This window comes from Tachypleus tridentatus, chromosome 13, assembly GCF_004210375.1.
Source record: "Tachypleus tridentatus isolate NWPU-2018 chromosome 13, ASM421037v1, whole genome shotgun sequence".
In the NCBI taxonomy this organism is placed as follows: Eukaryota; Metazoa; Arthropoda; class Merostomata; order Xiphosura; family Limulidae; genus Tachypleus; species Tachypleus tridentatus.
The window spans coordinates 47,493,416-47,637,594 of record NC_134837.1 but is presented as its reverse complement, the minus strand read 5'-3'; the positions used below and the strand labels follow the sequence as shown (position 1 = coordinate 47,637,594).

Below are 144,179 nucleotides of genomic sequence, written 5' to 3'. Positions count from 1 at the left end.
AACTACATTCTCGTTATTTTAAAGTTACCCTGTTCATGATGTAAAAATATTTTTGTGTGTTCCATACAATATCTTTATTATTACGTGTATTACTGAGCTTGTTGTAGTGGATTTAGTGTTTTAATAAAAAAACAAGTTGACTGGACTGAATATTTCTTTTCATATGCAAGTATTTTTAATATTTGTATAACGGAAAAGGAATTTCTATATGACTTCAAATCATAATTTTGCCTAAAATGTGATTTTTTAAAATTATGTGCATGATAAGGTGTTGATGTTTAGCTGAATTGCCTGATGGTATTATTAAACACGCATAAGCGTTAATTGTTTTGCTTTCTTTCGTTAGGTAAAACACATTTAAGTAAAAAAAGATCATGAAAATCGAATGGTGAATAGAACTAGTTACCATCGATAATATTTCGAGAAAGCGAATATGGGATCAATTTCTTGTAGTTTAAAAACAGACTGAAAAATAAAAGTTAAAACCTTTAATTTTATTAAAGTATACCACCCGTCTTCCTTAGAAACAAATTGTAGCTTTGGAGGTTAAAATGCCATACTTTCTTACACAAGTCATGTCATCGGCTATGATATCGTATCACACAAACAAAATGAAAAATTAATTTTCCTTCGTGTTTCTAAGTAATTTATTTTACTTTTCGATGAAAAATATACTTAATCGGCGTTAGTGAACGTGTTAAAAGGAAGTATTCATTTTTAAATCCAGGCAGTTCACTTCATTAGCTGAGGTGTTAGGTGATGTTCTACTTGTAAACGTCAGGTTCGATTTTTATTGTAACAATATATTAAAACGAATTGGAAATAAGTACTTCAACTTGATTACGCCTTAACTGTTCGTATGTAAAGTACCTGTGTCAAGTACGCACTTATTATTCATTCTAATAACGACCTGTAAGGTTTCTCGCTGGAACAGCGGTAAGTCTATGGATTTACAACGCTAAAAATTGCTCGGCGTGGCCAGGTGGGTTAAGGCGTTCGACTCGTAATCTGAGGGTCCCAGTTTCGAATCTCCGTCGCACCAAACATGCTCGCTCTTTCAGCAGTGGGGGCGTTATAATGTGACAGTCAATCCTACTCTTCGTTGGTAAAAGATTGGCTCAAGAGTTGGCAGTGGGTGGTGATGACTAGTTGCCTTACCTCTCGTCTTACACTGCTAAATTAGGGATGGCTAGTAAAGATAGCCCTTGTGTAGCTTTGCACAAAATTCAAAAACAAGCAAACAAACAAAACAGCGCTAAAATTGGGGATTCGGTGAAAACACAGAGCACAATGTGTCTTTGCTGTAAGAAAAACCATATAGAAACATATGTTCTATACATATTAAATGCACAATAACATTTATAAGATATGCACAAAGTTTCATTAAACAAAGATAATTTATCACTATGATTTATTATCATTATGCTTCATATAAATTTGATTTGTATTGAATTTCGTTCAATGTTACAAGAGGGCTCTCTATGCTAACCGTCCTTCTAATTTAGCACTACTAGACGACAGACAATGTGCGCTATCCGTTCCTACTTCAACAGTGATAAACTAGATGGAGGACAGCTAGTCAACATCACTCACCGCCAACTATAGGGCTAATTCTTTTTTCCAACGAATAGCGGGATTGACTAGTACATCAAAACTCCCACATGGCTGAAAGGGCAACCACGTTCAGCGACGCCCGACAATACTATCTGTTATATTTTGCCATTGTTGGAGCTGTATGAAATAAATTTTGTACTTCATCTAATTGTTAATATCTACTTGTTACAGCGTTTCGTATAGACACTTAGGTCTCGATCCATTTTGATGGCATTTCGTTTTTTATTTTATAGATTAATTTATGTTTCATAACATGGAATGTTTCTCTATTTTAGCAAGTTGAAGAAGAAATTTCATTGAAGTAATGTTAACAGGTGAATTTTGCTCCTAACAAAATTGGACATGGACTAAACATATATGAAAATTCAACTTAGAATCTAAAACAATATTTCTCATTTGGGTGAATGGCTCACCAAGGAGGTTTGTTTACCTAATGTTGTATTCAGTCTAGTTGTAGTTTGAAGTACCTTTAAGTTACAATAAATAATTTTACCTTTTAATTTAGTACCTTTTATCTTTCTTTGAACTGGGGTGAGCGAACTGTTGCGAAAAACTTATAGGAGTGAATAGAGTTGGAAGAGGTTGAGAAGTACTTACTTAAAGATAGAAGTATTTTAAATAAACTCACCTTCAGAATCGAATCAATATATATGTAGATCGTCTGGAGTTGTTGAATTTCTAATGACAGTGTAAATCATTTAGTGATATTTTACATCTGACTACTAGAAATTATGGAAATATTTAGCTTTGAGAGTCTTCGTCTCTATTTGTCCTTTCTCTGATTCAGTTTAGTTCTCAACCCTATTTTTCTAGTATTAGGAGCTGTTTTGTTAAATCACTTTTAAATAGCGCGTATTTTCAAAGACATAATAAGTGTCACCAGAACAATATCGAGAAAGTTTGTTTAATGTTCTGGAGAAAATTTTATTTTTTGTCGCTTATTAACCAAACTTCACACATCTTTGCAATGTAAATTTTCATTAAGTCGATTTGGTCTTCATTTGTGAGATTATAGTTGCTACTGACGTGCCAACTAGATCTTCACCCTATTATAGTATCCATTTTTTATCTGATTTCAATCGTAGTAAACATAATAATAATATTAACGGTGTTTAGGAATCGAGTGATTCCGCTTCACTAAATTATAGCATTTATAGTTAAAGTATGTTTGTAAAATATTAGATGTGGAAATGTGAAATGTTTTGATTAAACATCGATTCTGGACAATGATAGATTGATTCATACTATTGTATAACCCCTACAGAAACAGCCGGGTTGAAGAAAATGAAAGTCTCTGCTTTTTTTTTTTTTTTTATAAATAATTTCTATGGTAAATATAATTATTCTAACCGTGATTACTTAAACAGGATGAATAAAATAATTTTTTATGCTTGATACAATTTATCTTTGATCGACTGAAATGCTAAGAGCGGAACGTGCGATCACGAAATACCTGTATTCTTGTTTATATATATATATTGCTTTTTTTTATTCAAGCACTGTATTAAAGATGTATTTCTTCCAGTTTTCTTATTAAATTAATTATAGTGTCTGCGTATTCCTTTCTTTTCTCAGCAAACAACAAATGAAGGTATAATTAATTATCTTTGAAATAGTTTAATATGTTAGCTTCAGAACTTCATGCAAAGCTATGTAAAGTATTATATGCATATAATCGATCCGAAACTTCAACAAAGAAAATCGTCAATTCTTGCATTGCTTTTGTTTGATCGAATAGTAGGATTTTATCTTAATTTCCTACAAAGTAGTTTTGATTATGTTTTTATAAGCTCAAAATCTGTACAAGTTGTCACTTCATAAAAAGGGTTTGTTAATTTTAAGAAAGCTACACAGTAAGCTAGCTATGCTCTACTCACCACGAATACCGAAAACTGAGTATTAGTGTTATAATACCTAGAGATTCTCAAAACTACTGGGATGTTCTCTTTAAAGTAAACAAAAATTTTAACTCTAAAAACTAAACATAAATCAGTGGGTTTTTAAGCTTACTGAAATTCGATCATTCGACAACTAACTAAATGTCACAGTTCAGTGTCGTCTTATTCTACTTGAAATATTTATCAGATTATCTTAATGAAAATTAAGTAAACATAAGAAATTGACCTTCTAAAGTGATGGAATAAATCTGAATAAAAATTATTATTAAAATAACATTATCAATTTTGTCAATTACTTTTGAATAGAAGACTTCGTTTTAAAATGAATGACTTGTACAGCGTTAAAACATGTGGCCCTTCAGGCTTTACAAACCCTCTCTTTTTTAATCTGAAGATGACATGCGAAGATCGAAACGTTGTTCTCTGCTTTATTGGTATGTGTTAATTCCCGCACCAGCCGTCCTGTGTTACATTTACACCTCAAGCGGGTTTCTCGTCATCACAAATCCCTTCAGAATTTGTATCTCTAGACCGCTGGTATGGGTATTAAAACTTTTATTAAAATAAAGTAGAGAACAACGTTTGTTGCCTTCCTTGGCTCAAATATCTTTGAAAAGAGATACTAAAAATGAACAACAAAAAAACATCAACAAATAAAACATGGATTAATTGGAAAAAAATCTAATATAAATTACTCTATTATTTGAGGAAGTAAACATTCTTCAAGTGTGCGGAAAGACACTTGCATGTAAATTATCGCTCCGTCATTTCTGTGAAATTAAAAACCCTACCTAATACACAAGAGAATGGATTTGGCCTAGTTTTATAAGTAAACCTCATTATAAAAGAGGATTTGAAGTTAATACACGAGTTTTGTATAATAATAATTTATTTAAGTGAAAAATACTTTGGATGGCTTTCTGTGTAATATTTCTTCACTTAGTCAAAACTTTAGATTACAAGTTGATGTTAAAAACACCTTGAATAATTAACTTTAATCTAGCAAGTAAATATTTACGTGTAAGATTGAACGGATAATTCTAAACAACAAAATTGGTGTTGTCATGATTCCTCAAAGGTAATTAATTTTTAATTTGAATTTTTTTTGTTCGTTTAATTATTTAAGATATATAATTGTGTTTGTATTGTCACGGTGGCTTTAATGATTTAGTATCCCTTGGACCCTTAATTTCAACTGAGCATTGTCTAAATTAAGATAATTTAGGCTTTGTCATTTTTAAAATCCAGTCTGAACATAATTAACTTCAAACAAATAAAACTTACATTTCGCTAAATTCTATTTAGAAGTAAAAATTAGAAGATAAATTATTATGAATATATATTTGCTGGTACAGCGGTAAGTCTACGGATTTACAACACTAAAATGAGGGGTTCACTTCAACTCGGTAGACTCAGCAGATAGTCCGATGTGGTTTTTGCTATAAGAAAACATACACATATATTTACGACTATAAGCTATACTCTCTTTTTTTGCCTTTGTAGATAGTTATGAAATACTATATTTTCAACTCAAATGTTTTACTTGTAGGCATTTACGTTGCAACTGGTTTTACATTATAAGCATTTTAAATTGAAACTGGACGTATTATCCTACAATTTAATTTCTCATATTCCGTTAAGTGTTGTTTAAGATTAAAATTCAAAAGTAAAATGACATTAAGTGTATATTTTCGAAATATAAGTACTAAAGAAAAGAAATTTATTAAAAAAGTAGGATATTACAATACAAAAACATTTTATGTAATTGTCTATTAATTTTACAATTACAAAATCCTAGAGTGAGTAATTTACAACAAAACGTAAATTTTTATTTAATTTACATATCGTTAAAATCTGTAGTAGGTAATCCACGATATTTCTTAACAAGATTAATTCGAATTTCATACTTACGGGTTTAAGGGCTTATTGTTTCTACAAAAACAGTTAGCCTCAAAATTGCAGTATTAAGACTAGCAGTGTGGACACATACTTTCACATTTTAGTACTTTTAGTTTCTTGATCAGTGATTACTTTAGCAAATATACTTTTTGAAAAATATTAATAATTAAATACTTAATATATAGCATATAACGTCTAATATTTTATATCTTATTTAATTTATAACAGCGTTTGCCGTAGAAAAGGCAGAAACTATGATTCACAAATTTTCATACTAATCATAAAGTGGAAATGACATATGATGTTTGAATCAGACTGAACTTGGACATTATTACTTGAATAACCTTTAGAAGGGTATTGAAAGGGTCCTTCGCTGGTACAACGGTAAGTCTACGGACTTACAACGCTAAAATCAGGGGTTCGAACTCCCTCGGTGGACTCAGCAGATAGCCCAATGTAGCTTTGTTATTAAAAAAAAACACACGCGCTATTAAAAGGATAGGGGCGATGTGATAATTTCGTCAAGCTATAACAGTAGTACTAGTAATATTATGAAAAATAATATTGGGTACTTTATCTTAAAAAGAGAAGAGAAATACATAATTTATATTATTGTTGTAAAGAAAATAACTGGTTGCTGCTGGTCAGTTACATCCACATGGTTGAAAGATTTTGAACTGTGCATGGCACCACTCTACTTGGTTCACTGACAAACGTATGTGAGAGGAACTGATAGTTAGAGAGAAGGGAGGAACGACTTTGTTTTAGCTCGGTAAGACTCATCTTGCTTCCACATTAAATACAATAAATACTTAGTTTCTTTCAATTAACTAAATATCTTTCGATTTGAGTGTTTTAAATAGTAGTTGAACCAAAACTCAATAGGTTAGATAGAATATTTTCAGTTAATATTGTAGTGTAGTAATTTCTTACCTTTGTCTGCCTTCGTTTATTTTGGAAATAAATGTGTACGTGTCCCAGAGTTAGAAGGGCAAGAAAAATTCGTCTATGATTTGTTTTTGAATTTGCATATTATTCTGTAGACGAGAAAACACATGGCGAAATAAGCTATAAAATAAATGAAACAATACTTGGGAAGAGTTGAAAATTTGACTATAGACAATTTTCTAGAAAAATAAATGATTTATTTGTAACGTTAATGGCATTAGTATAACTTAAAAGACACACCAGTTTCCTTTGAAATAAGGAACTTTAAAATAAATGTTTAAAAGTTATCTGAAAATTTGAAAAAATGTTGTTGTTATTTCAGTAACTGTAAAGTAGGTGAAATTATATAAAGTATCAAAAACTTAGTTTTTGTTTTTAGGGAGTTAAGTAGATTAGCCATTCCCAAATAATAAAATAATAGAGTATTTTACAGGGTATTGTGAAATTACACTTATGTGATAATTCTTATAGTTTAACAAATAATCACAATTTTCTTTTTACATTTCTACAAGCTTTCTAACCAATTGTATGAAACAATTATACACAATAGAATACACACGAGAAAATATTTTATTCGAAATTAACAATCCACGTGTAATGAAATTAAATATGATAGAGTCTATTGGTAACTGTTTACACTAAATGCTTTTTGAAGTTTGGAAGCAGCGAATGCAAAACAAAAAGAAAAAGGTTATAGATAAATTAAACATTCATTCAGTGAACATGAACACATTTCATTTTTATCGCATTTGCCAATTCTGGAGCATAGTTGACCAGGATGTTTGTTTTATAGTCAGCTTTTCTGCTGTGAGGCTAGACTGAGATAAAAATACAAATTTTAGTGAAACTAAGCTAAGAGACAAAAAAGTGTTTGAAAATAAATACATAGCTACTTCCCATAAATAGCTTAAAGAAGTTAAGGCATAGGAATATGAATTTAAAAGGTTAAAGGAGCTAAGCCGCATAAATATCAATTAAAGAAGGTTAAGTGAACTAAACCATATGAATATGATTTAAAGAGGTTAAATGAGCTGTTGTTGTTGTTTTGAATTAAGCACAAAGCTACACAATGGGCTATCTGTGCTCTGCCCACCACGGGTATCGAAAAACGAATTTTAGCGTTGTAAGTACGCAGACATACCGCTGAGCCACTGGAGGGCGTTAAAGGAGCTTAGCCGTATCATTAAAAAATAAAGAAGGTTATTGGAACTAAACAAAATGAATTTGAACAATTATTTGAACTACGCCAAATTAAAAACAACCCCCAATGAGAGATAAAAGATAACAAAGCTAAGCGCAAAAAATGAGATGGAGTTACATGATGAATGCATTGAGTCTACAGAAGATTAAACTGAAAATACATAATTTCATAATAATAATGTAGTTATTGACACTAAGTTTATTGTGGTAGATGCAGACTAAGTTGGTGAACAAGGTATGGGTACCAATAGAAGCATACCAAAAATAGCATAGAAAAGGTGAGGAATACAAAGACCTACAAGCTATGCCAGTGATAGAAGTAAGAATAGAGTATGTGTTTTCTTATAGTAAAGTCACATCGAGCTATCTGCTATCTCCACCGATGGGAATCGACCTCCTGCTTTTATCGTTATAAGTTCATAGACTTACCGCTGTAGCAGCGGCCGACAAGAGTAGAGTTACTCATTTAACGCTAACTGTTGAAACTCATAATTATAGCTTAAGTATTGTTTGTATTGTATTTCGCGCAAAGCTACACGAGGGCTATCTGCGCTAGAACTGAAGTAAAAAGAGACATTTTTAATATCTGTAAAACTAAAGTAATTGAATACCAAAATCTATAATCAGTTTTTATGTTCACTATTTTCATTTTTTATATCTAGAAAAAATCAACACTTACTAAGTTTTAAAAATATTCACGATCAAATGGCAAGTATAAGAGTTTCAAGGTAAGTTTTTCTGTCATATAAAAGAATGCGAGCTTTCTAAAGATCAAAATTGTATAAATTTAGGGTTATACGGTCTTTACCAAAATGTTTGCATATTTTGTGACAAATAACACTACTATTATTGAGATGGAATACAAATACACTTAATGCTGTCAAACTAAAAAATGAATGTTATATTAAACATCTACATATACTCTTCAAAACAAGAAACGCAAAAGGCATATTTTTGTTATTTTAAAGAGAAATATATGTAATAACGTTACAAGCTCAGAGTATGTGATGTTACACGTGTTAAGGCACTGATTGTCAGACCAAAATGACGATAAAAGTTGTGCACTTTGAAAACGAAGGAAAACATCGGATTTTTCGCCCAAACGCATGCGTGTCCAATAAATTTGTTTGAGAGATCTGCATGTTCTGCAAGTGCAACATGTGCAAAATCCCCTATAAAAGTAACGGGTTCTCGGTTTCCATAGCTCAGTGTTAAGCCACCGACACGCAATACAGTTACGCCAAGACTGACTGAAGCACAACGCAACAATGCCATTGGTCGCTTGGAAGCAGGCGAATCTCGATCAGATGTTGTGAATGTCCACCAAAGCACCATTACAAGTCTATGTAATCGTCACCAACAACATGGATCAACTTGTGACCGTCTACGATCTGGCAGACCTCGTGTGACCACGCCCGCACAAGATCGCAACATCCGGTTACGTCACCTTCGAGATAGGACCACCAGTGCGACGTCTACTGCCTCAAACATACCAGGGCTGCGTAGGATTTCCGATCAGACCGTACGCAACCGTCTACGAGACTCTTAGGCCCCATGTGCAACCCATCATGGTGAACGTCAACGACGTTTATCAACATGACAACGCCCGTCCTCACACAGCCCGACTCACCACTGTCTTCTTGAGACACCACAACATCAACGTTCTTCCCTGGCTTTCCAGATCACCAGATTCAAACCCCATCGAACATCTTTGGGACGAGTTGTACCGACGTTTGCGACAACCTCAACCGCAGACTCTACCTCAGCTTGCAGCAGCTTTGCAGGCTGAGTGGACAGCCATTCCACAGGATGTGATTCGTCATCTAATCGCTTCCCTGGGCAGGAGATGCCAAGCAGTTATTGATGATCACGGGGAGCATACTGGTAATTGACGTTGAGTGACGTTAAACTTCACCTAGTGAGCGTGGACTTCGCCTTTGCAGACTTTGGATGCTCAGCAGTGAATGTGCAAAGTTTTACACATGTCATACAGAACTACCCGGAATAAACTTGTTAACAATTTTTCTCATATTTTGCCTTTTGCGTTTCTTTTTTTGAAGAGTATATATAATTTGTGTTATGAGACAGGTTCTATAGATATCATGAACGATTTATTACAACAGTAAAACGTATTATCAGATACCTGAGAAAAGAAGTGTGCTTCAGTATTTCACCTTTCGCAACAAAATCTTACCAAAACATATATAGTGACAAAATATAACATCACTTTCTTTTATAAATACCGTCTGTAACCTTATATGAGTTCATATTAAACATTCAGTACAAGGTTGGTTTTTCTCGTACTTTAATAACCTCCGCAAGGCGATATGGCATGCAGTTTTATGAGGTTATTTAAATACATCACCGTGAATCCATGCCATTTTGTCATCAGAAGGCGCTGCAACTCAGCTACAGTGGCTGGCTTAAGGTCGTGGTTAGCAATTTTCCTGCTTAGTTATGCACATAAGTTCTCAATGGGATCGTAATCTAGAGATTTTGTTTGTCATGACAATCTTGTAACGTCCTCGTGATTGAGAAAGTTTTGTACCATACGTGCACTATTGGAAGTGGAATTGTCATTTTGAGCTTTGCCTTAGCGTATAGAAAAAATATTGTGTCCATGTGATACCTGTGGGAGGCGCCATTAAAGTTTCCCTAAAAGATATAAAGAGCATTTTTATACCATGAAAAATAGCTGCTCAAAAATGCACTGCACTGCATCCTGTGTGCTTCCCGTGGGAAATGCCATCTTCTCTCATTTGTTTTTCAGGGAAAGGATGAACAAGAATACTACCCTCAACTCAACCTTGAAACAGGACTCATCTGAAAATATGACAAATGGCCAGTGTCCTAATTGTAAGTTGACGTGTTGCCCAAGTAACACGGTGACAGAAATAAATTAACATTGGCTTGCGGATAGCCCTTTATCCAGAATATCCAATAACCTTGTTGATTAGTCTTATATTCACTGTCTTTCTAGACATCCTAGGATGAACGTGTTTATGTTATTTCAGTCGCAACAATTCCTTTAACTTTGATGTGTTACCATGATCAAAATGCGGTCTTTTCGGAGTCTTACCGGTAGATTCTCCTCAAACAACGTTTCGTGAAATCCGATGACGTTTCAGGATTCTGGGTACAGTACACTGGGTTTAGTCTACTATTCTGGTATGTGCGTTTGCTTCATATCATTTCTGAACAGTCGAACAACTTAATGACCTATAACTTCTGGTGTGTGACAAGACATGCCTCTACATGAAGCACAGAGAAAATGAATAAAACGTTGATCTGTTTTGAAAAAGATTATAATGAAAGAACACCATTTCAATGCAACACAAGTGCTCGAAACAACTTATAAGATCAGAATAACAACTGATACATGACTGTTTTATAATACACTACCTTCTTTATTACTGCTCGGGCATTTACTTAATAATTACTTCACTGTAGCACAATCAAGTCCTTAACTTCAAGAGAAAGAATGTATGAAATTAATTAATGCTGTAATCATACGAAGTAGTCAACATCAAGAAATAATGAATTAAGTCGGACCTGCCATTCTATGAATTATTTAACTCCAAATAACAATTACTTAGATTGTTTATTTGTTTGAACACAAAGTATGACGGGATATCTACACCCTGTTACCGTAGAAAATAGAATTGATATCACACCAAGGGACCACAGTATTAATTTTGAAAAGTACACAATTTCGAGACATTCTACGGTCAATATATCAATATCATAGTACTATGAATTTTTGTTTGTTGAATTTGTGCAGTGTTCCACGAAATTTAGCTGTGCATCTTGTCCCTAACTTAGAAGTGATAGAATAAATGGAAGATAGTTACTTAACACTACCCAGCGACAACTCTTATTAAACCGAGTCTTACTAGTTGACCATAACTCTTATAGTACATCCACGGCTCCAAAGTGAGGAGCATGATATTTTTCTTGGTTATACTGAGATGTGAGTCACAGAACGTCATATCCACAATTTGACAAGCTAACTGTTGGGCTATGCTATGGCCCAGCTTGAATTCAGTGGACTGGGTCCACAATAATATTAAGTAGTTAAAAAAATAATGATTTTTAAAAGTTTATAGTTTCAGTATTGCAAAATGTACAACTTATTACAAGTTCAACTTGTTACGATTGCAGTAAAGAAGGGTATTGATTTTAAGGTATAATAATAAGGAGTCGATTTTTCTTTTCCACCTTTTCCCTTGACCCTACTCTATAATTATAATGAAAATATTCTAGAAGAATCTACTCTTATGCCTGAGTGTAATATCAGAGTAAAATACATAGTAGTTTAACGCTGTTTCTACTTTAAAATGTCAAATGTCACTAGTTCCTTTATTTCTTTATAATATTTATAAAGGTTCTTCATGGTTATTTCTTTTGAATCTATGACATCATTTGTCACTGATTTTCATTGCAAGTCATATTTACTAGCCATAGTAATTTTTTACACCAGTTATCAACAGTATAGTGATAACACGAGACATAGATCAAACAGTTATCAGCTGTTCATTATGTGAACTTTCTTTATAGCATGTAATATATCATTATAAAATTCTCGGCTTTTAGAAATATGAGCTTATACTGTGAAGTAAGGTATACTGTGGTAGCGTGGAAAAATATATTTTGGAAATATAGCTTGAATCTACAATTCTTTAAATTTCAGTTACATTAGAAAAAATAATTTCAAACAGGAAACCAAAATGCTTATTAGGTTATTTTTCTATTAAGCAGTTTGCTTGTATATTAATCATTAAATCTCGTGTTTTCCATAATTCTGGAAAATAGAAGAATAAAGCTCTATCTTCCGAAGCCTGTTATTATATTAAGCTAAAAAATATCTGTGAAGAGGTTATTAAATAATATTAAAAATGAAAAGTATAATGTATTAAAAACATATTGCTCGTAATCTTCTGATTTAAAATTCTTCAATCATATTTGTTAATTAAAAGAGCTTCAAAAATAAGAAATTTACATAATTATAGAACATATGCACACACCTCGCTCTCTTGAGCTCATTATGCTATCATGTTTTGACAGCCGTGGTGGATACAGCACAGATAGCCCATTGAGCTTTAATGGAATATGTATATATATATATATTAGTTTGTTATAACTTTAAAAACAACAAGAAGACAAAACAAAAATAATGCAATAATCGAAAAAGAACCCAGGTTATAAGCTATAATGTGGGATTATAAAATTACTCTAGGTTTTGGAAGTGACTGCGGAAGTAGGACCCACACTGCTGTGGGGATACACCGTCTATCAGTATTAATCTCCGTTCGCCAGTCTCACATAAGAAATAAAAGAGTAGCAATAGATATAGGAATAGAAATTAGGAGAACGAGTATATAAATATATATATTCAAATTTTCAGAAAGCTAGCCTATTAACCCATGGGGATGTGATCAGTTGAATAATAGTGGCTAGTTATGATGGATCTTGTTATTAAACGACACCGCTATGAAAGAGGCTCATGCGCTTCTTGATAGATGTAACGAAGTAAAATGTGTAGAACCATTATCAAGAAGTTGTGACACAATGGATTTCTTTGTTTGTTCACAGCTGGGATAGAACCCCAAATTTTACGTTATCATTACCGAAACTTACCGCCGAGCTACCATGATTATTATGGTAAGAACATTGAACTGCTCCGTTGGTGTAGGGGAATTTTGAGAAACCAGTACACTCTGTTTTTTTTTTGCGATTTCTTGTTAATGTACAGAGAATATTTCGCTCATGAGTTACATGTCTCATCATAAAGACTGCTCGAACTACTTGCATTGGTTCTGCAATATTCCCTAAACCTAAATAATTATTATTCAGCTGAGAAAAAAAAACAAAGAACATTATGTGAGAAAAAAACAATACATTTTATTGTTTTATCAGAAAAAAAGAATATATGAGGATAAAGAATGAACGTTTTTGTAGTAGTATCGTGAAAAATGGTTATTATTCTTTTGGGATTTTCATACGTGACAAGGTCAGTTAGTTTTTGAAAACACAATAAATGGCCGGTATGTGTTACACAGCAGGGTAGTGTTTCCATTTTAACATTGTAATTTGATTGAATCACGAACGTTTTTCTTCTTAATAATATGATTAAAAAAAGAGAAAGCTAGATATATCAAAATTATGTTTGTTTGCTTTAAACTGTAGATATTATATCTACTAGTTACATTTTTATTTCAAAAAATAAATTGTCTAAGATTAAAATTGAATCAAACATGTAGGTAGAGATATTTGTTGATTTTAAACTCGACAGTGTATAAAGAAGTAAAATTAAGTATTTTTGTTACGTAAGACTAAATATAAGTGAAGAGTTGAATAGCATACTATTGACGTTTAAGAAAATTACATAATGACAATAATCATAAAGTATAACTTAATGATTTAAGATAGTTTAATATAAGATACAATTTTTGAACTGTTTAATATAAAATATAATTTTGAGTTTAATTAGTTCACATATCAAGTAAGATTTAAATTGCAATTAATCTAAACATCAAGTATAATTTTAAGATTAAAATAGGTTGATGTGAATAAGATTTTTCAGTGATTTATAGTTTACGTATAAAATATGATCTAACGGTTTAACTATTTTTTTAAAACATGACGTGATGTAAGGTTTTATATGGTTAAATATATGGGTGTTTTCAATATATTTACGAGTGCATAAAACATTTCAAAAAGAATGCAACAAAATAATGTTGATGATATTTGTATCACCCCTACAGGCGCACAGTGGTTTAGAATATGTAAATAGACAAAAATAGGATAAATTAAACTCTTTTGTCATTGAATAGTTGTAGATATTGCTATATGTCAAGTCTTGCCCGTGCCATTCCGTTGAGATGATGCAAGTGCCATCCCTACTCTCTTTTTGCATCATTTTTGAAAAATTCATATTAGTTATCCATTCATTTACTTCTTTTTCTGTTGAAAATAATTTTTTATTTATTTCCTTGTTTTTAAAGCAGTGTTTCAACAGACACAGAAAAGTTGTATTTAAAACCAAGTTCTTAATACAAATGAGGTTCCAATTGTAATATTTATTGTTTATCTATTATTGGATGGTAATTCCTCTTTCACCCCGCACCTAAGCTTTTTAAAAGAGCATCAAAGTTATGTAAAAATCTAACTTCATATGGTAATGATAACATTGTTCACACTAGAATTATGCTTTGTAAGTTACTGCTAGTTATTTAAAGCACTTTTGAAACCGGAAATTTCATTTAAAACTATTTCATTCCAGCAAATTGGTTGACACTACTGTTTTAGTTTTTGAATTATTATGTAATGAAAATGAAGCAGAAAAAAGACGAACAAAAATTGACATTTTTGCTATGATATTTAGAGACATTTCTAGAAATTATAACTTAGTCATTATGAAGATATTATTATAAAGCACAACACTATATAGTTTTATTGAGATCTTAAAGTATCATTTCTATGAATAATCTGAGCCATCCTCACCTAAGTAGTGCTACCGCCTGCCTGGTATGAATATTTTTATTAAAATAATCCTTTGTAAACCTACGATCTACTTCAGGAAATAACACAGCAAGTATTAAGAAATGTTTCACATGAGCTGTCACGACAGTACAAAATTATCAGCGGAAACTACTACTTATATTTCTTCACACTTTGGATATGAAAATACTACCAATCAATTAAAGTAACAGAACTGGAACTGCTTTCGCAGATAGCACGATGACAAAGCGAGCGTTGTTTACTATCTTGTTTATCACGTTTCAACACAAAGTAACAGCTGTTTTATACAAAATTTCTAATTGATACCTTCTATCAAATCGACAAAATTAGAATCTTGTAAATTTCCTTACCCTCAAATCATGATGCTAACAATGACGTAAAGAATTGTATATTTCTATTTAAATGATATTTCTGGTATATATCATTTATAACTGTAAAAAAATATAATATCATTCTCTAAGCCCTCTGATTTATTATGGTTGCAAACTTTATCACCTACATAAAATACAGTTGAAATCTAATAAAGTATAATACCAATATATATTTATGTTGGTACATCCTACAAAATACATGCATTCTGGGATTTCAAGATTTTTATATCGGTATATCGTACAAGAATACACGTATTCCAAGCTTTCAAAATCTTTATGTCGGTATCTCTTACAAGAATATATGTATTCCAAGCTTTCAAGATCTTTATGTCGGTATCTGATAGGAGAATATAAATATTACAAGCTTTGAAGTTCGAGTGGTCTATTTTGTCTTAATTTTATTAAGCTCTGTTTTAGTGGTTTAACAGAGTAAATAGCGAGAATTTGCGACATTTGCCTGTTCAGAAGAGACAGAGGTTTGATCCTCCCTGATATCAGCTTCACTTACTCTGAAATTTAGGTAAGGTATAAACTATTTATATTCTTTATATCAAACTTTTAATATATTATTCTAATAGCATTGTTGATTACTTTCATTACTATGATCTAGTTTGTACATATAGATATCCTGTGGTGATTTAATTAGCAAAGTTCGTGTATTGTAACACATGTTAGGCTGTTATTTTAATTAAGCTAAAGGTAAACAGTACCAGATCTCATTATCGTGTTGTTTGTTAAAAATACTCTGATATGTAAATACTAAAACTAATTTCTTGATTTTCACTGAAATGATAGAAATAAAACAGAAACAACAATACATGGAATTAATTCTGGTATTTCACCAACTGCCCCCTGCTAGTCCAGCGGTAAGTCTACGGATTTACAACGCTAAAATCAGGGGTTCGATTCCCCTCGGTGGGCTCAGCAGATAGGCCGATGTGGCTTTGTTATAAGAAAGATACACGCACATTTCAATAACTACGAAACCCAGGCGTGGTAAAAGCTGCTACAACTTAGAATGATATATTGTATTCTAAATAGGAACATCGGAAAGTTAAGTGTGGTGAGGTATATATTTCATTATGCGCTTGCACATTTTAATCGAGAATCTTGGAAATCGATATTGTACCATTGGTGTAAAACTTGGGTGTTTTGTAATAGTCAGAGAAATTCTTTTCTCGAAGAATCAATGAAGAACGATTAGGTTGAACACATGAGCACCTTTAATCTTCATACTTGATTGTGAAATAATTAAAATATTTGTTGTTTTGGTTACCATAGCTCGCCAGCTTAAAATCATTTTCAGTCTGAAATGAAAATAGTTTTGTCATAAATCAGTACATGAATCTACATGGAATATAATACAGTAACATCCTCATATCTGCAAATATACAAGATACTTCAAAGTCATAAATCTTCTTGGCGTTGTCTTTCGATTATCAGCCGCTGCTTCACTGGTATGAAAACTGACAAAACAAGCAAAATGTCCAGTTTGAGCACTATTTTTCTTTGCGGAACGTTATCATCATATATTATGTTTCTCGGAGGTTGAGAAATATATGTGGTAATATCTTATTTGCGATTTACAATACGTTAACATATAATTTTCCTCTATTTTATTTTTCCCTCTCCTGGTAAATCAGTTGCAAGTTTCCTGATTTATGACCCTAAAACTCGCAGTTCGATTCCCATACATGGACAGAGTGCAAGTATACAATTGTGTAGCTATTCGTTTACAACAAACATTTCTTCGAAAGGCAGTGTTATTGTTTTTACTTTTGGTTGTTGTAGAAATGAATATTTATATAAATATACATAATATATTTTATTTATTCTTGGTTAAATCTGTAGCACTTTTCATTTGAAGTTAAACAGTTTTCAACCTAATTAGTAACTGAATTTAAAATCATTACGTGCTACTGAAATTGATTTATTGATGTTAGACTGTTGTGAGTAGCAGTTGAATGTTAAAAGGTATCGAAGTATAAATACTTGATTCATATATTTTATTAGATATTCATGTTTCTTGGATGAGCACCAGTAATACAGGTTATTAGTATCCACGGTGGGCAGTGTACAAGTAGTCCATTATACAGCTTTGCTCTAAAACATAACAAACAGACACGTACTGAGATATTCATATATTTCTTTTACTTTTTTCTGGAGTGAATTTGTTTGTTTGTTTTTTGAATTTCGCGCAAAGCTACACGAGGGCTATCTCCGCTAGCCGTCCTTAATTTAGCAGTGTAAAACTAGAGGGAAGGCAGCTAGTCATCACCACTCACCGCCAACTCTTGGGCTACTCTTCTACCAACGAATAATGGAATTATCCGTCACATTATACCGACCTCACTGCTGAAAGGACGATCATGTTTGGTGCGATAGGGATTCGAACACGCCATCCTCAGATTACGTGTCGAACGCCTTAACCCACCTGGCCATGCCGGGCCGCAATTCTAGGGTGGAAATGCTTTAAGATTTTTTTCATTGCAGCTCTAACACTTTCACTATCAAACTTATATACACTACTGGCCAAAATCTTAAGGCCAATGAACATAAAAAAAAAATATGTATTTTGCGTTGTTAGACTCAACTACTTATTTGAGTGGAGCTTAGAAATATTAAAATAAGAAAAGGGGAAATAAAAATAAAAACCTTTTTAGAATTTAATAGGGAAAATGTGAACACTATGAAATTAGCCTAAATACTAGCTGGTCAAAAGTTTAAGAGCATACAAAAAAGAAGTCCTAAACAGGGTAGGAAATGCCCAACAAGAGGTCTCACTAGTGAGTTGCACGGCCGTCATTGCGAATTGCATCAAACATTCGCTTTGGCATGGTCGATATAAGCGTTTTCAGAAGGCTGGCTGGAATGTTATTCCAAGTGATGAAGATGGCTTCACAAAGATCATGCACTGTATGGAATTGACCTTCATTTCTACAGATTTCCCTTGTCATATACCCCCAAACATTTTCAATGGGGTTCAGTTCGAGCAAACACGCTGGATGGTTCAAGGGAATCACGTTATTCGCTATGAAAAGTTCCTTTGTACTGCGGGCATTGTGGATTGCAGCGTTGTCCTGCTGAAAGATCTAGTCATTTCCATACAAGAAAGTGTCTTCAGTCAATAAGGATGCTCGCTCCAACATGCCAATGTAGCCAGTTGCTGTTTGACGATCCTGTATAATCTGAAGCTACATTGTTCCATGGAAAGAGAAAGCACCCCAGATCATGATAGAACCTCATTCACTGTGTCGTGTAGAAAATGTCTCCTGTGGGATATCCTTATCGTGCCAGTAACGTTGTAAGCCATCTGACTATCCAGGTTAAATTTTTTCTCATCAGAGAACAAAACCTTCTTCCACTTTTCTACGTCCCATGTTTAGTGCTTTTCAGCAAAGTTTAACCGAGCTGTTTCTTGGTGTGGAAGGAGGCGTGGCCTTTGAAGACGTTTACGGTTTTTAAAGCCTTTCTCTCGTAGAGGCCGTCTTATTGTTCTTGAGCTGCATTCTGCGTCTATAAGGGGCTCATTCTTGTTCAACGATCGGCTGGTATCTTGTCGGACAACCCGTCGAATCCTCCTGCTCAACGCCGGCGAAAGTTTCTTGAGCCGACTACTTGAAATTCTCGTTTCGTACCCCTCAGGGTCTTCTCAGAAATTTGCAACAGCAATTTTACTACGCCCAATCTCACCAGCGATGGCACGTTGAGAAAGACCTTGCTTTTGCAGCTCGACAATTATGCCACGTTCAAACTCTGTCAACTTTTTAGTCTTTGCCATGTGTTTACTCAATGTAACACATGATATGTCAATGGGAGATGTGGACAACGCTAATGCTTGAACACCAATGACTAAATTTCGGTACATGTTTACCAATTAACGCCTCGTTTCAGTATGGTTTTAAACTTTTGACCAGTTAGCATTTAGGTTAATTTCATAGTGTTCACATTTTCCCTATTAAGTGCTAAAAGGTTTTTATTTTTATTTTCCCTTTTCTTATTTTCATCTTTCGAAGCTCTGCTCAAATAAGTGGTTGAGTCTAACAACGCAAAATGCATATTTTTACTTTATGTTCATTGGTCTTAAGATTTTGGCCAGCAGTGTATATGTGTGTGTTTCTTATAGCAAAGTCACATCGGTCTATCTGCTTCGTCCACCTAGTGGAATCAAACCCCTGATTTTAGCGATGGAAATCCGAAGATTTACCGCTGTCCCAGCGAGGGACTTATGTTAAGAAACTATGAAGTTTGTACGAGTATAAAACGTATTTTCCTCTCTCTCTTTTTGGCCTCGAGATACCTTGACAAGGATCATATACAAAACACAAAACAAAAACATTTTTTTTTCTACATTGATTCCATTGGCTTGAGGTATGCCAAAGAATGTGATTTGTGAATATTCTACAAACTCAAAGAAGTTATTGTCTTCTCTATTGATATATACGATCATATTAGAATTCTCTCTGAATAGGACGTGGGCGATAGGTTCAACTTGTGTTGAATAGTGCTACGTTATATTGCTACTGTTCTGATATCTTACGCATGGACTTCGTAAGCAGATGAATCATGCTCAATAAATGTAAGGACTTTCACGATATTCGTACTTGCGCAAATATTTATTTTTGTTTCATTTTAGTCTATTTCCTTTGTATTTTGCTATTATGATGCAGGAAGCGACTGTTTAAGGTTGTCAGAAAATGGACTTCACCTGTCAATCTCGTCTATAATTCAATCAGCTGCCAGCGTCAAGCTACTTCAAATACTTTGACGTTCATCTAGAACATTACAAAAAGACCAATATCACCAATTTTTATTCTTGTTGCCTTTCGAAACTGATAATTGAGATTGGAAACACCGGGTTCACCATCTTTTACCCTTTAGTTTATACATTCGCAGATGCTTACACTTATAGAGAAACATTATGTTCTTATCTTAGAATAAAATGTGTATTACGTAAACCTGCAAGTTTGTTTTTCAGTTTATTACACACGTATAAGTTATTTGCCAAATCAAAGTTTTTCTTCACATTCTACTTTCGTAACTAAATAAATTAAATTAAATTATGAAGAGAAGGGATATTATTGTTCATAACCTATAATTCAATTTCTATTTCGATGTATTTTCTATTCTTGAGTAACATTCACGAGGATACTACTGCCTATTTGTGTTTTTTGTTTGTTTGTTTAGTGTTAAGAACAAAGCTATACAATGGACTATGTGTGGTCTGTAGTATCGAAACTTGTTATTTTTTACATTATAAGCACTCATATTTAACACTGAGCTATCGGTAGACCTGCGTGTTCGTATTTACAAAAAAAAGTAAAAACCCAAAAGTGATTATTTTTTTCAAACACCTTAAGCGGCATGAAAATGTTGTTACTTTTAAGATGTAAAAAGAAATTAATATATATTTGAGTTTTATGAAACTTATGCGTTTTAAACGTTTAACTGTTTAATATTCGCTCATTGTTTATTATCAAAAATTACCGTTGTGATGCTTACATTTTATAGCGTATTTTAATAATATATCAGGAAGATCTGATATTTCTTTCTTTCAGGTCTAAATCGACGTTTTAATAGATGAATAAACTCTCTTTATTTTAAAGTTTCTACCCATCAGAAATATTATTCTATGAATATCAGACATAGCACTCGTGATCTTATTAATTTTGACTGATATAAACTGAAACTACTAATTTCGTATCAGTTAAGAAAATCAAATGACCAATTGAGAACTGAAATCTGGACCTATTGCAGTTAAGGTAATGTGTATTTAAGTAATCCAAAGCTGCTGGACTCAGCTGGTCACCGAACGGTTTTGATACATTATAAAGAACATGTTTCAAGATATTGGTTTTCTAACTGGTTCCAGGAAAGAGACAGGTGTGTTTGTTGGTTTAACAGTGCATTTATATTCTCAGTTAAGAGTTTCATACATTTAAGTTAACTACTTAAGCACTAGTGAAAGTTGACATTCCTGATAATCAAAGCTGTGCTACCTAAACGGCTTACCGGGAAGTCTATAAGATGTCTATGGAGGAATAAGATATGAAGTTATATTTGCATAAGCCAAATAAAAGTTCGTCTAACAGAGTTTTAAATCTTAAGGTTTATGAAAGAGCAATTCAAACTTTCAATTAAAAGTAAATGAGACCGTTTCAATGTTATACATATAACTTAAAGTGTAATTAATATACGTAATGCCTTTATAATTGGATAAATCACACGTATATATAACAATCGTAGTAAAATTTTGATAAGATCCAATTGATACTTTTATAAACCTTAAATTAATTAGTTGCCACTTTACGTGTAGTCGAAAGATATGTTGGGTAAGACTGCATTTCCTTTTGCACTTTTATGTATATTTTACCCATTCATATGCTTATTTTCACCAAAAAATTCGATTGGTAGTCGTGATAATTTACCTGAAAAAAAAAACACTAAAGTAGAAAACAGATTCTTCAAACTAATATGGAAAACCTACGTTTATATAACACACAACACCCTTTCTTACTGTAATAGACAAGATTATAAATTTTAATACAGTAAAATCTCCGTTTATAAAACAGATTTTTATGAAGAAGCAAATTAATTTTGTTGCTTTTTTGAGTAAACATTTTTAAAAACAAATAGAAACAGCTAGAGAATGTTATAGAAATAAATAAAACTTTGGATACAGTTAAAATTTTATCAATTTCGTCAGTCGTGTAGCTTACGAACATAGTTAAAATTATTAGTGAGCAACTTAGAACACTTACGATAAAACTATAATAACAGAAATGTAAAGATTATTAAATCATTGTAGTTGCTTGCATTTTGTTGCAATATATGTTATACTCTAAGTACGATGTTTAATGAACATTAAGTCAGAAAATCAATACGCATAAATAGGAAATGTTTATGTATAACACATATATGTGTATATATGATTTATAATGAATGTATACTTAAGATATGAAATCTATTACGCGATGATTCTTTGGGAGTTTTTTCTTATTTGCAACTGTTGAAATACAATATTACTCTAGGAACATAACAAATACAGTATTCTATTGTTAATCGCCACAAACTGTATAATATTCTATATGTGAGGGTACTGAAAAACGTGGAAAACATTAAAGAGAAAAAGAAACCAAACAGTATCAATTCTTCAAATTTCATTGTTCCGGTGTAATTTTAAGTCAGTATGGTCGTGATGCATGCGACATTCCTTGCAGCAAGAAAATTGTCATGGCAACCGTATCGAGCAGCATTCTCGCATCTTTCTTTTAGCTGAAACGACGTAAGAGTATTGAGGATTTTGTAAGCTTACTAAGTTTGAGACTTTCTGTACACATGTAATGTACGAATTAAATATTATTTAATTTTATTACGTTTGATCAATTTTATTATGAGTACCGCGTTTTAGACGGAGGCTAAATATTACTTTGTTTTAATTTCTCAATTCCTCATTTCTGCATAAATAATATTATGGTGAAACCATATTACAAAGTAACTTAACAAGGAATATTCCTAAAGTTCAACTAATGTACTTTACGGACAAATTTGTCTGGGACAAATTATTAAGATTCATACTACAGTTCGTGGATCATCTCCTGCATTAATCGGTTTATTTTTATCTTTTTTCACATTATCAAATCCAGATCATTGGTTTAAGTTTAAGCTTTTGCTTAATAAGTATTTTGAATCCTTTGCAATTTAAAATTTTAATGAAGACATTTAGTGAAGGTATGTAATTGTTTTCAAAATCACTTTCTGTTGATCATACTTATTTATGAAACGTAAATATTTTGTGAATAGCTTCTCTTTCATTGTTTAATTATTAACATGTAGTTGTTACCATGGTTCCTCACTGTAACAGAAGAGGTGAAGAAAGAAGGTATACAAAACTGAGCCCAGGTTTTTACCCATTGTTATAAGCTTCATTTTATGAAATAATAAAAAAGAATCACCCTATAGTCTGAAAGAGATTACTTAGAGACTTAAATACATCAGGTTTTTTTTAAACATCTGGTTGTAAATTATACATATAGCCTCAAATACAACCGATAGTCTAAAGAAATGGTACAAATTCTTAACTTGGGATATGAATGACTCTTAGGTAAGGCTTTAGAATTTAATAATAAGAGTGTTGGGAAGCTAAATTTAAATATACAGGTTTTTAAATTAGTTAGTGACAACTTAATGTTAGCCTCATATATAACCGGCATGATCTGATAAAATAAAAAAAATCATAACTGAAGTCCGAACAGGATGATCTCAAGACCTAAAATACGACGTTTGAAACTGACATTTGTAACATATCAATCAACTTAACAAGGAAGAGAGTAATTTGATTCAGAAAAAATAAAAAAGTCTGCTGTTAACGTGAACTAAAGCAAAATTTCAAGAAATTAACTTATGCTTAGAGGCGTTTATTAGAAATGTGGCGCGAGCCTTCGTTTACTTCAAAGAATTCAAGCGTTTATCCTGAGCTTCACATAAAAAATGGAGGAAATATACGGGCGTTACTGTTCTTATAGTGCTGGCCCAGCATGGCCAAGCGTGCTAAGGCGTGTGACTCGTAATCTGAGGGTCGCGGTTCGCATCCCCGTCGCGCTAAACATGCTCGCCCTTTCAGCCGTAATGGCGTTATAATGTGACGGTCAATCCCACTATTCGTTGGTAAAAGAGTAGCGCAACAATTGGCGGTGGGTAGTAATGACTAGCTGCCTTCCCTCTTGTCTTACACTGCTAAATTAGGGACGGCTGGCCCTCAAGTAGCTTTGCGCGAAATTCAAAACAAACGAAACTAATTCAAAACGTCTAAACTAAATATATCTTACATTTCATACCTTAAATACTAAAGCAAAAGGACTTTGGTAATTCAAGATGTAAAAAATACTATTTAATTTATTTAGGTACCGAAATCATATTAGCATTAAAATTATTGGTTAAAATAAAACCAATGTAATTTAACAAACAGGATTTTTTCCAGTTTCTCGTAAAATAGTTTAATTATTCTGCATGCTGAGGTACATAAGTTTTTAAATTATTTTAAAATGATCGATGTATTGTTTAGATATGTATTATTAAGATCCGTACGATGATGGTCGTTATTGTGGTCACTCCATTCTAACCTAATTATAATTGGACAGATACGTAATAGATTCAAATAAGTTTCTATTGAAAATAACACTTGTTTGAAGAATATTAGTAGCTATTGGCTATTCTATTTCATACAAAGGTAGTAATCATCAATATGAGAATCTATGCACGTAGTTACATAATACCAAATATCAATACGTTTTATAACAGTATAGAAAATATACACTGAAAAAATTAAAATGGAGTGAAGTCTTAAACACCATTACGTTTACAACATGAATCTGTTTAGGAAAAACATCAGCATTTTATGAAATGTAAGAAAAATTTGCGATTATCAAAAGAACACAAAATTATATGAATATGTTTTCTTTAGTATAGGAAAAAAACGAGATGAAAAAATTAAACCATTCTTAATCAAAAGAAAGTGGGGGTATTTCAGACAGGACACTAGACTTGTATGAAGTAAAATATTTAATTAAGCATTTAACATAACTTAATCTGACACTCATCTACTAATAGTCTTTGAACCCAGAGTTCTTATGACTGTGATGAACAACAGAAATTCTATTTATCTATTGGCTAGCGTATCAAAGTGTCTAACGTTTGAAGTACAATAAATAGGTTTAAAGCAACTCACAATTTCGTATACTGCACTTTACTTATCAGAATACAGCAAATAAGCACTAATTATGCAGAATCTGCATTGTAAATAATGATCGAAAGAACATTTCTTAACCCTGTTTTTTGAGGTGAATTATTTTAATGTACATATTGTTTTAAATTGTGAAACAAGATATATATAATACTAATATATATACATATTAGTATTGTTTATATTTAAGTTTGTTTGTATTTGAGAAAAGATCTACACAATAAGTTATATGTTCTGCGCCCATCATTGTTATCGAAACCCGGTTTTTAGCGTTATATGTTCACAGACTTACTCTATGTCATTGGGGGAGCATTTAAATGGGTAGGTAGTGACTTAAATTATGTTCAGTTTTATTATAATTATCGACTTGTACCAAAATCCTGGTTGAGTGACGTAAAAGCTATTTTGAAGCTTTACTATTCTTGATATATTGTATGTAAATGAAGTGTGAGTAATGTCAATGTAGAATAATGAACACCAAGAGGTGTAGCACAGATATTCTCAGCACAAGAATGAAGGCTTATGGTAACATCATAAAGCTTCAAGATTCAGTGACAGAGAATTTAGATATAAGTAGCAGAGAGTACAGTTATACAGAGTTGAGCTAAGTGGTTTGAGATAAGAGATTAAATGGATGACATTACTCCAAAAAATATTAAGTTATTTATACTATCCTGCTTAATTGATCAATAAACAAATGTTATTTTGTCAGTTTGTTGTTGTTGTACATACAGTTATAATTACTTATGTTATCTTTTTAGTTTGTACAATAATAATTATTTTGTAAGTTTAATACCACTGTGCACATAGTTATAGTTAATCGAAATATCTGTTTTCATCATATGGAAAGGATTAGCTTAAATGAAGGAAAAAATACTTTCGTAAGTTACTGTAATTTTCTGAATTGTGTCTTTGGCTTTTGCTATCCCAACGGAATTTTTACAATAACACTAAAAGCTGAACTGAAGAAAAAATAATCATTCATTGCCATACAGTAAAAATAAGAAGGCTAAGTAGTTTTATTTATAGTCTAGGCTTTTAAATGACAATTTTGAATATTACACTAGTGAATATAAACACCATATCAGGAAAATATATACACTGACAATTAGATGACATTCTTGCTAATAAAACATTGTCTTGAATAAACTTATCTCCTAAAAAGGAAACTCTTCCTGTCGTTGAAACTGTTAAACAAGTTCTAGGATTATATTGAAATATTAGAATTAAAATAAGTTTTCAGTAAAGTATGACAAATGTAGTAAGCGAACATAGAAGTTTTTATTTTTTATTTAAGTACTTAGGATTAACTCTTATTTATTGAAAGTACATTAATGTAGTAAATATGATACATCTTTGTAACTACTGAATTTTTTGAGCTTAGTAACTAACTCCCTTGTGACGTTCCAGCCAGTAATGCACTTTCTTCTACCTTTTAGCTACTTTTATCTAGGATTGTTGAGACCTTAAGACGGTTCTTCAGTTCAGTTAAGCCACAGAAGAGATAGATAAACTAAAATACCTTCTATGAACTACTGTAGCATGAGAGTAAAACGTGTGACAAGTTCGAGACGTCCTTACGAACTGCAAAAATGAACAAGTAGTTTCACTTATACGCGTTCGTGTAATATATGATTCGTAGAAGTATCTTATTATAAACTTGTGCTTGAAAACCTTTAATTTATCAATTATAGAGTATATTGGAAACGTCCTTATTGTTTTTTATAAGTTTCTTTTGAAATCTTGCACATAAATAACTAACAATATCCAAGCTGAAACTCATTTGTATAAAATTATGTCAAAGATTGAATCGGGTTTTATAAATAAATAGCTTAGATGCATTTAACTGCTATGAATAGATTTGCATACGTATTTTTGATAAAGTTAAACTTGGTCCATCCAGCATATTTAGCAAATGGCTTTAAATACATAGTTACTGTAGATATGTAATATTAGATGTTATTTAATGACCATGAAAACTTATAACTTGTACATTGGGTCTGAGATTACTCATAAACCAATAAATATTCTAGGCTGTAAATCAAATAAATTGTTCAAATTCAAGAAAAAAAGTAGGTTAATTAATTATCCTTTTTTCAGATACATGTACCTGAATTTTCCTCAGGGTGCCAAAAAAACCTAAGTTTACAGAGAGCAACTCTCAAACATTTACTTCTGTAAATTTTGGATGTTCTTTAAGAATACACTGATAAAAGAATGAAGTTTGTAAGTTATTAATGTGACATTATATGTGCATAATAATGTTACTGTTGTAGAGTATAACTAAACCTAAAGTTCTTGTAAATAAAACTTGTGTCATGTACATATATATATATGTGTGTGTGTGTGTGTGTGTGTGAGTTAGTATATTTATTCAATAAGAATATTTATTATTAGCTGAAGTACCTGTCCCCTGAACGGAAGTTATGTAATTTCATTATTAATGACAGATTATCTTAGGACACAAAAAGCTGCTTCTTTTATATGTAATTATAAAAACCGCAAAATGAAAAAGTGAAAATCAGTTTGTATTTTCCCAGGCACTCAATGAACTTCAACATCAAATTTCGTCAAGATCCATCTAAAGGTACAAAATGTAAAATCACCCATTAAAACCGTAAAATGCAAAATACAATACTGAAAAAAATGGGTGTACCTTCAAGTGGCTTTAATGAACTTCCACATTAACTTCGGTGAAGCTCCATCCACACCCTGTGAAGTACATGGACATATAGTAGACAACAGACACTACTATTATACTTATATAAATTTGTTTTGTTAAACTGCAAAAGATGACTTTGCCACGGAAGTCTTTAATTGTCAGTAATTTACTTAATTTTAGATAAAGGGTTTTTATTTTTCAAAGATAGTTCAAATAAATATTTATTGATTTCAGTACAGTTTAGTGATAACTCAGATAAGTTTTAAAAAGATTCAATCTCAATGCAAACTGTTGAGTTTGTAATAAGGAATGCGTTATTAAAACTGAGTTTCTCCTATGTGTTAATGTTATAATGTCAATGATTTACATTAATAATAACACGTCTCTTGCAAACTGAAACAAACACGAGACGTAAAGGTTAATGTTGTTGTTGTTTTTATTTTTTTCACTGAACAAGATATAGGGTAAAATAATGACTTTGGAAAGAAAACTACAGAGTTTTTTTCTGAGGTATTTAGAATAAATGTAGAAAATTAATAGAAAGAAGTTAGTTTGTGTTATGTTACTCGAAGAAGACGAATGTACGTATAAAGCTGAAATACAGTTTCTTAAAGATCAAAAGGTTTTTAAACAACAAGAAAAATAACATTTTTTTAATAATCTGTAATGGGATTCTTGAAGACATGAAATACAATTTTCTTTTACAATGAACCGTATCTCTACTTTTAGGATGGATACACTTTTGAAAAAACCTTTTTAACTTTTTGTTGACTTTAAAATCGTGTTTCAAAGCCAGATATAGTGAAATAACGTACTTTATTATAGCTAAAGCTACAACAAACCTTTTTTAATGGAGAAAGTTCAGGGTTATAACACTGTTCTCTGAATGGAGAAGTACCGATTTTATGTCAAACATTTGTAGACTGTAAAAATGGAAACAAACCGTGTCACTGCAAGAGGAAAATGGGTATTGCTGCTTATCTTTTTCAGAGGACTTATTATGGATAAATAACAATCTGAATGTTTCATAGGCTGCATAAATTCTATGAGTTGATACAGAACAACTATCATAAAGCCATCGAAGTAGTGTACATAAATGTTTAATGGTACTAATGAGTTGTGAAAAAGATAATGAGAGAAAAAACCAATAGCAACTGTAATCTACTTTCATAATTGATATTTCTAAATGAAAGTATTTCTTAACTGTGAAATTTGAAGTATTGGCTTATACTTATAAGCCTAAAGGTTTATAGGTGGTACAAATGATATTCAACATTTTAATGAAATATAAATGAACAGTATTTTCGATGGATAATGATAGGCTGTTTTACCTGCCATACTCCGGTGGAATAGCGTTATGTTTATGGACTTACAATCCTATAAACCAAGTTTCGACACACATGTTGGGCAGAACACCGATAGCCCATTCTGCGGTTGTGTAGTTAACATGCCATGCTGTTTTGATTAACTCTTAATATTAAATTGTTATGTTTTATCATATGAAGAAAATTATTTTATTTACTGTGTTATACTGTAAATAATGAAACGACAGAATCTGGTGACTCGATTTATGTATTGTTTTTCCACAAGTTTATAAAACAACAAAATAAGGACTCAGTATTGCCTATAATCTTTAATTGCGTTTTTTGTTTGTGTTAAAATAAAAATGCAGATAGTATTGCATAATATTAGAGACAAAGAGAGATGTTTGAATCTAAAATATTGAAATTGGATTTTTTAAAAGCTAATGGAAGCATGAATAATGCAAAAAAAACACACATTTTATTTTACATATAATTTTTATTGTTTGATATTTTGTAAGGTAATGCCTGATACTTTTATACACAACATTTTACACTAGAATCCAAGAAACTACACGTACAACAAGTATAGAGCTTTTTAGTATTTCTTCCAGATTTTTTTTTACAACTCTAATAAGCCTTCCCTTGAAATGTTTGAGAACTATCTGGTTATACCTTTATTGTCATAATATAGTCGACGTTTCCCGTAGCAAGAAAGAAGGAACTAGTTGTAAATAAATTAGGTACAGAATATACATACAGAGATAAATATATATCTGTTTGGATTTCTTTCACTGCTGGCAAGTGCATGGGCATTATGTTGCAAGAACTATCTTTGTGTTCCATTTCATACGACATGAACTCCTAGCTTACCGACGACATATTTTTGGGGTTTAGACGATGTGTGGACGACAAGATCACGAGCTTTAACGTTAGTTTCGTTATCAGGAAGTATGATCTGCACGTGCTTGACTTTGGATGTCTTTGTTGAGGCAGGATATGGCACGTTAGATATACCCACTGCTTGGGTTGGGGACTCTTTTCTCTGGGAACGTCCACCGTTCATAAATAGTTTGTTATATTCCTATAGACAACAATGTATCTTAAAATACATTGAGACCACATTATAGTTGAGAAACAAATGTTCAATGGTGAATTATTCTATATAATTATTTGTATTTGATACTTTTGTTTTTATAAATTCAACAGTGCTTGATTATCAGGCTTTTATTACCTTAAATTGATGGTAATTTATAACAATTTTTGATTGAAAAACTCCATTATTAAAAATCATCAGCGTTAACAAATCTGCTTCTTCATAATAAATCAGATTTTGTGTTTACTTAGTCACAATACTGTTAATGAAAGGGTAGATTAATTTTTTGTTTATAACTTTTAAAACACTCACAATTATTTAATAGACATGTATTTATTAATTACTGAATCTTCTATTTGCCAAATACACATTTCAAAATACTATATAGTGAGTAAAAATGAAGAAGCTGTTACCAAGGTAGAACAAGAATATTGTGTTTTATGCAAATCTTATCATTTGTATTGTATTCTGTTCATATAAAAATACTGTTATTATAAAAATATTTTCCATACTAGTCTAAACAAAGTTAGAAGGAGGGTTGAGTAAGTATATTGAAATATCAACTTCTCTATTCCAACAAATGTATTACTGCTCTCGATTTTGATAATTCGATAAAGAAAAAGAGAGAAAGGTTAAAGTTATTAATTTTTTTTATTATCTGTGTAGTAAGTGATGATGAAGCATTATAGGAATATCCCTTTGCATGTTATAGATCATGTGATATAAGAAACACGACTTTACTACGATATATTGTGTAAGAAATACAACTGAGTTTTGATGTAAGTAATATCATATGAAGACATAAGCTTTATTGAAGTGAAAACATTCGTCACAAGTGTGACAAAACCTAATGATACAGAAAAATAATATGTGAGAATTGAAGACCGAAATAAAATGACAGTGAATATCCTTTATTAAATGTGAATCCTTATTTTTTATGAAAAAAATCTGTAATTATTCTTAAACACCCATTGCTCTAAATAATATGCATGTTTCAAACATAACTCTTGAGAACATCATGAATGGCATTATGGCAGGGTTTGGATCAGGATAAATATCATACATATATGTTATGTTTTTACGTCAGCTGTGTTTGCAATATTATTTTAAATGAACTGAAAAGTACTAAGTTACAGGTGAGCGATAAAACAGCCACAGATAATCAGCGTTTTTGCAGACATTTTAATATATGTTTCTTTAAACAGTTGAGGGATAGCTAAAGTATTATTGTTATGATGAGGCAGATAATATTGTTAGAAAATATATCAATCATTACCCTTCTTAGATTATTGTTATCAAAAGTAGACACTGATTATCAATCACATAACCTGAAATTCATATTATTGGCCACTCCAATATTTCATATATTGTTCTTATACAGTCGTAACTAAAACACGATATATTTAAACTACTACTGGATGTTTATAAATCATAGACAGACCTCAGAAATGATACTTTAATGTTTCTTCATGAGGGAATCCACTGGGGAAATCAAAACCAACCAACCAGAGCAATGTTTTACAAATTGGATCTAAGAGTGTCTAAAATAATACAACTGAATATAGAACAGGTTTAAAAGAAAACTAATATTAAGGTTGTTGAGATATTTAAACAAGGTAGGATATCATTTTCGACGCAAACAGAAAACCACTGCATGTCGATTTTTGGCTCACTGCAAAATGGAGCTCAGACTCTTAGAATTAATCATATGTTCTCAGCCACAACTAGAATAAGACGTCGTTTTCATTTATACATGGCTATAAAACAGTCATAAAGTCAGCTTGTATACCAGTGATATTCATTCCGTTCAAACAAAGACATAGAATAAATATATCTTTACTGCAATGGTGCTATTTCCTCAAAGTCTCACTTGGCAGGAACGACATCCTAGAATACTTTTATCATATGATAGGCCAACTAAACATTTGAACGTAACAGATGATAATACCCTCTTTTACTATGCAAAATAATCTACAGATTCTTTAAAGCAAACAATCGAGTTAATTTTACAGCCATCGGATTTCAGCTCCATTAAACATAAAGAGTATGCTTTTGTGAGGTCACACGCTAAACATACTCCAAAACAGCTATTTTAAAATAGTTATCAGAGGTTACTCAACATCTTAGCAAACAATGACACTAAACATGAAATATGGATTCCAAGCTTTCGTTGTTTCTCGTAGCTATAAAAATCCATAATAAAGTGAAATACTATTAACGTGAAACTACATCTACCAAACTTTCATATAAAAAATTAGGCGGAACGATCACTTATTTGGATATCAAACCAAACGACTAATTGCCATTTGCATAAAAAATTAGCTGGTTGATATTATTATATAACTCTGTACAACCATAACACTACAAATTTCTACTACCCGTTAATTGTTTTGGACAGCGTACATTTGACAGGTAAGATAAAGCGAACCAAAAAGTAAGGTGTGATTAAATAATCTCACCTCATGTTTCATCTCATAATTTTTTCTGCATAAATTACAAATCCTTTGATTTATGTTTAATAACTATCTGTGTCACTAAATAGAAAGGAATTACACTGTATGTCCAGGAAATGTATTGTGCAAGGTATATAAACCTGTTCATTATGATATTAACGTATTGAACATGTGAAGTGAATTGTATTAAGCAGATAACAAAATTATGGTGAATATGTTTTACTGACTAATTAATAAAAGTAGATTATACCTTTACTAAGCCTATAGAGCTCTGTATCCAATACACTAACCGTTGTTTTAACAATAAAGTCAAAGGTCTGAAGTAATAAAGTGTAAATATGGATGTCGATCATGCAAAAGGTTATTACATTACAGCTTTTGAAATAATACGATTATATGTTTACAGAATATTAAATGAAATTATTTTATTCCTATATAAATATAATTATTACTGACAATATTCTAACATTTCATTTTAAATACAAAACAATGAAACCTCAAGCTATTGTATATTTAAATTTTTTTTCGTATTTACCTCTAAATAACAGAGAGAAATATTGGAAAAATCACTTCTAGTGACATAAATTTTATGCCAGTTTGTAACTTGAATTTCAAGTTTTCTTACTCTAGTTATTCATTGAGAATATATTGAATACAAAGGTACTGCTACTCTAGGTGTTATAAAGTTTAGTCGTAAGTTAGAATCGGTTAAGGAGAATGTGAGAAAGCAGCTGTTCATTGGTTGGTCGTTTTTTTAAGTTGAGCTGGTAAGCTGACTACAAGACCCCCTAAGATTATGAAAAATTATAATTCGATGTAAGGAAAACAAGTGAAAGGTTATAAAGAAAGGGATCGGAATTAGCGTGGGTTTGAGAAAATAATATAAACGACAGGAGTTCAACGAAAGAAATAAAGAGAAAAGAAAACAGAAGGTGTGAGAGAGAACGAATAGTTGGAGAGAGGCAAAAAAAGAAGGTTATATGCTGCCAGTAAGAAACGTAATTATTTCTAAATCTACGTTCAATGATTATCTGTAATAAACAGCAGTTTGTTATTTTTACATTGGTGTAAGTCAGCTTCTAATAGGAATAAGTACAACCTAATGAACGTTGATAGACATGGGAAGGGAAAACAAAGTGCGAATATGGCACGATCGTAATATTAGATTATTAAAAATATCAAGTTTAATATTCTTCATACATTTGACTTTCCCTGATACGGACTGAGTGTGTTATAATGAAATGATTTTGGAGTTTCAACACCTAATTATAACTTAAGTCTTTATGTCCAGTTATATTCTATATGGCCACCATACATCTTGAGATTAACCCTGTAAAAAGTTTCCATTACATAACGCTTTTCTTTTAGGCTGTTATTTTAAGAGCATTGTGAGTGTGTAAACACGGTGGTTCCGGGCATCTGTTTTAACAGTCCGATTGCACAGAAATATACAGGCACTACATCTGATGACTTGACTGGTATGTCTTCATTTGGAATAGTGTGAGTACCAGTTTCGTTCTGAAGCTGTATAAGGTATGCAATGTTTAAACAGAAATGTAGAGGAAGCAACTCGCGTTCCCGTTACTAGTATTGGTTTTCTAGACCGGGATTCTTTTTGGTTATATTGCGTACTGTTACCTAGAACACGTAAGCGAGTTTTGCCTGCTCTTTTCTCCGTTTATATTTGTCGATTTCCTTCTGTTACATGATATCACACTTTGCTGACGTATGACTTGATGCACAATTTTTTTTAAGGTTCTGTTACTCGAAGTTGATCCACATACTTTTGTTTTCTAATGTTTAAAGATAAGGGATATCTCCCATTTTATAAATTCCTAAAACTTGTTAAAAAGTGCTATTACACACCATTTCATATTTAACTTTCAAATGACATAATTTCAAAGTATAGTTTTGATATATACATTTCTATTGTGATTCCAAGTCGTCTGTGGTTTTAACGCGAATTGCTAGTTTGCATACTAGATATCGTTTTAGTATAATGTACTAACGCTGTGTACCCTATGAAATATATGAAAAATTGCACATGGTCGAGAGGAAATATTAGCTCGCAGGTTTCGTTTATCTTTCAGTATTACGCATTATAAGGTATAGGTAAATAACAAAAAAATTATCCCCAGCAAAGCAGTGTTTAAGGCTAACGACGTTTTGATGGAGCTTCTCCGTAATGAGAAACAGTGACGTTTAACGAATATGACTCAACTGATTAGTAAAAGTTATAGTTTAATTTTATTGGATGACAACATCAAATGTACCGATATGTATTATTTTCAATAGCTGGGAAGATATAGTAAATTTTGTTTTATATGAAGAATTTCATTTGATTAAGTCTCTCAGTTGTGTTGCAGCCCAACGGTTTCATTTTTCTTTTCTAGCAAGGTTGGCTGAACGTGCAGTTTCTTTCAATTAATTTTCTAGGTGAAATAAATTGGAAACTGTTGAAAAATCATATTTTAATAGTATATGAAGGACGACGAAATAGTCGTCTTATAGAATAGAAGAAAATGAAACTGCATAATTTTGTTCTGGATTTTAAGACTGGTCGTGAAATATAAAATGCCTCTTATATAATGATACGCAACATTACTCTGTAATATTATATATATATATACCCTCTCAAGTGCTGCACACATACAAAAATCGAGATTTTACCCCTGGTTGTCTTATGCAACAATACAATAACCGTACTCATTACTGTCTTTAAAGCGCTTTTATATTTCACAAAAAATTATAAAAATGAAAAATCTACGCTACACTTAGAATAATTTCAAACCTTTTTCTAATAATTTACTTACTCGTTTCATTACTTCACGGTTTTCAATATTTGATATTTCAGGTTTCTTTAAAATGTCCGGGCAATCTTTGTCAGTTTCACTGCACGTCCTAATATCTTGATTTTGTTCTACATAGGTTAAATAACATAAACTCTGTTCAATGTATATAGGAATGACATATTAAATATCAATAACAGGTAGAAATGATTTAATATTCTTTATTGTAAATTGCCCATAGTGTAATTAATATTTACAAAATATGTGACACTGCAGATTTTCACGATCGTTTGTAGTTCTTGATTTCGTGTTTTCGAATGCGATTTTTTAACTTTGTGATCAATTAGCAAGTAATAGTAAACCTACAAAGGCATATTAAAACTAATAAATACAACATGAATCTGAAAGGAAATTTCCTGATATTCTTTTGCAAAGGCAATATCTGTATAAAATAAATAATTTCTTTTTGGGTTTTAACTCTGTTTTTGTCAACATGAAAACATTTAGATAAGTAAGTAGATGCATAATAAAGAATAATATGTATTGCGTATGGTTAGAAAACATTTCTATTAAAATACTCTAAACTTACTATACGTGGATTTAAGAACCTCACTGGTTCATAATTATAAGTAAAGATCAGGAATTGTATGCTGTGTAATTAGAATAGTGATATTACATGTGAAATGGAAGAACAGAATCTGAAGACCGAGTATCATTATGTCTCATTGGAAAGTTTGATGTATTTATGGAACCACGTATATTCCATAAATAACCAGTTATCTGTATATTCCTAAGATATACAGCAACATATTTATTCATGGAACCACATATATTTCTTAGATACACAGCAGTCTGGTTACTTATCAAGCGGAATATACAGATTGTTTCAAATTATCCGACGAAAATAAACCAAAGTTGATGAATGAACCGAATGTAGGAAGAGCCTTTAACTGCATCGTTTGCATTATAGATGAAAAGTCTTTACTAAATCGCCCATATTATCAGAACGATTAAAACTTAAAAGTTACAACAACATTTAAGGTAAGAATCTAAAACATAAAATGTTTTCACCATCCTCTGAAAATTATCATTAAACACTAGTCCTACGTAGAATAGTTGTATTTTGTCAATAATGTGTAATTCTATTCAATAGATTTTAATGACAATAAGTAATGAGAAATTGTCAAACAAAGTAAACCTAGTTTATGTATACATTAAGAAACGGTAACATTAGTAATTATAATTGCAAATAAACAACTATTTTGTGAAACTTAATAAAATTAACAACAAAGTCATTATTTAGATGTCTTATTAAAATAGTTTTGTATTCTGAATACCTGAGAATACAAGTGGATGTTAAGTAATTGTGTGAATCTCACTCAATATATTTCCAAATTCGTTCAGTTTTACAAAGTTCTTACCTTCTTCATTCTTGTCTTCGGAGAATTTATTATACTTTGTGGATTTGCTTTGTTCACTTTCAACTTCCACGTTCTATAGAGACACAAATAATTTAATATTCACACATCTAATTGTGATATTATAAGTACTGTAGAAAAATATGATAGTTAATTTAATACTGACGTTTTCTCATTTTGTGCAATCTGATTTTGCTTTCTCAGAGTATACCCAAAATAGTCTTATCACTTTCAATCATAAACATATAATAATTCTATTACCCTATTTTTACTCAAACATCATAGACATATAAGTATTCTATTACCGTATTTTTACTCAAACATCATAGACATATAAGTATTCTATTACCGTATTTTTACTCAAACATTAGATGCGCCCAAAGTATTATGAGTTATAGCTTATATAACAATCATGTGATTCTTTGACAGCAGGGAGGGTTATAGGCGGTATACATCCATCACCGTATCTAATTTCTAACTACCAACCAAAGGGATGGCAACCGGCCAGAAACAACTTTGAAATCTCTTGGGCTACTCATTTACCAATGAACGATGGGATTGATCATCACTTTATAATACAGCTAGACTAAAATGGCGAACATGCTTGACTCCGGGATTCGACCTGCAACTTATAAATTGCAAGTCGAGCACCCAAACAACCAGGCCCAAAACTTTACCATGGACTAGGACTACCTAAGCTTAGCTCATCCATGGATCAAACCCTCTTAGAACCTTTTAGGCCTATCATTGATTCCCCATTTACTAACATTTAGAAGATTATAATCGTTCATAACGATCCCTATTTTAACATTTTTTAAAAATAAATTTGGATAAAGATCATAGGGTAAATTATTTAATGAAGTGTTCTTAAGTGTTTTAAATGAGTGAAGTATTGTTATAGACAAATAGAGCATTTTGTAAATAACTGCACAATCATTATTTCTTTAAAGTTAGCTTTACTAATGTTGCTTTTAATAATGTATAAAATCGCTATCGGTTTATTTATCTTAAACACTTATTATGAATATTTTGCAATGGTTTCATATTGTACAGACTTAGGATTAGCGATTAACCTAAATCTTCTAACCTGACGAACCTAATCCGATATTACTGGAATTACAACAACAAATGTAATTAACAGAGAAAGTATTAACATATTGGTTTAATGGATTACAATCTCTACAGGTTTTAATTTTCTTTTATGCTATTTCATGAACTTACATATTTTTTTCAATAAGAAATAGAATAAATTAACTTCATTAACATGTAAGTCAGTTACTTTTAGTTTCTTCTATATAGATAACGTACCTTAGATCAAACGTTATGAATTATTTTTTAGGTTTAATATCAAGTAAAATACGAAGTATTGGAAATAATGATAAAGATTAGGGATGATAAATATGGATTCACAGCTTTATGCATACCTGTTTTAACTTCAGATTACGGTTGTATTTTCATATTACGTACTTTGATAATCCATTTATAAATTGGTAGTAATGTGTACTACATACCGATTTGAAAATTTACAGTAGTTTTATCTATAAAATTACATTTTCTAAGGTATTACTATTATTTGTCTGTATATAATAATATATTTTACTGAAGTTTACACAGTACCTTTCTTTAAATAGATATTTCTATTCTGTGATATAATATATATATATTTGAATTAATAAGCAGAGAAAGGAATCAGTCAGCAGTACACCAACCTCCATTATCAACGATAAGGGTTTGATTGCCAGATTAAAGTGCTAGGAGTATATGATAGTATCGTACAGATTCGAACCCATCTTGCCAACTTTGAAACATACAGAGATAGCCGTCGTCTCTCGAAAAGAAGTTACAGCTGATTGACCAAACATATTCACTTTTTTAGCCGTGGAGATGTTATAATTCCACTGTCAATCCCACTATTGGTTGGTAAAAGAGTAGCTCAAGAGTTGGCAGTGGGTGGTGATGACTAGCTGCCTTTCCCCTAGTTTTACACTGCTAAATTAGGGACGGTTAGCACAGATAGCCCTCGTGTAGTTTTGCGCGAAATTCAAAACAAACAAATAAACAATAGCTGATTCTGATAAACATATCGTTAAGAAATGTGGTTTCAGATCGCGTAATGGACTTTCAAGAAAAAAAAAAACATACGTGTACGAACAACCATAAACTAAATAATCAAGTTAAAAATACATTACCGTATAAGACTGCATAAACTTGTATTTCATAGCAGATATTCATCTACGGAATATTTGTTTTATTTGATAATCTCCTTGTGAAATTAATATCTTTGTTCATAAAAAATACAAATTGAAGCATAGTTAATTTACATATGTATATATGTATTAATACCCTCTAACTTTAAACAGTTATTCAAACTCAAGCTGTTTAATTTTTTATTGTATTAGAAAAGGCAAATGGAAAGAAGTAGCTCGTTGAAAACATTTTTAGATATTGAAATTCACTAATAAACATTGAGTCAAAATCTATTGTTTAATAAAAATACGCATACAACTTCGCTACGATTTTTGAATACAGTGGGTCATGCACTCTAACAGCGTTAACCGTAGGATTAATGAAGTCTGTTATATAACAATATCTAGCTTTGTATTTAATATGAAGCTATAAATACAATACTTAAAAAAATTCTACTCTAGATTTTTGTAGGTTGAAATTTCATTTGCAGTTAAATATATTTGTATTTTTTTATTGTTAATATCGCCCGTAAATTTTTGAAACTATTATTTTATTGGATTACGTGATTTAATATACTTTGAATATAATTTTTGATATAAAATTTATAAATTACGCTAATATTAATTAATTACCCATCAATCAGACGAAACAAATACATTTGCTGCAACGCTTTCTTTTTGTCTAAATTAAATAAATTGCATTCAGTGAATGAAAATTCATTAATTGTTTGTTGTTAAGCACAAAGCTACACAACGCGTATCAGTGCTTTGCTAAAGTGGTTATTGAAACCCGTTTTTAGCTTTACAAATCCGTAGACTTGTCGCTGAGCCACAAGGGTGGATGGGATTTTATTCAGTTGTTAGAAAAGCTAGACTTCTAGTTAAACTTTGGGAATTTACATCATTCAATATGGCTGTCTAACGGAAGATTAGCAACTAAATATAGCATTAAATAGCATTCCCCACTGGTTGAACTATAGGTCAGAGGGTTCTAACACTATAGTCAGAAATTCGACATCATGTGTGGGCACGCTTCGGGAAGCCAGTTGTACACTTTTACGTCTATGAACAAACCAACATCTCTATACAAAAAAAAAAGAGGTACTTTTTTGCCTTATTCACAGTTATAACCTATTTTAAGAGTCAAGTCTAAGAATTTTACTGGGTTGGTACAAGGGAAAACAATCCAAACAATCATTATGTGAATTAGTGATTGTACACTAAATGCAAGTTGTACAATAAACAAATAGTACGCTTGAAATAAAGAACTTCAAAGGATTACAAATTACAGAGCACATAAACTTTTACTCCATTTGTTACGTTAATATGATTGTTATCAATTAGTCCACACACTATTATCAAAGCCTCAGTATCATGCTGATAAAATGTGATTAAAACGCTCGAATTGAATTGAAATTCACGTGTTTTAGAAGTAGCGTTTGCAAATCCACGCCGTTTCATATGAACCTTACCTTTCTATTGTTGGGCACTTCTTTTAACATTATATCATGACTAGTTTTGTCGCTTTCATTCTGAACAGGGTATAATGCTTCTCCATTAATTTTCTCTTGATATTTACTAGGCGTATACATCTGAGAATTAGACATTTCGGATGGCTTTCTTTCAGAAGTTACATCTTCTTGATATGGGTAAAAATCATATCAGTTATCAGAACAAAAATACAAAAACTTCATTACATTGTTATCTGTGAGTTTTATTACTATTTAAAAGTCACTTTTTATGATAAGTAACTTTTTCATGCAAACAAAATAGTTATATTAGTTCTGTTTATTATATGTTACAACCGAAACTAAAACTAATTTGCAAAATAAGTTTGTCTAAAATTTTAAGAGAGAAATAAATTCAGTTTTATTACACGGTTCATAAAGAATTGATAGAGATTAAAAGCTGAAACTATAAATAATTTGTCGTAACCAATATAACATTTAGATATATTCTTGAGATGAAACATAACAAACAAACCTTGGTTTTGTTGGTTACGTTTCCTTTTCCTCATAAAATAAATGACTACAACGATACTAAAAAAAACGAGACAGGCGCCTCCAATAACACCAACAATGATGAAAAGACCAGAAACTCCTTTGTTGTCTTCCTCAGTGGAGTTGACCATAGTTTTTGATATGTCCACTAAAGAGTTATCTGTTAAAATTTAAAACATAATTCTAGAAAAGTTTAAATAAATATTGACGTTTCGTTGAAATCTTAACTAATTGAGATGCATCAACATTATTTGCCTATAAATCTAAATATACAGGGAATAAACCACAACGAATTCTCCAGTAATGGAAAACTAAACTACAGGTAACCCAACAAAGCTGTTTATTATGGTTCATCGTTTATATGTGCATGTTATTGAATCAATATAACAACACAAATATTCAATGCTTCACAAGTGTTTTTAACAAATGACTAAAAGTCCTTATAAAAGTAATATAAAACGCAGCAGTTGGTCTTTTTAGTGTTTTGACTAGAAAGTCTTTTAAAACTACCTGTATTTGTGAATGTACACAAAATATACAAAAATTAAGCTTCAATATTTAATTAGGAAGTCTCTAACATTGAATGTATAAATTATAATCATCACTCTATTACCTTTTTTTTCTATCTCGCTACTTGCTATTTTTTAATATTTTATACTGTTAGACTATGGATAACCAGTAAAATAATTGTGTGTAAAACCAATATGCTCTATAAAGAATAATAACAATAAAAACTTTAAACCATCATACAAAACTAATCATATTAATGTCAGAGTTGAATATTTTTATTCCATCTTAACATAGCAGAAAAATTTAACAGTACGCAAATAATAATAGCATTATTAATCTTTAATAGTGTTAATGTCAAGTTTATTCTTTTTGTAATAAATTTAAACTAAGAAACTGGTAGAATTTAAATATATGAAGTACAAGCATATTTTCAACTGACTCAATGGCTAATTGTTTATTACTGATGAGGGCTGGTGTGAGTGAATGTAAATATATACACATTTATGTATATATATGGTAAAAATATCACATTGAAGAGGATACCTGTGTTTTTGTGTTGGTTTTGAAAATGAAATAGGAGACGCTCACTGATTATATACGGTTTAAAATTAATATGAATTAACTATTACAATATTAGACCATCGATTTTTGGGAGTTAAGAGTTGTGTATGCGCGTTTAAGTTTCTTTCCTTATAAATTTAAGACTCGCACTTCAAGATTTTTATACAAAATTCTCAACGACATACACTCTTGACTAAACTGTTTGCATATCTTGTAAGAAATAACATTATTATTATTAAGATGAAATACAAATACAAACTTATTGCTGTAAAACTAAGAAGTGAATGTTATAATAAACATCTATACATATGGTTTTGGTTATGATACTGAAAAACAAAAAAAAATTGCTACTGGAAAAAACTGTAGTAAGTCAAAATAATTTGATGTTGCTATTTCAAAATTCTAGTCAGAATTTGTCGCCCTTCAGTGGCACAACAGTATGTTTGCAGACTTACAACGCTAGAATTCGAGTTTCGATATTCGTGGTGAGCAGAACATAGATAACCCCTTTTGTCCTGGCATAGCACTCGAGTGGCAATCCGAGGGTCGCGGGTTCGAATTCCCGTCATACCAAACATATTCGCCCTTTTAGCCGTAGAGGCCTTACAGTTTGATGATCAATATCACTATTCATTGGTAAAAGAGTAGCCCAAGAGTTGGCGGTGGGTAGTGATGATTAGCTGCCTTCCCTCTTGTCTTACATTGCTAAAGTAGTGACAGATACAGCAGATAGCTCTCGTGTAGTTTTGCACGAAATTAAAAAACAAACAAGAAACAAACAACAAACTGAACTTGTCCATCGACTCTAGACTCAATATTTTATTAGCACTATGTGAAATACAATCTATTAAAATGACTACAATATTCTTATGCTGCGAAATTAAGTTTACTTGGCATTTAGTAGGCAAAAGATGTACATTTTTATAACTTCAAACATTTATTTTATTACAATAGTGTAAAATTCGAAATATATTGTTTATATTTTCTATTTGTTCTTAATGTAATTGTAGCGAATTGCATCGTTTTTGCCTCATTCTCACGTTCATCTCCTCCCACTGAGAATCAGAAAACCTTTACGTGTTCAGTTTGTTAGAACATTCGAGATGTTCCTCCACTGAGCATAAAAGGGGTCGAATCAGACGCCTCCTTCTCTGTTACTTCTCACACACTCAGTTGATTACTTCGTCGTCTCGCTCTACACACAGTCTAAACAATGTCTGATCTTCTTCCTCGCATCATATCCGCGATATAATCAAATTCTACAAATCCTAGTTACATAAAGATAAATTCTTTTACACGATTTTCTTTACATTACTTCGGCCTGGTATGGCCAGTTGGTTAAGACACTCGACTCGTAATCCGAGGGTTGTGGGTTCGAACTCGTCACAACAAACATGTTCACCCTTTCAGCCATGGAAACGTTATAATATGACGGTCAATATCACTATTCGTTGGTTTGTTTGTTTTGGAATTTCGCGCAAAGTTACTCGAGGGCTACCTGCACTAGACATTTCAAATTTAGCAGTGTAAAACTAGAAGTTAGGTAGCTAGTCATCACCACCTACCGCCAACTCTTGGACTACTCTTTTACCAACTTGGTAGGACCTGTTCTTCTGGATACTCTGGAATTATTGTGTTCATGTCATTCCTGTTGTAAGGTATTGCAAGATTTGGCTTGTTGTCTTTCTCAATTAACCCAGTAACATTGTTGAATTCTGCTTAATATCGGTTTGTAAAAAGTCTTCATTGGAAAATAATCATTTTTGATCAGTCTCCTATTCACTGTTCTTCTGGATACCCAGGAATGAATGTGTTCATCCCATTCCTGTTGTAAGGTTTTGCAAGACTTTTCTCAACCCTGTGGTGTTCACCTGATCAAAATACGGTCATCTCGAGCATAAGTTTTTCGGCGCAAATCAGTACACTTTTGTGAATCAACGTATTCTTTAGTCTGTTGACATTTCAGGATTCTGGATACTGTATACTGGGATATCCTACTGTTCTGGTAATGTCCTTTTGCTTCATATCCCTTCTGGACAATTTGACGCTCTATAACTTTCAGCATTCTCTAGAAATAATCGCTAAACCAATCTTATTAGTAAAGCTTCTTTTATAATACATATTGTATTTGCATTCGAATGAATTGTTGTGTGTATAAAGTTTAAAATGTCTGCGCATTTTTACCTTATGTAATTCAAATTTTATCGAATTAAACATGAAAATATATTTTTATTTATTGCATGGAAAAAATTAAAATTTGGTTATAAATAAAAATGAAGAATTGTCCTTAACGAAATTCAAGTTACAAAATAAGAACATAATTTGTGATTAAGACATCCAGACCTTCACTTCAAGATAACTGTGTTATCGAAACTGTATCTGTATTGTTTATTTATATTGTGAAAAGACTTCTTCCAAATCATACCTAATATTTTAGTCGTTGCAAGTACATTAATGTTTCGACTTTCTCCGTATTTATTTTGAGCCATGATTTGAAAAATGTATTCCGACTGTGGTTTTAAGCCTCTTACAACTGCAAGAACAGAACTTCCTGGGATGAATTTGGTAAAGCTGTATGTTTTAGACCTAGACTCGCGATAGCGGATTTGAAACTCCTGTGCTGCTCCGCCGTTGAAGCCAGGAATCCATCCTAAAGATACTGAGTCGTATGTAACGTTGAGAACATGGAAGTTCTCAGGGGGATCCGGTTTACCTAAAGGAAATGGAAGTCCAATACTACACAAGATAGATAAAAAATTCTATATAAAGTTCAATTGATTTATATACACAGACATATATATATGTACACACACACACAAACATATATATATGTATACACATACACACACACACATATATATATATATACATGCACAAATTTGGATTAACTTCGAAAAGAAGGAAAGATATCTAGACGAATAAGAGTATGAGTTAGTTAGGCTTAATCAAATCATACGTATGTGAGTATTGTTTCAACACGTGTGTTTAGTATTCTGATTGTATAAGAATATACATCTACATTACATCGTTTTTAACTTTGCATAATTTTACACACAAATAAACATGGTAGCGCAGAATTAAGATGTTTGAAATTTAAATTTGGTAGTGTAATACTGATCCACAAAACTAAACATTTTTAAAATCCTGTATTTTAAACTTCTAAACGGTTTTTAACGTTCTATACTGACTGTACGCATTGCATGTTCTTCATAAGGACAACCTATGTTCTCTCATTTAAAATACCTATGACGTTTTAAAGCACAATGTAACAGAAGTGAGCAGAATGTTCTGCACTTGAAGAACATTTCTTGCGCCATTCTTTGTACTAACGTTTATACATTAAAAATTCGAAAAAAACATTGTTACATTGTATACATCATCTATCAGTAGACGAAAGATGAAATGGGAAAAATAAAAGCGTATTCACTTTGTTCAAGTCTTACCTTGTGACGTATGGCTATGACAAAAGTTTTAAAGAATGTAGGCACAAATGAATTAAACAAGCAACGAACTCGTCGATAAGTTAAAAGACTCAGGGCTAAAGTATCAATGTAAATTTTACTTGAGAAATTGTCCTGATGTGCTAATATTCTCTACTGGATAGTTTATTATGCTATTATTCCCATTACCAAGGAGATTCAGTTTTATCTTATACAGAAGTATTAATAAGATACGTATCGTATCTATTCTTGGTGTTTATTAAGTGAACTCGGGACAGACATCTGTGGCATTGTAATCATACATTATGACGTATTAATACAATCAAACATGAAGCCGGATGATATGTATGTATAATTAGTATTCTACATTATGTTCTAGATGTGTTTTTAATTAAGTGATATTAAAGAACTTACATATATACGTATTTTTTAGTAAAAATGCTTTATATATATTAAGCTATTTAGTACAATACCTGGAAGATCTGTTCGAAGGCAAAAATCATAATGTATCTATAGAGGGCTGCAATAGTTCAGACCAAATTTATTTCAAAATCATTTTTAAACTTTTATTTATTTATTTTTATACCAACTTCAAAAAAGTTTTGGTATAGTCTGCCTTAGACTTAATTTATATATTTTTTCCTTTAGAGTCGTGACACACACCTAAACAAACTGGATAGAAGTATGTTCACTTAGTAGTCACTACAGCTCAACTATAGCCAAAATTACGGACTATAATTGTTATATTTCCGTAATTATAGGCCTAGCAGGGACTGTTAGTTATGGAACTTGACTCGTAATTTGCGAACCTTAAGAATCGCGTCATCAAACATCCTAAATCTTTGATATTTGAGACATTATAATATGACGATTAATCACCACTTTTCTTTGGAAAAAAGACTAACCCAACAGTTGACGGTGTGTGATGATGACTGTCAGCCGTCCTTATAGCCTGTTATTGCTAAATTAGTGACGAATGGTGAAGATAGTTCTTTGCGCGAAATTAAAACCAAATTCACTTTTTAAAGTGCTATATTCATGTGCATGATCTTTTATTTGTGTCGAATTTTAAAATCACTCCAGTGTAACACTTCTAAATTGTGGACGACTAGCTATGTGAGATACTTCAAAAACAAAAAGACAAATCATAATTACAATTATAGTATTGATTAGCACCAGTGGTTTAGCGGTTAGTCTTAAGGCTTATAACGCTACAATCTGGGATTCGATACCATTGATATGTATAGCATAATTAACCCATTGTGTAGTTTTACGCTTAGCAACAAACAACAACTGTCGATCCTACTATTATTTGGTAGAAGAGTATCTTAAAAGTTAGCGGTAGGTGGTGATGACTAGCTGCCTTCCCTCTAGCGTTAATTGCTAAATTAGGGATAGCTAGCGCAGATGGTCCTAATGTAATTTTGTGCGAAATTCATAAAAAACTAAAACAAAAATTTTTCCACAGAACTGAGTTTTTATTGTTGCGCTAAAAACAATGTTTTAATTTAAGAACATGTATCCAGAGATATATCACGTTCATATGAAAAACGATAAACGTAAAATTCTGTGTGACGAAAATAAATATAAAATAAATACCTTTCCTTCTGAGTGTAATAACAATATCATCAGCTCCTAGTTCGTTCTTTACAATGCACATATACTTTCCATAGTCAGTATCTGTCACATTCTTAATAAACAAAACACTTTCCCACATAGTCTCGTCTAATTGGGCTTTTTGGATGGTGTACTTAGAGATGCCTAGATAGCTTCCTATCACCACACCACTGTCTAAGGACCAGGTAAAATTGACGCTTGGAGCAGCTTCCACAACACAGACAAGTCGGGCAGTATTTCCTTGGTCAACGGCTACGTTTAGCAATTGCCTCGTCAAATGAATAATTGGTTTAACTGCACAAAATAAGTAAGGTTATCAAAAGATATAAACATTAACCACAGCCATGACGTAAAAATATAAGTATTGCATCTTTAAGCTTTTGAAAATTAAAACAATAATAATCTGAACATGAAACATAAGAATACGATACTTCGTATCGTATGTTTGATATGTTTGTTAAGAGCAAAAAAGTAATCACACAAATCTTGTTTATAAGCTTCATAAAACATTACTCCCCCTCAATAATACAGTAGTATGTCTGCAGACTTACAAGGCTAGAAACAGGGTTTCGATGCTCGTAGGGTGTACACAACAGATAGCCCATTGTGTAGTTTTTTGATTAACTTCAAAACATACAAAGAAACTCTTCCTCTTCTCCTAAGAAATGTGAAATGCTAGTGGACTGATTAGAGATAAGTATTTATAAGATAAAATGTTCACAGTTAATTACAAATATCAATATTTTAACAACAATAAAGTTTTAGATTAAGAAAAAAAACTAAAACCTCATTGTTCTACTAAAAACATAAGTATTAGTTTTCTTACTTATATACGACACATTTCAAATGAACAAAATGGCTTATTTTCTGTAGATTCACTCACGACTCACACTTGACAACGAGCTGAATGCTTGCTTCAGTTTCGTCTCCAATTCCATTGTAAGCTATACAGTGGAACTCCCCAGCGTCCTTCCTTGACACATTGAAAACGTTTAGTAAGGAATGTCCTCTGGTAGAAACCATCTGTGTTCTGAGCTTATCAAAACCAGATCTGGCCCATCGTATGGTGCCATCAGTGAGTGGGTTACCATTTACTACGCATTCAAATTGGGCGTCGTCCCCAGGGTTTGCCAGAACAGTATGGCTAAATTTTGTTATAGTGGCCTGATCTAGAAAAATAAAAATAGGACTCAAATGTAGAAACCTTTGAAATAATATAATTTAGCCATACAAGACATTTCTATTTATCTGTCTGTCTTAATTAGGTAAGTGTATTTCACCATTCCCTTATCAAAGTATGGAGGAAGACCAAGTTGTTTGACTACACAATAAATATATCTTGTTCCAAAAAATATTGATCATGCTTCTTCTTAAAACAGACAAATTTAACTTTTAAATAAACATTATTTAGTACTATTACGTCGCCCCTGCTAGTACAGCAGTATGTTTACGAATTTACAACGCTAAAATCAGGGATTCGCTTCCCCTTGGTGAGTTCAGCAGATAGCCCGATGGAGCTTTGCTATAAGAAAAACACACATATTATTATGTCATATTTTCTAATAGAAATTTGATGCGATGATTTCGTATTGATTTTGCTGCTGCACTTTAGTAGATAGTATACTGTGTGTGTTCTCTACTTAATATGTATAATTATATGTTGAATAACCTTGAATTTTCAACTCAAATCACTGTTACTAAAATGTTTCTTTTTTTGGTTAATTTTCTGCAATGTGTGTTTTATTACATAATTTAGCTAGTTTTATAAAAAGATAGTTTAGGAGCTATATGCAATATTTATCATAAAAAAATTTGTTTGCGTTAAGAGATAGATTAAATATCAGCAAGTGTTATGACCCAATTTGAATGATTATTCTCAACAAACACAGAGTAATATGTTTCATAAATAAATTTTTTTGCTTTGATAATAACGTCAACAGAAATACCAAAATTGCCTCCTCACGTCGCTCAGCCGCAAGTCTGAAGGTATTTAACGTTTAAAATTGGATTCTTTTTCCAGGGTGAACAAAATACAAATGGTCTATTGTGTAGTGTTGCGCTTAACAACAAAAAAAAGCGATCAAAGATTAAGAATATCTCATAAAATTCCCTAGAATCCTTCTTTAAAATCACAAGCATAGAGATACCATAGTAACTTGGAAAAGGTGAATTTGTTACTTGAAACAAGTCAACGTTTACATCTGACTAAGAAGCTAATAATAGTTGTACAGAAAAGTAATAAAACCTTAAAATGTATGTTTTCTGAAATAACAGTCAACGTTTCACTTCTAAGCTCTCGGTGCACGGTAAAGTTATTATACAAGAGGATTGGGTTTGGTTTGTTTTGAATTTCGCGCAAAGCTACTCCAGGGCAATCTGCGCTAGCTGTCCCTAATTTAGTAGTGTAAGATTAGTCATCACCACCCACCGCCAACTCTGGCGCTACTTTTTTACTAACGAATAGTGGGATTGACCGTAACATTATAATGCCTTTACGGCTGAAAGGGCGAGCATGTTTGGTGTGACAGGGATTCAAACCCGCGATCCTCAGATTACGAGTCAAGTGCTTTGATCACCTGTCCATGCCGCGCCCTAAACAAGAGGAACCAGACTGATAAAGTCTGTTATTAATACGTAAATAAAACATACAAAAATGTTTTTACAATGTCTGTGTGCTACAAAACAAAATAATTGTTGTTCTATATATTATTTACATTTTATATTCTTATACTTGAACTTTTCTATTGTACATTTCATACTTTTATTGAAAAAAAGAAAGCAATAGATTTAACAGGAAAATTAAGTTCTTAGTAATAATTACACACCTTTGAACCTGATTTGATGGCTCAGGTAAATTTCATTAGTTTTACTAAATTAAACAGCAGACTGATTTTACTTAGTTCATAAGTTTGATTGTTAGTAAAAACAAAGCTAAATAACTTGTTTTACCTCATATCGGTATCAAAATTCGATTTTTTAGGGTTAAGAGGTCTCAAACTTATCGCTGATTCTTTGTGTTATAAGTTGAATTTTTACTTAATCTAGTTACTCTCTTGTCACGTTAAAGTTACTGTTATTGTTTTGATATGATCAAATAAATCTGTTTATACATTTTCTGATGTACTTATATAAACATTGTATATAATCTCTTGATATTCCTCATAATAAAAATATACAATTTTAATGAAATACATATATTTTACGCCTGAATATATGACTAAATATTTTTGTATAGCACATGCGATACATAGTTATTGAGTTTCAACTGTCAATACACAATAGTGTTCAATAAAAACAGGGATGATCGATTTTTTTTATCTTAGACAAATTTATTTTTATAGATCAACTCTGAACGACTTTTTTATTTTTGTCACAAGTAGAGTTTAATAGAAACGTTATGTAACGGAATTTTCTCTTCAACTTTGGAACCGTAAACGCCATGGACAGTATGTGGATCGTACTTTTCCTTTATAAAGTGGCCATTTATCTTTCATTTGACAAACACAATAACGCAATAGAAGACCTTTTACGAAAAATATTAAATATTATTTCTTATTTTAGCTTTTCTTTCAAGCGACATTTTCTTCTAAAGAAACAAAAATGACAGAGTATCTGTACTTCAGAATAGTTTACAAAATTCTGTATGTTATTTTAACCTGTGGTATTATTCGACTAATTTCCTAACTAATCAATTATATTTCGTTAAAATTTCAAGCATATAATTTTAATTATTAAAAGGAATAGTTTGTAACACATTTAATGGTCTAAAGTTTCATATAAAATACGAATTTTAACATAATAGTGGATACTGTACTGATTGATGAAGACATATTCATTTTCGAATTATATTTCTTTTTCTAAAAAAAAACGTTTTATGTGTATTTAAAATATACTCTACGTTTTTGGTATTATACCATCTCATAAACTGTATACTTTTCGGAAGAAAAATCTCACGTTCGAAGTAAAAATATGTGTGTGATTCATTTATAAAGAGTTATATTTTGAGTTGAGTCAATGCTTATGATTTCATAGAGGATATATCAGAGATTCTAGCATCGTTTATCCAAGGACTGGTTTACGAAATGTAACTTAACTTGTTTAATTGATTTTTAACTCAGAAAATTTCCTAGTGTTTGAATTTGGCTGATAGTCTATTGAAATAAATACTTTTTAGTCATTATACAATGTCCCTCGCTAGTACAGCGGTATGTCTTCGGATTTACAACGCAAAATCAGCGGTACGGTTCCCCTCGGTGGGCTCAGCAGATAGCCCCACGTAACTTTGCTATAAGAAAACACAAACACACACATTATTTAATAAAATGGAGGCACTTTTTTCAATTATATATAGGCACAAATAATTATAAAGTTTGATGTGAAATTAAAATAAGCACTTATTTGGAAAAATTTGTATTTAATGGTTTTAGTGTAAAATTTGTAATACAATGAAAATAAGATTCACAGAAACAGATATATAACTTGTTAATCCGTCAGTACAAAATTTGCGTTTTCAAAAAGCCAGCATAAATTCATGTAAGCAATTTCGAAATGTCTCTTTTTCATAATGATGTTTTCAAGAGTTATAAACAATATTCAGCGTAATGTAGTGTATATATATATATAATTATACTTCCTTGTTTATTAATGTTTCAAAGTAAACGTGATAGCGTAAAGATGTTTTACAAGGATGCACAATGTCGCTTTTCATAAGTCGCAATTTTTAATGTGATGCCATCCCAAGTTAAGACCAATACTTGAGATAAAATTCTAAGAGCATACAAGTATTCTTACATTTAAAGTTTTTAATTACTTTCGTAATCCTAAGTTTCATGCCTAGAAATTTTGTCATTATATATGATTACCAAGAGACTGGATTAGAACATTTGAAACAATAATACACAACAACGTTGGTGATAGGCATATGACAAGGAAAACAAAGTCGACCTATAAATAAAAGAGAGTTGTAGGGATAAAAAATAATTTATTTACGTTGAGTCGAACGGTTTGGAAGACATTTATTTCATTATAAACTGAGTCACATAATAGTCGAACTAACTGATTAATTTATGAGTATAAATTCAGTATAATCATAATGATATTTGAAAACATAGGTTTAGGATCCTTTGAGAAGGAATGAGAGACAGAGGAAATATATATAAATCATATAATAAATATATTTCGAAAAGTTCAACTTATGAAAATAAAAAGTATTCATTCTCACAAATGTATTACAGAGTGAGTGTTTTCTTATAGAAAAGCCACATCGAGCTATCTCCTGAGCCCACCGATGGGACTCGAACCCCCTGATTTTAGCATTGTAAATCCACAGACTTACCGCTGTTCTAGCGAGGAGCGCATTACAGAGCTTCAAAAGCTATATTTTGTACAAACTGACTGAATCAATTATAATATCTTTAATATGATAATGAACTGCATAGCCAAACAGTGAGAAACTTGAATAATAAAAATAGGAAAGCTTTGTCTAAAATTAAAATAATGTATAATAATTTTACAAGTGCGCCAAATATATTTAATACACAGTCAACTGCATCAATTTTATCTAAAATATGCTCGATACGATCAAATATGTTTAACTCAACTACAGTTAATCTATTTGATCCGTGACTTGATGTATTGGTTGAGGATCAAACAGAGTCATTCAGTGATATAAGAATAACATTTGTGTATAAGAAAAACTGTTTTACTGACAAAGAAAATATTATGACGATTCATTGTAACGAATAATCTTCAAGTTACTGTCTCAAGCAAAACAAAACGTGTTATAGAGATACACTAACTTACACACACATACATACGTACTCATAATTTTATTGTAAGATATATTTTTGATTGTGTAAAACGTTCACGTGCTAGCTCTATTTTGTTTAATTACATAATAAAATGTATTTATAAATTTAATTCGTTACCTACTCATCAAAAATGCTATAACTGAGCAAACCTGAAATATTTTTATATTTGTATCTTCTTCATTTCTAAATTTGAATAAGGTTCAATGAGTGGTTGATATGTTGTTCTACTAATCCTCTGGAGATAACTAATTTTAGCAGAAAATATTTTTAGTTTGTTGACTGATATATTGTTCGTTTATTTGTTTTCAATTTCGCGAAATGTTACACGAAGGCTATCCGCGTTAGTCGTCTCTAAATTTAGCAGTGAAAGATTAGAAGTAAGATAGCTAGTAATTAGTACCTACCATCAACTCTTGGACTACTTTTTTACTTACGAATAATGGGATTAACCGTAACTATATAACACCTTCACTGTTGAAATGCGAGAATGTTTGGTGGCACGGGGATTTGAGCCAGCGACTCTCAGACTGCGAGTCGAGTGTTTATTTGTTTTTTTGAATTTCGCACAAAGCTATTCGAGGGCTATCTGTGCTAGCCGTCCCTAATTTTGCAGTGTAAGACTAGAGGGAAGGCAGCTAGTCATCACCACCCACCGCCAACTCTTGGGCTACTCTTTTACCAACGAATAGTGAAATTGACCGTAACATTATAACGCCCCCACGGCTGAAAGGGCGAGCATGTTTGGCGCAATGGGGATGTGAACCCGCGACCCTCAGATTACGAGTCGCACGCCTTAACTCACCTGGCCATACCGGGCTGACATTTGACATACCAGAGCTCTTTTATTGCTATTACGTTAAGTATTATAATTTATTTCAGACGAGTCTCCAATCTATTACATTACGTACATTACGTATTACTATTTCAAATAATATTACTGTTCAAATTTGAAGCCATGCCGGGCCGTTCGAGTCGAGTGACCTAACAACCTGGCTGATATATAATCAATTTAGATATAAAAGTGTAAGATTATTAAAACGTTTAGTGTACACTTCAACATGCTAATAATATTAGATTAGTTTAGCTAATTCATTAACAGTTAAAACCATTTTATCTAATATTTTATTTATGAGCATATTTAAATTTATTACAACAGAAAACTATCATTTTCCAACAGTAACAACAAGTCATAAGAGCTTTGGCTTAAAATATTGATTGTATGGAATTAAGTATAAAGCTGCATAATGGACTATTTGTGTTCCACCCACCACGTGTTTAAAATAATCAAATATATTACTATAGTAGACAACACACATACTCAGGAGAATGTTATTTTTCCGATATTTGTCTATATTCTAAAGCAAAAGTTTAAAATATTGAAACAGCATTAGATGAATTTATATTGTTGCGTCTTAATGACCAGAAGTCACTTAATTTAATGTCCTTTGAAAAGAGAACAACAAGTAATTCAGTCATAAATTCTTGGCCAGAGTGTATGCATATTTTATAACAAATAAATCATTATTATTAACATGGAATACAAATACACTTACCACTGTCGTACTGGGAAATGCATATTATATGAATCATTGTAATCTTGTAATCTGTATAATAAAATAGGTTTTTCTTTGATAGATTGTTTAGGAAGAGTATTTATCAAAATAGGTTTATATGAACATCTTGAACGATTTAATAGAACAGCAAACAATTTTATCAGATACCTCGACAAAGATGTGTGATTCAGCATTTCACCTATTACAACATCTTATCAAATGTATCCATTAAGAAGATATTTTATCAAATTATTATAAACAGCGTCCATAACCTTATATCAGTTCGTATTGAACATTCAGTACTTGGTTAGTCCTTCTCGTACTCTGATAACCTGTCGTGCTAGCGATGAAGTTAGTGTCACTAGAGGGCGCTGCAACACAGCTGCAACAGCTGGTTAGAGTCGTGTCCAGCAATTTTATCGACTCAATTCTGCCCAACATTTTTCAATGGAGACTTTTCTGACCATATCAATCTAGTAATATCTTCTTGGTCGAAATAATTCTGCATAAAATGTGTCATTGTCATATTGGAGCAAATAGTTATTGCCAAACTTTGCCCGAGAATATGACAAAATTATAGTCTCCGTACGATGTTTGTAGGAAGCACTATTGACGTTTCCTTGGAGAACATGAATGGCAGTTTTTTTTCCACAGTGAAAATAACTGCGTAAATATGTTCTGCGTCACTTATTGTGTGTGTGTTTTTTTTTGTTGGAAAGACAATCTTCACTCATCTGTTCTTTTATCATTAGCTTTAACAAACCAGAGAATCTTCTCGGGAAGTAGTTTTTTTTTCCTGAAATGGTACTGGGTTACTTCACTCTTTTGACAATGTATTTGCTTCTTGAAGCTAGCCAACCGTCCATACATTGCCAGTATGATATTCCATTGCTCAAATGCAGTTAAAAGCGCAAGACAAAACTGTAACTTATATTTATTAGGCTATAGGAATAAAATACAAGCCAATAAACTATACAAATCAGTTTTACGTAACACATCTTAAAGCAATAAAATTACTAACGTAATTTACAAGTTATTGTTATATATATATATATATATATATATATGTATGTATGTATTTGACGTTAATTCCTTAATATGAATGTCAGTGGTTACTTTTATGAAACGAACCAATTATTTAGCTTGTTTGATAAACAAAGAGGAACGAAAATGAAAGAATGTTACAAATCCAAAATAATTTCATGAAATGGGGCAAAAATCACAGAAAGTAATAAAAAGCATAACTTTGTAGATTTTAAGTGCACAATAATGTTTATTATAGAGAAAGTTGTAACTTTACGTTTAGAAAGATAATTGATTAATAAAGATATATACATATATTATTGTTACGCCATAACGTTGAATTTGCATTATTATATAAACGTTTTCAGAAAATAGTAACGTTAAATAATCATATTGAGGAATTGTTATATCGTAAGGGGGTACTATTTCTGACAGTTGTGAAGTTATATGTATGTAAATGACTTGAATACTTTCAGAAAAAGGCTTGCATTGGTTCTGACTTACAGATCCGGATTTCGGAGATGACGATCCAGATTCAACTGCCTGCGATAAGATAAAATATTCTCCGCACCTTAAATTGTGAATACGTTATGGGACAATGATTCTCTTATCGTAGATGACAGCTGACAAAATTCTATTGATAAAATTAGAGACGGCAGCACAAGGCTTTTGGAGCTTGGTCCAAAATAAAAGATTTTCGCAAAGTCTTTGAAAAATAATAATAATTGTTTGAAAGACTTGCACTTTAGTAAACTTCACCTAACCCTAAATTAAACAGACGTAGCTGTGTTAATCGGTGCACAATAGCGCGCTGGAATTTTAGTGATGTCGAGAAAACCCACTTGTAGAGAAAAATATATATGTAGAAACGGCTTGTTTGGGTTGAGAAAATATTTTACGTAAAGGAGCGAACAACGTTTCGACTTTCTTTGGTCATCGTTAGGTTCACAAAGAAAGAAAGAGGTGACTGACCGGAAGCTGACCACATGTTTGAAAGGAGCTGTGTAACTGAGTGTCGGGATGTAGAGGGCGTGCTTAGATGTTTGAATATATAATTTTATATTATTTACTTTATTATTATTATTTATTATATTATTTTTAATATAGGTATATAGGTGTTCCTTTGTATTGGTTTATTTTGGGCTTGAGTTGTTGTATAAGTAAGGCTTCTTTAATTTTGCGTTTGTTTATGTTTCTTTCTTTATTTAGTATATGAGTGTTTTCTATGGTTATGTTGTGTTTATTTGACTTGCAGTGTTCGAAAACGTGTGAAGGTGACTTTTTATGTTCTTTGAATCTGGTTTCCATTTTTCTACTTCTTTCTCTAATATAGAAGTCGTGGCAGTTATCACGTTGTATTTTATAAATAATGTTGGTGTGATGTTTGTCAGTGTATTTTTTACATAGTATAGACCTTAGTTTTGTGCCTGGTTTTTAAATAAATTTGGTATTATCTGGAATGTCATATTTTGTTACTAGTTTTTGCCAAATGTTGGTTATTTTTCTGCTGATGTAGGGAATATATGGTATGCAACAGTATATGGTTTTGTGATTTTATAATTCGTGGGATATATTTACTTTTGTTGGTTGATTTTGCTTTTTGTCTTTGTGTGCGAATAATGTTTTCTACGGTTTGTGGAGGAAACTTATTGATGTTGATGAAGTATTGTTTTATTTTGACTAATTCATCGTTAATTTTATCTGGTGAGCATAGTTTTATGGCTGTGTTTATTTGGTTTCTTAGTATATTGAGTTTTTGTTTTGTTTCATGTGCTGAGTCCCAAGGAATGTATAGTCCAGTACAGGTGATTTTTCGGTGGATTTCTGTTTTAAACTGTGTATCGGTTCTTGTAGTTTTGAGGTTAAGAAATGATACTTGATTGCTTTCTTCCTGTTCACGTGTGAAGTTGATGTTGGGATGTTTTGAGTTAATGTGATTGAAAAAAATTAAGTGTGTGTTCTGTAGATGTGAATCCCGCAACTGTGTCATCCACATATCTGTACCAGTATAGTGGTGGATGTAATGCTGTGTTAATTGCTTTTGTCATAAAAATATTGGGTAGTTGTTGTTCGCTCCTTTACGTAAAAAAATTTTCTCAACCCAAACGAGCCGTTTCCATAAATATATTTTATATCACTTGTTATGTATATATACATATTTTAATGAAATTAAATACCTTATATTTAAATGAAGTTAAACAAGTAAACAAAATCATGAGGAAGAACTGGTTTAAAAACAGCAAATTGTTCAGATATTGTAAAATTTGTAATAAATCAAAAATATTTTATTAATAATGTTGATATTCTGATACGAAAATTAATAGCTATTGGATTTAATAAGAAAAACTGGATAACATCATTCATTTATTCAGCAATAAATACAAAAATGTATTAAAATAAATACAAAGAAAATAAAATCAGAGAAGTCCTATCAAAAATTATTTAAAAAATGTTAGTTAAAAATAAGGTCCCTAAGAACTTGGCACTATTTTATGCGGATGTACACCTTAAGCCGCATATAAAAGCACGACAGCCACAGTAAACTATCACTTTATCTTCCCACAGCTAATTTACCGGGTATTTGGATTTACAAATCCCTACCCTCGTGTTGTGTTTTTTTTTATGTAGTCGATATTTAACCTCTCGCGAAATACCAACAGACCTTTGCCACCAGTTAACTGCATAATCTCGTTAACTTTAAATTTTGTAGGTACAGCTATTAATCATCAGTCCAACTAAATCTAACTTCGCGTGTAGGGCATAGAGAAGATCTCTTCTGAGCGCTCTCGATTGCTTTGCACCTCTTCTTGAAATGCAAATTGTTAAATCAAAATACCTGCCACGAATTTTATTTTTATTTATTTTAAACTATTACTTTGTTGATGTCGTGTTAATTAGTGCCTGTACCGTATTGGGGGCAGGAATGCTAACTTCAAGACGTAAGTTTTATTTTACTTACCTCCAAATGGTAGTACCTTATTTTCATTATTGATTTATTATTTTTCATTTTTCTACGTTTATCTTTTTTCTTATTCTAATTTTGGAAAGCAGTCACCTTCCCGCAAAACTCTCTTCAAGCGGCCCGGCATGGCCAAGCGCATTAAGGCGTGCGACTCGTAATCTGAGGGTCGCGGGTTCGCATGGGCGTCGCGCCAAACATGCTCGCCCTCCCAGCCGTGGGGGCGTTATAATGTGACGGTCAATCCCACTTTTCGTTGGTAAAAGAATGGCCCAAGAGTTGGCGGTGGGTGGTGATGACTAGCTGCCTTCTCTCCAGTCTTACACTGCTAAATTAGGGACGGCTAGCACAGATAGCCCTCGAGTAGCTTTGTGCGAAATTCCAAAACAAACAAACAAACAAACGTCTTCAGGCAGTGAAGGGTGATATAGATGTGGGACGTTGTGGGCTTGAGCATTCATATCTCGCTCTTTTAATTTCTAATTTTCTCATGTGAGACTGGCGAATTGGAGGTTAAAACTGATAGACGGTGTATCCCCACCGTATTGTGGGTCATACTTCTTCGGTCACCTCCAAAACCTAGGATACATTTTGTACTCCCACATAGCAGCTTGTACCTTAGGATTTCATTTTTTAAAAATGTGCAGCGTATTTAAACATTTAAAAGAGAAAAAATAATGTTAACGTGTTTTGGTTTATGGCTTGTATATTTTATGGTTATAATATATATATTTATACAGAAAATAACACAAATCCTACTTCCACAAGTGAAATTATACGTGGGTACAGCATGACCTGATGGTTACGGCACTCGACCTGTAATCTTAGGGTCGCGGGTTCGAATCCACGTCACACCAAACATTCTCCTCCTTTCAACCGTCAGGGCGTTATAATGTTATGGCCAATCCAGCAATTAGTTGATAAAAGAGTAGCTCAAGAGTTGGTGGTGGGTGGTATTGGCTAGCTGCCTTCCCTTTAGTGTTACACTATTAAATTAGGGACGTCCAGCGCAGATAGATGTCGTGTAGTTTTGCGCAAAATTCAGAAAGCGAACAATCAAACAAACAAATAAATTATACGCTTCGCTACTAGCTATAATTTGTTCTTAACATTTTATAATAGATTTTTCGTTTTCTTGTTTAAAAGGTGATAGTTTCGTTAAAAGTAAGTTTATATAAATAGTTTTCATATTTTTGGCCTGGCACTATTCGTTAGTATACATGTTGCCTAAGAGTTGGCGGTGGGTGGTGATGATTAACTGCCTTCCTTCTAGTCTTTCACTGCTAAATTAGGTAGGCAAAGTTAGCTCTCGTGAAGCTTTGCGCGAAATTCAAACTAAACAGAGAAATTTAATATTTTTAATTTTTATTATTATGTCTTTATTACAATGATCGTTTTCCATTGTTGGTTTAGTATTTGTATTTAGTCTAAGTCTTCTGGGCTAACCAAAGTTCATGAAATTTACGGTAAAAATGATCGCTAACAGCGAGGGTGTTCAACTGATGAAGCAAGGCATTGTAATGTTTAAAAGTAAACAGGTAAAAAAAAATACGTTTACTTAGTTATTACCAGGTTGATTTTTAGATTTTTCATGGTGGATAGCTTGTTCTGACAGAATATTAATATTAATTAAATTTTTATTTTGAGAAATTACATATATTTTAATTTACAATATTCACTTTCTCTAGAAGCAGTTACTTCAACCACCCAAGTGGGAATTTTGTTTTGTTATTTTACCATTTGAAAATTACACTAAATTATTTCACACAGAAAACAAGTTTTGTGTGTATTCAAAATGTTTAAGGCAAACTATAAAATGTTTTGGTATTTAAACTTGACTAACACAGGTTTAAAATGTAAAAAATTTTGCTTCAGTTATTTTAAACACTATTAATGTATATCATTGTACATAGGATTAAGTATACCATTTTTAACATCTTTACTTTCTAATACTAAATCTAATGACAACTAACTTTTAGACGTACCACAGTATACGATATTATGGTAAAAATCAACTAAATTAACTAAATCTCTTAAAAATGATTAATTTCAGTGAATTTTGCCTAATTATTTGTTTTTGAGGCGTCCGAAATTGGGAAATATGACATAAAGTGAAAATTCAATAAATAAGTAACATCAAAATTGTGACTTACAAAGAACGTTGATAATTATTTCAATTCTTGTAGCTCCTTCGGAGTTTGTGGCCTCACATACATAAAGACCTGCGTGATTTCTAGAAACTTTTGGGATTTCTAGTACTGAACCTCTTGCAAAGATATTATGACTATGGAGACCGTGCGTGATCCAGAGGTCGCTGGACGTGGGGTCAATTATCAACTGCCCCTCTTGAAACCACTGGTAGGAGATGGAAGATGGATTTGCTTTTACAGTGACGTTGATATGGGCTGATTTTCCTTCTAGCACATCAAAGCGTTCCAGATTTTGAACCAGAAATCGGGGCTTATCTAGCGTTGACAAAATTAATAGAACAAAAATGCATTATGCTCTTTAGCTCTTGTTCTGCTTTTATTCTATAATGTTCTAAATTAACTTTGGTTATAGTTGCTGTAATTAATGTAACAAAAAATGAAAGGCTTACAACAACATGTAATAATTATTGTTTGATGTTTAGTGTAAGTAGACTATGGAGGAACACTTCCTGCTCTTTATCCACTAAACATTAGTATTTAAGGCTTTCAAGCTCTGATGTAACACTCCTGAATGGTAAAGTGCTTCAGTAAACTTCCTATCGTCCAGCTTTTTTACTGAAAGATATTATGTAACAGTTATCGACAGAATTTAGGAAACCATAAAATTTAAAAGTAGATTTAAGTGGTTTGAAGTATTTTCTCCCTCATATTACACTTATTACAAATGTATTTGCCTCGTAGCTCATATGCACAAACCAATTTTAAGTATATAACAGAGATACGTAAATAAAACTTATAAATGAAATTAAAAGTTTAAGTTACGCTAAGAGAACGAAAATGTAGCATGCGAAAAGAAATACAAGTCAATTTGCATAACTATTCGATGTTAAGCTACTTTAAGTCTCAATAAATATGATATCAAATGACTATAAAGTTCAAACGTTTTACCATCTTAAAAACAATTTAGAAAAAAACAACAACATGCAAATCTTTCAAGTACGTTTCATTTAGTATACAGAGAATATCTACCCATAGCTTTTATTCTTCAGTAGTGTGTATATACAATGCGAACGATGCCCTTAGCCACAATTTTAATATCATGAACTTCTCTTAGTTTGTTAGCGGAATGTAATCGATGTTTTTCAAGTATGGAATACACATTACATTGCAACTGGTTATCCGAACGAGCATCCGTAAACGTATACAGTCTTTCAAAAAAAATTTAAGTGACACAGACTAAAAGTTAGATACCTGGATAATTGAACAAGAAAATAATTCTTACAAAGTACTTCAAGTTTGATGGTTTTTTGTATAGAACGGTGTATTCTAGGGTTTGTTGCTTGACACACGAACACCGAGCCATCATCTTCAAAACTGACATTAAATCGAAGTCGACTTCTTGTTACTTTTCCTCCATAGCTTCCTCTAGAGATCGCAACCACATCTCCACTGATCAATTTATCATTCTTCCACCACTGGATAATGCTCTCAGGATTACTGGATCCAGACTCGCATGTTATTGTTACCTGTTCATTGTTAGATTATCACTTGTCAACGCTGCAGAATATTATTACACTTACATTATCAACAAAGCCCTACAAAGTAAAACCAATCTATCTTAAACAAAATATTTATAGAAAAAAAAACTACTGAAAAAATGGATCACTAGGGTCACAACAAAACGTTTTAAGAATATAAGCACTTTGGTATTTCTGAAGTTAAAGAGAAAAGAAAAAAAACACAATTGAAATTATAATAAAAGTAGCACACATCCAGACTGGAAAATTTCTTTACTTATTTCTACATTACTTCGTTCTTTTACATTTTATAAATTCTTTACGCTAATATCAGATTATTATATTCTTAAATTGAGTATGACATAATTATAAAAATATATTATGTATATTCAAAAGCACAAATCTAAGTAACTTACAATTTGATTTTCCCTCAGATTTTGCGGCTTTATTTCGACGTTTAAATCACCAGGTGGAACTAAGAAGTACAACAAACGTTAAAATTGCATTCTGTATGACGTTATTTTCAAAACACAAATGATGATAACTTTGTTATAAATCAAAATACATTATACAAAGCGACTGATTGAGTTTTTTTATTATGATCATACCAAAAAGAACATCGAATATATTTTAAGTTCTAAAGAAATAACTTACGTGTATTTCAAATGAAATATTCAACTAAAATATGCTACAAAAGTAATAAACCATTGTAGACGATGCTTATCTCTTACAGATGACTCTAGTTGTTACAGAAACCACCAGGGGTCGGGTTATTGCCGGATTGGAAGCTTCACACTTATATACCGCTCCATTATCGCTTGCTTCGGCTTCGATTACTAAGCTACTTGCAACACCGTTAGGTACCAGGCTTGGTCATAGCTGCAACCTGGGGCACATGGAACATTTAAATGAGGGTATTAATATTTTATCATAAAAGGTATTTTTGGGTTCAAAGTTAACTTGCGTTGGAGCACAGCTGTGATGTAAAATCATAGTGGCAGTGTTACCAATGCTTACTTTGACTTACAGATCTACTATAAAGTTTATCTCAATTTTCAGTGTAAATATCGACTTAAGTTTATCTAATTGAAATAAAATATTACGGGTAAATATTATAATTCTATATTTCAATTTTTTGTGTTGTCGTTACCAAAGCTTTCAACTTAGCATAATAATTAATCATTAAATATAGTGTCTCGTTATTTGTAGAAACTTACTTTAACACTTCTTCTCATATGTGACTAAGTTAGTAATTTTTTTTTTTTGTAATTTCTTACTTACAAAAATGAGTTCTAATTATCATATAGAGTTTGATGCGTTTCTTAGGGTGAAGAACAGATCTGAATTATAAAATTCTTTTTAGCTTTTCATGATCTCTAATATATGTAAAACTTTGCAGAGTTAAGATCAGATAATAATATGAAACTGATAATCTTATAAGAGGAATATGCTTAACATCTCTTCCCTAAAGTTTTTCTTTTCAGTCTAATAAAGCCACTTAAATGTCTACAGATGCACTAATATTCACATAAGTTGAAAAAAAATCAGCAACTGGTTTTACCATTATGTTCAGTTATCCCATTTTAGCGTAATGAAAAAATGTTAATTTTTTGTTTTTGAATTTTACTATGTACGAAGTTATAAATTTATTGATCAAACATCAACGTATTTTAATTTGTTTTCATGTGAACTCGTGACACCTCGAGATATAAAAATTAGATTTGTTCTTTAGCGCCTCTATATAGCATTATAAAAACGTTGTATAACATACATTACTTACTGCACCATGAACTGATACATATTTACGATTCTAATCAAAACTATTATTTAAATAGGGCGGGTATGGCCAGATAGTTAAGGCGCTCGATTTGTAATCTGAGAGTCGCGGGGTTCGATTCCTTGTCACACCAAACATACCCAACCTTAGAAAGGGATTATAATGCGACATTCAATCCCACTATTCGTTGGTAAAATAGTAGGCCAAAAGTTAGCGCTGGGAAGTGATGACTATCTGCCTTCACTCTAGTCTTGCGCCGCTAAATTAGGGACAGCTAATATGGATAGCCCTCGATAGCTTTGCGCGAAATTCAAAAACGAATTACATGTATTTAAATATATATACTTAAAAGTTTTCTTCTGTCGACAATTTTTACATGTATGTGTAAAACAATCTAAGTTTTAAATAGATTTTGCCCGAAACAAAATGCCTGTTGTTACTTTATAAAACAATCTAAGCTCAAAATAAATAAGCTATTTAAGACATGTTATGTTATATTAACTTACTTCCATATCTCCCTTGAACCACCGAATGGTTGCACGAGGATTCCCGCCGAAAGAAACACAGGTAATTTGTTTTATTTCCCCTGAAACTATTGGTTCATTGTCAAGTTCTTCTACAGATGGTGGTCCTGGTGGATCTGTAAGATTGCAATTCTCGGAAATCATGTTATGTTAAGCCCTTAGAAAGTAAACACATCCCTGAGATACTGCCATTTTGATGAAGAACATATACGCTATATCTTTATACCAGTATTGTGTTGTTGTCTTGAAAAAAATACTGTTTTCTCTCAAGTTGTTACAGCTTATGTTAATTTAGGTACGAAATACATAAATTCACATTTTTGTTTACATTAAACCTTTTTTTTATTCACAACAACTTGTATTAGATATGAAAAATGGGGTTATGTTATATGTGTTACACGGTTTTTTGTTTATCTCAAAACTATATAATTCGCTATCTGCACTTTGTCCACCAAGGGGAAGTGAATATAGCATTTTAGTGTTATAACTCCGTAAACGTACCACGGATCCCTTAGCGGAAAATAGCTAGGTGAATGTTATTTAGTGAACGATTACTAAAAATGGTTAGCAGACTGTCATTAATAGTGGTACATGAACAAGCAACGTTCTTTGCTCATTATGTTAAACTATATCTAATAACATTCAGATTGATTTACATTTTATAACTAACTCTAATACCATATTTCATCTTATAAATATTGCCATCTTCAGATGTATCTTTTCGAGTAATACTGTTTCTTAGGTGGCACAAAGAGCCACGACTATCTCATGACTTTAAATTTGAAAACGGCAGTAGGTTAACAGACAATGTTTTAAAATTAATTTGAAGCTTGTTAAATATAATAAATAAAATGGCTGTTTAGCAAACAAGGAGACTACAGATCAAAAATTAATAGTTTTTGGTTTTAAACTAAATGCTGTCCCCAGTATGTTTGCGGAATTACAACGCTAAACTTCGGGTTTCGATACCTGTGGTAGGAAGAATTCAGATAGTAAAAGGTATAGTTTTGTGCTTAATAACAAATCACAATATTAAATACTATAAAAATAAACTGCGTACTATGTCTGCTTTGAATTTCGATAAGTTCATATAAGCATAAACGACGAACTAATGAAACGAATCGTTTCTTGAACTACCATTCTTAGTTATGATGTTGAGAGTATTACAAAGCTTTATAACCAGATATAGGACTTCATACTTATTGCTACAAATATATATACGTGTAACTCACCAAAGAAGCTGAAAATGTTTTATCTAGCATCATTTGTATCTATTAAAATTAAATTAATTATAATAATAACAAAAAATCACTTACAAGTACATATATAAAATCATGTATATATAAAATCAGATACAATTTCACCATGTAAAGTGTGAATTTGAGGTCATGACCTCAGATTTGCTCATGTACTTACATATAACACTAAATGTTGCTGTTTGTGTGACATGCTCATTTAAAATCTTGTTGGCAGCTACACAGGAAAATGTTTTTGTGTTAGGATCCTAAAAAAAATACCAGGAAAAATAAAGATTATTCAGAGATTCTGGCCGATTATCAGTTATTTTATTTTAGGTTAAATGTCCTTATTTCATTCTAAAATTATGTTTGCTTTTAAAAAATCATTACATTCATTTAAAATAATGTAGGGTGGGCTCCTAAAACAATTCTGTGTAATTGACCCTTATTATGTATATATACATAAATTTAGATGACCAAGTCGTAATTCTAATTTGATTTTTTTCTGCTTTATCGTACACTCAGTGTACTATTTTTAATCTCGGTAAACCAATTGGTAACTACCAAAAAGTAATTAATGGATATAAGATAATTTCTCCCGAGAAAAAAAAGAAGTTATCTTAATATTCACAATAACTTTTACAGTCTGTTCTTAGAATGGTAAACTTTCTTTACAACTTAAGAACGTTAACAAAACAGATTTTAAAACATCATTTTAATTTACAAATAATTCGTATTGGTAGAACCAGGGGTGTAGATCCTTGGGGGATGTGTGGGATACATCCCCCCGTCATTTTAGATGGGGGATATGATGCATACAATCATCCCCCCTACAGTTTGGTCTGTTGAATTGTTTTATTGCATCACAGGCCTACAAATTGTGTGTTTGTTCTTGTGATTCTCGTGTTCTTACCAATCGAATTACATAATTAGGCCTAGATGTAGGCTTTTTCAGTAGCCAAAATGTACATCTTTAATATAGGCGTGCTTTTAAGCTTTTCGATCTAAGCGATAGTTCGTAAGTATCAGTCAGTAGGCCTAAGTATATATGCAGGTATCGTAGCAACAAGATTACTCTGTGACTACATGTTTATAGCTTTCAGGTTCACGTAATCAGAGATTACCAATTTGCAAATTGAACAGTCCACATAAGTGGTTGCAAAAATTATCCCCCCCATTGGGTGTAAAAAATCTACGCCCCTGGGTGGAACTAATCGTAACATTGACCTTTAAAATATAATAATTAGTAACAAGCTATACAACTGCTTTTCCTCGTTAGCATATAATAAGAACTTGGCTGCAATTATTAAATGTATTTATTTACATAAGTAAACAAATAGCTTTTATGAGATTTTAAAATACTTTCATGCACACACACACGCACACATATGTAATACAACTATCAGGTAATACATTGTCAAATAAATAACAAATCAAAAGAAAACGGACTAGTTCTGTAACACATCGTTTGATCTCATTATTAACCATTTAGGTAATTTTTACTACTGGGTAGATGGGTGGGTTTGACGATTCATGGCGTAAAGCAACTAGGCTAGCTGCGCCAAACATCCGGTAAAAAGTTAAAAGTAAAGTAAATGTATTAAAATTCGTAAAAATAAATCAAGGTAAAACAAAACAAAGTTGAATTTTTCAATTAAAATTTAAACAGTGTCAAATCCAACTTTAAATCTAGTGTACAGCAGTAAGAGAAAAAATACAGTAACACTAGTTTTAGAGGACATTCTATAGCACAAGTTGAATGGTCATAGCTCACCAGAATGACTAACAGGTAAGTACAAACACCAGTGTTAGTCACCTGAAGCTAGCCTTTCCAGTCCTGGTTGGTTTTGAGTTATTTGATGTTACGGCCATTTTCTAATTTCATATCGAACTAGTTGTACTTTAAAAAGGAATAATAAAAAAGTTTAATTTATCAATTAAAAAACTAAAATAGAGTTAAAAAGGTCAAAAACTATTAATAAACTAAAAACATTTGTAAGGTGGACAGCATCACCATCGCCGATGACACTGTCCAACGTTATGGGTAAACATTGGGATAAAACATGTCTAAAATGGTGCTGTCGTTGAGAGTCGTAACGATGGAAAGACAGTAAAATCTGGCTTATTGTGTCCTAAGTATCACACAGACAACACATTGGTGCATCAGTCCCAGTTAAAAAAGAACGATGAGTTAAAAAAAATAACTCTGACCAATACGTAGTCTAGTTAGGACAACTTCATCTTTCCGATTCTTATAGAAATAAGACGCCCAAAGTCCAATAAAGGGTTTTATTTGGAGAAGCTTGTTTTTTGTTGCTCACTCCAAGTCGACTGCCAATTGGCACGAAGCCGAGCCTTGAATACAACACAATAGTCCATGTATGGAACAGGCACAGCAGTGATAGTGCCTAGTAGAGAGACTTAGCTGCGGTGTCGGCGAGCTCTTTTCAGTGAATACCAATATGGCCTGGTATCCAGAAGAACTGGATAGAAGTAGATGTTAAAGAGAAATGGGCCAACCGGCTTTAAATATCAGGGAGAATAAAGTGAGAACTGACGTGAATCGATTCCAGGGCTAACAGAGAGCTAATTAAATCGGTATTAATAGTACAGTTCGTGTACTGCCTAGCTTCTGTTTGATCCAGAGCAAGAGAAATAACGTACAATTCGACAGTGAACACAGAAACTGTAGAGGGAATTCTATGCGCAACAACCGAATCACGGCAAACAATGGCAGAGCCCAGAGTCATCTGATTTCGAACCATCTGTATAAATGGGAATGGAAGAATGGTTAGAAAGATGTTCGGCAAATAAAAGGCGATACTTCCAAGCATGAGTATCTGTCTTTTCAGGTGACCCAAAGAAAGGTCACATTTGGATATAGTAATTAACCATGGTGAGATGAGCTGATCTGTGGATACCACTATGTCATCTAAAGATAAATTCAATTCATCCAACTGCACCTGGAGATGAAGGCCAAAAGAAAGAGTGGCAAATCATCTATTATGAAAAAGTGTGGCCCACTGAGGAAGGAAAACACAACCTCATGTGGAATGCTATGGTAAAGATCAAAGTTTTGACATTAAAGACAGTTTCAGACGACGAAGGTGTAGATGGGGTTCATGGGAACTTCGTGTACAAACTCTGGACTGGAATAATGCAGAAGGCCCCTGTGCAGAGCCGAAGCCCCTGATGGCGAACAGGGTACAACATTTTCAAGGCTAAAGTCCTGACAGAGCCATAGACCAGAGACCCATAGTCTAGTGTTGATCGAATAAGGGCATGATAGGTTTTTAGCTTGGAATATCGATCCGCCCCAAGTGGTGGAAGGAAAGACACGGAGGATGTTTAGTGTCCTTGTACACTTGACACGTATCTGCTTAATGTGTGGAATAAAGGTCAGCTTACGGTCAGATATAAGCCCCAGGACCTTTGCTTTATGGACCACGGGAATCACAGCTTCGCCAATATCGAGTTCAGGATCAGGGTGAATCCCCCGTTAACGGCAAAAGTGCATGCAAACAGTTTTAGAGAGAGAAATTTGAAATCGTATGCTGTGGTCCATTTCAATACATGACTGAAGGTATCCTGTAGCTCCCGCTCAATAAACCCCGTATTTGACAACTGGCACAAGATGTGGAAGTCATCGACAAAGAGATCGTTTGCAACTGTAGGGGTAGTTTTTCTTTGATGCCATTATTCTTTATAATGCAAAGTGTGATGCTCAAGACACAACCCTGAGGGACTCTAAGTTCCTGTGGGAAGGTTTAGGAAAGTGTCTAATCCATATGGACCTGGCATCGCCGATTCATTAAAATTTTTAATAAAAATCGATAAATTGCCACGCAGCTCATACGAGTGGAGGTGTTATATGATGATACAATACTTCCACGTTGTATCATGAGCTTTCTCTAGGTCAAAAATACATAAACAAGATGTTGTCGCTTGAGAAAGGTTTTACTGATTAATGTTTCAAGTCGAATCAGGTGGTACATGGTAGAGCACTGTCTTCAAAATCCATACTGAGTGGATGAGAGGAGGTTGTTTGATTCGAGGAAACAAACAAGACGAGCATTAACCATCCTTTCTAAGACCTTATAGAGACAGCTCATCAAAGCAAGTGGACGGAAGTTGAAAGGAATCTTGGAATCCTTCCCAGGTTTAGGAAAAGGGATTATAATTGCATGGCGCCAAGCACTGGAAAAAACATTCTCCTGCCAGATCCAGTTAAAACAATCCGAAGAATAGCAAGAGAGGCAGGAGAGAGATGATGAACTATCTCGTAATAAATATCATCAGGTTTGACTGATGTACTACCAGACCGATGAAGAGCAAATTTAAGTTCCACCAGTGTAAGGGGTGGTTATAGTCATAAAGACGACCTGTCTGATAGGAAAGAGGCGATAGTTCTTCCCGTGTTTTGATAGCTAAGAAGATGAAAGATGAAACACAAGTGCTAGATGCATGAGAAAAGCTTTCGCCGAGGGTACTAGCAATGCTCTGGGTGTCAGAAACTTTCTGGCTATCAGAGAACAAGATTGAAAGAGGGCAGAAGGATACTGGCCAATAACATTTCTAATTTTGTCCCATATCACTTTGGAACTGGTGGTAGAAGAAATGCTAGAGGTGTATTTAATCCAAGATTCTTTCCGACTTTGACATTTGACCTGCTGAACATGTGCACGGATATGCTGAAATGCGATGCAGTTTAAAAGTAAGGGATATCTACGAAAGGTATCCCAAGCACGTTTATGGGCTTTTCTTGTCACTTGGCAGGAAAAGTTACACCATGGACGAAGATACTGTGGGAAATGTGTTAAAGTTTTAGGAATACACTGAGTAGCTGCCTGGACAAAACAGTCAGCTACTGCTGCTACACAGTCATCTATTTGAGAGAGTGGTGAAAGAAGGCTAGTTAGCCTGGTCCAATTTCCATCGAGGTACGCGGGTCAGATGACATCGACCAAGGCCAACCTCTCAGGATGATAGGAAAATGATCACTGCCTCGTGGATTACAGTCGACTTTCCAAGAAAAGTAAGTGAAAAGTGAAGGGGAGCAGATGGAAAGATCTATAGCAGTAAAAGACTGACCAGGCGCATAAAAATAAGTATAAGAGCTAGTACTGAAGAGAGACAGGTTGTGGTCCAAGAGCATATGCTCTATAGCACGACCCTTCCCATCAATACTTGCACCACTCCAAAGGGGATTATGTCCAATTTAATTTCCCCCATAGTAAAAAGGGAGATTGTAACTTGTCAATGAGGGCATCGAGGTCTGTTGATTATAGATCTCTTCAGAAGGCAGGTAGAGAGAACAAATAGTGATGATACGGCCCAAGGAACACGGATGGCTACAGCCTTAAAGGGTATATCAAGTGACAAGGACAGAGTGGACATACGCTGATCAACCAGCAATGCCACTCTACTATGCACTGGTCCATCACATGACCTGTCGTTTCTAAACAAGGAAAATTGCCGAAGGTTGACTGTATCAGCAGGTTTCAGAAACGTTTCCTGTAAGAAGAAGCACACGGGATGGTAAGAATCAATCAATTCCTTAATGTCATCTAAATTTGATCTAAAACCTCAACAATTCCACTGAATTAGAGTTACTATTGTTATTTATGTGGAGAAAAGTGTGGTGAGAAGATATTCTGTTTGAGACCACGTTTCTTTTCTTTATTGAACGAAGATCTACCAACCTCCATGGATCATGCTCCGGGTCGGGTAAGCAGGTTTCTGTCTGTGGACAAAGATTCCAATAATTAAGGGCGTAAACGAATGGTCGATTTACTTTTTGGGGCTGCAGAAGAGGATGAACCCGAGGAAACATTTGAATTTGAAGGAGGTGAAACTGAGCTGTTACTGGAATGAGTGGTAGGGACAGAGATAGAAGTAGATATAGATGCGTCAACTTTTAAAATTATGAAGGGCACAAGGTTCGTAAGATGTTTTACAAACGACTCTGTTGGAGGCACGGAAAGATCTGTCTGTACTCCCACTATAGTAGTGAATTGGAGTGCAGTAGTATATGTCCGAGATAGAATTGGGGACAATAATTTTCGAGCTTCTGAGTAGGTGATGTTATTAACAGTCTTTAAACGTTGCACCTCTTTCTCTTCCATCCATTTAAGGCAAGAAATATAATAAAATGAGTGTGGGCCACTACAGTTAACACAGTGTGGTTCCAGGTTGCAATTGTTAGTTTCGAGGCCTTACCACCACAACGAGCACATATCAAAGCACCACGACATGATGTTTTTCAGTGATCAAATCACTGACACTGGAAACACCTGAAAGGGTTAGGAACGTAATGCCATACCTTGCAGTTCAAATAACGTTCTCTGCTTGTGACAGGAGGACAAGTTGATGTAAACGTTAGAATCAGAACATTGGTAGAGTCCATAATTCTGTCTTTACGGGTGAAGATTCGCCGTACGTAGTAACACTTTGACTGGAGAAACCAGCGAGGATGTCCGACTCGAGAATGTTCTTTCAATCCCTCTCAACTATAACTCCTCTGGAAGAATTTAAAGTTACATGTGAAGTAACTTCAATGGGTATATCTACCAATGGCTTGTGATTTCAAGAGGAGCTTGGTATGCTTTGGTAAAGACGTTTCCACCAAAATGTCTCCAGAGCGCAACTTTTTTTATTGACTTTGGGGAGCCAACAAGTCTCTAGTCCCTTCTGAATGAAAAATGGAGACATTTGCCCCAATGATTTCTCAGATAAGAAATGGAGAATCAGAAACTTAGGTGTAGAATTTGGCTGTAATGTCGATTGTACAACAGAGTCGTCCATGTGTGGTCGTTTTTCAATTATCTGTTTTTGCAGTTCTTTCAATTTTATTTATTTTCTTAGAAAGAGAGGCATCCATAACAGAGGAGCTACATTTCAGTGCCTACTGACCCCACCCACTATGGAGCCCTACGAGGGGACGCACTACTGATCCATAAATATAGGTGTCCGAGCTAAGCTGGATAAGAATTAAATTATTTTATCGCATGCTTACAAAATATATTCATAATGCATAATCATAGAACTTAATGGTAAGATGGCTAGATAATCTTATATAAACATGAAATGTACAGAAACAAAATATTATATTGAAGGAGAAAGTATTCTCTCTTTGACAAGATCATTCGTGTTGAAATATATGTACATATACACATTGATTAATATTAAAGTGATATGCTAGCTGATTATGATTATTTTACAGATTATAAATAGAAGTACTCTAAAAGCGTTAAAATATAAAACTAAGTGATAAAATGTTTCCATGTAAGCAGTTATGTAAAGTATTTTTAAAATCTATCTTCAGAATAGTTAACTTGATGTATAAACACTATGATCTTATCCATGAATGTCCATCATGATTTGGTCACAAATAACGATAGTAAACAAAAATCTGAAAAAAACCAATAAAACAACTTAAGATCTGGAATACTTATCAACACCGTATAAATCTTTGTTTTACTGAAATACACACATTAACTAAGACGTTTTAACAACAAGTGAACGTTTGTTCACTTTACCGTTCTTTACTTGCTGCAAAAGTAATTTTGTAAATAGAACGGTGTTGTTTTGTTATAAACATACAATAAGATTCATAACATGTTATTCAGGTGGGACTAAAAGCAGATATTTTAAAACCTTGACCACATTTATATTTAAATCACTTCAGTTTACCTGCTTCGTCAATGTGAAAGTGATATTTGATGTCGTGAACCAGGTCCCTGATGAAGTTATGGTAGTATCAAAAGTAGAAAATACTGATAATCCATCTACTATCCATGACAGCTCTGATTCTGGGTTGCTTGGGCCTGCTATACAAGATAGTGTGATGTTGTCTCCGATTCTACCCTCACGCCGTCCTTTGATTGTCACCTTAGACGGTGAAACTGGATGAACAGAAAAGAAAAATATTTTAACAATTTTTAGACAGTTTATTATTATATATATACTTTAAGCTATAGTACTGTATCGGAAATAAACAAAGTTTCAAAAATCATTATACTCTTGTAGGAATATTAATATTTAGATTATACAAGAAATGAATCCAACGTCTGATGTTGATGATTTTAAGAGTTATCAAAAGTTGTTGAGAAAGGCATAATAAAATAAATGCTTATATTGAAATAAAAGTTGAAACACGTCATGTGCAAATCAAAGCTTAGGAATAGCAACTGTATGGGAATGTCGCTACATAAACAAAATTACGAACATTCACAAACCTAAAAACAACAAAGAAAATATACTTAAATTAATGGGAAGAAAACTGTATCCGATATTTATGTTATTTGTATTATTTTTTTAATAATCCATGGTGTTAATATACTGTGCATTACGTATAGAGATAAGTAAGTTAGTAGAAACATAGGCTAATACATCTTTAAGATAAAGTAATTGCTGAGCGACTGAAAGCTCGAAAAAATAATAAGAAAATATTTACGAGTAATGAAATAAATGAGCTTATGAACGGATTTTCAGGGGATGAACGTGTGTATGTGAACATCATGCACAACACTCATATTTTATTCATTATAAGTTGAATTAATATCAGTGGATTATGGAGTTCATAACCAACTACTTTATTCTGCCTGAAATACTTGCATAATAAATTGGTTATTCCTTACTTCTTTAACATGGTAAATTCGCACAAGATAAAATAAACATTTATGAAAACAGCTTTACGCTTGCGAATATTCAGAGAGAGAGAATAGTAATAATATGTATAACAATTATCAATCCATTAAAACTATGTATTTCAATCAATAGTAAAGGATATGTTCTTGTAATTTAGCTCAATTGTCACGGTTACACATAAAATTAAGTAGGTTTAAGTGAAAATTTTAACTAAATTCGTACTTTGAAGATATCTGTGTTTATCCACTTCACCAACAGCTAAATATTGTTAGTTTACTTTAATCTTTTTATTCATTGTACATTACGCAATAATGTTATCTAGGTTTATAGAATATTTACAGATAGTTCTTGTCCCACATTTTAAACCAATATATTTTTAAAATTAAGTGTTTTAAAAATAATATTATAGTAAAAATACTCCTGTTTGTGTTTGATAGCTACGTTTTTATTAAATTAGTTATTTTCAAGTTTCTTTTCATCGTTGTATTGCTTTAACAGATGGAAAGCAATAATTTCTATTCATACTTAACCGGTTAAAAATAAGATAATATAGACGAAATGAATTATATAAGTACGATTAAATCTTATAGTGAAATATTCTAGCTGCTAAAGAAAATTATGGATCAAAATAAAACGAATAGATAAGGAAGGTCAAACGCAACAAATTTTTACATCGCAAATTAGTTGTATCTATATGAGCCTTTAAAATAAATTAACCACTAAATACTTTGAATAAGAATTGTAAGAAAAAATAAAATAGAAGACCAAAGTAAAGAATTTCTCACACATTTTTGTACTCTATTAATAATATTAATATTTATCCACGATTGTTTGTATAACAGTTCTGATAGACGGTACTCACAAAGAACATTAAGAGTTACTGATGCCTTCAGAGGTTGTAGAGTTACGCTGTTTGAAGCTTCACAACGATAAACGGCTTTGTTGTCTGATGATGTTACCCGGAAAGTATGTGTGTTTGTTGTCTCTTGACCTATAACTGAAAATATTTTGTCGACCTGGACACCATTTCTAAACCATACTAACGTTGCAGGTGGGTTACCACCACGTGATATGCAGGCCAATGTTAAAGTATCACCTATCTGGACAATGTCCTCTTCATTGAACCCTTCGATTTCTGGAGGCCCTGGAGGATCTGGAGAGTTAAAAAGCAATAATGATAAAAACGTTGCTGCAGTATCGAATTTTTTAGGAAGTTATGAAATTTATACATTTCACCACAATAACAATTAGAACTATTTTCATAAAACGTTCAAGTTGAAGAAAATTAATGTTAACTGTTAAAGTTTTTTTTAATGTCAAGTAAGACTTAAAATATATGATTTATATAATTTAAAACAATTTTAAGTCTCATCGAATTGACACATACTTTGATTACGATTTTAATAAATCGTATCAATATAAAAAAAATTATTCTCCTGAACATGGAAAACTATATTTAAACAATACATCAATAAATCAATTCTCATTTTATATAGACTTAAACAAATACAGATTCAGTATTAAAAAATTTGAAATCAAATAAAACTTACATAAAACACTTATTCTAATTGTGGCTGTTAACGAAGTTCTCAAAGTAGGATGTACAGCTTCACATGTATAGGTGGCGTTGTTGTCTTCTAGTTTAGGATGAATGGTGATTGTACCAAATGTTGTAAATAATTTATTTCTCAGGTCTTCCACTTCGTACGGCACCGGATCTTTAAATAAAACAAGTAAGCTGTAACTATCACATCAAACAATCTTTTCTTCAATTCATATCTGGAACATTTATCTTTCACAAGTGACTTTTTTTACTGTTTATTATATTCTGTCAGTTGTTTTGGAATGAGGTTAATATTTCTGAAGGGCGCTGGAAGATTAAACAGTCCTCCTTCAACCCCGCACTTGGTAGAAGTTAAGAGTTTTGATTAGGTGGCTCTTGATAATTTTGGGCTGAAAGAGCTGATGAGTTTAGCATGAATCTATCTGGGTGCGAGTATGGTAGGCGTGGCAACTGACAAAGTGGAGGCAAGGGCAACATTCGATTGAAAAAGTAAGAAGCAAGTTATCGACAGACTAGACGAAATATCAACTCAAACGGGCCGATTCAGGGCCAGACATGGATCGATGGATCAAGATGAATCGGCTGGGATCTACAGGTCCAATGCCTAAGTTTTAGGTGTGGGGGGAAACAGGAGTACCCCGAGAAAACCCACTTTCACTAGACGGGACCGAAAATGAAACCCGCCGAGTGCCCTTAAGATGAGCTAATCCTGGATATTAGATTTAACCTGAAACGAGACTGAAAACATAATGGATCAGAGAAATGACAGATTACAAGGGTCATAATGTATTGGGTTTGTTCTGGATAAAGTTATAAAGTGATTAATCTTGTTCGGTGCTCCTTATCCTAAACGTTCTTTAACAAAATACCTTCATGATTTTGCTCTCTTTCTATGTATCATTGTGAAAAATATTTTTTTCATAATAACATTAGTATTAATACATACGAGAATGTAATTTTTCAGCTTTAATTACTTTTTCAGTTGCTTGATAATCAGTCACATCCATTAAAATTACCAAGTTAGGTAATATAGTCGACTTAACAAAGTAAGTATAAATATATATATATATATATATATAAATATCTTATTTCATAAAAACATGGAATTTATGGTTAATGTTTGTGGTACAGAACGTTACTTGCATTTTATATGAATAATTTTTTATCTGAGAATCATGACATCAAACACATTGAGCATCTATAGACTTGATTCAAAACATATTTCTGACAATTGAAAGAACAGTATCGCCAAGGAGAGCTTTATGGTAGGTAATATGTTGTAGTTTTTGAAAGAAAATATATTCATATAACGAGAAAAAGAATATTTAATTATCTTAATGGAAGAAAATTCTTATGACTTGGCATTTAGGAGAGTAAAGGACCTTGATACCACATTTAAATCATTCCAGAGCAACGGCCTCACCCGTCAGGTGGAGACTAGTGTTACGAAAAAGAACTTTTTCACATTGAAAATCCATTGAGATGAAGCCGATTAAATATCACAGTATCATTAATGAAATAATAAACAAGGCTTAGAAGCCGAAAAAAACAACAACTAGCAAACGAGCTCGTAAAATTCCAGACATATATCTCGAAATCGTTGTTTTTATCATTTTTTAACGTGAGAAGAATAAACGAAAAAACTAAAATCACAACAAGCCATTTGTATCGAACAACGGTACAGTTTCGATAGATTTGTATACCTCTGGTATGCTCAAACATGATCTCGGGAACCAATGTCCACACACAATGGACAATCTGTGGAACGTTTGTCGAGATTTGTGTGGTCTAAAATTGGTCTTGCGGTCTTTTACAGAAATTCGTTATAATAAAAATTGCAGAACCAAATAGCAGCAATTAATTCTTCCGATCAGAACGAACTCGATCGAAAATAAAAAAGCATTTCCAAGAGAAGCACAGAACCAAGCACGTTCATTGTGAAACGAAATGCTTGTACCTGCAAAGAGAGACATTCTGCTAATGCTGTGCTTCATAAAGTGTTCAAAAGCGAAACTTCCGGCAGCTCAGTACAAGAAGAAACTTAAATACTTCGGGATATTTGACCCACTTGATAAAACCTGTTTACTTGTCATTGATATTATATTACAAGTGTTTTTTTTTTCTGTGAGTCTCTCGTTGAAATCCAGGGTTCGATTCTCCACAGTAGCCATATCAGATATCTCACTATAGCGTTGCGCTAAAACAACCAGCCAACTAGCATTTTGAAAATACGGTAAATTTATAACACATCAAAATTCTTATAACTACATTAATTATAATGCCAGAAGATTAAGTTTTGTCGTTATTAACTGAAAAACAAAAAACATAAAAAACTTCAACACCAGTTAAACTAAATTTTGCAGATAAAACTTTAGGCAACAACTAAAATCATAATTTGTTTTGTGGTAACAAATACCATTACACTGAAAGCGTTGTAGTAAAGCTTCAAAGTTGAATTAACCACGCATCGTAAGGTTAAGGATTGCGGCCTACCTTTCAACTCCTTGCGGTTACGATACCATTTCAGTTGAGATTGCGGCTTGCTCTGGTAAGCGTAGCATGTCAAAGTAACACGTTCAGCCTCACGGACCTCTAGCACGCTTCCATTGGAACGATGATGGATTTCAACTTTCTCTGGTGGAACTGTTTAATTTAAAAACATAAACATTGGGTTGCAACATAGACACTAAATGTTATTTTCAAGACTTATTTAAATTAGATAAACAACATGATGTTGCTAATGACGTATTACATATTTTATGATTTTTTTAAAGAACTGCATAATTTGCATTAGCGATCAGATATTTCATTCTTACCTAACTACACAAAATCAAATATCTGGTCGCTACTATAAATTTTGCGGTTCTTTTAAAAATGGGCCCGGCATGGCCGGGTTATTACGGCACTCGACTCTTAGTCTAAGGGTCGCGGTTTTGAAACCCGTCACACCAAACATGCTCCACCTGTTTTTTTCTGTTATGTTACCATAACAATATAAACCTTATTGATATAAAATATTTATCACATAGAAATAAAATTTTCTGGCAAGCAATACCATAACAGCACAAAAGGTTCTGGTTTTAATCAGTTTACAATATTACTTTTTTACGTGAAGAATCACTAAAATATAACTGTCCGATATAACTAGTTATTAAATTCTGAGAAATTATGTTGTCAGACTTGGCTGAATCTATATGTCAGAAACATAGATGATACTTATAGGCAACTGGGCAAGTTGATAGGGCGAAATGTAAAAATAAAGCCTTTGTCCCATTTTCAAAACTGAGTGCATGTACTAATGATATTAATAAATATTTAAGTCCTATTAAAACATTCTACGATTTTTGTTCTATTGTTTTGTAAGAATTACTATTATTTTAAAAAGCGAAAACATATATATTACAAACATTTTGAAATTCACAAGGTGTTTTTGTAAGATTTATTAATTTTTTTAACAACAATTTGTTTTACATTAACATGGGGCTGTTGTGCAATATAAATATTTAATTATTATTTTCCTTTGCGCCTATGTGCTTAAAGCTTCTATATAGTTATATGATAGCTATATAGTAGCGTTGTAATGTTTTAAACACACTAGATAACTAGCATATTTGAATTTTTGGTTTTCGGTGCTATGCCAAATATCAGACTAGGTTATTTATGCAGCTGTTTCGAGTAGGATCGTTAAAGTAACTTATTTAGAGAAATTAAAATAGAATTTAATTGCTATTAAAATTGATTTTTTAAAAATAGTCAACCTCTTTTAAGTTTTAATAGCAATTGGAATTTTACAAATAGGTTAGTTGACCTAGTGAATGTTTATTTTGAATTTCGCGCAAAGCTACGCGAGGGCTATCTGCGCTAGTCGTCCATAATTTAGCAGTGTAAGACTAGAAGGAAGGTTGAGTGCCTTAACCACCTGGCCATGCCGGCCCTAATAAGGTGTTAAAGTTTAGGGAAGTGCATGAACAAAAACTCTTAGAGTGCTTTATTAGAAAGCCTAATTAGATAATATAATACACATATATATATATATATATTTTACAAGAAGCTGGCTATAATAAAAGACCATTAACATTGTTAAAATATGATGCTACTTAAACGGAGAAACAACTTACATACCTAACACTGTCAAATTCGCTTGACTTCTAATTGGCTTGTTTCCTGGTGCTGGACCAACCTGGAAGAAAATAAAACTAAACAATCCAAAGCAACATTTTTTTTTTTTTTTTGCTAGCAACCCAAATTATCACAATATAAATTAAAATAGAGATAACTGGTGTAAATGTTAATGTTAGCAACGATCAATTCAAGGTGAAAAATTTATAAATAGGCCAATATTTTACGATAACCCACAAAACCAAAGTGTTTAGTTGAATTACATACAATATAGGCTTGATTCGCAAATGTTTCCAATGTACGTGATAACCATTTAGAAAGTGTTGTTAGCATAACCACATATTTTTAAAAATGGTTTGAATTTCACGCAAAGCTATATAAGGATTATCTGCGTCAGCTGTCATTTAACAATGCAAGACCAGAAGCAAGGCAGCAAAAATACACCATTCACGACCAACTAACTCTTGGACTTCTCTTTTACTACCAAATAGTGGGACTGATCGAAATATTATTACACCCAACGGTTGAAAGAGCGAGCACATTTTGTGAGATGGTATTCGAACTCAAGAACCGTGAGTTGAGAGCATTACTAAATGGCCATGAACGGCTTTTCTTTCTTAATGAAACTCTTTTATGTATAATACAGTATGATTTAGACATATGACAAAATGAAACTTCAAAAATATTTGTTTGTACTAGAAATGTTTTTGAGCACGTGTAACAATAATTTTCACGTCTTATACATGTTTCAAATGAATGCTTTAATATAGTATGTTATTCTGATGTTATCACATATTTTAAACATTGTAATACATGATAAATTCACTGAAGTTTTTAAACCATACTGTTAAAGATGGCATTATGGGATTATTTGTGAAATAATTAGAACGAAGAAAAATGCTTGATAGCAAAATAAACGAACACACTAATTAGAAGGAGTATTTACATATTTTTGGCCATGTAATATATATATATATATATATACATTGCTTATTTTCAGGAGTACCTTGCAGGAAATTTATTCAACTTAAAATTTCATATCTACATCAGAATCAATCGGCCAGTCCATCAGTCTACGTATATACCAAATAGTCCATCTGAGAAATGAGCTTACCAAAAAACAAAAATGTTTCTTTTTTTAATGGAATTTAATGAAAGCTAAAACGGAACTTCCTCCATCGATTGGTTGAAAGAAATATTTTGAGGATAAGAGAATGCACAGAAAACCCGCATAAAGCGGATAACGTGTTTGACATATATATATTTGTTATGTGTAAACGTTTATATATATGCACACACACACACACACACACACACACACATATATATGTATATATATGCAAGCATTATGCACATGCATGATCTTACTCTACGGTGTAAATTGAACTGAATATTTCCTTTTTGATACTCTTTATAGAAATTACAACTGTCCAAAAGCCTTCAGTGACGGTCTTTTCTAGCCCTCAGTAAATGACTAGGAACGGTGGCAGCCAGCGAAAAATATCTCAACGGCTAGTTACTGAATCTGACTGCTCTAATTTGTTGAGTGTACCCATTGCACATTTGATATTTATTTATATCAAATTACCGTTGAATTGTTCGAATAGGCATCTTTTAGTTTATGGTTACGGACAAGAAAATGACTTAAAGTAATAAAGTATATAAATTTACGCACATAACAGTCTTTATTAAATGTAGTTTCTGCATAATATAACCAGCTTTAAGGTCGATTAAGAAATAATGTAAAAGTACCAAATTGTACGAATAACATTATAATTTAAAATGACATTATGAAATATACTGGTTGTTTGAATTTTGGGCAAAGCTACTCGAGGGCTATCTACGCTAGCCGTCCCTAATTTAGCAGTGTAAGACAAGAGGGAAGGCAGTTAGTCATCACCACCCTCCGTAAACTCTTGGACTACTCTTCTACAAACGAATAGTGGGATTGATCGTGATATTATAACGCACCCAAGGCTGAAAGGGCGAGCATATTTGGTGTGACGGGGATTCGAACCCGCGACCCTCGGATTACGAGTCGAACGTCTTAACATGATGGGCCGAAATATACTGACTACTACAGACTGCACTAAAATGAGTTTATTTATAAATTGTGAAAATTAAGTTATTTTTTTCAAACAATCAAAAACTAAAACTTGTTAACAAGTTGAAAGTGGCAGCATTTGATGTCATATGAATTATACTGTTAATGAATGAATCTAGGAATAAAATCTAAAACAAACAAGTTAGATTTTAATGTTGTTTTCATTCATTGTTATGACATCAGTAAACCAAAGTTAAAACAGCTTATTTCATTTTAATGTTCGATGAGTAATTCAGGAGAGAATTGTATAAAATTAAAAGAGCAAGTTATAAATTACTAAACATACAATAATATTGCAGTAATCAAGATTTCTAGTTGTATGTCTAATCAACAATTAGGATGTTATTTCAATTTGCTTAAAATATTTAAAACTAGAGTGGTAAAATATATTAGTTTTCGTTATTAACTTAATATAATAAAAGCATATGTATTAATGATACATAGGTTTCATTAGCGATAAAAAGATTTAACAATCAAATACGTTGATGTAATTCATAAAATAAATCACTAGTTGATGGAACATGTATTCATTTTTCTAGAAGAAATATAAAGATCATTGTTAACAAAGCAGTAATATGCAGAGATAATAATATTTAATTTATAATATTAATTTAAAGTAAAACATTTAATATGACTAAAATACGTTAAATAAAGGGTTCATAAAGTATTTATTTCTGTGTATTTTTCTTAAATCAAGCCACATCGATCTATCTGCTGAATCAACCTAGGGGAATCGAACATTTATTTCTAAAAACAAAAATATTTATAATATTTCATACACGGTGGAGAATGTGTATAAGTTGGAACGTTGTACATTTTTTAAATTAAATATAATTATTTTTGCATTTGAAATTATAATTTTATTTTTGGCACATTATCATTATTTTTTGTGAATCCGTGTTGAATGCATTCTCTTAAGTACATGATCTTATGTCTTAAGTATTAATGAAATAATGAATAAGTGAAAATTTTCACAGTTCATGAATTTGTCTATACTAATTGTCCCGCTAATGTGGTTTTGCTATAAGGAAACAGACACTATACAATTAGGCTGTCCAGAAATAAATCTCGTTCTTGAGCTGCGAAGTTTTGGAAAGTATAAATCAGTTTGGTATAACATGCTTTAATGAAAATAAGCACCATTTGCTTCAACACACTTTTGCCAAAGTGTGACAATGATGTTTATGCCCCTGCTGTAGAAATCAGAGTTTCTATGGTCAATTATCTCTTTGAAAGCTCCTTTTGCAGTTTACTGGTTTTGAAACTGTTTATTGTCCAAAAAGTGATCAAATAATTTGAAAAAAATGAAATCTCTAGGGGAAAGGTCTGGGAATTAAGGTAGATGAGGCAGAACCTCGATTTCCAATTCATTCAATTCTAGGAGTGTCATCCTTGACATGTCTTATAACGCCGATTTTGTTGATCTTCAGTCAACTAATGCGGAACCCACTTATCCAACTTTTTCGTCTTTCCAAACGCACTCAAGTGGTTGGCAATGCTTGATTTGCTCGTGCCCATCTTTTCTGCAAGTTCATGTACTGTTGTACGAGAGTCTGTCTCAACCGCTTCCCTTAATGTGTTTCATCTAAGGATGGCTTCCTTCCACGACCTTCGTGATCTTCAATACTTTTGTCTCCATGTTGAAACCTTTGGAACCAACGCAGAACTATACGTTTAGTAACAGATCCATGGTTGAATGTCTGGTTGATGTTCTGTGTAGTTTTGGTAGCTTTTCGTACAAGTTTGAAGTTGTAGAGGAATATCAGACGAAAGTACTTCTTGTCCATGCTGTCTTTGGTTGCAAAACTTACTCTGAGTAGAGATAAAACAGTAGACAATTGAGTCAACTTAAACGTTAAACGTTGTAGTAAACCAACCAACCGACGATAGGTTACTCAATATTCAGCTTATAAATGTCGTCGTTAGAATTGTGACATTTACTTCTGGACAACCTAATAATTTCTAGTTAGTATTAAACGGTTACGTCAAAGTGGCTGTTTTTAATAATTTTAAGCATTGGTTTTTGTATCTTATGAAATTTATTATTGAGATTATTATTTTAAAATGTTATGAAAAAGTATGAACTAAAATACATAATGGTATATTTCCTTAAATTTTCAAGATATTACGTTGTAGACAATTAAATTTCAAAGTTAACTATATTTTTGTTTAACACTTACGGACAAATATGAAATAGGTTACTTTTAACTAGTGAGACCACGTTTAAGAACGGATTGATAAAAAACTTCAAATAAAAAATAACAGTTATCTAGATTATAAAAGTAACTTTCAAAAATGTTCTATCATTATAACAATTAAATGCGATTTACATAAGTTACAGAACAATGCTTCAAAATAGCCAAATATCAAACGTTTAGTGCGGAATATAAATCCAATAAGTTAGATTATCAAATATTTTAAAAAGGGGAAAAAATATTAGTACATTTTAAACATGTGCTTGTTTTTTTAGGGTAAAGCTATACTGCGTTATATGCTGGGTCTGTAGCTGAGTATCAGATATAGAATTTATCATTGAAAGTCCGTAGACTTACCTCTTTCAATTACTGAACCTTTTTGAAACCCACGTTACAACCTCAAACGATGAATAATGGTTTCAGAGATTTAAAAAAAGTCGTTAAGGAAAAATAGTAACTATTTCTTTCTTTAAAACGTAATGTTTATTGTGCTTTTACAACTAAAATATACAAAATTAACTTTATTTGGGTTTGCGGTACACTTAGGATATCTAGAACTGAATCCAATGTTATTAGGGCTAATGATGACAGCGACTGTGATATTACTTATGTAATTAATCTTAAAATACCTTGTTCAAATGAAATGAAAATAAAATGTTTGACACAGTTATTTTAACCATCTTTCAATAATCATCATTAATTTCTAATGAAGATTTTTGCCTTTCTTTTGCAAGCATTATTCGGTAAAAATGAATTATTGGAGTTTCCTTTCAGCATATAGTTCGTTTTCTTCAAGCACTTATTATTTCATTTGTAGCTTTAATGTTACTTAAGTTTAATACTATATTAAAAGACAAAAATTACAATTTCATATTATTGGATAATTCAGTGTGATTTGTGCATCTTTTAACTCTTTACATTTGCACTTTTCCAAACTCCACAACAACTATTAAACCAGTTCAGGTCGCAGTATAAGATTTGATTTTACTTAATGAAGGGTCTAAAATACGTGGAACAGGTTATCAAATATATATAATACTTTTTGCTTAACTGAATGGTTTCTATAAAGATATTAAACTTTCTTAGAAAGTGATCATAATCGTTTATTATAATATTAAAAACAGAAATTAACGATACATGTCATTAGCTTTCATTATATCAATATTAGAAAAAAAAATTCTGTCAAGTAAGAAATCACTTAATTTAAGTTTCCCATGACACAGCGGGCAATTCCGCAGACTTACAACTCTAGAAACCAGTTTCATGCCTAGTTTTGTGGTTAATTAAAAACAAGTACATTTATAATGCCTAATATTTGGTGCCTACATTCTATTTTTTTTAAGGAAATCGAGAAATATTTCACATGCGTATTCAAATTCACTCTTAACAATACGATTGTGTAGCATGTGTTGTTTGTAATATATTCTAATTCCTTTAAAAAATTAAAAATGCTCTTTCAAACTGAGATGCTAGTTGTGTAAAATTCAGTGAATTTTCAAGATTAAATACTGCTCTTGTACGTCAAAAATTACCTTAAATTGTTTTGATGGAGCAGCAATGACTGATTTAAAGATAACTTATTTTGATAAAATAAATCATAAACTGATGAAAATAAATACTCTTCATATTAATAAATAGTTACAAGTATCTAAACTAACCTGGCACTGATATACTCCTTCATCCTTAAGCTGAGCTTGTGAAACTCTCAAGTTGTAAACTCCATTATCGGGATGAATAATCATCACGTAACGTGGGTAACCCGGGATGTCAGGGTCGTAGCCTGAAAAAAGGAACAACACGATACACAGCTTGATTGTATGAATATCCAACGTATGCTAGTACTTAGCATAATATAATAGAAATATGATATCATACATTCGCAGCGTATGCTAATTTGAAACATAAGGTAGTGGGGTAATAATAATAATATAAATATGAAGTGTGTGCCAATACTTTACGTAATCTCACATACTATATCCACCAAATAAATAAGGCATTTACAATTTTAATACTATTAAATCAAATCAACCAAACTTTTCAAATGCTTGTGGTTCATATATATTTATAAAACTTCAGAATACCATCATATCTTCTCCAAAGTTATCCAAAATATCACTAATTTTCTGTATTTATTCACGTGTATTTTTAAACTATTTGCCACTACTGTTTTTATGTATTGATGTTCTGAGTTATTGAAGCTGTAACCTCGTCACGTAACTCCTTATGAAGAAGATTCAGAAGTATCACCTATTTCAAAAGAATGGGAAAAGATGATTGCAAAGGTATCCACATACATACTCCTGCTGACTTGTTTTTCTCTTTGGGAAACCTCACACGTTTTACTTTTTCACATCACACATACTATGATAACTAAAACATTAAAGAGTGAAATAAGAGACTCTTTAATCTTTTCCCTTCAATTATCGTTTACATGATGAAAATTTGTATCTAAGAACAGCTGGTATGGGTATTAATACTTTTACTAATGAATCAGGGAATAACGTTTCGACCTTCCTGGGACATCTTCAGGTTATCCTCTACATGTAGGGAAAAACGTAACCTTGTAATTACAGTACCTAAAATGGTTCGTGAACTGTTGTTGAAAAAAACTGTGACCTGTTTATTAGGGACGTGAGTACGCTATAAAGGCTGGTATGGGTATTAAACTGAAGATGACCTAAGAAGGACGAAACGTTGTTTCTGCTTTATTAGTAAAAGTGTTAATACCTCTACCAGTCGTTTCAAGATATATTTTTATTTCAAGTGAGTTTTTCGTCATCAAAAATGATAAAAATTCCTTCTCGGGTAAAAAAGGTAATCAATATTAACCACATATATATATATATATATATATTAAAAGTAAAAATAATCTGACAAATGTGATTAATTCATTATTTTTCAATGTATACTGCATTATGAAGACACATTACAAATATAAGGTGCTTGTACTACGAACAGAATAAAAACAGTTTCTAGAATATGTACAGTTGTCTCGTAATTTTAGTCCCTCTCTAGTACAGCGGTTAGTCTACAGATTTACAGCATGAAAATCAGGGGTTCTATTCCCCTCTGTAGACTCAGCAGATATCCCGCTGTGGCTTTGCTATAAGAAAAAACACACTCGTAATTCTAATTAAGGCAATAAAAATGCCACTTTTCTTTACCCATGGTATAACTTATAGAAAAAAATTTTGTTAAGATTAGTACATAAACTAATACTACATTACATTTACATTGTTGTTAAGCCTAGCAAAGAAGAAACACACGTATATTTTATCAACATTAGTAATTAAAGCCTCCAGAAATATTAAGCCGTGTTTTGGAACAATTTATATTTCATAGAAATTGAAGGGCTCAAATATCAATAATTTGAAGCACGTCGTTAGTTACTTATGTTTAGTTTGCAACAACCCTTGTGATATGGTAACGTTTTAAAAACTCACACACATTATGCATCGGTCTTAACATAAACAAAATAAATTATAGTTTGGTGTTCTTCAGTTTTGGTTTAATGTGTTGCATAAAAGCGTGATTTTAGCGCCGTATACATTGATATATATTTAACTATACATTGATTTTCTACGTTCTTACTGAAATTGGTATGTATTTATTATTTTGTGCAATAACAACTGAGTTCTTCGCCATATTATTTTAATGCCAGACATCCCCTCGTGGCTGAACGGTAAATCAATGAATTTATAAAAATCGGTTTTAAATGCTATAGTCGGGCAGTGCACAAATGGTAATTATGTAGCTATATACTCGAGATAGGAATAACACAGATAATCCATTATGTAGATTTATACTCGAGGTAGGAATAACACAGTGCATTGTGTAGCCTTATACTTGAGGTAGGAATAGCACAGATAGTCCTTTGTGTAGCTTTATACTCGAGGTAGAAATAGCATAAATAGTACATTGTGTAGCTTTATACTCGAGGTAGGAATAGCACAGATAGTCCATTGTGTAGCTTTATATTGTACAGCAGCTAAACTAACAATCAATGCGATAACAAACATTTTAAGCGATAACTAAACACGATGTGACATATCACTTACGTTTATAAAGGACAATAAGATTGCTCGAATATATAATGTGTGAAACAGACAAAATCAACAACAAAAAAAAACATTGGAGGAAGTAAAAAATACATAAAATATTTTTTTTACGATCAATACATTTCTGCACCTACGACTGTAAGAAAAACAGGAGAGTTTATCCTAAAAAAAAAAAATTTTTGCGTGTGTGAGCGTTGAGATATTTAAAGGTAAGGCATCATAAAATATGAGGAAATACTCAATTGTTGCAGCAATTGAAATTCTCTTAAGCAGGATTAGAGTAAATTAATCTATGAAATCCTTCCATCCATGATATTCCTCATGTCATTCTGTATCACGAGTCAAGTTTGTTAGTGATTGATCAAGAAGTGTAGAAATATATAGAGAACATATATATATATACACATACACATAAGGACGTTTATTTACGTAGATTAAAGGAGATCTAGCTCTCTTCATAACCCTTCTCATGAAAGTTGTGCTGAGTAGGTAATTTTTTCCAAAGTCATATATTAAAATAGATGGGAGTCAAAAAATTAGATTACAAAATTTTAACTGGCACCTAAGAATGTAAAGTCTCAGACATTAAAATTTAATACGTTGATTCCATATACTTATAAGGCTGCTATTATAGGGGCTGAAAAGTGAAAAGTAACAGACACAAACTCAGCTTTATATATTAAGTTCTTCTGTGCGCTAGCAATACGAAGCAAGCGTGCATAACGAGTGTGCTTTATTCGATTTTACTACTTATAGGAACCTCTACCAGCCTACTCTGAAATTAAAATTATTTCAGGTAGGAGTATAGTAAATTAACCTATGAGACCTCGGGCGTGGTCAAATACATCAATCGAATGGGTTTGATCTCCTCAGTCCAAAACTGTAATTAAATATCAAATCGGACAAAAGAGCTGCGGCTAAGATTTAAACTATTTTATATATTTTTAACTAAATGAATCACAAATCTTGCGAAATGTCAAGATACATTATCTTTGTTCTTAATTGCTTTATTTCACGTAGAAAATTGTTCCACGATACATTTGAATAAAAACAACCTGCAATTTATAATAATTCATGCAATGGTTATATTTTAACATTTGCGCAAAATAACTTACGACTTAAACTTGCAACCTATCCCTGATTTCAAAATAGACCAGAGGAAAAGCAGTTAGTCAACTTCACCCACCGCCAAATTACGAGCCACTCTAATAGAATAGTTATTTTTGACTGTCACTCTTATAACACACCCGCAGCCTTAAAGCGCGGAACGACTTTTTTAATGCGGCAATGAACGCAGATCACGGAATCTCGATTCCACAATTCAGGACGCTAACCAGTGTACGACATTTAAAAATAGACTTACATGTAGTTACAAATCAAAACTAGACATATTTAAAATTTTACTGGTAACTATTTAATGTTTGAGACATTATGGTCAATATTCGTTAAGTAATATATGTTTATCTCGATTTTTAGAAATATTACTCTCACATTTTGTGAATAAACAGCAGAAGATGAGATGAATAAACATAAATTAAATGTTCTTATATACTATGTATATATATCATATACATCTGTCTTTCGGCGCCTGTCGTGTGAAAATGGGTTTTCTCGGGGTACTCCCGTTTCCCCCCACGTCAAAATCTTCAGGCATTGGATTTCTAGATCCCAGCCCAGGCAACCTTTTTGCCAGACCCAGAATCGGGCCGTTTGATTTGATCTGAACTTGAATGAATTACATTCATGTTCACATCTACCCAACTTTTTCTTTTCGAGACAGGTCCCGACCTTTCCTTCTTTCCACTGCTACCTTTGCCTCCACCCAAAAGACCATTTAGTGAGACATTCCCCACCCAAAAAGTCAAGAATAATAACGATAATTAATTTATTAAAATAATAATAAAAAAACCCACCACTTAATCCTAATAACAATCCACGAAAGGGGACGAAGAGGAACTACAAAGTTCCTGAACACCCCAGTTGGAGAGAGAACTCTTCTGATTTCTCTCTCTCTAAACTGAACCCCTGCCACGTTAGTTTAGTTTAGTTATATACATCTGTTGCTAATCGCTTAGGACTATGTGCGCATTCAAGTTTACCTTTAAAGAAGAAAAGTCCACCTTTTGAACTCTCGGGTTATATCGTTTTTTTATCATCTTATATTACGGAGTTATGGAGCATACGAGCTTTTCTGATATCATGAATGCGTAGAATGAAAAATGCTATAGGAGCAAAACCTTTCCAAAACGTTGCTGAAGTCAATGCAGACAAGATAGTGACAACGTTTTGTTCAGTGAAGCCCTACTTTCAACTTAAACTGTGGTTATTGTAGAATATACACATTATAATATCTACTCGTATAGTTATAACGTTTCACCATGTATGTTTTACATACCAAGGTACTTCTTTTAATTACTTATAAACTACTACTTTGTGTTATGTGTATCAGAGATGATGCATCAATAAATAGATTTTTGAGATAAAATGTTATCGAAAGTAACAAATCATAAAATAAAACTATATTTATAAAACATTTTTTCACAATCTAAAACAAAGGTGCTGATTCTCAGATTTCCAAAATTAGATTGTATAATGTTATTTGTAAAAGTATTGATCATTAGTTTAACGAATTTCTAATAATCAAGATAACTGAGTAAATAATATAACAATGATTCTTAAATTAGGACTGTCTTTGGAAATTTTGCTGTTATAAATACTAAATCAAAAAAGTTGCTTGTTTGTTTGTTTTTAAATTTCGCGGAAAGCTACACGAGGGCTATCTGCGATAGATGTCCCTAATTTAGCAATGTAAAACTAGAGGGAAGGCAGCTAGTTGTCACTACTACTCACCACCATCTCTTAGGTCACTTTTTACCAACGAATAGTGGGATTGTCTATAACATTATAAGGCCCTTCCGGCTGAAAGGGTGAGCATGTTTGGTGTAGAGTGTCTTAACCCCCTAGCCATGGAGGGCCCAACAAATTTGGCGCCTTTAAATGATTGTTATAATAGTGATCATTCTGTGTATTACTGAAACTAAATTGAATATATAAATAATAATTACAATATTGTAGTATAAATACAGCTATTTGTATAAAAGTGAGTAATTTTGTATTTCGATCACTATTTATTCTGTATGTCGTTAGTTTTCAAACGAATATTAGTAATAGACTATAGTGTGCAAGAAAAGCAATTATATTTCAGTTGACATACTGTAAAATCCAGCGATGTCATTATGATTAAAAGCGTTCGGATTAATGAGTGATTTTGGAGATTCCGAAAGCGTTAATATTTCAGAAATATACACCATACGTACTTTCAGTATCCCCGAATGTGTTTTGTTTCCAGAGTAGGTAAAACCAAAATTAAGAGTAACAAATATTTTTATTTCTTGTTTGTGAAGTTATGTCATGGTGTACAGTGCATAATTTTTGTCGTGATTTATGGCACGCGCACGCTTTACTGACGTCACGACAGTACTAATTGCAACATTAATCCTCACATATGTGACATTATAATAGTGTCCACTCACTGATAGATAGTCTACCCATTACACTGGTGCGACTGGTTAAAACAGGTGACCCATTCAGGTTGCCTTCGGTTCTCTACTTTCTAAAAAGTGTCTAATCTTATCCTTTTCTAGGCTTACCTTGCATTTGATTTCGTACGATAGCGGGTGAACGAAAGAGCTGAAATTATTCCACGTTTGCATCAATGTATTAACATTAATTTCTGATCATGATTAAGCTCTATTAACTATATTAAAATTTCTCATAAAACCTGTTGCTAAATTTGCAAAATAGCAACAGATCATTTCACAGAAAAATAGTTTTGGCCATCGTTTTCGAAATGGGAAATAAATTTAAGGGAGAACCCTGATTTTGATACAAGGAAATTGAAAGCGTTTCTGACGTTGAGCAGAAAAAAAAAATTTAAAGAAAAAGAAAACATGCTTACAAATTTTTGATGTCCTGCAAATACTTTGAAGAAGGATATATCTAAAAAATAAACAGAGGGGTAACAGGTAACGGCTATGAGAATTATTTTGTTGAAGCGGAAGTACAAGCACCCACTTCACAGCGAACACAAGAAACTTGTTTACCTTGACCTTAAAGAAAATATGATGGGTTGGGTATGCAAATATATTGCTTGGTATTCACCACAGTAATTATACCTCATGATCTGTATCCTTTCATTATTTTGTTAACGAAAAATTTGTCGACCAAAATACTTCAATAATAAAAATCAATTATACTCCATCTTTCCATTAGAGTAGGATTAGACTTTTCAGTTAGGAAATACTTTGACCAATAGTCAAAATTTCTTGAGCTTACGTTTGAGATTAAATCAGCTTAAGAGTGGTTAGGGCCCTGAGGGTTGTGGTTTCGAATTCCTCTCCCAACCAACATGCTCGCTTTTCATCTCTGGGGACGTTATAATGCGACAATCAGCCCAACTATTTTTTAATGAAAAGTAGACCACAAGTTTGCGGTGAGTAGTAATAATTAGCTACCTTCCTTCTAATCTTTCATTGTTAAATTATGGACGAGTAAGAAATTCAGCCTACCTGTAGCTTTCCGCGAAATTCAAAACAAACAGTCATTATTTTAGTTGTTTAAACGTTGGGAAAACGCCAGGCTTTATAAGAATAATTTTCTTTACTGCACGGTGTAAGATGCCGGAAAAATAATTGTTTGTTTGTTTTGAATTTTCGCACAAAGCTACTTGAGGGCTATCTGTGCTAGCCGTCCCTAATTTTGCAGTGTAATACTAGAGAGAAGTCAGCTAGTCATCACCAACCACCGCCAACTCTTGGGCTACTCTTTTACCAAGGAAAAGTTGGATTGACCGTCACATTATAACGCCCCCACGGCTGGGAGGGCGAGCATGTTTAGCGCGACTCGGATGCGAACCCGCGGCCCTCAGATTACGAGCGCATGCCTTAACGCGCTCGGCCATGCCGGGCCCCGGAAGAATAAATAAATACAACTTTTTATAAACATACTTGTAATTAATACAAAGCTCGGGATGTATATAAGGGCTTCAGACATTCGCAGACAATGTTTTACTTGACCGTCGACTTCTTGGGCTTAACTATTGTCAATCTTAGGAAATAAATAAAATTTAAGAAGCAAATTAAATAGTAGGATCTCAAGACCCACCGTACTTCTTGTGGAAACTCTGTAACATTACGTATCCAAAATACAAGATATTCGATGGTGTGGTTATAATTCAGCTATAAGTAGTATTTTAACAGTCAATAAATGTTACCCATATATACATTTTACAAAATAAAATGGATAAAAATAACTAGTCTAAACAATAAAGAGTTTTTCAACATAATGCATAAATTTTATACATTGTAGCACAGCCAAAAAGTTATGGAAAAAACATGTACTATACCAAAAAGTATTTTCTGTGTAGTAATTTGAAATATCTGTTTGCATGAGTAAATCTGTTACAAAAGCATCTTTCATCCGCTGTCAATTAGTGCTACTAAACTTAATCACCTTATGAGATTAGTATTAAAATCGTTCCATAAAATTCACAATAAACATGTCTCACGACGCTAATGACACCCTTCCTTCCTCACTTTACATAATCGTTCATTTTCACGTGAACTCTCGCAGTTCTGAATTAATGAATCACGTACGTTCAAACGAGAAGGAAAGAAGTGTGAAGTTGAAAGTTTCAAGATTCTCGCGTGAAGCTACATAAAGCGCCATCTGCAACTAATTCTAATTTTGAATTGAGACAATAAGGCAGGTTGAACTTTTCTTGAATGAGCGAAAATGAGATTTGACAATGCACACACACATCTCCAAATCTCGCTAGCACTTCTTTTGTGATAACGAAACGCAACCTGCAAATAAACGATTCCAAAATGTTAACCACCAGTACATGCTTGATTCATAATTTGAAGTATGTGAAGTGTACGAACATTTTAGGTGACTAAAGTATTATGATAGATTGTGTAAATTAGGCAATTAAGTAGTTTGTAATATCTATATATTTATATAAATAAATTTAAAAATTATAAATAAAACTCATTTGAATGAAGCTAAAGAAGAAAGTATAAAAATATGTCAAACACACTATTTTTGTTATATCCAATAACAAGGAAGCTTTTCGTCCGTTACCTTTAATATGATGTAAGGTATTATGCTGTAATCATACTTTCCTAAAAATGTATTTATTTATGGTATCAGGCAGGTTGTAGCATTACCTGTCGGAGGGATGCTCGGATTTTTATCGAAATGATATTTTAAATATCTCTTCAGTAGGTCGTCAGAACTTTTCAATTCTATGCTGTGTTTCCTCTTACAACAATACTTATGTAATGACTGAATCACAAGTTCTGGGAATGTCTGTAAATATCATATCTAAAGTTTGACTTTCTTGTTATTTTTTCTTTTTCTTTTTTATTACATGATAACTTTAAAACTAAAACAGTTGTGTCAACCAATTTCACTGGAGTGACGTAGTTTCAAATGGAGTTTCGTCTTTTATAAGTATTATTAATAACTAGTAATAATTACAAAAGCATAATTATAATATAAACGATGTCATCATTATCCTTTGAAGTTAGATTTTTAACATAAATTTCGTATTTCCTTTGATATAGGATGAAACAGGAATCAGCAGCCAATAATAGATAAAAAATAAATATTACACTTGGAACCTCACTGAATTTAGAACTTGGTAATAAACAGAGTTTTTCTTTGTCTATTGAAACATTGCATTAAAAGCAAACAAATAAACAGAGAAAAACTAAAAAAAGGAAGTAATGTAGGTATGGCTAATATCAATTCTTCAAAAAAAAAACCGCAAAGAAGATAGGAATGATATTATATAGGAATGATGCAAATACCATCCGCACTATCTTGTTTTCATTGCTTTTCAAGGATTGTTATTAACCATCCCTACGTTTACTTCTGTTTGAGAAAGGTTTTTCTTTTAAATTACAGACGAGATGAAAAGTATTTCATACATGCTAGAATCTAGAATTATGTTGATATACATTTAATTGTAGTAATGATGAGATAGATCAATAATATTGGTCAGAGAATAATTTTGGTGAGCTAGTGACTAAGTAAATTATGAGGACAGAATTATAGATCACCAAATCATATATCACTAGGGTGACACCATTAATACCAACTCCAGATATTTTAAGGTTATAATTAGAGCATAAAATAAGCAACATATCAAAATAATAGAAATTATTTTAGTTGCTCACCAATAGGATTCATAGGATCCATTTTATTAGAAATATAAATATGATATTGACATCTATAAGGTATTTATATTTTCTAGTATCAACTAATCTCGAATGAAACTAGTTTCTATTTGAATAAATTAAACATTTTTATAACGAGGATCTTTATAGATAAAACGAAACTTATCCATTGGGTAAAATACATCAAAAGAATAAAACAGGTTTGTTTATAACAATTTCATGTTATTGCATATGTTTCCGGTTTTTTTTTGTAATGAGTGTTTGCGAAGTTTTATATAAAAGTCATATCTTGTTATGAAAATACGTAAGAAGAAATATCCTGTCATTAAAATCCGGTAATACGTTTAAAAACAACTGAGAATATGCATTTTCATTGAATAATCTAAAAACAGGAAAAAAATGTTTTCATGAAATATAAAACTCGGTATGTGTGGGAGCTGAAAACTGAGATTTTCATACACTGTTTTCTAATACACTTTTGTCTTATAAGACAAAAAAGCACCACTCTCCCGAATTTTCATTTCACTTTAATAATCTTATTAACAAACTTTGAGACTAAAAGTTGTTTTAACTATATACTGGCTGTTATACTGATTACATTTCAGCAATAAAAAGGCGTGTGTTCAGTACGGTTATATGGCGATGTAGCGACATTTGATTTCATCTTGATGCAATACAGTTTTGTAAAGCCTGAAATTTATTTTCAAAGGAAAAATAGTACACGGAAATATGTTAAGTAAAGAAGAAAGAAAACCACAGAACTTTAAAGCCTTTCACAACCAGTGCTCAGATCTTATCTGAGAAGATATTATTGGTGTTTGGAATATTTTTCATAATTAGTAAATTCGTTTTTACGTGAAAAGTAAAATGTATTTACAAAATAAAAAAATACATTTTATTTTATATAGCTACAGAAAATTATCGTATTTTTGGCCTTTACGGCAGGATTAAATATTTCTTTTTTTGTACAGCGTGGTGATGGACATTAAGGGACCCCAAATGTAAAAACAAAAGATTTCCCAAACAAATAGTTACTTATTTGTTAGCGCTTAGCAACGGTTTGCACAGTCTTAGGAGATACAGATAGTCAAAAGCTGAATGTTTAGAGAAAAACGAAGGTGTTTTACACGCAACGTATAATCAGTGATAAAATCCTTTCAGTGCCACATGTATTTCACTTGCAACTACGGAACTCAAATAGTAAAACTTAAGCAGCTCTGCTTGGCAAAAAGTATAAAAAATAAAAGCTTTCAAATGTACTTATGTAACACCAAATAGTGTACTTCGTATTCTGCACTTTTTATATTTGCTTTTGCAGAATGATTACATCAATAAATCGTTTTTCGTTTTATTTTCAGCAAACTATTTCATAAATATTGCAATGACTATTTTTTTTCCTGTTTCAAAATAAACTTTGGCTGAATAAATAGCACTTTTATGGTTTAGTTTTCATTTAAAAAATGTATTATGCTATGAACAACTCAATGGTTTTTGATTTGCTAACTATATAAGCGTCATTTTTGGAAATAAAACATCGTTGTTAAAGTTCGCCTGAAGCTTTTACTACACGTGTAACAATATTATGAGATGGCATATACTGTTTATATGAGTACAAAACTATTTTTAATATTTATCCACATATATTGTTTCATCATTTTCGGAAAGTATAACGATATTAGGAGTACTAGAAACAAGAAAAAATATTATAAGCAGAATAAATAGTTATTATTAATCAAAAGCTCTGTATGCATTGGATTTTTGTGAAAGATATAGCAAGTTAAACATCTCAAAAGTAGGGTTTCATATGTACGTATGTATTAGCTTATTTATACACACACACATTTAATGTGTGTGTGTGTTTTTAATTTTGCTCAAAGCTACACGAGGGCTATCTGTGCTAGCCGTCCTAAGAATTTAGCATTGTAAGATTAGAGGGAAGGCAACTAGTCATCACCACCAACCGCCAACTTTTGGGCTGCTCTTGACCGTAACATTATAACGTCCCAACGGTTGAAGCGTTGAGCATGTTTGGTGTGATGGGAATTCGAACCCGCGACCCTCAGATTACGAGTGGAACGCCTTAACCCACCTGGCCATGCCGGGCCACGTTAAATGAAAAAAAATATAAAAAGTAATTTAACCTTGTCGATAAGTTTAAAGTAACTTACATCAATAAACTATCAGTAACAGATGAAAACTACATTGGATTATATGATCTGTCAATCTTGGGAAATTGAACCCCAGATTTTCAACGTTGTAAGTCAATAAACTTACGTTTGTCCAACCGTAGGACTAGAAAAATAAATTTAACAGTTATTATATATGAATGTTTTAAAAACTTTTCTAGAAATGTTATATTAGGCATAGAGATTCATTTACTAAATATTTGGATGAATGAACAAATATATAACCTTTGGATCGTACATACTGTCAAGTGAAATAATGCTCTTAACCTACCTATACATATTTACACAGATTAAGGAAATATTCAAAACTTTGGTTTGTTATATTATTACTTGATTAATTCGAATTTCAAAATACAGATTATTGAGAAGAAAAACTATTTGTACTGTATTGTGGACAGTGGACATAAGAAATTAGTGAAAAAAACTATAATTTAACAAATAAATAATGAAACGTTAATAAATAAATAAAAAAACAAAATCATCTTAAAGCTTTAGAACATTTCGTACAAATTTTATGGAGAATGGAGTAGCTACAGGATGTATCGATTTAAATAAGAGTTATACCTAGAGTTCATTGTACTTTATAAGAGCGATTTACATATGCTAATGCAGTGGTGTGTCGTTGTACGTGTGACCCGTTGCGCCACTTGCAAAATATGTATCCCCAATATATCTGAATTACTGCAAATTTGTTGCGGGTGGACTTAGGGCTAAAGATTTAGGTTGTAGTTCTTTTTCAGGATAAAATCTTTGTATAGCAATGTGGAGCCAAAAGATACAATGCTTCGAAACACGGACTCTTCAGTGTTATTTATGGAAGAAGGAAACTCGCAGATGAAGAACAACGAACTCTGTTGAGTAAAATCTGTTGTCTCAAAAGAGACATCATTGGCTCAAAAGTACGTTATAATGAAGTTGGATATATCTCCTGATAGCGTTCGTAAGATAATAAACGAGGATTTAAAGTTGGCAAGGGCTATATGGCCATACGTTTACAGTTTTTCTGCCATCTATTACGTCACTTTTAGATATCTTTTACGATAATTAACATCTTAATATAATTCGTTTACATTTCACTAGAAAGACAATATGATATCGCTCGATGTAGTTGTAGAACTGTTACAGTGTATAGTTATGATAAAAACTGTCAATTCATATAGAATCTCAAGCCACAGTGAGTGTGAATAGTTCTGAACGTGTAAATGCGTTTAATAAACAACGCAAGAACCTTTGATTATGCTATGTGTAGATAAGAGTATGGATGTTGAGGTTTTATAAGACAGTAATAGCCATACCCTTTTTACTTTTGCGTGAGAACCCAATATGATATACTGTATAATTTATTATCTTCTCAGTTATCTATTAGCACTACTACTTAATTTATCGTCCCATACACCAATCCATATTTTCAAAAGCAATTTTGTTAACAAAAAAATGATTATTAGTCAATGCTGTTTTCTGTTTTTAAACAGAAAAATTAAGGTTCATGAATAAAAATGAACGTTACCTTCTTCTTTAAGGTACGGTTTTCTTTATCTTTTAATGAAAAATACGTTTCTTTGGCAGAATCTAAAGGACTACACTATAAACACCGATCTGTCTAGTTTAATTGGTTTCTGACTGAAAAAAAATAAAGGTTTACAAATATTACATGAAATTAGCACATCATACCACATTTAAACGGTCCTTCTTTCTGCTATTGCTTTACGATTAAACTTTACTTTATAAAGTGCCGCTAATACTAATTTTCACAAATAACTGTTCATTTTCAACAAAATAATAGTACATATATTTGGGTACATACTAACCATGATTTATTGATAGATGCGTGTCTGGAGAGCAAAAAGACAAAGTTTTATAATTTTCTATTATTACTTCAAAAAGTTAAGGAACAAGACGTTTATTCAACATAAACGAATTTTTTATTTAACTCTTGTAGAGTACTATGGCTTGTTTCACATACGATAACTTTTATAATTATTATTCCATTTTTAAAGGTACGGCAACAGTATCTTAATACGTTTCCAGAACAGGACACTTGTTTTCTCTAGCCAAGTGCGGTTACTTATAATACAAACATGCAAAGGAATCTCATCTTCCAAAACAATTGCGAAAGTAGACTTTCTAAAGAACTGTCTCAGATCTCAGATTAGATATTGTTGATACTTATTAATACTTATTAGACTCTATAGTATCGTTCATGAGAGTTTTCTAAAGTAAGTTTAAAAATAGTAAATGTTCTACAGTATAATTTAGAGTCAAGAACGTAATATTTGTAAATTAAGAATTAAGGAAGTAAAAACTTGAGCATGTGTCAATGACAGGCAGAATTTGAATGTATGCGAGTTTTATTATTGAAGCTTAGGGACAGCTTTCAAGATAGCACAACAATATTTTCAAATTTCGTACTATATTCATATATATTTTAAACATTAGTCTCCAATGGTAGCAAATTATTCAAAGTCTACAACATAAGTCTTCAATAGTAGCAACGTATTTAAATTCTACATTCTACCGCAAACGAGATCCTATTATGTTTTAATCTCTCAAGATAAACATTGATGAATTTCAATGGCTCATTATTCATTTTACTCCATCTTCTACATTTGCAAAACATCATTCACAACAAGTTTCTGAGTTAACTCTGTAATCAGTGGGTTTCTAAAAAAAAATACTGATACTCAGAAAATAAAGTTTTACACACAGTATAAAGGCTGACTTTAAATAGTAAAGCTATCGATTTATTACTATATTCTTTTGGAATAAGTCCAACATATTTAGTATTGATAGTAGCAAAATAACGTTTACTTTTAAGTCCGAAAGAATGTTTACCATATTTTTTTCATACAAACACAAAGAACTTGAAACATACGTGCTGATGCATGTTTGCTGACCACATTTACAAGTAAAATCAGAAACGCTGCCTTTATACGTATGATCTCGTACATCGATTGGTACGTATCTTGTTTTAGAATTTCGCGCAAAGCTATTCGAGGACTCTGCGCTAGCCGTCCCTAATTTAGTAATGTAAGACTAGAGGGAGGGCAGCTAGTCATCATCACCCACCGCCAACTCTTGGGCTACTCTTTTACCAACGAATAGTGGGATTGACCGTCACTATATATTGCTCCCACGGCTGGGAGGGCAAGCATGTTTGGTGTGACCGGGATTCGAATCCGCGATCCTCGGATTACGAGTCGAACGCCTTAACACACTTGGCCATGCCGGGCCTAGGTGGTACATATTTTTTCCTGTCCATACATTAAATGTATTCCAGTTTTAAACTACACAATTCAAGACTGCACAAGTTTGTGTTTGGTACTTAGTGAAAAATGAGCAATATATTCGATTTGTATATACAGAAGTTTGTAGAAATATTCATAAAAAAGGAAACATTTAATAATAAATAATATTATTTTCCTTCGAACATTATACAGTCAACGCATTTGAGTCAAAATCATATGAGCAATAGATTATTTTAAAACAATATGATTTTAATTAAACGAATGCTCAGAGTATATGAAAGATATTTACAACTAAAGAGTATCATATCTCGATATGTAATAACAATCCTTTTATGATTATTTTTGGCACTATCAATACATGTTTTATCTCATTGTATGCAGTCTAATAATTTTAGTAATCTTTTTGAATAGTTATATATTTAAAAAGAACGATACAATAACAAATATTTATAAACTTTTCAAATAAAATCATTTCCCATTCCCACAGCTAAAATTTAAGATTAGATCCCTTTGTGGACATAAAGCGAACGTTCAATTCTTTAGTTTTTGTTTAACTCCAAATGAACTAAAATATGTGATTAATTTTTAAGAACAACGCAAATCTGAAATACTTAGTTTATGAAATTATTGAATAATTCACGAAAGATAGTGTTATGAAAGAACAGTTGTATGATGCCAAACAATGGAAGTATTTTAAACTATAATTATGGCATCAATGGTAATATATATATGAAGAAATAGCTGCAAGTTTTGAACGTACTGACGAATATTTGTAGTTTAATTATGTCACTTCCTTTATATAAAAACAAATACAAAACGTGAAAAATTAAGAAATGTTCATGATTTTCAAAAATAATTTGAGGTATAATCGAAATTATACACGCTCTAATTATACATTGTTAGGTTCATAAATAATATGTGATAAAATGTTGATTTCATCTCTTAACTTCTCTTTCACCTTTCGTAACTTATTTTGGATTCTCTGTAATTCGTCAGTCGAATACGTTCAAACAATTAGCAAAAGAGCAACAACAATTTTTTCTGTTATTGGTTTGTTAGAGAATTTATTGAAAGCTTGTATGTTCAAATTGAGAACATTCAGAGAATGATAAGTTGTTGCGATAATGCTAGAGCAATCTGCAATATAAATATGAATAAACAGATATATACTTCAACATCCTTGCATTATTTTATTTCCGTCTTACGTACTTTAGTGCTCATATTTAAAACATGTACATTTATTACCTTGGGATATTTATGAATTATGAACTACAAAAAGAAGTTTATGATATAATATTTCACGAACAAAATTTTCAAATTTCCTCTGGAAAAGTTGATAAAATATTTATGACTTGAAATTACAGGTATCATACGTGATAAATAAAGTACACAGATAACAAATAATGAGAGCTACAACTTTATAAGAAAGATGTTCCACCAGACCTTGACATTTCTTCCTTCAAATTGATGGCTGTGATTTGACGTTATTACCAAGCACCACAATTCCTAAGTAATAGCTTTTGCTAAGGACTAAAAGTCAGTCGGAAACTGTTTACACAGACATTAATATACTTTTCACAGATCCTTCACCGTACTTGGATATCAGATTCCAAGACTATGTTTAAGAAAGAGTCAAAGGCACAGAAGGTTATTATTTCACTTTCAGTTAACTTCACAGGTGTATTATAAAAGGAAGGATACACGAACTGGTTTCATTATTCATGGTTTGCTCCATACTACAAACGTAAATTTGTCAGTTTATCCTGATTTAGCCACACATTTCTGGCTTCTTGACCATACAGTTCAGTCACGGGCCGATATATTTTCCTAAAACAAGTTAACGTTAACTTTTGATGTAATGCATTGTGCAAAGCTTAAATTTCCCATCATCTAAGAAAGCAGCGACAACCATAAAACCTGATGAAAAAATTTTTGCTTCGCATCTGTTGTTTCATGTTGAAATATTTTCAGTGTCTTGTAACCAGTTATAAATCGAAAATTAATTTTGGCAATTGTTCAAGCACACCCAAGATTTATCCACAAACGTATGTTAATCACAGAAATCGTTACGATTTTCTTAGGTCATCTTCGGGTTAACATGATGCAGAAGTTTTGGTATATTGTTTTATAAGGTAAACTAAAGGAAGTTCTAAAATAGTTTCCGTTATTTTTTTGTCAAACACATTTCCTATTTTTTTTACATCGAACTAATATCGTACTCAATCTCAATGCATTAATTTAACTTTCGTATAAGAGTGAATTTTTTTTTTAAATTGAAGGGTTATTAAATAATGTTTGTTAATGATATAATGTGTATGTATGTCCTCACAAATTTCCCAACGAAAAAATTTCCGTAGAAACGATCAATTAACATCAAGCTTTTATCAGATTTGACATTTTTCAAGATTTTATGGCCCTGTGCTAAGCTTGCTGGTCTTTGGATCCGACGTTCAGTTCTATAGTTTGCGTCCTGCTATCACAAAAAAAGGCTATATTTAAAATTCATTTAGTACTCAATACGCTAACCTGTGAATTCTAGGTTCGTGGTTCACACCCTTTTGATCCATCCCTGTAAATTTGTTATACAAGTTACGGTCACATCCCTCTTTCATTTAGAGCATTATGAGCTCGAAGCTGGTAATTGTGAACAAGTGTTTTCCCTCTGTCCAATTGCTTGACAACCGCGAAAAATACCATAAACAAACAGCCAGATTTTATAAATTACATAAAACACTGTCAAAGGCAATATAAGGGGTAATTGCTCTAGCCATCCATAAGTAAGCAATGTAAGACTGAAGAAAAGGCAGCTAGTCATCACCACTCACAGCCAACTCTTAGGTTACTCTTCTATTCACGAATAGTGGGATTGACCGATACATTATAAAATCCTCATAACTGAAAGAGCGATCACGTTTAGTTGGAAGCAGGTTCGAATACACCACCCTCAGATTGTAAGCCGAGCACCTTAACTAGTTGGACATCACTGGAATGGAGAATTATTTAAAGGTTGTTTTCGACCTATAAGATGAAGGACGAAGAAACAACGAAATAAATAATCTGCTTGTGAGTACTAATATGAGCATGAGGTAGTAACTAATTTTAAACGCCAAATTTAGAGAAACTGTTTTCTGTCCACCACTAGTATAGCACCATCATGGCTCCAAAGCGCGTTTTTGCGGATAAAATACTTTAATACTTAACTTCGGATTCACGCTAATTACTCAATCACTTCCGCCTTTTGCATTACACATATGATTTGCACCATTAATTTACAGTTCTGCTCACTCATTCTGAAGAAATAAACATGATATTGTAATAACAAAGATAAATATACCGAAAAATCTGTGCTGTGATAAGCCACAAAAATTCTAATCTGTATCGTTTGCAAAAAAAAGAATAAAATTTGTAATGATAATAGGTCACGTGTTTAATATTAATATTTTAATGTGTTTTAATATTCATTTTTCTCATATACGACCAGAAATGTTCGCTATTACAATATAATAAAATTACTATGATATTTGTTATAAATCTGTAATGCTTATTTTTATTGATTATATTCTGTAAATACATTTTCAAATAGTTAACTTAAACGGTATGTGCGGTGTTTTATGTAATTAATGTGTATCTCTTATAATAAAAGGGCATGATTATAGGCCTGTGTGTGTACGTATGTGACTATTACAATTCTAAGAACAAAGAGCCGAGGGACCTGAAATTATGCATAAATAGTAAATAGACCCTCAGGGTGTGCATCTGGGTATTATTACTTATCCAACAGCGTGCACGCGAGCGTGAATGCAGCTATTAAATAAGGACAGGCACCGAAAAACACATATAAAAGAAATTGTTCCTTATATTACCAAACGAAATTACATAGAGACACGCACATAGGTGCGTGCGCATGCGCACGTGCGTGTATGACTGCCATAGATCCCAGAGGAAGGAAACCGAAAACCTAAAATTTTACACCCATACCACGCACGTGTGTATTTGTTTAATGAGGTAAGGTAACAAAAACCACGTACGAAAGAAATGGTTCCTTACATATCAACTTATACAGAAAATTCAGAGACTTCTGGTAACAGTTTGTTCCCAACAATGGCTTTTATGCCACGTCACTTTGCAACAAAGATATTTATGTTATACTTTATGTTAGCAAGAATACATCAATCTAATCCGAGCGAAGCCGGTTAATTTTATTAGTGTGTGTGTTTATAAAGCTACGAGCATCAATGTTACATGGAAGGAAAACAATTTATGTGGCACAGGCCAAATACAAACAAAAACAAGAAATAAGCCTGGCAGATAACTGCTGAAACAATACCTCAAAGCGCTTGGGATATACTCCCCTTTTTTCCAATTAATTTCCAAGTCATTTGCGAAGAACTGTTATAAAGACCAACGATTAAAAAGTTGCAAGGTATGGGTGCTTAAGTTCACCCAATATAAAACTGACCTATTTATTACTCACCATCCGTGACTATTTCTGGACACCCTACAATACCTGTAGATTAGATTACTTGTTGATCGATACACAGAGCAACATAATTCATGACATTTGTGCATTATTGTTATTCTATTATTGTGGGGTGGTCGGGGTGTTGTCTGGTTTAGATTATAAGGACAGATAAGTTTTAATTGGTATACTGTGTTGTTTCTTTATTACTTAACTTGAGAAAGGGAATAGTGGATGGTAGGTCAGCTATGACATTGTGAACTGAAGCCTCCATGCCTTATTCTATTTTGATTATTGTTTGAAAGGTAACTGACAGAACGTAAACTTCCAATTGATCTTTCTTATCCTTATTCCATAACTTTTACATCTTTTGTAGCTGCTCTTTAATTGATTAAAAATCGTTTTGTTTTTGTCTGAGCGATTTAAATACATTTAAGATTATATGTATATTTATGTATAAACTTAGTTTTCCTCTCTATATGTATAATTATTTCGGTCATCTGTTCCTAAATATCTGGAAACAGGACGTTTTCTTCCTTAGATGTTTTCCGCTGCGACTTACACATCAGAGATTTCCTTCTCATGATCTACTAAATGATTTAACTATATATATAGATTATTATACATTTATCATAACTACAATTAAGGAAACATGATTACAGAGTATATTAAGACAGGCAATTTGAATACATATCCAATATCATTACCAGAAATTATTTAGGTAATAGTGAAAGTTTGTTGAGCTACCATTTTTCGTTTGGGAGTTTTAGATCCAGCTCTTACGGAGGACAAACTCATACAACCATTGTGTTGGTTCGTGCTTATATTCGAATGTTTTTGGTTCTACGTGCACTCTGTCGTCCGCAAAGAAACGAAACTCGGATTTTAGTGTTGTATGTTTGTAAAATTATTGTTTTATTTAACCATACAGTGTACAACAAAGAGACTGTATCATTAGAAATTTATTCTCAAAAGCCTTACGAACGCAGTTACTCAGTAAATATTACTTTAGCTGAGTTCGACTCTCATCTGTTTTACAAACTGTCTTTGTTTTAACTGTAAATGCAATCTTGAAGAATGAATAAAATCTGAACTTTTTTGTGCATTTACAACCATTAGATTGTCTTTCTGTACACTTATAACCATTTTCATTGTTGCTTGTCTTGTTTCTTACGTTACTTATATTTTTTCTTGGAAGTTCGGTTCCTGCTTACATATGACGGTCCTTAGTGCTTTGATAAATCAAATAATGATTCTCTGGAACCTAAACTCTCTTCCATCTAAATGTAATTCTCTTTTAACAGTCTTTCAATGGAACGTTACTGTTGTTTGTTCAATTTTATGTAAAGTTACTCGGGCTTATGTATACCAATCATTGTTAAAGTGGTGGATAACACTGTGACACACTAGATCCTAAACAGAAGTAGGATGCAATACACGAACATATTTAAATCAACCATAAAATTATGCTTATGTCAATTCAATATTTTTTAGATTTTGTCGTAAACAATCAGTTTTTGAGAACAATTTGCGTGTTCTTCATTAGTATTATACTTTCTTTTACATTATGTGTTTCCAATTAATATTTACTTTTGATTAAGGAAAGCCACCTACCTTGAGTAATATTAAAATATAACTGTAAAGAAATTTGATGAAAGTGTCAAACTCATCATTCCTTTTACCTTCTAATAGGTAGCGAAATACCTTTATCGAATTGCCTTTAACACACTGTATATGTACATATAATTTTATTTGTCACGCCTTAATTATATGTCTTCGTGAAAGTTACAAAAAGTTAACAAACATTCGGCAGCCATTCATTAAATCAAAAAATGGAGTTTTAGAAACTCTTTGCCAAAATAAAAATAAAACGTTGATTATTTAATTAAGTGGTATTTTAAAAGCTAATAAACAATATTTTTAAATGCTGTATGCTGCTGTTGTTGTTGTTGTTTCGAATTAAGCGCAGAGCTTCACGATGGGTTATCTGTGCTTTGTCCACCACGGGTATCGAAACAGGGTTTTTAGCGGTGAAATCCGCAGATATACCGCTGTGCCACTGGGAGCATATTTTTAAACATTTCTAAAAAATATTCGAACTCTATATGTGTGCGTAAATCAGATTTCTTTATAAACTGGAAACTTAGAACAAAGATATCAAATACTGAATGATATGTATCATTCTGGCACATAATTACAAGTAACAGAAGGAGAAAATATAGTCTAAGGACAATAAATTGGTTTTGGAATAAACTTAACTAAAATATTTTAATTACGTATTCTGGTTTTGAATCCAAAGTTTGTTACATTCAGAAAACATTCAACTGAAGCTAGGTTTCTACTAATAAATTGAACTTTCGCTATTATGTAAAGTTGATTATATTTCCTTCAAACTTTTTCGGAACTTTTGAAGAAAAACTAGAAGGGTTAACTTCACATTTTGATTTTATAAATTTAAATTAGTCCATACTTGTCTAAACAAGCTTACAAAGAACTACACGCTAACAATACTTGGAAAACTGTTCGATCCTAGTCACAAGTTTCATATATTTTAAGTTTCTTTATCTTTTTCACAACTGATGCTCTTTTCTGTTTGGTCTTTTTTCAAGCTGTTTGTCTTCAAGTACTTCTTACTGCTATTAACACTACTGTTGTTAACGTTATTGTAGGATTGTAATGTGTTGTTAATGCAAAGTTTTTTATTTTGTCATGTTAATCTCTCTTAACATGAACAACTGTATGTTAAACACGTGTTGAGCTTTCATTGAAATTTGTAGAAAACCACAAATAATTGTTAACAATTAGTTTGACGACAGATTACAAGAATGAAAACAACATACAAGTTATGTATAAACTTTAAACCAGGAATAAATAAACATGTAAGTACGTAGAATAACGTGAAAAACATGAAAACTTGTGAGAAACTTAATATCAACAGGTCGCAAGGTCTTTGTTAAAAATCATAATAGACCTTTATGGCAGCATCTCCTCCATTGGTTTTCAGCTCTTGTTCAAGACTTACGCAAAACACGTGTAAAACAAAATTCGCACTAGAATTCAAAGTTAACCCTATAAACTGATTACTTATCACACATAAAACTGCCCGTTTATAATCCTACAACATGAACTACAGAAACGTAGGAAAATTGAAGCCTAGTATTTAACGTGTAAGCTCTTAGACTTACCCTTGAGCCACCGGTAAGAGAAACACATAAGCCCTTCTTAAGTTTTGTTTTTGTATCGTCCTTTTAGCACTCTTTCTTTTCACGGTTTACTTTAGTTTTTATATTGAAACTCACACACACACACATATATATATATACATATCTTACAAGTGCTAACGCTTTTTCTGAAAAACATTTAATTCTTTTAAGAAGGTTCATGCGTTCACGACTTATTTACACAATTTATTTTCTTTGTTACATATAGATCACTAAGGGTTTCAATGGTACGTTACACTCATGAAAAACTTTCAAACAGAGAAGATTTTCTTAAGCCTTGCTAATGCATTTACTCAATAAGCACGTTTTTTGCTGAGCTCGGCTCCCATTCGGTTTCCAAACTGCTAATGGTCTAAAGACAAGTAATATCATAATGAATATCTAAGCTTATATGCGCTTTTACAATTGTTACTTTTTTTTTCGGTTGCATTTATACTGTTTCCAAGGTTGGTTTCTTGTTTCTTACGTTATTTATATATGTGCTTCTCTAGTTTGAGCGATAATTGTAATAAGATTTAGGTAACACTTATGATTCTACTTCTACTTTCTGTTGTGACTTAGAAGTTAGATGTTTACTTAAATATGCCGCTCCTAAGTGGTTTGATAGATCAAATAATAGTTTTTTGGAACCAAACCTTTCTCTCAAGTGTATGTCTTTCGTAGTAATTTTTTAACGGAACGTTGTAGTTGTTTGTTAACTTTACGCAAAAGTTACTCAGGGCTATATGTGTTAGCTATCCTCAATTTTGAAACGATAGACTAAAGTGAAAGTAGCTAGTCAACACCACCCACTTCCAGTTGGTGGTCTAATCGAATAGTGAAATTTAAACGTCGCTCTTATAACGTACCCACAATCAAAGTAAGGAGGGATATTTTATATGGCCGAAACAAACGTACATCATAAAGTCTGACATGCTGACCATTAAGCCGCACACGGTCCTCAACAGAAGGAAAAGAAAAACATTTTTTGCTTTTTCTTTGCAAAGGTAATAAAAAGGCAAATATAATTTTCTATTTAAACAAACATGTTCATATTAACCATTAGGTTTTACTTATGCTAGTTCAACTTATTTTTAGGTCTAATCGCAATTAGCTTTTGCTATGTTTTAGAACAATTTCTGTTTTCATCATTATTATCATATTTTCTTTCACGTTATGTGTTTACAATTAATGTTAACTTTTGATCAGAGAATATTATCCACTTAGGAATAAAAATATGTCTCTCAGGATGGCTGGTATGGGTATTAACACTTTTATTAATAAAGCAAAGTTTTAACCCAAAGATGACCTAAGAATGTCGAAACGTCGATCTCTGCTTTATTAGTAAAAGTATTAATACCCATACCAGCAGTTCTGAGATAATTTCTACTTCAAGTGGGTTTCTCGTCATCACGAATCTCGAAAAAAATGTCAGTCAGGAAATTTTATGCAAGTATTTAACTTGTCATTTCAGCGTTCTTTTATATATCCTAATATTAAACTTATCCCCTAAAAACGTATGAAATACAATTTATGGATTATCCTTTTATGTACTGGGTATACACATTCCATTTCGTGTTTCATTCTTTAATTGTACGCCTTCGTAAAGTTTGCCAGCTGCTTACTAACATTCATTCATTCATTGAAGTTCTTCGGATTTACAACGCTAAAATCAGGGGTTCAGTTCCCCTCAGTGGACTCAGCAGATAGCCCAAATGTAGCTTTGCTATAAGAAAAACATAGTCATTGAAGTTACATACTGAAAGGAACTGGTAAATATAATGACCAAATTGAGCTAACTAAATTAATTTAATATTTTTGCAACGTTTAATTTTACCCATACTTTGCCAGAACAGGTTTTATAAAGAACAAGCTACACGGAAAACAAAACTTGAAAGACAATTCTGTATTGGTCACAAGTTTTAGATATTTTGAGTTTCAATATATTTTCCACAACTAATTCTCTCTTTTCATTTGGTTTTCCAGGTTTTGTCCTCACGTACTTCTCACTATTATATGCATCACAGTTCCTAAGGTTCTGTAAAAATACGTTGTGAATACAGAAATGTAGTCTTCCTAATCTTACTAAACATAAACAACGATATGTGAAACACAACTTGAACTTTAACTGAAATTCCTGAAAAAACATTAGCAATTGTTAACAATCAGTTAGACAATATATTAAAAGAAGAAAAAACTATTTAGTTATCTATACAATCTAAACAATGAACGCCTAAACATGCAAGTATGTAGAATACCGTGAAATGAAAAAAAGAAAAATGATAAGAAACCTGATATCGATAAGTCACAAGGTGTTTGTTCAAGATCATTCTAGTCATTTGTGGAAGCACTGTTTTATAGTGGTCGTTCAAATTCTACGTAAAGCACTTCTGGAGTAATTTCGCTAATGAAACAAAATTCGCACTGGAATCCGAAGTTAAGTCTTTGAACTACCTACGTATCACAGAGAAACTAGACATTAAGAATCTAACTATCTGAACGTAGTAATATATTGCTAGCAAATTACTTACATATATTTATAATTAAGTTGTTTTTTAATTTCAGATAATTTTGTCCTAGTTTATTTATATCATGTTTCTTTGCCACAGAAGGTGTGATTAGAAAGAAAATGAATAACATTTCTACATGATTTTTGAGGTGGTATGATAGTATTTCTTTGTTTTTCTTTACTTTCGCGAAAAGCTACACGAGAGCTTTCTGCGCTGGTCGTCCATAATTTATTGTTTGTTTGTTTTTGAATTTCATGCAAAACTACACGAGAGCTATCTACGCCAGCCGTCCCTAATTTAGCAGCGTAACACTAGATGGAAAGCATCTAGTCATCACCACCCACCGCCAACTCTTGGGCTACTCTTTTACCAACGAATAGCTGCATTTACCTTATATTATTTACATTATAACGCTGATTATCTAAGAATGTAAAACACTATAAACCGGATTTCGATACTAGTGTTGGGCAGAGCACAGATAGTCCATTGTGTAGTTTTGTGCTTAAATTAAAAAAAACTAAACAAAACAGCTGGTACAAGAAATTGTTAGGAAGAGGCTTTGAACAAATGCGCATTTATTTGAGCTCACAGATTTAAGCAAGACACAAAAATTAATGAAACTATTTAACATGTAAATGATATGAAGAGAATTAATATTATACAACATACTAAATATTTCGTGTTTGATTTTATTATAAGTTATTTTAAAAAATTCCAATCCATGTTTTAGTGTTATACAATGCGTCTTTGGTCCTATTTTCTATACTTAATACTTCGTGTAATTGTTTTTATATGATGCCAATCAAAATCCTATTTACCATTTACCATTATGTTGCAAATTAATTCGTCTGTATTTTTAAACATAGAAAAAGACACGTTCATGTTATGTTACTAAGGTTTCGTTTTAATAACTTCTCCTACGTCGTAATTATCTTGAAAATAGTTAGATGAATAAAGACACTATTAAGAAATCCCTATTGAATACTTCAGATTAACTATCTTTCAATAATGATAGTCTTATAAAATAAGTATTGTAAATTAATTGATGTGAGATATTGGCTAGGGCAGTGCGTGGGCTGCAAAATGAACGGTTCAAGGTTCGAGACGCGATGGTATTAAACACGTTTAGAACTTTTGGCTGTGGACTCGTTATAAAAGGTAGAGGCAATAGAACTTTTCGATCAAATAACTGAACACATTTCTTGTGGCGACGATTACTGCTTTCTAGCTAACATTCTTTTGGCCCACAATGACCTCTTTAACTAAATCCAATGAGTTTAGCTCTAGTGCGCTTAAGATATCATTTATATCGAAATTTCCAAAAACCTTTCAACGAAATTTTATTTTGATTATTTGTATTTGAAAACATTTCTTTGGTGGTGATGCATTTTTAGCAATTATTAAATAATCTGATGTTTTGTTTCTATTAAAAGGCGCACTACACAGAACGAACAATGGTTCTTCATAAAATAACCTTATGACACTTTTTTATTATTTTAAATAACTGTTATCGAAGCATTTGATCCGATGTTTATACATTTATACTCATTCTTATTATATAACAAAAACACTTTTACACTCATTCTTATTGTATTGCAAAACCACTTTTACACTCATTTTCATTGTATAACAAAAACACTATTACGCTCATTCTCATTGCATAACACAAACACATTTATACTCATTCTTATTCTATAAGAAAACCACTTTTACACTCACTCTTATTTTATAACAAAAACACTTTTACGCTTATTCTTATTGCATAACACAAACATTTTTATACTCATTCTTAATGTATAACAAAAACATTTTACACTCAGCATACACTTAATTAAGTTAAATTTCCTGTACTATTCCTTCTCTGGGGAACAGTTTTCGCCAATATCATAAGTATAAATTTTGCACTGACCTTCTCTCTTGTTTAATTTTACATATTCAGTTTCACTTAGAAAAAACACTGACAGATACTTTTCTGTGTTGATTCAGCGTGTCGCTTCTTATACACATATAGTGTATGAAATGTGCAGATTATTCAACTAAAATGGCATTTTAAGATTATAAAGGGAAAGTTTTAGTATATTTAACAATTTATACCATAATTCTTTCTTTAGACACATGTTTGAATTCTGCTGGATATACTACTAATAATAAAATCATTAAACCCGTTTTGATTCAAATTTTTCTTTCGTACATACACAGTTGTATTGTCTTTATATTTTTCAATGTTTAATGTTACTTCAGATACATTATAGCTGGTAAACGATGGGAAGTTACATGCATCACATCGCAAAGTATTTAAAATTACTTTGATTGTTAGTCATAAAACATTCCAAAAAAATTCGAATATTTTTTCTTATAGTAGTTATTCGAATAACATCCATATTGTAGCATTTTACCACTTTTTGATACAACGTGCACGAATCAATCTGTATGGGTTACAATTTAACATTTTTAGTGATTTTAGAATACGGACATTATCTGAACAATAACAATAAGAAAAAGTTATTCTTCATTTAATAATCTTCGCTTTTACAGATGTATTTTTATTTATTTCTCTATTTAATGCTCACAGTTTTTATTCGTTTCTATTTCCTACAAAATTAAAATCTTCCATTATCATAGTTTAATTATCTAGTTCTCAAATCATTTTCATAGTATTACACATATTTTATTTTCTACTATTACATGGATTTTTCAGATGCAACTCATCTTACTAATATAAACTTGCTATAATAATGAGTAAGCACAATTTATTCTTATCTCTCCTAAGATAAATTGCAGAAAGTGTGATAACTTGAAGTTAACAGTTATCAATGGCATCGTTAAATATATGTATATTAGCCATTTTTTTCATTGTATTAAGAATTTCAATTATATATCTGAACGACAAATTTGTGTATGTGAGCCTAATGGCTAGAACCGGAATACTTAGGATTAGGTTCTTAATTTTAAACTAATGACCAAAGGGAATACAGCCAGACAAAAGCACTCACAGCTAAAATTACTTAGGACTTTTTCCGTCTATCTCAACGGAATAGCGGGATTGATTGCTACTTTTATTACACACCCATATTTAATGGTAAAAAACATGTTATCTCGAATCCCAGACCCTCGATAAGTTGTTAGATGTACTAACCAATAGGTTAGGTTGACATTAACAAATTCATTTTATAGTGAGTAACAAATACTATATAATTGTTTTTGCTGTTCTAAAAAGAATCTGTTTCGCATCATTTGTAATCATGATATAAACAGCTAACTCAGTTATACCACAAGCAGGACAAATTTATTTAATTTCCCACAACAATTAGTTCTTTAACTTTACATGAGTACAGTGACATAATCTGGACTAGGCCATTACCTTCATTTCTAACTAACTCAGTAGTAGATAAATAAAGTAAATTTAAAGTTTATATTCAACACTAATTGACGTTATTATTGAATATAGCTTTTGTTAGCATTATTCATTAGAATAAAAATAGCTAACTCTATACTACTTTCCTTTTCTTTTCAAATACGAATATCAGCTGATATCTAACATTTTTCGTTTTGCCAGCACTTGTATGTTTTGGTGTATGACTTCAAATGGATTAAAAATGACTTCAATAGTATTGTCATAGGGCCTACACGTAACACGTCATTCCTTACCATATATATATATGCAATAACGTTACAAGCTCAGAGTATGTGATGTTACACGTGTTAAGGCACTGGTTGTCAGACCAAAATGACGATAAAAGTTGTGCACTTTGAAAACGAAGGAAAACATTGGATTTTTCACCAAAACGCATGCGTGTCCAATAAATTTGTTTGAGAGATCTGCATGTTCTGCAAGTGCAACATGTGCAAAATCCCTATAAAAGTGACGGGTTCTCGGTTTCCATAGCTCAGTGTTAAGCCACCGACACGCAATACAGTTACGCCAAGACTGACTGAAGCCCAACGCAACAACGCCATTGGTCGCTTGGAGGCAGGCAAATTTCGATCAGATGTTGCCAGAGCTGTGAATGTCCACCCAAGCACCATCACAAGGCTATGGAATCGTCACCAACAACATGGACCAACTCGTGACCGTCCACGATCTGGCAGACCTCGTGTGACCACGCCCGCACAAGATCGCAACATCCGGTTACGTCACCTTCGGGATAGGACCACCACTGCGACGTCTACTGCCTCAACCATACCAGGGCTGCGTAGGATTTCCGATCAGACCGTACGCAACCGTCGACGAGATTCTTAGGCTCCATGTGCAACCTATCATGGTGAACGTCAACGACGTTTTTCAACATGACAACGCCCGTCCTCACACAGCCCGACTCACCACTGTCTTCTTGAGATACCACAACGTCAACGTTCTTCCATGGCCCTCCAGATCACCAGATTTAAACCCTATCGAACATCTTTGGGACGAGTTGGACCGACGTCTGCGACGGCGACAACCTCAACCACAGATTCTACCTCAGCTTGCAGCAGCTTTGCAGGCTGAGTGGACAGCCATTCCACAGGATGTGATTCGTTATCTACTCGCTTCCATGGGCAGGAGATGCCAAGCAGTTATTGATGCTCAGGGGAGGCATACTCGTTATTGACGTTGAGTGACGTTAAACGTAACCTAGTGAGCGTGGACGTCGCCTTTGCAGACTTTGGATGTTCTGCTGTGAATGTGCAAAGTTTCACACATGTCATACAGAACTACCCGGAATAAACTTGTTAACAACTGGTATCATATTTTTCCTTTTGCGTTTCTTTTTTTGAAGAGTATATTTTCTTATTAATGGACTTCTGAATCATCCTGTTTATAAATATAATTCCAAAGTTTGTGTATTTAATGACAATTTAAATAAAAGTCCTAATAATACATTTCACTCACGGTCAGAAATCGATATTCATCTGTAACTGTATAAACCAAGTGTGTAGAATAAAGTAGTCAGATTTAAGATATGAAATATTTTGACACATTTTTCATCAGTGGATATACATAAATTTGGAAATAATTTTTGTTCTAGCATTATTCTTCTTGCAAAAACTGCTAACTTTAATTTTCAACGTGTTGAACTATATAAAAATGTAAGTTTTCGTTTTGAATTTGAAATGTCAACGAGGTGATACTGATTTCAATGTTTTTTTCTTTGTGGTTCATCTTTCGCAGGGACCCGGCATGGTAAGGTGGTTAAGACACTCGACTTATAATCCGGGGGTCACGGGCTCGAATACCCATCACACCAAAAATGCTAACCTTTTCAGCCGTAGGGGCGTTATAATGTTACGATCAATCCCATTATTCGTTGGTAAAAGAGTCGCTCAAGAGTTGGTGGTGGGTGGTTATGACTAGCTGTCTTCTCTATAGTCTTACACTGCTAAATTAGGGACGGCTAGCGTAAATAGCCCTCATGTAGCCTTGCGCGAAATTCAAAACAAACAATCTTTCACAAACACTTTTGATCATATGCTTTATACGATTGATTCAAGAAATATGCTCGTTAAGTTGCGCCCACTGTAAAATTAGTTAATGTCTAATTAAAAAACAACAATACCAGACACGATGTTAATAAAATCTGGGAAAATATTAATAATTTGACCCAATGTCGTTGACCTTAACCCTTTTTCAGAAGATGTCTGTTGAAGTCATACAAGCCGAATTATATTCTGAATTGTGAAAAAAAAATTCCTAAGAGAACTGGCTTGGTCTTAGATAAAGTGTGAAACATAGTTTTTCATGTTAAACTCTAACTTAAAAAATTACCTTATTAAGAGTTATAGTATGTTTAACATCTTAATGAACATATTATTGACTATTTACTATGTTTTTACATCTTCTGTTGAAATATATAAGATATACGTATTATAGGTGTACATATACGATAAATATTTGCTGTTAAATACCCAAAATATAATATTGGTTAAAAACACAAAATTAAAGTCGTTATTTGGTTGTATCTCAATAACAAACAAAGAAAGTGGTATTAATATAATACTTATATCCCCATCAAACATATTTATATGGATAATTTTCGAGCAGTTAACTAATAAATAGATAAGAGTTTACGTTGATAAGTATTATAATTGAATTAATTGTTATTACTTTAATTTCTTTTAAGCCTTGATTAAAAACCAAAACTATGAAACTAAATTATTATTTGTAGCTTCAATTGAAAACCTGAGCTAGTTTTACGTAATGCAAACATTACACTTTTACTTATTGACCATAGTCTCACGTAATTCTTCATAAAACGTCTGCTCAGTGTATCTAACAACTTGGGCTTTCCAGAAGATATAATTTAGTTTTCAAATGCTGCAAAATTAAAGTTAAAAGGATACCTATACAAATTATTTACAGCTGTTCCAATAAAAATCTCATAAGTCTGGTATTTCTTACGTAATTTAAAGTTTAGGTTACATAACTATCTTTACTCGGAAATAGCTTCTTACTCCTCTGACATATCTTTTTGTCTTAGTGTTAATACAATAGTATTAGTTAGACTAAAATGTACGTTAATGAAGTTCAGAGACAACTAGAAGGAGTAATGAAAGTAAACTTACTACGAACAATGTGCCTTATGATAATATAAGCTTGTCTAAGTGTTTTACATTTGTAATAAAGTTTCTTTCACTATTCATTCAAGCCGCCTACAAATTTTATTTGTAAAAAATTGAATCCCTCGTTATCAGTAATGTAATTTCTTTTCATTTCATCGGGATTAAGTTTTAAAACATATTTAATTCTGGTGATCTCAGTATTTTAGCTACATAATGTTATTATGGAGACTGCAAAGACGTCCAAATAATGTTTCAAATACCCATGTGTAAAAGGCAATATTTGTAATAGCTCCAAAAATATAGTTTACTTCGTAGCTCAGAACTCACCTAAGACGAAACCATCTTTGCTCCATTGCACAGCTCCAGCTAAGTTTCCTATATGACATTGTAAATCAATAGTATGACCTTGTATTACATCACTGGCTCGTGGTTCAACTCGGAAGTATTGCTTCTGACATCCTCCTACAACAAAAATAACTTTTATGTTTTCAGAAACAACATATTATTTATACCAAAATAGTACATTTATTCATAAGTATCTGAACTTTATAGGATAGGCTTATTTATTAAAGTATAAGAAGTGTTTAAAATCACACTTAATTGAAATTGTTTTTCTTTGTTTTTTATTTCAATTAGTCTTCTAAGATTTTCAAAAAAATACTTTAGTAGAAAGAGCATTTCATATCTATGATTTGCTATATTAAGTCCTGCTCAGCAGAACCTTTCGTTTTATTCTGAACTTATCAGATGAACTGTATCTATAACAACCATATTTCTGAAAGGTTATTTATAAGCAAGACAATATAAAACATCTAAGCTGATAAAACATAAAGCCATTTAGGCCAAGCAAAAATATAGAAAGAATTAAGAGGAACACGAAGAAAAAAAATACACCAGCCGAACATAACTTCAACTACATTTGTTGGGCTCAAATAGCCTCATTTCTTTTGCTAACCTAACAGTATTATGCTATTACACAAAACAGGATGTGTTGTTGAGCACTGGTTTCCGTTTCTTTGTAATAAAAGATAAATGTTGTAGTTTAATTTAAAATGGTCGAAGTAATAAATATATTTTTCTGTAACTGTAGGTTAATTTTTTATGTTACGTGCTGATGATTTGTTTGTTTTGAATTTCGCGTAAAGCTACACGAGTGCTATCTACACTAGCCGTCCCTAATTTAGCAGTGTAAGACTAGAGGGAAGGCAGCTACTCATCATCACCCACTGCCAACTCTTGGGCTACTCTTTTACCCACAAATAGTGGGAATGACCGTCACATAATAACACCCCCACGACTGAAAAGACGAGCATGTTTGGTGCGCCGAGGATTCAAACCCGCGACCCTACGATTACAAGTCGAACGCCTTACCTCACCTGACCATACCGGGCCTTCGTGATGATGATAAACAAATAGACTTGAAGTAAAACAATGGTCAATGTCACACAAAGAACCCTCCTTATGGAGTGTAAGTTTTAAATATCTTTTAATGTTAAATTATTAGTTTGAATTTATTTTATTCACTGAACTTTATGTACTGGTCAGTTTAAATCGAATAATGTTATGTTTTGAGTTTTTAAATGTTAATTTACTCCTGGTAATGCAAATTGGCATTTAGTAAGTTAATCTCGTGGCCAATCGTTGAAGAATTCCAGTAATTACCACATTAAGGTGTCTCTATAAGTTACTTGATAGTGAAACTTGTAATGATGCAATAATTCGTTCCTCTCTTTTTAAAAGAGTCTCCACCTTAACCTTGTAAACAGAGGATTTGCACTACTTTAGTATAAAGTACTTGATTAATAAACTAAATATAATATATTAATACTGATGAGTAATTCAATTGATAAATGTATATTTCAAAATTTTCGTCGCAACACTCGCACTTATGGTCTAGTTATGGAAAATAGCTGGGTTAAAAAAAGCAAAGATTATAAAAATAAGCTCTTGTTACTAAGTAACAGGAGGGATTGTACTTAATTCAGCACAAGTAACAAAAGTTTTAAAATAGCTCAATTGGAGTGCATCAGAAACATGCACTACATTTCGTATGTACTCAGTTCATGTAACTAAGCTGATATCTAAGCAGCTGCAAAGATGACATCTGAATCTCACAATCAATAAACTAGCTATGAAAACTTTTTTGAAGTTAATTTGCTTCTGCCTGTATTATTTTTATTTCATCAATAATGTCAAGATTTCTTATACATCATCTTAATTGCAAGAATACCTCTTGAAATTCAAGAAATGTAAAGAAATTGGTTATATGAAAGAGCTTATTATTTATACCAAAACTGTAAAATTGGTTATTTGAACTGTTTCTTCAACAAAGATCAAACAACGAATTATAGCGTTATAACTCGTCAATCCTACTGTGAAACAGTAAAAGTGGATTATTTTTAATTTCGAGCAAATCTGCTAGGAGGATCTCTGCGTTAACTGTTCCCAATTTTGAAGTGAGAAATTAGAGATAAGAAAGCTAGTCAACTTCAGACATGGACAAATTTTGGGCTACAATTTACCAACAAAAGTTGTAATTTACTATCATATTATAATACCCCATGGCTGAAAGAGCGATCATAATCGGACACGTGTTTTGAGTTTTCATGCAATTTGAGTATTCATGATAGAGTAAACAAAATGAACCGAATGATTCGATAACTTTTTAAAAATATTTTATTTCGTTTGAAATGGAACTAAGAAAATATTTTTTAAAATTATTTGAATAAAGCTGTGGCCTTGAAATGGATATTTATACCACAATAATTAATTTATTTTGAATTTTACGATTGTTTCACATATGGAAAGTTTAGATAAATTTTTATTGTTACAAATGATTAATTTTGAGTAATTCTTAAATATTGAGAAAAATTTGATTACGACTAATTTATAGAAGAAGTATTAAAGTTATCTAGAGAAATTATTTATAGAGTATTATAACGTAAAGTGGTTCATAAGGACTTCAGTATTTTAGAGTGGTTAGCTTAAAGATGATGAGAAAATTTGGTCAGGTAATGTTTAATGTGTTCAGTTATTTTTACTTAGTTTCAAAGATAACTTTTAACTTATTCACTAGCGTTTGACTAAAGATATATAGATAGTCGACTTTTCAAACGATGGAACCGTTTTGAATAATTCAAACTTTCTTTAAAGTTTTCATTTCAACATTTACCAAAACATCAATGAACTCATATTTCGCTTTATTATTTTCTTTCACACAATCAGATTTTCCAAGAATAACTTTTAAAAATAAAAATTATTCGCCTTAGAATTAATTTTCGTAAAGTTTGCATATAAAAGAGGTAATCAAAATTATCCAGGTTATTATAGGCCTACTAGTCATGCATACATTAGTTCTGGGAATAGTTGTGGAAAATCTAATAAAAGAAGCTTCGCAAAGTCATTTGACAAAGTTCAAAAATTTGTTGACTAGTCAGAGTGGTTGCACTAAGGGAAAACCTTTGCTTACAAATTTTTTTTAACATTGTTTGGAAATGTCATTGCTTATGTAGATGAGGGTAAGATGTAGATTTGGTGTATCTGGATTTTTGAAAACATATGACAAGGTGTCACATAAAAGATTTGTAAAAACATTTTCTCTATAGGTTTGGGCGAATACGTTAGCTAATTTGATAGAAGAGTGGTTGGATGGAAGAAAACAGAGGTTGTTATCAATGGAATTCAGTAAAACTGAATAAATGTCATAAGTGGAATATTTCAGGGCCCAGTCTAAGAACCATTGCTTTTTTTGATTTACTTCAATGCCATAGATAAAGGAATGGTCAACATTTTACTTAAATTTGTAGATGATATTAAGATATAGAGTGTTACTGACTGTGAAGAGAGTGCTGATACTTTGCAAAAATAATTTAGCTCATTTGGTTCATTGGGCAAATAAATGGCAGATGGGTTTTAATTATATTACGCGTGGCCCGGCATGGCCAAGCGTGTTAAGGCGTGCGACTCGTAATCTTAGGGTCGTGGGTTCGCATCCCCGTCGCGCCAAACATGCTCGCCCTTTCAGCTGTGGGGGCGTTATAATGTTACAGTCAATCCCACTATTTGTTGGTAAAAGAGTAGTCCAAGAGTTGGCGGTGGGTGGTGATGACTAGTTGCCTTCCCTCTAGTCTTACACGGCTAAATTAGGGACGGCTAGCACAGATAGCCCTCGAGTAGCTTTGTGCGAAATTCAAAACAAAAAAAAACAAAATATATTACGCGCAAGATAATACATGTGGGTTATCATTAATCTCAGGTACAAGTATAATTTGGACGGGAATAACCTCAAGAGTGACATAAAAAGATATCTTGGTGTATTGTTTGATTGGTCTCTTAAACCATCCAAGCAAAATGCTGTTGCTTGTGGTAAGACAAATAGGATTTTAGGTTGTATCTACAGAAATATTGAATACAGGTTTAAAGAGCTTATAATTTAATTATATAAGTCACTACATAGGCCACATTCGAAATATTAGGTTTCTTATTTAAAAAAACAACACTAAAAACAGGGTGGTTGTCGTATGGAATGATTTTTTTTTCGAATTCTGTGAGACAGTAAGTTTAAGTGAGTTAAAGAGAAAACTTGATGGCAGTATGAATGATAAGAGCTGGATTTGAGAGTTGTTTATACATTTATAATGATTTAGTTTAGAGGATGGGGCTGCCGAGATTGACCAACGGGTTTCTTGTTGTCTCTAAATGTTATATTATGTTACGCATCTTTCAATGTCTAAATCGTTTCGTAGAACCTATATTTTTGACAACATCAAAACTAATTACTCTTGAAAATTTTTCTTTGTTTTTTTGGAATTAATTTCTCACATTTATAAAAATAAAATACGCACAAACACATATACACATGTTTATAAGACGTTAAGTGTAAATTTGTTTTATAAGAAGTTTTACTTGATTTTAATATGATTTACTTCCTTTAATGAAACCTATAAAAATTGTGCATGTATCGTAAACAATAGGTAAACCTCAAACGACAAGTATACACACATTGTATAGTTTAAATTTGCATTGAGCTTTTGAGATATTGTGAAGTTAAATGTATTATTGTACTGATAGCATTTTACGCTTGTAATATGCTACATCATGAAAGACGCACCCTAATTTTGGAAAGACAATTCTAAGAAAAACATATTTTGACTCAACAACCAATATCGTGATGCAGCTTGAATTTTTCAACCTACTGAGTGAATACAGTCAAATACATCATATTCTACACAGCATGTCGGTAATATTAGTTAAATTGAATGTTTTTTTTTATTGAAAATATTTGTAATTGGTAAGTAATGAGATTACGATCTGTATGAGAGGCCGTTTTGAGTAGACCCTAAGTTAACCTCTTGCCTTACCCATCACTTTTGTTTTGGAAGATGTATAGGGATTTTTCAAGGTATTTTAAAAAAAAGAAGATGTGTCTTAAAAGGCGTAAAATACGATATCTTATAGCCATCCCTACGCACAGTTGTGTATCTGCGCACTTACAACTCTCCAAGCTGGGTTTAGATACTAGAGGTGGGCAGTAGTGTATCTTTGTACTAAAAATAAAAACCAAGAAATCTGAATTATATGGAGCAGCAATACTTTTTCTTAAGCTCAAGCGAAGTCAAAGCTATTCAATCTTTTGTTTCTTTTAGCTCAATGGTCAATGTGAGAATAGATTTTGTCGAAGTGGGAGGGTGGCATGACTTTCTAGTTTCTCGACTGTGACCACCAAAGTATTTCATTGCACACCAGGCAAGCAAGCTATCCTGATTGTTATAAAATTGCACTTGTACTTCAACCTCTGAACCACAATATGACAGTCGTTAAGTTGAGCGAAACTACATATGGATTCCCAGTTCAAAACTTGAACTTTTCGTTTTTCGGATAACTATTCTTTTATAAAAATTAGGTGCAGTACTGAAACACGAAAGTTGGTTTCTTCAATATATTTAACATACCTTGTTTTATTTCTTACACCATTTTGGTTTTATGTCAATTTTTTATCTTTATCAAATACACTATTTGTTTGTTTTTCAGATGTTAATTTTACAGCTAAAATGGATGTAATATTACAAGTTTAAACTAATAGTAATGATTAATGATTTTCGTATGATTGGAGTTTTTTGTAAAAATGAACATATTTTAAATAGAATTTAAGTGAGAATTAAACACAGATTCAAAATGAAACATTTCGTTACATATATTTAATAAACAACAACGCTTCTTAAATTTGCATTAATTATTTTGAATGTGCTAAACAATTCTCGAGCTTTAGCAAAGAAAATTTTATTTGCTTTTAAGTTTTCAAGTAATATTTCTAAACTGAAAAATGAATGGCTTGTGTTTCCCTTGATTGTTTATCAATAGTAAATTTAATATTGACTGGAAATTTCAAATAGTTACTTAACCTTTTAAATTTCTTTTGTAATTTTTCGGGTAAATATAGTTTGGTTTCAATCTTTGTTAATTCCGTCATTATCTTCTCTGTGAGACCGACATGACCAGGTGGCTAAGGCATTCGATTCGTAAAATGAGGGCCGCGGGTTCGAAACCATTTACACAAACATGCTCGTCCTTTCAGCCGTGAGGGCATTATAATGTGAGGTCAACCCCACTATCCGTTCGTAAAAGAGCAGCCCACAGCGATGGGTGGCGATGGCTAGCTGCCTTCCCTCTAGTCTTATATTGTTAAATTAGGGACGGTAAGCGCAGATAGCCCTCGTGTAGTTTTGCGCGAAATTCAGAACAAACCAAATCTTCTCTGCGAAAAAAACAAAACAAAAAATTTTATAACACTAAATTGTGAAAATATTTTTTGAAAAATACATTTCGTGTATCAATACACATTCCTGAATTTTAGTTTTCGTTTTCACCTTATCAATTGTATATATTCTATAAAAAATAAAGACTCAGTGATAAATAATTTCTTTTTAATATAGACTGGGAGATTTTACGTTTAATAACAATACTACACAGTGAGCATGACTGCTTAAACTAAGTTTTAAATGAATAAATCCTCAAGCTCACAGCTGAGTCAGCAGAAGGGAATTATGGGAGAGAAAATAAGTGTATGTAGGAAAATATATTTATTTTAGAATATTGAGTAAACTTATAAGATTAGCATGGCATACTAAATAAGGTTTCTAAATACGAATTCAAGAGTCTACGGTTCGTTTATTGCTACCACATAATCGCACTTCGCTCTCTGAGGTCGCGATCACGTTAGAGCGTAGCCCGAACATCGAAGTTGGGTGCTGTTGATTATCTCATTTCTTTTTAATCTCTCATTGCAACATCAGGGATGGTTCTCATAAATAGTTTACCCCGAATAACCGAAACAAATAAGCCATTTTTACTCTTCCTATTTTTTTTCAAATCAACTATAGGTACATTAAAGATTTAAAAGACTAACATGTATGATATAATGGAAGAAATGATTGTATCTTACTAAAATATTATTGATTCATATACAGTAAATATTAAAATATAAGTATTATTTTATTTCTTAAATAAAAATATTTTGGTGAACAAGTTATACGAGAAAAATAAGTAGCTTAACAACTCTATTTTCTTTCTAAATTTCCTTATTTTATATAAAAAACTAATACTCAGTTATTATTCTGTTATATAATATACATAACTTTAAGTATGCTTCAATAAACAACTATCTATGCTATATTTTATTAGTAAGACTCCATGTAAACTGTATAATAACGATCAATAGATGAATGAGTCTTTCGTTAGGAAATAATACTGTACTTTATCACTAGTTTCTGGTTCAAGTGCATTTTAATGACCGACTGATGAAGGGGTCTTTCTTTAAGAAATAACACTTTAAGTTATTAGAAAGTTTCTGTGTGAAGTGTATATTAATGATCGACAGATGAACAGGTGTTTCTTCAGGAAATAATACTGTAATTTTTCAGTAAGTTTCTAGGTCAAGTGTATAGTAATGATCGACACATAAACGGGTCTTTATTTAGGTAATAATACTGTACTTTATCAGTAAGATTAAGGGACAAGTGTATATTAATGATCAACAGATGAAAGGGTCTTTCTTTATCAAACAATATTTACGTTATCAACAAGTTTCTGTGTCAAGTGTTTATTAATGATCGACAGATGAAAGGGTCTTTCTTTATCAAACAATATTTAAGTTATCAACAAGTTTCTGTGTCAAGTGTTTATTAATGATCGACAGATGAAAGGGTCTTTCTTTATCAAACAATATTTAAGTTATCAACATGTTTCTGTGTCAAGTGTTTATTAATGATCGACAGATGAAAGGGTCTTTCTTTATCAAACAATATTTAAGTTATCAACATGTTTCTGTGTCAAGTGTTTATTAATGATCGACAGATGAAAGGGTCTTTCTTTAGAAAATAATACTGTAATTTATTAGTAAGTTTCTGTATCAAGTGTATAGTAATAATCAACAAGGGAAAAAACATTTATTAACCAAATAATACCGTACTTTATCAGTACGTTTCTGTGTCAAGTGTATATAAATGATCGATAGATAAACGGGTCGTTCTTTAGGATACAATACTGTATTTCATCAGTAAATTTATGTGTTAAGTATACATTAATAATCGACAGATGAACGGTTCTTACTTCAATAAATAATACTGTACATTATTAGTAATATTCTCTGTCAAGAGTATATTGATGATCAAGAGATAAACGGGTCTTTATTTAGGATATAATACTGTACTTTACCAGAAAGTTTCTGTGTCAAGTGTATATTAATGACAGACAGATTAACAGAGTCTTTCGTCAGGAAATAATACTGTACTTCATCAGTAAGTTTCTGTGTGAGGTGTATATTAATGATCGACAGAAGAAAGGGTCTTTCTTTAGGAAATAGTATTGTGCTTTGTCAGTAAGTTTCTGGGTTAAGTGTATATCAATGATCGAAAGAAAACGGGTCTTTATTTAGGTAATAATACTGTACTTTATCACTAAGTTTATGTGGGAAGGGATAATTAATAATCGATTGATGTACGGTTCTTACTTTAGTAAATAATACTGCACTTTATCATTAAATTTCTGGATCAAGTGTATATTAATGATCGACATTAGAACGAATCTTTCCATAGGAAGTTATCTGGTGATATATCAGTAAGTCTCTGTGTCATGTATATATTAATGATAGATATGTGAACGGAACTTTCTTTAGGAAATAACGTTGTCCTTTATAGGTAAATTTCTGTGTCAAGTGTATATTAATGATCGACAGATGAACGGGTCTTACGTTAATAAATAATACTGCAGTTTATTATTAAATTTCTTGTCAAGTGTATATTAATGAACGACAGTAGAAAGGGTCTTTCTTCAGGAAATAGTCTTGTAATTTATCAGTAAGATTCTGTGTCAAATGTGTATTAATGACCGATATATGAACGAAACTTTCTTCAGGAAATAATGCTGCACTTTATCAGTAACTTTCTGTGTCAAGTGTATATTAATGATCGACAAATGAATTGGTCTTTCTTTAGGAAATAATAGTGTAATTTATCAGTAAGTTTTTGTGTCAAGTGTATATAACTTATCGACAGAAGAAAACGTCTTTTATTAGGAAACAACACTGTGCATCATGAGTAAGTTTCTTTGTCTAGTGTATATTAATGATCGAGATATGAATGGGTCTTTCTTTAAGAAATAACACTGTAGTTTATCACAGTGTTTCTGTGTTTAGTGTATGTTAATTATCAAGAGATGAATGTGTCTTTCTTAAGGAAACTATACTGTATTTTATCATTAAGTTTCTGGGAGAAATATATATTAATGGTCGACAAATGAAATGATCTTTGTTTTAGGAAATAATACTGTACTTTACCAGAAAGTTTCTCTGTCAAGTGTGTACTAATGATCTACAGATGAACGGGTCTTTCTTTAAGAAATAATATTGTACTTTACCAGAAAGTTTCTCTGTCAAGTGTGTACTAATGATCTACAGATGAACGGGATGTACTTTACCAGAAAGTTTCTCTGTCAAGTGTGTACTAATGATCTACAGATGAACGGGTCTTTCTTTAAGAAATAATATTGTACTTTACCAGAAAGTTTCTCTGTCAAGTGTGTACTAATGATCTACAGATGAACGGGTCTTTCTTTAAGAAATAATACTGTACTTTACCAGAAAGTTTCTCTGTCAAGTGTGTACTAATGATCTACAGATGAACGGGTCTTTCTTTAAGAAATAATATTGTACATTTTGAGTAAGTTTTTCTGTAAAGTGATGGACAGACGAACGGGTCTTTTCTTAGGAAATAATAATGTAATTTATGAGTATGTTTCTGTATTTATTGAAGATAAATGATCGACAGATGAACGGGCCTTTCTTCAGGAAGTAATACTGTATTTTATCAGTATGTTTCTGTGTGGAGTGTGTATTAATGATCGGTAGATGAATGGGTCTTTTTTATGAAACAGTACTTTAACTTATCAGTAAGTTTCTCTGTCAAGTGTATATTAATGATCGACAAATGAACGGATCTTTTTATAGGAAATAATACTGTAATTTATCAGGAAGTTTGTGTGTCTAGTGTATATTAATGATCGACTGATGAACGGGTCTTTCTGTAGATATTAATACTGTTTTTTTAATATTCTACGAACTAAAAGAGGCGTTAACTAGTGCTGCATCTGTTTTTTATTTCGGAGAATCTAAACTATATATATATATATATATATTAAACTATTCTTACTTTCTGAGCGCTATAACAACCTTGGCCAGAGTGTTTCTTATAAACATTTTCTGGGTAAATATGATTTTTTTTTCTTTTATTTACACACATAATTAAGCTTGCGTTTTACTTTTTGTAGGTGTACTAAGATCTAATTCCATTTATTCTTTAACTGTTTTTAGGTCGATAAAAGGATAAAAACTGCGTTTAATTGCTGATGTAAAAATGACGTAAATTTTATAACTGTGTTGTGCGTTTCATGGAGTGTTTTTGTTGAAGGGGTGTAGTTCACGTTAGCTGTCCATTTCGTCTTGAAATATTTTAAAATACCTCTATTTTGTGCATTCTTATTTTGACAGAAGCAGTGAATCAAATTTGGTAAAGTACATGTATCTTACTTCACCGAGACGAGGCTCGCCATAGCCAGGCGGATAAGACGCTCGACTCGTATTCCGAGGTTCACGGGTTCGAATCCTATACACACCAACCCTTTCAACTGTGGAAGCATTATAATGTTACGGTTAATCCCACTATTCGTTGGTAAAAGAGAAGCCCAAGAGTTGGCGGTGTGTGGTGATGACTATTTGCCTTCCCTCTAGTCTTACACTGCTAAATTAGGGATGGCTAGCGCAGATAGCACTAGAGTAGTTTTGTGTGAAGTTCAAAATCCAAACCTTTTCTTTGTGAAAATAGTAGCCTAAGAGTTGGCGGTGGGTGGTACTGACTAACTGCGTTTCATCTAGTCTTACACTGCTAAATTATGGACAGGTAATGCAGATAGCCCTCGTGTAACTTTGTGCGAAATTCAAAAACTAAACGAACAAACAAAATCACCTAGACGCAGTTGGAAACTAGGCTTCCCTGTAACAACCAGTCTGTCAATATTCAATAGAACATAGCTTTGGCTGGTGTAGCATTTCTTCCAACATTGTTGATTATCTTCCAAAGCTTCGCTTCAAAAATGACATCCTTACAAAACTCCACAGTTCATTCTCAACGAAAACTGTTTCTTCCAGCTGAACACGTCTTCAACATTTATAAGATTTCTTTCCTGAATTGTGGACCTCGACATTCTGCTTTCTTTATTAAAAATACCTGTTGCACTAGGAGATAGTTGTTTTTGCCAATACCTTCCTTACCTTTTTATTGATTAGATAAAGTTTAGCACACTTGACTAGCATAATTCCACGCTATTAAGTTTCCTTTTCAGAATATATTTCAGCACTGTTAAGTATACACCTTTTCATCCATTATACATACATAGCCACTTTGTTCTGAAATATTTACCTCTTGGTGGTAGAGAGGGCGTATCTGTCTGCTGATTCTCTGGAAATCAAATAACGGGGTAAAACAATTCTTTACTATCTATATACAGTTGAGCTTGTAAGAGCTCTCGTAGCTCGAAACTGTATCTATCGCTTGAACATTATATATTATTTGTTTTGTTTAAGTGCAAATCTGCACAATGGACTCTCTGCGAGGGGTTCTTTGTAAGAATTGAAGCAAGTTATAACGTTATAAGCTCTCAGGTTATCCGCTGAGTCACATGGGATATATTTGAAATACGTTATTGTCACTCATATTACATTCTTTTTCTCCACTATAAGATAACGAAAAAGGAAGAGCTAAACGTAGCAATATGGCATAAAAAAAAGGTATTAATAAGCACAGAGTTTCGTACTTTTTTACAGTAAATATGCAACGAAGTATGCAACACTGTAAATAAAACTGTAAATTTAATGGTATAATCGTTCAACGAATTAAGTTCATGTACTTATTTGTATAAAACTCTACATTACCTTTGACTAGTTTATTAGGTTTTGGTTGTCTTCGGCTAAAAAATAATACTAATTGTAGTTTAAATGTATTTCCAAAAAAATAAAAAAATAAATCATAAAACCTTTATACTAACCCTGTATTTCTGTAATATGTTAAATATTCTAAAACAAACAGACAAACAAGTTATTCTTCCTTTAAAACATGACAGAAGTATGAGTAACTTGATTGTTTATTTGTTTCTGAATTTCGTACAAAGCTGCAAGAGGGCTGTCTGCGCTAGCCATTACTAAGTTAGCAGTGTAAAACTAGAGGGAAGGCAGCTACTCGTCAATACCCACCACCAACTGTTGGGCTACTCTTTTACCAACCAATAGCGGGATTAATCTCTACATTATAACAATTCCACGGCTGGAAGGACAAGCATGTTTGGTGTGACGGGGATTCGAACTAACGATCTCCGATTACAAATCGAGCGCCCTAACAACTTGGCAATGTCGGTCCTGAATAACATGAAACTGTTATCGCTTTTCTGTGGAAATTACATGAAAGAACTTGTGAAGTTAGTTCAAGTTTCAATGTGTTAATTTATGAATTATTTAACGTCAATTGGATGCGATATGCCCAGATAGTTTTTAATTATTTAGACAAACTACTGTTAGCAAATTGTTAAGTTTAAGTTTCAACGAAAGCAAAACTAAAGTAAGCGAGAAATAGAGCTCATTTGTTGATTACATACTGAACTTGTTTGATTATTATTCGACAGACTATTAAAATTCATTAACATATTGAAATAATTATCTTCATTTTTTATAGAGTTACAATTACAGTAAAGATATAAAGCATTAAATTTTTATGGGAAAGGTATTAGAGTAATATAGTTTGGTTATTTGTTTAGATTTTACGTAAAAATATAGGAGGACTATCTTTACTAGCAGTTCCTAATTTTAAAGTAAGATACAAAGTTGAAGGCATCTAGTCAATACCACTTACTTTTTAATTTTAGGGTTACTAAAGCCCATGCCTATAAATGGAATTTGATCGTCAATTTTATAACATTACCATGACTTCATAGTATGGAACGTGTTTTTTTTTTTTTTTAGCAGTAGTGGTACGTGAACCATAGAATCTTAGTTCCACAGTCGGGCACGATAACGACTGTTTGCACTCAGCCCATTAGACTAGAGATATGTGTGTGCATTCATAAAATGCTTTTAAAGTGTAGTTTCATTATCCATAATGTTTGAAAATAAAAATAAGCGTCATATATACTTACTTGATGAATATTTTTTATTACCAGCTGAGGTAAGATCATTTTAAAAAGAGCAGCATAGATATATAAGATAGTTTCATTAATATGGTTCAGGGGTAAATATATATTTTAATTTGTGCTGTACACATTAACGATCTCTTGAAATAACACCATAGTCACATAGTTGTCGGTACTGATAAAAAATAATTTATGTTATCTCCCTCGCTTATATCATTTTCGGCCCGGCATGGCCAGGTGGTTAAGACACTCGACCTGAGGGTCGTCGGTTCGAATCCCCGTCACACCAAACATGCTTGCCCTTTCAGCCGTGGGGGCATTCTATCTTCAACATGCATCGTGACGTTTCACATTTTTTCTCAAAACTCAGGTTTTGTCGGTGATAGGTCACTTTCCCGTTAAGCGGTTTTTGGCATCGTGATTTTTTATTTTTTTTATCATTTGTACTCATGGTGAATTAAAGTAATACTTGTGTGACTTACGAAGATTGAATTACTACACAATTCCTGAAGTATTGCATTCAACGAGGAGCTTGCTATTCCTTCAATCATAAAGCAATTCAATTCATTGCGTTCGCTTGGATTTGCAACAGAAAATGTCACTTTTTTTCTGAAATATAACAATGATTTCCCACTAGGAGGACTCACTTTTAATTTCTACATTAAACTTACTTTACCACAGTTTTATAAGTTTTCAAAAAAATAATTTCGTCGGTAAAAGTAAATGTACAAAGTTAATGTACGTAATTAAAAAATGAAAAAAAGTATCACTTCTCCACTAATGAAACGATTTAGAAAAAAAATACTACAAAAATAAGCTCCTATTATTTTTAACTTTAGCGCGGGTCTATTCAAAACAGTTTTCATTTTGATGCGATATAAAGCTGTTATTTACTTATTTCTTAAAAACGAAAAGTTAACACATGTACTAGTTTTTTATTATTATTAGATACCTAATTATTATATAAATTAGTTAGGAACTTTCCCTTCTGGTGTAAAAAATCGTGTGAAGTTTAATCCAACTGAGACTTAAACTGTGGGAAGAGATTTAAACTTGTATATGTTGAGTTTGATTTTCAGAGACTCATCTGTTTTCCTTGTTTACTTTCATCAACAAGCAAAATGCAACTTAGTCTCAGTTTGACTTTCAGGCTAGGCTTATTATTGTTCAAAAACCTTAAACTCCAGGCGTTAGTTAGTCCACTTAACTGTTTTCATAATCACCGTTACTTTTATTCTTTATGCGTTTGAAGAGTGTTAAGAGGAATCTTCAGCTTTTTCAATACGTGTACGAGCCTTAACAATATCATTATGTTCCTTACAATGCAACATAGCGGTAAATATTACTGAATAGTTAAGCTGTGAAGAAAGACTCGAGGCTACATCAACTAAAGCTAGGATGCTTCAATGTATCTTTTCCACCTTCAGCGATCGAGGCTCGTTCTAATTTCCAAGAAGCTCAATGTGTGGCATTAACATGTTTATTTTGTTACAAAATACAGTACGAACATTGCTGAAAGAAGGTCATATTCTCAGACAGTATATATATATATATATATATATACTTGTACTGTACAGCGAGATTCTCGAGCAGGGTTGGCACGCTGTCAAATGTAAACCATCTCTGTTCTCGAAATTTTATTCATGAATATAAAAGAGGGCCTTCTTCCATTTTAAATGAATATAATACAGATAAATACACGTATTATTAAATTATATTTTACTAATTTTTACAGAAAGGTTGGATTAATATTATAGGTAAAATAATTTGAAGGAAAGTGATATAAGCGTATATAAAATTAATTATTCATGACTATTATTCATAATTTCACTGAGTATTATCTAGTGCCACACGTATCGTGTTTTTTGAAGAGACAGAAGTTTGTTAGTGTCGAACATGACATGATTTATATATTCCTTTTATTTTTATTATACTGAACATATCCATATTTCATTTAAAGTAACAATTGTATGATTCATCAGTTAATCTGATATTTATTGTTATTTACTGTATTTTTAGAAACATATTCTGCTGTATTGCTCTGCTATCCGACTATATAGCTATACAGCAACAATTTATATCAGGCGACACTAAACTTATATAATCAAAGGCGTTCAGCGGGTTTTCATAGGGAACAAGACGTTACAATTGTACAAATTATTGTACAAATCTTATAAAAATTTAAAAGTGAAAATTAAAAAACAATTTAGTGATATGTCAGTCACAATTTGTTTGTGCCCGGCATGGTCACGTGGTTAAGGCACTCGCCTCGTAACCCGAGGGTCGCGAGTTCGAGTCCCCGTCACACCAAACATGCTCGCCCTTTCAGCTGTAAGGGCATTATAAAGTTACGATCAATCCCTTTATTCGTTGGTAAAAGAGTAGCCCAAGAGTTGGCGGTGGGTGGTGATGACTAGCTGTATTCCCTCTAGTCTTACACTGCTAAATTAAGGACGGTTAGCGCAGATAGCCTTCGTGTAGCTTTGCGCGAAATTCAAATCAAACAAACTATTATTTATTTGTTAGTAAAACCAAAACATAAAGAATTCTCGAGTATGTTTGGTGTGACGGGGACTTGAACCCCCAACCCTTGGAGACTAGAGGAAAGACTGATAGTAATTACTATACACTGCCAACTTTTGAGCTACTCTTTTATCAACGAATAGTGGGATTGACCATAACGTTATAACGCTCCCGCGGCTGAAAGGGCGAGCATGTTTGGTGTGACGGGATTCGAATCCGCGACCTTCAGATTAAGAGTTGAGCACCCTAATCACCTGGCAATGTTGGACTTATATGCAGAATATCTGTTATATCCAGTTCTGACGAGATCTTTCGTCCAATACCTGTGCTCATATAGCAGGCTGACAAAAAAACTGATATAGTAGTGGTCAAGACGTTATTTTTATATCCCAAGGTGCTTAACGACCAGCTATCATGGTTAGAATTAGATTAAGTTGATGACTTGTAATATCTTTGTCAAGGTCTTTATCGAGCATTAAATATACGACAGTACAATAAGCAAACTACCGATGTTTATTGTTTTCGTAAGTAACGTATACGTTATTTTAATTAACAATATTGGTTTTGGACGTTTAAAGTATATTTTTAGTTTTTTATTATTGTATTTTTATTACATAGATTATTTTTCATTAATGACTCAGTAGATGGATTTAAGTCTAGTTTAAATATCCTAAGATGACTGAAATTTATAAAATATTGTTGGTTTTAGGGTCGAAAATATCGAGAAGAGCTAGGATATACAATTAGTGAAATAACAGCATATTTCGTTATCTGTACTTTTTAATAAGTTGATTTTTAGTTTTGGACTAGGTAGGTAGTTTGCTTTGATCACAAGTTAAAATTAGTGAAAACATCGCATAAAACTGCGATTCAAGCGCGTTGAGTTGGTAAGTTAAAACTAAAATACTCACACCTAACATTAATGTAAAGAAACCATTATTTAGTGACAAATGAAATGTAATGTTAAATTATTTAGCGAATCTTTAAGTTGAAGTTGAGTAGTTCATTTGCAAGTGTGATAACCATTTTCTCTTATATCGTTTAACATATAAGAATAAATTAGTAGCAATATGTGAGACATGGACTCTGAAGAAGAAAGAAGAAGGCTTGTTGATAAGAGCTAAAGTGGGAATGTTGAGATGGCTGATGGGAGTGTAGCTAAAAGAGAAGAAAACGAATAAAGAAATTAAGGAAACTGCGGGAATCTTTGGAATTAAAGAGAAGGTAAGAGAAGCGAGACTGAAGTGTGTCGGTCACGTGAAGAGAAGGAAAATAAGCAGTAAGAAGAGCACGATAGCTCCCTGGGAAGAGCAGTATAGCTTTGAAAGAATGGAAGTAAAGAAGATATGAAAGAGAAAGTAATTGCAGAAGACAATGAATAAAAGTAAGCGAAGGACGGTGACCTCTGTTTAAATAGAAAAGCCGAAGAAGTTCATAGCCACATTTCGACAAAAATTATTGTTTGAAGTAAAGCACAAAGCTACACAATGGACTATTTGTGCTCTGCCCGCCACGAGTACTGAAACCCGGATTCCAGCGTTGTAAGTTCGCAGACATACCACTGTGTCACTTGGGGGCTAGTAACAAGTAAATGAACTTTCACATGTAGTTGACCTTACTATGTGACGTGTAAAAAGTTCATTTGCTAAAGCATGTAGAGCTGATTAGTGGTTATCCTTGTTTAAACACGTATGCATTTTTCTTTCTTCACACTGCACTAGTGCTAAAAGAAATCTAAATTTGAACAATAGCGTTAAGGTGTAAACTCAACAAAGAGCATTTTTAAATTAGTTAAATAGATGAATAGAATAGAGACCTTTATGGGGTAGTAGACTTAATAGTACTAAGATGTCGCTACAACGTAATAACTAATATATCATGCTAAGAAAAGTAGCTTGTTCCTTAGTGGATACAGCAGATGACTTTTGTTATAAGAAACCACACAAGTAGCTTACAGTCAGTGCCTCGTTTCCTGAAATAGGTTACTGTCACTATTAAGTAAATAAATTTTGTTTGTTTGTTTGTTTTGGAATTTCGCACAAAGCTGCTCGAGGGCTATCTGTGCTCGCCATCCTTAATTTAGCAGTGTAAGACTAGAGGGAAGGCAGCTAGTCATCACCACCCACCGCCAACTCTTGGGCTACTCTTTTACCAACGAATAGTGGGATTGACCGTCACATTATACTCCCCCACGGCTGGGAGGGCGAGCATGTTTAGCGCGACGCGGGCGCGAACCCGCGACCCTCGGATTACGAGTCGCACGCCTTACGCGCTAAGCTATGCCAGGCCGAAGTAAATAAACAGTGTTCTATTAGTATAATAACAAGTTAATATATATCTTGTACAACGTTATACGTGCGTAACAGTTTCAAGAAATAGTAAATAAAAAGGTATTGCGCTATCACGTGTGTTTAACAAGTTTCCTTCTGTTTACTTGTTATCAGGTTACTAATGCATATATGAATAAGTTCAGGAAAATGCACGCAGTGAATTTGAATATTCAGTAACAACTGATAAGCGACATATTAAAATTGCTGATAAACTACATGCTTCTGGGAAAAACAAAGCTAAAATGAATTAAGAAATATTTTATGAAGCTTATAAAATTATGCAGAGTTTACGTTAGCTTTTGATATGAGTTTGATGTATGTAAGTAACAGTATCATCTATTATAGTCCAAAACTATTTCAGTTATTAAAATTTACATTTATTTCATACTTGGCCTCATATATCTTGTCATAATAATTCTTACTTTTATACATTTATTGTATTGACAAATCTAATTTTAATTTTATCTCTATATTCATAGAAATCCAAGGTTCAAGGTTACCAATTGTATAGCAGTTATTCGTCTACAAGTAAATGTATTCTGATTTACGTTTAACTGTAATTAATATATAAATCGTGTAAAATCATATCTTTGCTGAAAGAAATATTATTAGTAGTTAATCAGCCCTCTAGTGGCGCAGCGATATTTCTGCGGGGTTAGATACTCGTAGTTGGCAAAGCATAGATAGTTGTTGGTATACCTTTGTGCTTATTAACAAACAACAGCAGTTAATCATATCACACTTCGACAAATAACATTCTCTTAATAGCAATATACATAGAAAATCACCACGGTTAATAAACATTTTGACATACAACATGCAGTATATATTTATTGTCTGTAAGTATACTCATATGTTACGTCATAACATATATATCAAGGGTTTTACTCTTGTAAAAATACCCACTTATTTTAAGCTGCTAATGCCACGGCTAAAAACCATGACTTATAGGTTTTTACGACGTAATTTGATTTATATATAAAGTACATTAATGCATTTATCAAAACTGACATGTCCTGTCTTTATGTTTCTTATTCTTGATGATGAGAAACCCACTTGAAATGAAAATGTTTTTCAGAACGGCTGGTATGGGTATTAACACTTTTATTGATAAGCCAAGAACAACGTTTTGACCTTCCTAGGTCATCTTCAGGTTTGTTAACCTTTACAAGTTAAGTAATGTTATGATAATCTATACACATCGATTTACAGATATAATTTCTCTTTGAGAAATTTTGTTTAAACAATAAGTCTATGAGATGATGCTTGCATCAGAAATTTTGATAAATAAAAATAAATAACCAGAAATAATAAAAAACAGTCGTCGTTAAACCACTTGTTTCAAGGCAAAATCAACTACTATAGATCAAGTGTCACAAAGGATTTTAAATAAATAATTTCAATAATTACTTTCAAATTGCACTTCGAATTATATGTAGTTAGTTCATCAACCTTCTATGAAAACTAGTACTATCAAATGAATCTTATTTATGAGGTAACAGAAGAGGTATGTTATGCTTCAAGCGAAAACATGATTTGAGTTGCAATGAATATATATATATATATATAGATGTTTGTGTCATCTGAATTGTGTTTTACATCATTCATTGTGAAGGTAGAGGATTTAAATCCGTCACCAAACATTTTCATCCTTTAATTCTTGGGATCATTATATTATGATGATCAGTAGCCTAATGGCTGGCTGAGAGTGGTTTTGACTATTTTCCATCCCTGTAGTCTATCACTACTAAATTAGGAATGGCTTGCACAGGTACTTGTCGGGTAGCTTTGCGCGAAATTCAAAATGAACCAAACCAAATTTTTTTTTTTTTCATTTTCGATCGTATTTACTTGATTCGTAATTTGTTTACTATTGCATTGTATTAAGCACAATTGAATAGTTATTAAACACACCACCAGGGTGTTTGTTTATAGCAAAGTTACATTGGACAATATGCTGTTTCTTTCGCGGAGAATCGAACCCCAGATTTTAGTATTGTGAGTTTATAAATTTATCGCTCTATCACTGATTGAACTCCAAAAATATGAAACTTGTAGCTTAAAGAACAAAATTACAAATTGCACATATTTACTTACAATTCAGAAAAGTTTACCTTAAACACGCCTTATGAACTTCGAATCTTAGTTGAATAAACTCATTGACAGAAATTATGAATTTGAAAAATATTTACATCGTTTTCTATGAGTATTCGGTATCTGTATTTTTATTGATTAAGTCTCTCGGATATGTGTAACTCAAGATATATTGCTTTAAATATTATTGTTTCTTTAATGCTCCAGTTGGGGAAGAGAAGTGCAGCAAAAACAAGAAAAGAACATTAGAACCATTTAATATACTACTATTTTTCCCAAATGAACCTCCAAATGCATTCGAAATCCTTCACTTAGATGCTTTGTATAAAGATTCGAAACATGTTTGTTTAGAAATGTATCTCGGCCTGGCATGGCCAAGCGCGTAAGGCGTGCGACTCGTAATCCGAGGTTCGCGCCCGCGTCGCGCTAAACATGCTCGCCCTCCCAGCCGTGGGGGTGTATAATGTGACGGTCAATCCCACTATTCGTTGGTAAAAGAGTAGCCCAAGAGTTGGCGGTGGGTGGTGATGACTAGCTGCCTTCCCTCTAGTCTTACACTGCTAAATTAAGGATGGCTAGCACAGATAGCCCTCGAGTAACTTTGTGCGAAATTCCAAAACAAAACAAAAAACAAGAAATGTATCGCATAGTCACCAAGAAATGTTAAATAAACTTTCAAATCACGAGGTAATGTAGTGCCTGAATTTAAGTATTTGCTTAAAATAAGTTCATCGAGCTAACGATTAATTTAAGTAAACTACATATTGGCGGTAAGATTAATATTTTAAAAAAAATTATTAATTTCTATCTCAATAACAGTTCATATTAACAGTTGGTAAATAAAAGTACTTTGTCATTATTGCTCATGTGAGTGGAACACATAAGAAATGAATAAATTAATATAATTGAAAGAATCGATCAAATAATCATAATGTTTGACATGGATCATAATAAAAAAACACAAAACAACAATGGAAACGTTAATAGAATATATTTTAAGTGATTAACACAGTAAGATAAAATTAAGGTTTCTTGTCTAAGTGTAAAGATGATATATGTAACGATTCATCTTTCATATGAAGGGTAATTAATAGTTAAAACCAATACATATTTTGTTTTTCATTTTTTAAAATTACAACTTTGGTTTACGACAGTCCTTATTAGTATCCCAACAACACATCAGCTAGAAGTGCATCGTTTTTAGAGTTTATAATATAGTCCGATATAAGCATACTTAATGTATCATAGGAAAATAAAGGCTTCTGAAATAACTGTGACATTTCCAAAGATAATTTTTGTCGTGCCTTAAGACGAATGTTACATCAGCTCTTTGCTACACGAGCTATAGCAAATCATGAAAGTTTGATATCCGTAACATTGTGTATCAACAAAGTAATTCAAAACTCATTAATGTAGTACAAAGATTTCTTTAGTATATTATTAATTAAATGATAATCCAAGTATATTCATATATATACATATGCACTACACACACTAAGGTTTTTATGTACAAATAGAAAGAGGAATATTATGTAGTATACTTCATAAAGAAAACGTCTTTTTGTTTTGACAACTTTTATTTTCTTATAAAACGTGGTCCAAATTTAGATGGTAAATATGTTGTGCTTTTGTCACATTTACTCCTATTTGATGTAGCGTGTGGTTTTCTGACTCTCTATGTTTCAATTGATGTCAAGAAGAATAATATACGCTTGATTTAACTGTTCCTTTGCTTCGGACAAAACTTTTTGAAGGTATAAAACAATATATCTTCTCGTTCTCAAAGACAGTTTTACAATTTAAGTAACAAAATTATTAAATGTGTTGTAAAATTCTATATGGAGTTGTCTACCTTGTTTTAGTGTCTAATGTATCGCTTTAATATCTAGGATCGTGCATCATTGTTTGGTGTATTCATTTATCTTTTTGTATTGTGAATTATTCTTTACTTTAGTGTCTAAGCTATTGTTTTAATGTCTAGTGTTTTACATTATTTTTGAATTCTTTTTTAGTGTCTAGGATATTACTTTAATGTCTAATGTCGTGTATTATTGTCTAGTACCTTGGTTTAGTGTCTGACATTTTGTTGTGCATTATTTTCTAGTACCTTGTTTCAGTGTCTAACATATTGCCTTACTTCCAGTGTTGTGAATTATGATCTAGTACTTTTTAATATCTAACGTATTGCTTTACCCTTTAGTATCTTGCATTATTGTGCAGTACCTTGTTTTAGTATCTAGCGTATTGCTATAATGTCTAGTCTCGTGCATTATTGTCTAGTGCCTTGCTTTGACCTACGTATGGTAAAGCAATAAGCAATAGTAAATATAATCAATATTATACTCTCCCCAACTTGGTCAATGGTATGTTTACGGACGTACAAAACAAAATCCGGAGCTCAATTCCTCGTGATGAACAAAGAGTACGTAGTCTACCGAATAGCATTATGCAAACAAATAAATAAAAACAAACAAACAAACAATTATTATTATATTACATATGTATATAGTAATATGACTGCTAAGTCAGTAGTTTCTTTAAATTGAAGGTTGAATGGTGTTGGATTTTAAAAATATACACACACACACTTATATAGATTTATATAGCTAAACACAATTAATTTATTTTGTATTTTGATCTTTTAAAAGAAGACATTTTTTTAGGGTGGAACGTTAATATTATACCTTACCCTTCTATAGATACGTGTCGATCAATGTGAAATTCAAAAGTTGTTTTTGTGATTAACTGAGAGTAAACCTTAGATATAGTTACAGTGTGGTAGACATATAAACTTAAATTTTAGAAACAAAAAGTGATAACTGGTTTTCGTCGTCATATTTAACAATCAAGAAGTACAAAATGAATCTTTCATAATGATATCACATATAACACGTAACAGAGAAAATATGAGTAACAGGTGGATAATACTTTGAGCAAACGACCTGAATCATCACCTTTCCAGTTAACTGGGACGAAACTAACTTGAGGAATAATAAACTTCAGACTAGAAGAAGTAAAACCAAATAACTGATATTCACGAGAATGAAGTAAAGAAAATAACAGTTCGGATTAACGGATATTTCTGTCAGGAGGTCAAGAAAACAAATTAAAATAACAAGTGCAAGTGTACCTTTAGAGTATGAATAAAACAACAACAGAAAACAGTCTGTAAAGCTAACGATGTTGTGACAGAAAATAAATTATTTGGTGAACATCAATGAACATTGAACCAATTGAGCTTAGCCCACAGGAATTTACTGTCTGTAAGCTAATACTTTATAAGTTGTTTTTTCTGTTTTCCCTTATCCATCGAATTAACGTTATCCACGAGAGACACATCATTGATAAAATAGTAACGCTGGTTAAAACAACGAAGAACAATAATATGAAATTGGCACCATTTATCAATTTACAATTATCAAGATTTAATATTAGCTGGAGTCTAAAGTTGCTCAAAGAGTCATGTTTATACGTTATATACTTGTTTCAAAATATACTAGTATTTACTTATGAGTAATATGCTAACGTTGAAATAATTTTTTTTCAATTGCAGAGTTACGTGTTGAATACGTCTTTTTTTTTTTTAAATTACATGATATATCAATGAAATATATCAAAACCAAAACGAAGTAAAGTTTAAAACGTTGTTTTGTAAATGTAATCATAAAGGTTAAAGACATCTTAGTTGTTTAACTTGTTCTTTTCGGATGTTCACAACAAAAATAAAATATTCGATCAATACACTGTTAACAATAGCGTTTAACTATCCTTGGAGTGTTGCTATTTGTTATTAAGCACAAAGGATTATTTGTGCTATGCCAACCACAGGTATCAAAACGCAGTTTCTAGCAGTATTAGTCCGCAGACATACCGCTGTGTCACTGGGGAACAATTTATTTACAAAAACATACAAAAAGTATATTCTTTCTTAAATATAACGGAAATATTTACTTTGTTCATTCTAAAGGTTAATGTATATGTAAGAAACTTACAAATGGAATGTTAATCAAAGTGTAAAGTTGCTGATGTCGTTATAGCCGAAACTTAAAGAAATAAAAGGATCAGAGTGGAAATAAACAAAGTATTTAAAAAGATTTCTTGACAAATCATCTCGCTTTGTATGTGCAATAATTAGGATATAGTATTACGTAATGTGGCGTTCCTTCTATTATCTCATTCAATTACTCCTATTAACTAAAGATAGACATAAGTACATAATCGTGGACTACAACAAAGGTCTGCTTCTATCGTCGTAAAGTTGTATAAAGGAAAACAACAACAGCAACAGCAACAAAAAACAACAAACATTTGCACTGACCTGGCAGAGTTCCCATGCATTAAGAATACATGCTCGCTGGTGAAGTACACCGTAGAGTAGTTTGACACTTTTTCTCGTAAATAAACCATCAATCACTCCAGATGTTGGATGGGGATAGGAAACTTATTTTCTATTTCATTGCGTAAACACAAATATATTTCGTATTATTTAATACTTAAAGTAATTTTTAGTAAATTTCGATCATTTAATTTGTGTTTTGGTTATTTTTTGTTCAGCTATTGCTTTAACCTGTTTACATTCTATTGATTTTTATCGTGTGTATTAATCAAATACAACTGTATTAACTTTTCTTGGCTTTATATTTTTGTTTAATTACACGAATAACGTTGTTATACAAATTATTGACTGCCACTCTTGTTTTATATTGTTGTTGTTGTTTTTCAAATGACAACTGACTACATGGATTGTCAATGACTCCTGGTGAGCTTGGAAAATGACATATTACGGAAATCGATTAATTATTATATTAGAAGCTGTCAGGTATTCAACGAAGTAAAACAGAAATAAATTGCTTATGTTACGTCTCTGATGATCTAATAAATGATTTTTTTTGTAAAGTAATCCATTATTAAATTTACTGCAGGGGTTTTTACACTTTGAAATAAAGAATAACATATATATATATTTATTAAATATTTAATATTCTTAATAATTTGATAGGTTATAAAATACAGCTAAAGTTCACTCCGAAAGAGATTAGAGGGCTTAATATAGAATACCAGCTTGATATATCTGAACGTTTAAGAAAAGCTTCAACGTGTACATCTTAATAACTTGGCAGATGCAGTGTGTTCAAATTATATAAGCAATTTAATTTAAAAAATTAAAATAAAAACATTTCAATAAAAATCGGCCATTTAGCTCCACGATGTGATTTATGTCTTCAGCTACGTACTTGAAAACTAGTTTTTTTTTTCAAGCTTTTAGGTAATTTTTTAAGATGTAGTATTTAAGTATTTCGAACACACTGTGCCTCACACATGGTACTTACACATGTTTTGGAACATCTTTTTACAGAATGAATTTTTTACAGCCAAAAATTGAATAATGCGCTAAGAGCTTCTATCAGCTGTTTTTCCTAATTATAACAAAACTTTTTTTTCCACAATAAGTAAAACATACATATATATATATATATTTTAATAAAATATATAATTATATATTTCTTTTTTTTTCACGCAACATCAAAAAGAGGTTTCATTATTAACTGTTCTGGATATATTGTTAAGAATTTATGGTCGCAAGAAATAATTAATTTCTGTTTCACAAAGTTGAAAATATTTTCATATAAATTATTAAAATATCTGAAAATAGAGCCTAT

General features: G+C 32.1%; 1 protein-coding gene across 1 annotated transcript; it reads right to left on the bottom strand.

Annotated features, from left to right (window-relative positions):
- Positions 1–29,635: 29,635 nt before the first annotated feature.
- Positions 29,636–134,428, bottom strand: LOC143236134 (nephrin-like). Its single transcript, XM_076474421.1, has 23 exons — positions 134,350–134,428; positions 118,172–118,306; positions 86,067–86,188; positions 80,113–80,170; positions 78,484–78,633; positions 75,977–76,144; positions 75,289–75,579; positions 73,470–73,681; positions 65,956–66,043; positions 64,522–64,655; positions 64,019–64,029; positions 62,970–63,106; positions 62,655–62,713; positions 62,004–62,247; positions 60,725–61,036; positions 48,117–48,395; positions 47,209–47,520; positions 44,595–44,882; positions 41,082–41,258; positions 40,571–40,737; positions 36,916–36,988; positions 35,519–35,625; positions 29,636–30,240 (listed from the first exon to the last, which is right to left on the bottom strand). Exons 1-23 carry the CDS (start codon positions 134,426–134,428, stop codon positions 30,004–30,006), a joined length of 3,840 nt encoding a protein of 1,279 aa, XP_076330536.1. The 3' UTR covers positions 29,636–30,003.
- Between the last annotated feature and the right edge of the window lie 9,751 nt (positions 134,429–144,179).

Excerpts from the sequence above, each read along its gene's own strand:
- LOC143236134 (XM_076474421.1), bottom strand. The coding sequence starts at position 134,428 with ATGAGCACAGGTATTGGACGAAAGATCTCGTCAGAACTGGATATAACA. Across the intron at positions 64,656-65,955 it reads AGCAACATTTAGTGTTATAT|ATCCACCAGGACCACCATCT; the intron begins GTAAGTACATGA and ends GCAATCTTACAG. Across the intron at positions 48,396-60,724 it reads AATAATTATCAACGTTCTTT|ATCAGGCCACTATAACAAAA; the intron begins GTAAGTCACAAT and ends TTATTTTTCTAG.